The following is a 124,935-nucleotide window of genomic DNA, read 5'->3' as shown; positions in this document are numbered from 1 at the left end:
TCGTCGTCGTATTTCCTGTATCATTTAAAAAATCTTCATTCTCTCACTTTGCATCTAACCATTAGGATGTGGCACAAAATTTCCTGTTCAATGACATCAACGAGCTCGAAAACAAAAGGTTTCTGAATTACTTTCCAGAGTTTCGCTGCGAAGATGGTACAATCAACACGATGAGATTTAAACGTGTATATAGGCTGTCGTGGTTACTAAATTGATCGTGTAACTTAGGGTGGTACGGGCCCAATGAGATTTCAACCTCTTCTCGAGAGATACTTTGCCGCTGTTGTAGATAATATCGTATCCATTTTTTATGTTAAAACACAAGCACGCCTATTACGGGTCAGTTTATATTTAAAGTTGTGCAACCTGCCAAACATAGGCCGTGTGGTTTTGTTTGTTGATGTTCATTATTCATCATTATTCTATATTTAACTCAGTTGAAGGCAAGCCAATAAATCATGTATTGTATTTTGGGCTTTGGAGGATTTTTCTACAATTGCTTAATATATAAATGGATTGTTTTTCTGTTTTTGATTATCAATGGCTCATTTAAATAGCCAGCATTGGTTTAGATATATACCCTCGACCAAGAGGTTAGAGCTTAGAATTTTCCTGACTTCACTTGTTTAACTCAAACATCTTATCTGAATATTTTTATTCAGTGACATTTTATTAAGTAGTTATGTAGCTATCTGTGATCAAAATGATGTATTTGTTTATAGACTTATCTAACTTCATGTTTATGAAATTACTTTTTGTGTTGCGCTTTTATTCCTATATGGATTGGCTTACCTTTTCTCCGTGAAATGTGTGCATAATTCTAGTTGGAACACGACAAAGAACAAGATGATGACTCTATCAACATTTTCTCCAATGTTGGAACTTGTGAGATTTTGATATCGTTTAATTAATTGTAATTCCATGAACTTCTTTAGATTTCTTTCTCTGTATTTGAGTATTTATGGTTGTATTTGTGCTTAAGGTTGTATGATCATTAAATATTATTGAACAAGTGCAATATGTTTGTATCCAATTTATATACATGTAGTGTCCTCGTCAACGGGATTCTGTAGGGTGTGGGTACTACGTGCAAAAGTACATACATGAGATAGTGCATAATTCTAGTACTCCTATTACTAGCCTTGTAAGTTTCTACTTTCACTTTTTTATATATGTTACAATTTATGATCTAAACTCATACTTTCCATGTCTTTCTCTTTGTGCGTAGTTCAATACCATATCTTCTCATACTTTCCATATCTTTCTCTTTGTGCGTGTTAACAAATATTAGAGGCATTGCTTAAAGCAGGCTATTCTTTGGTTAAGCAGCAATTGATCATTGAGACTAAACTTTCAAAAGAATACATGAAGAACATGGACAACTAGCTAGGAAACTGAGATAGTGAGACTTTTAAATTTATTTATGACAATTGTTCATATCAGATTTTTCATTGTTTTTAAAAAGCCAATTCTTGTCATTTTTCTTTCCTTTTTCTTTTTTAGCATGTAGAATTTATTAATATGTTAGGAGTAAAAATAATAATATGTTAGTAGTGAGAATCATCTAGGAATATATTAATGCTACTTTTAGTTCATCAAGTTACTAAACATTTTACATGGAAATGGATTGATATCATTGATTTGCATTCTTTTAGTATGAATCCGTACCATTTGTTTATGAGTACAAAAACTTTTCTTTTCTTTTTGCTTTTAAATTTTTTTAAAGATTTTACAAATGAAACTCGCACCTTACATTCTCTTTTATATGCAGAAATTTAAAAAGGAAACAGTTGCTGGATTGAGTTTCGAGGTTACAACAAAAGTAGGTTACTATAGAAGTTGTGTGTTTACCCATTTAAGATGAAAAAAATACATACAGATAAGAGTGAATTAAGTGTTGGGTTTTATGTCCTAAAACTCGTAGATAGTAAATATAATCAATTGTCTGCCATTAATAAAGTGTTTTATTAATATAATTTCAATAAGTGTTATTGATTATATTATTAATCTAAATCCAATAAACTAACATCCTAAGCTGTTTGATGAGTCTTGAACAGTATATAGAGACATACAGGGATTAATGTTCAAGATCAGCTTAAAGGGTCTATAGTATAGGGTTAAGGTTAGGTACCTTATCCTGTTAACACTATGGATACGACTCACTTTGTATTTGATACAAACACATTGATCCAATGTGTTCATGTATGCGACATGCGAGTGAGGGTATCCTATGCAATGAGTTTGCATAAGACTGGACCACGAAATAGTAATCACTAGATGTAACTCCGTTAACTAGTTGGATTTCTATTTCATTAGGATGACCTAGGTGACTTAGTCTTAATCCTAAGTGTATTATGAACTCCTGTTTGCGAGGGATTGTCCTTTGATTTGTACGGGTGAGAGTGTCCAAATTTCTGACTCAATATGCTTATCATTTTGGGGACAAGACCGAGTGGGGAGCTGGGAACATAATGACACAAGATGGAATTCACTCTTTCCCTCCTTTAGGGTAAGTGGATAAGTGTTCCCTTAAATGGTGTCTCCGGGACTTGAACAAAGGGTCCTACCCTCTCTATGGCACAAGACGGGTTTCTGTTTAATGGTTGGACCATAAATAGGTTGTCCATTTGAGGAGCACTGGTATTTAAGGACTAGAGGTAATCTAGGGGTAAAACGGTAATTTGACCCAGTTGGTGTTACAAACACTTGTGAAGGACTAACTTACTGGTATTGGTCTATATCCGTGGACACAGAAATATATCTACAGTGAGAAGAGTTCAGCTGTGATTCTTTAGTGGAGTGTACACACAGTTAATGAATATTGATTAATGTAGTTAATGAGTTTAGCTAATTAATCTCATATCATTGTAGCTTCTGATATGTAGGTCCATTAGGTAACCTTCCTAGCTCATAAAGAGTAATGAGATTTATTTATATTGGTTGTAATTTGAAATGTTCAAATTTACTTTGGGAATACTTTGCGTAACAAGGAGTGGGTTCAGCGAAGAAGTTCTGCGAAAAATTTTGCTCTCCCATTTTCTCATTGACCAAAAATGTTCTCTCTAAAAAAATACTCTCTATTTCCTTATTCCAATTTTTGTTCCCACAAACCATCTCAATCAAAGAATAGGAAGGTTTCCAAGTGGTGGTGCCCCAAAATTTGGTGATTGGTAGATTTAGAGTAGTTAACAAGCGTAAGTTTTTTCTTCTCTGTATTTTTTCAAAGCATGTTTAACCATAAAAATTGTTTTTCTATTTTTTGCCAATGTATTGGTATTTTTACGGTTCCAATTAAAATTGATTTTCTGTAATTTTTTCGCTGTAAAGGGTTTTCATCCCTTCACTAAGAACTAATATTTTAGCTGCTACATTATCAATGCTTTCTCTTGAATCTTTTTAACGAGGTTTTATTACGGCTGAATGGATGTGGAGTGCAGGGACTCACCTTTACCCTCAAGGTACACTCTCATTCTTTTATACAGTAACACATTGTTGAGTTATTGTTGCTTTAAGATATGAATGAGATTTATGTGCAAGTGCTAATAGCATTTTCTTTGTGTGATATATTGATTTAGATTAAAAAAAAATGTTTGGTTGCTTGGTTGCTTTGTTTGAATGAATGATGTTCTAGAAGCCAGAAATTTGAATTATAAATTTAAATTTTACTGAATATTGATAACTTGTTCAACAGGAATATAGTACGGTGAAAAATAGTCCAAGTAATATAGGAAAGTTTTCTTCAGATCCATTTATTAGATTATTATGAAGTGACTTTGAAACCTGTGATCCATTTTAACATCTTCATTTTAAGTATGTTTATTAAGTCGTCTGTAACGACCCAACTCCTTATACTGAGTCGAAGTCATTACTAAATGTAGAACAAGTGGTTTAAGTCATAAAATTTAGTAAAACGCATAAGGTTTGAGAAACTTGTTTATGAAAATCCAATAAATAATATGCAAGGATGAAATTTCGTTCTAAAGTCCTACTCGGGCCCTATCTACTTTAAAAAAAATGGTAAATAGTGGAAAATACTCAAACTCAGGTACCAAAGTCAAAACAAGAATAAGCGGAAACAAAAGTCCCTAAGGCTCGCCACGGTCACTTCGGGTCGCTCGCCAGCTTGCCTTTGCCCTTGCCTCGTCCTCTACCTGAAAACATGACATGAAGAGAGTGAGTATAAAATACTCAGTAAGGGACCCACTACTAGTCCCACTAAGTGCCTGTTAGCTTTCTATAAGAGTCCTGTAATTGGTACCCAATCTCTGGCACGTTCCCGAACACGTGCAATCATGCGCTCCCGTAGGAACGTAACTCTGGCCTTCGGTGTCCCGGGGCACACCTAGGACAATCGGGATGCGAGGACCCCGTCGAGTCACTCGAGTCTATATACATGCTAGACTGGTGTCCCGTCGGACCGCACAGTCCTAAATAGGTGGTGATCCCGAAGGACACCCATGCAGGTACGACTCTAATAGGTTAAGCTAACAGGTACCCTAATCACAGCATACATACACATGGCATCGTCATATAATCATAACAGATTAATCATCATTTCACTCTCCATCTCAACATCCATCGTACAGCCATAACGGTTCTCGTCATCACAACATCATGCAATAATATAATTGTATCATCAATGGCATCATACTATCATAAATCTTATGCATCGTACAGTCTAGCCCTCAACATGTACCATTGGAGGCATACGTGACCTCATAACTCTAAACGTGGAGCTAGTAGTAGAAATCTCTTACCTGGAGATTTACTTGGCGAGTTCTAACCGCGAGGCAAGTATGCTTTCCAAGCAACGAGGTCCTAACTGTTTAATACGCCGAAATTCGTAATTAAGTCACCAACGACTAACGGTTCAAACTCAGTTGAAGTGACTTACCCTAGAAAGAGGTTGCAATGCTCGAGCCCCTACTGAAGAAATCCCACACTGCAGCAGTTACTTGGTCCAAGACGTCCCTTAAGGAAAATAATTTAATTTAGTTCCAAATTAAATTATTTAGTGTCCAAAACATTGAGTCTTATTGGGTAATGCCAAAATAATTAATTAATTTACCAAAAATTAGGTGGAAGGAGCCAAATTAGGCTTGGCGGCTCGGCTGGAAAAAGGACAGGGATCGGCTCGGCTTGGAGGTTGAAGACCGGCTCGGCTCGCGGCGCAGACAGGCGCGGCTCGTGGTGCAGACAGGCGCAGCTCGGCTTGGTACAGCGGCTACGCACGTGCGGCTCGCACGCGGGCGCTGCTCGGCTCGCGGGTGCACGTGGCTCGCGTTCCGGGTCGGAGGCACGCGGCGCGGGCCGGGCCTCGGTCACGGAGCGGGCTTCTGCCGGCTCGGGTCCTCACGCGACGAGGCGTTGGCTTTCGGATCCGGGTGGCGCGATGGCTGTGGGTGGTCCGGCTACACCACGGCTTCGCTCGGCGACGGCTGCAGATGGACGCTCGACTGCGCTGCGTCGGATCGAAGCGGCGCGACGCGGCTGGCTGACGGATCGGTTGCGGATCGCGAAGGGTGACGCGGCTCAGCTTCGGGCGACGGCTGCGAGAGACGGCTGCTCCGACGGACGCTCGGCGTGCACGGATCGGCTTGGACGATTCTTCCGACGCGGCTGGAAGCTCGGCGATGGCTCGGTTTTGATTGCAGACTCGGCTGTGCTGCTGAACAGAGAGGGGAAGGCTTGGCGGCTCGAGTTCGCGGCGGCGGCGTGCGGCGGCGTGCGGCGGCTAGGGTTTGATTAATAATAATAATTTTTTTTTCTTTTTTCTCTTTTCTTTTCCCCTCTTTCTTTCTTTGATTTTTCTCTTCTTCTTTACGCACGAGTCCCAAGGCTTTTTATAAGGCAATAACTTTTTTTCTTTTCCTTTTAAATAACCCAAACCAACCATCTCCTCTCTCTCTTCAAATCTCACCAAAATCAACCAACCCTCCTTTCAATTAGCAATAACTCACTAAATACATTCTAAATACTAAAACAGGTAAAATAATACTTAATAATAAAAAGTGGAAAATCCCAACTTTAATAAACCGGAAACTTCAAAATGATAAGGTTCTCCCAATAAATTTGTATTTTCCAAGACCATACATAAATATTAATAGTAAGATGAACAAAAACGAGTTTGTTGGGGCGTTACATCGTCAACCTTCAATTTTGTATTTGATTGGTCAAAATTTCAATTGTTTGTGTAATACCCCTTTAGTATCAACTCTCTTTTAGTATGTTGACCTTGTGGTATATTTTCTATAATGCAGTCTCGTTCTGTGATATATACTTCAAGATTGCTTCCTTATTGAACAAGATATTTCATTGAATTTGAAGCATTTATTAGAGCTCTTCACAAGTTCTTTACTTGTTAGTGAATTGTACAGGCATATAATCATTGTGGCATCGCTCAATTTGCAAAATAGTTGAACCAGGTATGTATTGAGATTGTTGTTTACTCATTTGTGCTTTTATGAACTATAATATCGACTTGTGTTTCCTTGGTTGTAGCCTTTTAACTTTGTGAGAAGCTCTCCCAAAATGTTTACTATACTTGGAAATTAGAAGTTTCATAAATCATAAAAATTTTCAATTAATGACCTCTAATGGTTAAGATTTTTTGTTCTTTATTTGAAGTCTAAACTTCTTTTTTGTTTGTCCTATTAGTTATAGTGTTGTTTAGGATATTTGCATAGTGACTAGACTTCTAACAATGTTTTTTAATTTGCATATTGAGTTTAATGTCTAACAACGTTTTTACAGGGAGGAGGAAAGAAACTAACACAACCCAACTCCTTATACTGAGTTGCAGTCATTACTGAATGTAAAACACGTGGTTTAAGTCATAAAATTTAGTAAAAACAAATAAAATTTAGGAAATTTATTTATGAAAATCAATCAAGGTAATATGCGAAATAAGATCAAATACTAAAGTCCTACTCGGGCCCTATCTACTTTTAAAGAAAAGAAATAGTAAATGGTGAAGAAAACAAAACTCAGGCACTAATCATCAATAAACAAGTGTAGGCGGAAGCAGGAATCCCTATGGCTCGCCACGGTCACTTCTGGTCGCTCGCCAGCTTTCCTTTGCCCTTGCCTCGGCCTCTACCTGAAAAACATGATATGAAGAGAGTGAGTATAAAATACTCAGTAAGGGACCCACTACTAGTCCCACTAGGTGCCTGTTAGCTTCCTATTAGAGTCCTGTAAATGGTACCCAATCTCTGGCACGTTCCCGAACACGTGCAACATGCGCTCCCGTAGGAACGAGAATCTGGTCTTTGGTGTCCCGGGGGAGCACCTAGGACAATCGGGATGCGAGGACCCCGTCGAGTCACTCGAGTCATATCTATATCCATGCTAGACCGGCGCCCCGTCGGGCCACGCAGTCCTAAATAGGTGATGATCCCGAAGGACACCCATGCAGGTACGACTCTAATAGGCTAAGCTAACAAGTACCCTAACCATAACATACATGCACGTAGCATTATCATGTAATCATAACAAACCAATCATCATCTCACTTTCCGCCTTAATAACCGGTGTACAGTTATAACAATTCACGTCATCACAATATCATGTCATAATGTAACCATGTCATCAATCGCATCATGCCCTCATTAATTACACGTATCATACAATCTAGTCCTTAACATGCACAACTGAAGGTGTATGTGATCTCTAGTTCTAAACATAGAGCTAGTAGTAGAAATCTCTTACTTGGAGATTTACTCGACGAGTTCTAACTGCAAGACAAGTGTGCTTTTCAAGCAACGAGGTCCTAACTGTTTAATATGCCAAAATTCATAATTAAGTCACCAACGACTAACGGCTCAAAACTCAGTTGAAATGACTTACCCTAGAAAGAGGTTGCAATGCTTGAGCTCCTACTGAAGAAATCCAACACTCCAAGTCAAATCGTCCAAGGTGGCCTTAAAAGAGTTAATTTGATTTAGTCCAATTTAAATTATTTAGTGTCCAAAAATAGAGTCTTGCTGGGTAAGCCAAAACACATAATTAATTTACCAAAAATTGGGTGGAAAAGAGCCAACTAGGCTTGGCGGCTCGGCTGAAAAAAGAACAGGGACCGGTTTGGCTTGGCGCAGGTGCGGCTCGACTCGGCTCGGCTCGGCTCGGTATAGAAACTTTGCGCGTGCGGCTTGGCTTGCGACAGAAGGGAGGCACGGCTCAGCTTGCGATGCAGGCGGCGCGGCTTGCACGCGAACGCAGCTCGGTTACGCAGATGCATGCGGTGCGGCTTGCACGCGGACGTGACTCGGTTATGCGGATGCACGCGGCGTGGCTTGCACGCGGACGCGGGTCGGGTTCCAGAAGATGGCGCGGGTCGAGCGACGGGCTTCGCGGCTCCGACGGCCAGCGCGCGGCGGTGTAGCTTGGATCGGGGTGCGACGCGGCTTGCGACTTGGCTGCGGCGCAACGCGGACGATGGAAGATCGGCTGGCGAAGTCGGGCAGCTGACGGCGCGAATCCGACGGCTTGGAGGTCGGCGAGACAGACGCGAGCGCGGCGTGCGTGGCTGTCGCTTGGCGTGCGGCGACTCGACTTGATCTGTTCTCCGACGCGGCTGGGAGAATGGATGCGGCTGGGAGAATGGCCTGTGGCGGTCGATCGGCGGTGGCGGCGGCTAGGGTGGGAGAGTTTGGGATTAGGGTTTTCTTGGGGAGAAGATGAATTTCACGCCTTCCAATGCCCCTTTTTAATAAAAGAAACAATAATAAAATAATTATTATTACTTTCTTTTATCCCTTTTTTTTCCTACTTTAATCCGCCAACAATTGACCCATTCAAAGACATTAATTAAATTTGTTACCTTCACAAATAATTATTTTTATTTTATCCTCAAACCTCATTAATCAAGTATCCAACCAAAGTAACTCTTTAACCTTAATTAATTATAAGGTCAAAATAATCCAATTTCATAAACAACTTCGAATTTACAAAATTTCTCTTGAGATGAATAAATGAAAACCCCAATCTGTTGGGGCGTTACAACCTTCCCTCCTTAGGAAACTTTCATCCTCGAAAGTTCTAATCCTCGAACAGCTCGGGGTACTGAGCCCTCATGTCCTCTTCTCTCTCCCACGTGGCCTCTTCCACTCCATGGTTCTGCCAAAGGACTTTGACCAGTGAAATTTTTCGACTACGAAGCTTCTTGTCCTCCCTTGCCAAGATCTCGACAGGCTGCTCCTCATAGCTCAAGTTTTCGCTCACTAGTAGTGGCTCGAAGTCCACTACATGCATCGGGTCTGCGACATACCTCCTCAGCATGGAGACATGGAATACGTCATGCACTGCAGAAAAAGATGGGGGCAACTCCAAGCGATAGGCCACGGGGCCAATCCGCTCCAATATCTCAAACGGCCCTACGAAGCGTGGACTCAGCTTCCCCTTCTTCACGAACCTCAGAACACCCTTCATAGGTGCTACCTTCAGAAAGACCATGTTTCCCACCTCAAACTCGAGATCCTTACGTCGTACATCAGCATAACTCTTCTGTCTGCTCTGTGCTGTCAGCATACGAGCTTGGATCTTCTGTATGGCTGCATTGGTGGTCTGCACTAACTCGGGGCCTAGCATCCTCTGTTCACCAACCTCGCCCCAGCAGACGGGAGATCTACAACACTTACCATACAGAGCCTCAAACGGTGCCATACCGATAGTAGCCTAGTAACTGTTATTATAGGCGAACTCCATCAGATGCAGATGGGAGTCCCAACTCCCTGAAAACTCTAGCACGAAGGCTCGCAGCATGTCTTCCAAAATCTGGTTCAATCTCTCTGTCTGACCATCAGTCTGAGGGTGGAAGGCCGTGCTGAAGTCTAACCTCATACCTAGCGCAAGTTGAAGTCCTTTCCAGAATTTCAATGTGAAACGGGCATCTCTATCTGAAATGATGGATACGGGCACTCCATGCAGTCTCACAATCTCTGTCATATATAACTGCCCCCACTTACTGGTAGTGTAAGTGGACTTCCCTGGCACAAAGTGGGCCGACTTCGTGAGTCTGTCGACAACAACCCAGATCACTGTATAGCCCTTTAGGGTTTTGGGCAGTCCCGTGATGAAGTCCATCGACACGCTTTCCCACTTCCATCCTGGTACACTCAAGGGTTATAACAACCCGGCTGGTCGCTGTCTAGGTGCCTTCACCTGCTAGCACACCAAGCACCTACTGACAAAATCTGCCACCTCTCTCTTCATGTTTCTCCACCAATAGACACTCCTTAGGACAAATTATGAGAATAATGCTTTTTTTAAAACATATTACCAAAATAATGTTCTTCCTAAACTTATTACGAAAATGTTGTTGTTTTTTTTTTAATTTTTTAATAGGGCGAGTCTTGAAGACTCGCCCTTCTATATTTTTTTTTTTATAAAAAAGACAGAGGGCGAGTCTTGAAGACTCGCCCTCTTTATTAAAAAAGAAAAATGTAGAAAAGATAGCGAGTCTTCAAGACTCGCCCTCATTCATTTAAAAAAAAAAAAAAAGAAATAGTGCATGCAACCCGTGACCAAAGTGACAGGAAAAGCATGCTACACTCTATGTAAGAGAACACTGAGAAGAAGGAGAAAAGCATGCAGGAAATTGAAGGGTTGAAAACCAAAGTGGCAGGAAAAGCATGTCATGCAACCCTTCACCTGAAAAAGGAGGAAAAGAAGGAGAAAAATGAAGGGTTGATATTGGATGGTGGCAGAAAATCGTATGGTGTAGAGGATTTTGCTAACCATTTAAATCTACCATTCTTCTTCTTCTTCTTCACATATCCTCCCTTCTTCTTCTCCTTCACGAAAAATTTCTCCCTTCTTCTTCTCCTCTCAACCTCCTCTCGGGTGTTGTAAAAAAGACTTGATCTTATCACATATCCTCCATTCTTTTTCTCCATCACAAATATATTTCCTCTTCTACAAATCTAGGTATGAAATTTATTTGTAAATGTAATTTTTATTTGAATATGTTATTGTATTATATTATTAGATTTTGTGTTATTGTTGAATTTATTTAATATGTATGTTTAGTTTACAAAAATCATTAACTTGATATTTTTATCCCCTAAAACAAAAGCAAGCATTAATCAAATACGGTGGCACGTAGACTAAAATTAAATAAATTAGGATAACCCTTCTATGTTATTATTTTTAATTCATTTTAAAATGCATTTAGTTATGTAGAAATCAAACTTTCATGGTATAAAAGTTAAATGTAAAAAAAATTACAAGCAAAAAAAACTATTTAAAAAGATTGATAGTTATTATTTATGGGCAAATAAAATGAAATATATTCTATAAATATGAGGAGTAATCGAAACAATCTTTGCTATAAAATAAAGATATTGATATTTTAGAAATTTATTTATCATTTAAAGCATGTCACATTTAAATTTATTTTCATGAAAAAAACGAACAAACATATAATATATTGATTTTTACACTTTATATTTTAATTTCTTATGCATGACTATGATTTTATTTCATGATATGAATCTTCCAAATTAAATAAGATTGATAATCAAAAAAGAAAATCTTGGATATCAAATAAAACCATATTAAAAATATTTATTTTCTCCATGATACAATTGAAGGCTCTCACTTTTTACCACTAATTAAAGTTTAATATCTACCACGGTGAGAATTTAATTATATTTTAACGATGTAAATAAAAGGAATGGGATGATATTATATAGGTATAGATACATGTAGAATTATAGGAATGATTGATATAAGGTTAGAGAAAAAGGGAGAACCAAGAAATGGTGTTTTGACATTTTGAACAACAATTTGTTCTCTTTTAGTTTAATTGTTTAATTGATAAAAAGAAAGACAACATAACTTAGAGAGAAGATGCCAAAATAAATAAAATTCTTGATATGCCTTAATTAATTAAATTATGTTATTCAAAAAAAATATTATCTTTTGCTTGATACAAAAAAAAAACAAAAAAGAAAAAACAAATGTAATAATAACAATAATAATAGTAATGATAATAACAATAATAATAGTAATAATAATAACAATACTAATAGTAATAATAATAGTAATAAGAATAGTAATAACAATAATAGTAGCAGTAGTAATAATAGTAGCAGTAGTAATAATAGTAGTAATAACAATAATAATAACAATAACAATAACAATAATAATAATAACAATAACAACAACAATAATAATAATAGTAATAGTAAGAATAATAATAATAATAATAGTAATAATAGTAATAGTAATAATAATAACAGTAATAATAATAATAAGAATAGTAATAACAATAATAATAACAATAACAATAATAATAACAATAATAATAATAATAATAATAATAATAATATAATAACAACAACAACAACAATAATAATAATAATAATATTATAGTAGTAGTAGTAGTAATAATAATAATAATAATAATAATAATAATAATAATAATAATAAGAACAGCAACAACAATATTTGTATTATGATGTTATATATAACTGGTTTTTTTGTTAAGTATCATATGTATATTATGTTTAGGTTTAATTTATATTATGATGTTGTGTTTTTTTTATAATAATTAATTATTTTTATTGTTTGTCTTTATTTCTATATAGAAAATGACAAACAAATATGTGTCATTTTTGTTGTTTACAAATGGCCATATGATTGACGGTGTTGATGGGGTTGATTACGATCAACCTCCATGTGGAAATTTTAGCATAAATTGGAATAGTACAATTGTGTTCGAACAATTCCTCCAAATGGTAGGATTATCACTTGGTGTAGATATGAGTTCAAGCCAGATAGAGATAATATATAGACACCCTAATTTAACCGCATCCGGAACAGTAAGGTTTATGCCATTCCCTATTTCAAACGAACAAGAAATGAACACCATGCTTTCAATTGCACTGCCGTTTCCAAACATGGTGCATCTGTATGTGACTGTGAGTATGGTAGATACTGCCATAAACTTAAATGTAGAACCGAGATATGTTGAAGAATATGTTGATGTTTAGCCAGAGTCAGATGCACCACCAGTGTGCCATGAAGAAGAAATGGTAGCTACCAACGAATACACAGAGTTTAGAACAGAAACTGATGACGAATTTGAAGAGATGGATTTCGATGGTTGTGAATATGAAGTTCCATCTAATACATTTACTGATTTAGACATGAATGCAGTAGATGCCATTCAAGAACACGATCCAATTATAGTTCCAATGGTGACTGACAACACCAAATTGTACACGGGAATGATTTGTGAAAATAAAGAAATGCTGCAACATATGGTTAAGTGCTTTGCTATTAAGAGTCACGCACCATATGAAGTAGTAGAGTCTACACCGACAAAGTGGGTCATCCGATGTAAAAAGTCGAACGAAGGTTGCAAATGGAGACTTCGTGCAATAATGAAGAAATCTCATGGTTTATTTGAGATCACAAAGTTATCTGACCAACATACTTGCTTTTACTCAGAACTTAGTCAAAGTCATGTGCAATTGGATTCTTCAATGCTTGCACGAGAGTTTTTTGAATTTGTCAGAGAAAAACCATCAATAAGTGTTGCGTCACTGCAATCCATGATCAAGGAAAAGTTTGGCTACCATGTTTCTTACCGTAGGGCTTGGGATGGTAAAAAAAAAGCAGTAGCCAAAGTGTTTGGCGATTGGGATGAGTCGTACAAATTATTACCTAGGTGGTTGTATATGGTGAAGCATACCAATCCTGGAACACTCGTTGAATGGAGGGTACAGGCCACACCTATCGAAGGCCATGTCATCTTATCATCAGTATTTTGGGCATTTGGTCCATGTATAGAAGCCTTTAGTAGATGTAGGCCACTTATTCAAATCGACGGCACTCACCTGTATGGCAAGTATCGAGGAAAGTTATTAATTGCTACATCTATTGATTCAAATGGTCATCTTCTACCATTAGCATTTGCTGTTGTTGAAGAAGAGTCTGCAGATTCATGGGGATGGTTTTTACGACATCTAAAACAAATTGTGACCCATGACGAGATATGCTTACTTTCCGATCGACATGCTGGCATTATATCGGCGGTTAACAATCTGGATAATTGATGGACAGGAGCGAATTGTCATCATAGATTCTGTTTACACCATGTTGTCAGTAATTTCTACAAAAGATATAAATTCACACCATTAAAGAATTATGCTTATCGTGCCGGGTGTCAATTTCAGATCTGAAAGTTTGATAAAGCCATTCAGGATCTAATGAGAATAAACAGTAGATGCATGAGTTTTTTTGATGACATTCCTATAGAGAAGTGGACTCAAGCACATGGCGGAGGATTTCGATACGGGTGGATGACAACAAATCTATCAGAGTGCATGAATGGAGTTTTCAAAGGAGCTCAAATGTTGCCGATAAATGCTATAGCTCAAATTACATTCTTCAAATGTGTGAGTTACTTTGAAAAAAGGAGAGAGGAAATAAAAGTTGCATTGGAACGTGGAGATAAATATACCGGGTATGGATTTTTCAACTTCACAGTTGGTAATAGATTTTATGATGTGCATGTTATACTAATTGCATCAATTTCCAGGTACGCACTTCAGAAAATATTAAAATGGTCTATAAGATCCAGTAAGCATGAAGTACAATCATATGATCGATCTGAAGGCATATTTCATGTAAAAACTGGACGTCACGAATTAAATTCTAAAGGAGGTAATATCCAAATATTGAGACTAAGTGCTTCTGAGCGGTACTGTTCGTGTAACAAGTGGCAAACCTTTGGTATTCCATGCTCGCATTTTATGGCGGTTTGTTCACGGTTTAACATGAACTATGAAGACTTTGTTGAGGACTATTATAAAATATCAACTTACGCTGCATGCTATGCGCCTCAGTTTCAACCTGTACCGCATGAAGATTATTGGATAACACCTACAAGTATGCCTGTCTTACTGTCAGATCCATCGTTGTTGAGAAAATCAGGTCGACCAAAGACTTCACGTTATCACAACGAGATGGATTGGACAGAATAAAGTGCTCAACAACGATGCTCATTCTGTAGCCAACTTGGTCATAACCGACGGAGCTATACTTTGTTAAGGAGACAGGCACCTGATAGTTAGACATCTTTCTTTAATGACATTGATTTGTATTTTTTTTTTTTTTTTGTAGATAATGGCATTAAACCGAGGACCAATTGATCCGGACGTTTTATATGATCAGAACATTCACCGATCAGAAACTGTGTGGGATGATCGTAATACGCCCGAGATAAACTGTAGACGACGTGAGGCAGTTGTCCAACGTACTATCCCACTACACCGCAAAATACTTCCACTGTTACGTGCTTCAGGATTTTATGGGCTTGCCAGATTGGGGTTCATCCAGTTAGACTGGCATCTGATCACTGCACTTTTGGAGAGATGGAGACCGGAGACACATACATTTCACATGCCAGTTGGAGAGTGCACAATTACGTTACAGGATGTGGAAGTTTTGGTGGGATTACCGACTGATGGCGAGCCCGTTATCGGTCAGATGCATGATGATTGGTTGCATGTTTGCCAAGAGTTACTTGGTGTGATCCCACCTCCTGAACAAATTAGGGGGCAGAGATTGAGTTTAACATGGTTGGGGGCAGAGTTTCATGAATTGGCTAACGATGCCGATGAGGAAACTATCACACGTTATGCACGAGCATATATTTTACAGTTGATGGGTGGGAGTATTTTTGTCGATAAATCAACTCGTTATGTGCACCTAATGTTTCTACCATTCTTAGCTAATCTGCACCACACGGGGCAATATTCTTGGGGTGGAGCCTGTTTGGCATGGTTGTATAGACAATTATGCAAGGCATCCAAACAAGGTGTTCGTGAAATAGCTGGGCCACTAATATTGTTACAAATATGGGCTTGGGAACGATTCCCAATAGTGGCTCCGCAACTTCTACATGTCAATGCTAATCAATTACACGGTCGAGCTTATGGTTCAAGGTATACTATTTCAATTTAATTTAGATTAACAGTAACTTTTTATATATAGTTCAATTAAAATCTAAAATATTACTTCAACAATACAGATGGAGAGATCAATTTTGTGTGACAAGATCGGCTACACATGTAGTCTCTCAGTATAGGTACATGTTTGATCTTCTTCAACCTAGTCAGGTGTGTCATGCTGAACTTCAATTTCAAGTTCCATATTTTTTTAAGTTCTCAGTATAGGTACGTTATTTGTTTCATACAATTTGTTTCAGATTGTCTGGGAGCCATACAAAACTGTCATAGATAGCTTACCACATTTTTGTACAAACGGACACAACATATGGCAGACGATTAGTCCTCTCATATGTTTCTACATTGGTGAGTGGCATCATCCTGATAGAGTACTTAGACAGTTTGGTATTCAACAAGCTGTTCCACGTGACTGTAATACTGAACCACTGTTGCACAACATTGACCTGAGGACTGCTGATTGGTCAGATAGAGTTGCTCATTTAGTAATGCGATGGCATAATCGCAGAAGGTTTACTGCTACGGGACCTCCAATTGAGCAGTTTTATATGGATGTAACTCAAGAATACATCCATTGGTACAAAAACATTAGCAAGCTCTATATCACCCAACCGGGAGCTGCTATGAGTCATCTGGTAGACATTTAAAAATTGTATAGTTGTTTTTAGTGTTAATTTATTTTCAATGATTTCTAATTCATTTTAATATTTTACAGAGATCAAACAATATTAGACTTCGGAATGTTGCAGATGATCCACAACAGGTTCTAAATATATGCAACGATAACGAGCAGTACATGGAGAACATCCACTATATGTACGATGTCCCTATTGTACCTGCTCCTGTTCAGAGGAGACGTCCTCTAGTGCAAGAGCCCGATCAATTGGAAGAAGTTGACCAACACGGGGAAGAAGTGCCTCCAATGACACAGACACAAAGCGAGCATAATTACGTTAGTCCAGTAATGATGATGCCAACATTTGGAACGACATATTATGATTCAGGAGTCGGTCAATCGTCAGACTTTGGAAGAGGATATTACAATTCAGAGGCAGGTCAATCATCAACGGACTTTGGGCAACAATACTATGATTTAGGGAGTGATCCATCGTCTTCATACATGCATGGTCACGGTCGTGGTCGTGGAGAACATAATGAATATTTGTACTACGAAGTGCCTGCAGCGGTACCCGAGGAATCAGATGAGCTACAGCAATAAGAGAATGCAGCAGTACCCGGGCAATCGGATGAGCAACAACAACAAGAGAATCAGGAGGAAATACAACAACAGAGAGTTCAAAGTCGACGACGACAACCAGCTAGAAATCGTCGACGTCCAGGTTGTGGAACACATTGATTTTTTTTTTCTTTGAATGAAAATTGTTAAATTATTGTATTAAACATTTTGATTCATATTTAATTATTTTACAATCAAAAGTACTTACTACAAATTTACGGCCTCCACTTATTAGAAAAATATATTTTAATTTTTTGTATGGTGAAGAGATGCATGGAAAGTATACCAGATCATCTAAGTTTATAATACGAAATCCAAAACGAGCCAAAAAAGAATTATAAATTTTCAAGGTTTTGATTAAATCCTAATTCTTCAATATTTTCATTCACATGTTGAACGACAAATATATATTTTTCTATTGAATATATACATATGTAAGATTAAATTAATAATGATTTATAATTTTGACTTAATTGAATGGGCTAAATAATAGACACAACGCACTTGTTGAATAGCAAAATAAAAAGTTCTATTTATTCATTACAATCTTCCAAATATTAATTCCAACATACATACCAAATTTTCTACATTTTTTTAGCCGAGTCTTGTGCAATTTTTTTTTAAATATATAGGGCGAGTCTCAAGACTCGCCCTACTTGAATTTTTTTTAAAAAAAATATAGAAGGGCGAGTCTTCAAGACTCGCCCTATGTACATGCTTCATTCTAAAACAACAAGGGCGAGTCTTGAAGACTCACCCTATTAAAAAAATTAAAAAAAAAAGGGCAACAATTTGGTAATAAGTTTGCAAACAACCATATTTTGGTAATAAGTTTGCAAAATAACCTTATTTTGGTTAATGGTCCCACTCCTTAAGTCCTGGTACATCTTCGTACTTCCAGGGTGCATGGTAAATGGAGAACTATGAGCCTCAGTCAAAAGTTCTGTCTTGACTGCGCTGTCTTCCGGCACACATAGGCGTTCCTCAAACATAAGACCATCGTCAGAGGATATGGAGAAGTCCTCACCTTGCCCTGTCTCTACCAAACGACGCTTCTCGACCAAGTAAGGATCATTCAGCTGAGCAACGATAATCTTTGGCCTCAAGGTTGGCTGAACTGACAACTGAGCCAACTGTGAGGTAACCTCTCCTACTTAGACTGCAATCTCGACTCTCTCAAAATCTCTGAGTAAGGGGGTTTGCTTGGTGATCAGCGCTGCTGAATGTGCAACCTTCTTACTCAGCGCGTCAGCAACTACATTTGCTTTACCTGGGTGGTACAGAATCTCGCAGTCATAGTCTTTCACCAACTCGAGCCACCTCCTCTGCCTCATGTTCAACTCCTTCTGGGTGAAGAAGTACTTCAGGCTCTTGTGGTCAGTGTAAATCTGTATCTTCTCACCATACAAGTAGTGCCTCCATATCTTCAGTGCAAAGACTACAACTGCCAGCTCTAAGTCATGGGTAGGGTAGTTCTGCTCATGACTCTTCAACTGACGGGAGGCATAAGCAACTACCTTACCTTGCTGCATCAGAACACAGCCTAGTCCCTTCTTGGAGGCATCACTATAGATCACAAAGCTTCCCGACCCATCGGGCACTGTCAGGACTGGTGCAATCACCAGCTTCTGCTTGAGCTCCTGGAAGCTACTCTCGCATGTTGGGCTTCAGACAAAAGGGGTTCCCTTCCTGGTCAACTGGGTCAATGGGCTGGCTATACGTGAAAAGTCTTCCACGAACCTCCTGTAGTAACCTGCCAAGCTTAGAAAACTTTGAATTTCACTAACTGTGGACGGTCGAGGCCAGTTGGTCACCGCTTCGATCTTTGCTGGATCCACAGAAACTCCCTCACTGGAAACCACGTGGCCAAGGAACGTCAGCTTCTTTAACCAGAATTCACACTTGGAGAACTTGGCATACAACTTGTTGGCTCGAAGAGTCTCCAAAACCTGGTGCAAGTGTTCCTCGTGCGCAGCCTCAGTTTTTGAGTAAATCAAGATGTCATCAATGAAGACTATGACGAACGAGTCTAGGAAGTCCTTAAACACCCTGTTCATCAAATCCATGAACACTGTAGGGGCATTAGTCAAGCCAAAAGACATCACAATGAACTCGTAATGTTCGTACCTCGATCGAAAGGTCGTCTTGGGAATGTCACTGTCCCTGATCCTCAACTGGTGATAGCCTGATCGCAAGTCGATCTTAGAAAAGACAGTGGCTCCCTGCAACTGATCGAACAAGTCATCAATCCTGGGCAAGGGGTAGCGGTTTTTAACTGTCACCTTGTTCAGCTCTCGGTAGTCAATGCAGAGGCGCATCGACCCATCCTTCTTCTTCACGAACAACAATGGGGCTCCCCAAGGTGACACACTGGGCCGGATGAAACCCTTGTCCAGCAACTCCTGCAACTGGACCTTCAACTCCTTTAGGTCGGCCGGAGCCATTCTGTAAGGTGCCCTCGAGATAGAAGCAGTGCCCGGCTCTAACTCGATGGCGAAGTCTACATCTCTAGGAGGCGGAAGTCTTGGGAGCTCGTCGGGAAAAACATCAGGGTACTCCCTTACCACTGGTTCGGAAGATAAGGAAACTTCTGGCTCTCTAATATCTACTACGCTTGCCAAGATGCCCCAAGTACCCTGGCTGAGTAGTTTGCTAGCCTTCATGGCTGAGATGACCTTGGGTACACATACCATGCCTGCCCCCCTAAACTTGAATTTAGGCCCCGAGGGAGGATTAAAGACGACTTCCTTACCAAAACAGTCTATGCTTGCATGGTTAGCTGACAGCCAATCCATGCCTAAAATCACATCAAAATCCTGCATATCTAACACTAGCAGGGTCACGTCTAACTCATGATTCGCTATCTCTACTCGACATGCCTTTATTTTTTCTTTAGACAACAGGACCTCCCCAGATGGAGTAGAAACAGACAAAACATTACCCAAAGGTTCTACCTCTAAACCCACATGCTGAACGAATACAGAGGATATAAACGAGTGGGATGACCCAGAGTCAAATAGAACAAAAGCATAATGCCCCAAGATTGGGAGCGTACCTATCACCACTGTACCAGCTCGCTCGGCCTCCTGTCGAGTAGTGGCAAAAACTCTCCCCTGCTGGGAAGCAGAAGGCTGGTGCGGTGTCGTCTCAAAGGGTTTCTGAGGACACGCATCAGCAGTGTGCCCCAGCTGTCTGCACCTGAAGCAGACCCCACTCCCAGCCAAGCAACGACCTCCATGGACTCTCCCACAGGTAGTACAAGCGGGTAGCTCTCTCAGAGTCCTCCCGACTGCTGCAAGCTATCGTCGGTGTCTCTAAAAGACACCTCCTGACCTCAGAGTTCACTGCGGTATTACGTCAGGCTGCGTCTCCACCTTTCTCTTCTGTCCCAAGGCTGACCCTCTGCCGGCAGCCTTAGACGAATCAGCTCTCTCATGCAGGCTCAAATCCAGTGCTATATGTAGTGCATCAGCATGAGTAGTGGCTGGCCGAAGAGCTCGAACAATGCCCTGAAGGTCTAGCCTGAGTCCTCTAACGAATTTCTCCGTCCTGGCAGCCTCATCTCTTACCACATCGGGAACGAAACGGAACAGCATGTCGAACTCGGCGTCGTAATGCTCTACAGTCATATCGCCTTGCTCCAAGTTTAGGAACTCTTGCAGCTTGGCGTGCTTCACGTTGGCAGAGAAGAACTTAGCATAGAAGTTCTCCTTGAACTGCTCCCAAGTTATCTTGCTGACGTCGCCCCCCAGCATCCTCTCAGCAGTCTCCCATCAGGCGGTGCCCCTATCCTCCAAGAAGAAAACTGCACACTGCACCTTCTGGTCTTCTGGGCACTTCATGTACCGAAAGATAGTCTCTATGGACGTCAACCACATTTGGGCCATTGTGGGGTTGTCCATAGATCCGTCAAAGGTCTTAGGATTATACTTCCTAAAGTCTCTTAAGTGTTTAGCCTCAGCCGACAATTGAACTGGCACGGGTTGAGCTTCCACAGGGGCTGGAGGAGTGACGGTCTGGGCCTGGACAGAGGCGGCCTGGTTCTACTGGGCAGCGAGGAAAGGCGCTAGAGCAGCTTGCAGCATGTCCTAATAACGCTGCTCCATCGCGGCAAGATCCGCCTGGGTGACCAGTCCGTTAGGGTCGACCGCCGGCACAGCAGGTTGCTCCTCCGGCTGGCCACGACCGACTCCTCTGCCTCCCCTACCACCTTCTCGGCGTGCACCTCTACGTGGCGGCATTCTCCCTAAAATTCACCAACAAAACTTTTCACCACAAGGACTTAACACTCCTATCTCTAAGTCTAGTCTATTCAGGCAAAATTATAATCTTAACATTAGCAAGGTTTTAGACATACCTGGCGAGTGCCGAAGGACCGTATAGCCATAGGGTGCAGTAAAACAAAAATAAAACAATGACTTACATAGTAGGTTAGTCTACAGAACCTAAAACACTGTGCTCTGATACCAACTGTAACAACCAAACTCCTTATACTGAGTCGCAGTCATTACTGAATGTAAAACACGTGGTTTAAGTCATAAAATTTAGTAAAAACAAATAAAATTTGGGAAATTTATTTATGAAAATCAATCAAGGTAATATGCGAAATAAGATCAAATACTGAAGTCCTACTTGGGCCTTATCTACTTTTAAAGAAAAGAAATAGTAAATGGTGAAGAAAACAAAACTCAGACACTAATAGTCAAAAAACAAGTGTAGGCGGAAGCACGAATCCCTATGGCTCGCCACGGTCACTTATAGTCGCTCGCCAGCTTGCTTTTGCCCTTGCCTCGGCCTCTACCTGAAAAACATGACATGAAGAGAGTGAGTATAAAATACTCAGTAAGGGACCCACTACTAGTCCCACTAGGTGCCTGTTAGCTTCCTATTAGAGTCTTGTAAATGGTACCCAATCTCTGGCACGTTCCCGAACACGTGCAACATGCGCTCCCGTAGGAACGAGAATCTGGTCTTCGGTGTCCTGGGGGAGCACCTAGGACAACCGATATGCGAGGACCTCGTCGAGTCACTCGAGTCATATCTACATCCATGCTAGACTGGCGCCCGGTCGGGCCACGCAGTCCTAAATAGGTGGTGATTCCGAAGGACACCCATGCAGGTACGACTCTAATAGGCTAAGCTAACAAGTACCCTAACCATAACATACATGCACGTAGCATTATCATGTAATCATAACAAACTAATCATCATCTCACTTTCCGCCTTAATAACCGGCGTACAGTTATAACAATTGACGTCATCACAATATCATGCCATAATGTAACCATGTCATCAATCGCATCATGCTCTCATTAATTACACGTATCATACAATCTAGTCCTTAACATGCACAACTAAAGGTGTATGTGATCTCGTAGTTCTAAACATAGAGCTAGTAGTAGAAATCTCTTACCTGGAGATTTACTCGACGAGTCCTAACCGCAAGACAAGTGTGCTTTCAAAGCAACGAGGTCCTAACTGTTTAATACGCCAAAATTCATAATTAAGTCACCAACGACTAACGGCTCAAAAATCAGTTGAAATAACTTACCCTAGAAAGAGGTTGCAATGCTTGAGCCCCTACTGAAGAAATCCAACGCTCCAAGTCAAATCGTCCAAGGTGGCCTTAAAAGAGTTAATTTGATTTAGTCCAATTTAAATTATTTAGTGTCCAAAAATTGAGTCTTGCTGGGTAAGCCAAAACACATAATTAATTTACCAAAAATTGGGTGGAAAAGAGCCAACTAGGCTTGGCGGCTCGGCTAGAAAAAGAACAGGGACCGGCTCGGCTTGGCACAGGCGCGGCTCGGCTCGGCTCGGTACAGAAACTTTGCACGTGCGGCTCGGCTTGCGACAGAAGGGAGGCGCGACTCAGCTTGCGGTGCAGGCGGCGCGGCTCGCATGCGGACGCGGCTCGGTTACGCAGATGCACGCGGCGCTGCTTGCACGCGGACGCGGCTCGGTTACGTGGATGCACGCGACGTGGCTTGCACGCGGACGCGGGTCGGGTTCCGGAAGATGGCGCGGGTCGAGCGATGGGCTTCGTGGCTCCGACGGCCAGCGCGCGGCGGTGTGGCTTGGATCGAGGTGCGACGCGGCTTGCGACTTGGCTGCGACGTTACGCGGACGATGGAAGATCGGCTGGCGAAGTCGGGCAGCTGACGGCGTGAATCCGACGGCTTGGAGGTCGGCGGGACAGACGCGAGCGCGGTGTGCGTAGCTGTTGCTTGACGTGCGGCGGCTCGACTTGATCTGTTCTCCGATGCAGCTAGGAGAATGGATGCGGCTGGAAGAATGACGTGCGGTGGCCTGTGGCGGTCGATCGGCGGCTGCACCGGCTAGGGTGGGAGAGTTTGGGATTAGGGTTTTCTTGGGGAGAAGATGAATTTCACGTCTTCCAATGCCCCTTTTTAATAAAAGAAACAATAATAAAATAATAATTATTACTTTCTTTTATCCCTTTTTTTTCCTACTTTAATCCAATAACAACCATCCACTCTCTCTCTTCATTAAACCCAACAATTGACCCTTTCAAAGACATTAGTTAAATTTGTTACCTTCACAAATAATTATTTTTATTTTATCCTTAAACCTCATTAATCAAGTATCCAACCAAAGTAACTCTTTAACCTTAATTAATTATAAGGTCAAAATAATCCAATTTCATAAACAACTTTGAATTTACAAATTTCTCTCGAGATGAATAAATGAAAACCCCAATTTGTTGGGGCGTTACAGAAACCATGGAATAGTGTCAACTTATTTGTGCACATGATGGTTTCACTTTGGCTGATTTAGTGACTGATAATAGTAAACATAATTTAGCAAATGGTGAAGACAACAATGATAGTGAAAATCATAATAATAGCTGTAACTATTGAATTCTGTCTCTCTTTAAAATTCTCTGCAATTTATTTCTTCCATAAACTTCAATTTCAAAGCCCCCTTGGTTACTTAGAATTGTAAACAATTTAATTTCAAATCTACCAGTACTACAAATTTTAGTACGGTTAATTTATTAATTTGGTGTAGAATCAAGTAAAAATTTCCCACCGTTCATGTGTTTTTCTCCAAGTGTTTTGATTTTATATGTATGTAAGAAATCCATAAGGGACCCATGATCACTTAGCAAAAATCAATGTGTTTATTTGTGAAGGTTGTTGAATATTTATCTAGATGCACCATCTATATGTGCAGGGTTACTTGGGATTTGGAATTAATGTAACTACAGATTTTTGTTCTTGTATTAGGATCTTGCTTGTGAATGTGTTTGTGAATGTGTACATGTACTATTGTAGGATCTTGTTTCAATGTGTACACTTTGGTAGTGACAGTTTGTGAATGTGTTTATTTGTCATTGCTAATACAAAGTAGTCAATCAGAAGAAACAACATGAAGGGCCTGTGTACTATATGTGGTGTAAATGAAAGTTAATGATTTTGGCTGTTAATTCCTTCCTTTTCAGGGGGCCCTTTCTTTCTCCTATGAGTCCCCACAGGCTATAGAACTGCTTACTACTATGCTTGACATGTCTGTTCGCAATAATGGAGATGATAGAAATCAGAAGTTATCAGATTAAATGGTTTATTTTGATATTGCTTGTAGAATGATTGAAGTCATCATATTGAAAGCTAAGCGATTGTGTAGATAGTCAGCAATGTTGAAGGTTGAAGACTGAGAAGACGTTTAGGATTTCTTATTTAAGTCTTGTATTAGGATCTTGTTTCATGTACTATTGTAGAATGTATATATAAACACAATATTAAGTTTTCATTTCGTGTATACAAATTTAAAAGATAAATATTATAGTTTTTAAAATAATATTATTTTTATTAATTTATTGGAGCGAGAAAAAAAATATTTATCTATATGGATTCAATATAATGTTGGTTTATAAAAAATGGACAATAATACAACAATTAAATAAATATAAATTTCTAAAAATGGACAAAAACAAGCCTTTACTGTCGGTTTTAAACTGACATTATTGGTCTCTTTAATGTCGGTTTTAAAACGACATCATAGCCCAATCGACATTAAAAGGCTTCAATAACACTATCAAATATGTCGGTTTAAAACCAACATTAAAGCCCAACCGACATTAAAGGGCTTCAATAACACCATCAAAGATGTCGGTTGAAAACTGACATTAAAGGCCTTTAATGTCGTTTTTAAACCGACATTAAAGAGGCCTTTAATGTCGTTTTTAAACCGACATTAAAGTCCAACCGACAAAGATGTCGGTTGTTAAGTGACATTAAAGCCCTTTAATGTCGGTTTTAGACCGACATTAAAGGTTAGATTTCTTGTAATGAACCCCTAACAAATTAAACCTAATTAAACAAAACAAAAATAATTAACTGAAAAAATTCTTTTAATTTTTGAGTCGTTACAGCCCATCACTAATCTCTTTCAACAAAAAAAAAAATGCACGTTCATCTCGCCTTGCAACCCCTCACACTCGGCCAACCACCAACACTACCCAGAACACCCATTTTCGGCCAAAACCTTAACTTCACTTTAGACCTTAATATCTTAAGATCTAGAACTCAAATGAAAATACTTCCTTCTACAACGTTGTTGATAATTGTTTTATCTTTCTTACTGCAAAATATCAGCCAACAAATTAGAGTATTTTGATTTTTAGTCCCCTTAAAGTGAAGACTACTAAGATTTTCTCTAAAAATGGCCTTTCGTCCTTATTTCAACTTAAACTCAACCTTCCTTCTATCAAATTAAATTGTAATCCAAGCCAAAACGCCCCAACTAACCTCTAAAACATGTCTTCTTGCCTAGTTAAAATGCCTAGCTGTAACGCCCCAAAAATTAAGATAATTTATTTGGCGTTATTTTGAATCCATTTAATGAGAATTATTTGATTTAGGTGGGAATTGAAATTAATTAAATATTTCTTAGATGAATATTTAATTAATTAGAGGTTTTAGCATGTGGTGTTTGTTAAGTTTTTGTTTAAATGGTAGGTTAAGAGGATTAAGTAAAGTTGTGGATTTTTAGTGTTGTTGAAGTTGAATTTAATTAAATAATTATGGATGTTATTTAATTAAATTGTCGGGTGAAAAGTTTGTTGGAGATTTAATAATTATATGTATATGTGGAAATATATATATAATTATTATGTTAATGGAAAAGATAATTATATTTGTTGAAATATAATTATTTAAGGAAAAGATAAACAATAATTAATTATTGTGGAAGATAATTAATTATTTTGGAGAAAGATAAATAATAATTAATTATTGTGGGAAATAATTAATTATTCTATAGAAAGATAAATATTGATTCTAGAGTGAAGTTGTTATGGTTGGGTTAAGATAATTCATGTTGGAAGTTATAAGTGATTTATTGGAAAAGATTTGATTGATTAAAAGAATTGAGGATTTAAGTTAATTTGAAATCTTGGAGGGAAAAGTTAGTTTTGGTGGAATTATAATTAATTGAGTATATATATATATGGATATATATATATTTAATTAATAATATGAAAAAGTAAAGTTAATTATATGATGGAATATAATTATATTTGTTTAGAAAAGAAGATAATCCATGAGAAGAGAGATGGTTGATTTGATTGGACGAAAAAGATATATATTTATTTAAAAGAGAAAATGATTGTTTAAATAAATATATATGTTTATTGTAGATTTTGGTGAGAGAAAAATAATAATAATAAAGAAGTATTATTATTATTATTAATGGTTATAAATGCCTAAGATTAAGACATTTATTTAGGAAAGATAATGGGAATAAAGATATATGTATATTTTTTTGGTATTATTTATATATATCCTAAAAAGAAAAGGAAAAGGAAAAGGAAATATTAATAATAATTATTATTGTTATTATTTGGGTCTATAAATAGCATTGGAATGCTTTAGATGGAAATAAAGGAAAAAGAAAAAGGTTCTTTATCTTCTTCTCTAAGATAACCCTCTGCTGTCGTCGCCTCAAGCACCTCAGTTGAAGTTAAGATTGGTCTCTTTGGAAGCTTGAGGATTTAAAGTGATGAATTTTTCCATCAAGGATAAGAGAATTTTTCAACCTTCATCTGAGTAACCTTGGTACGCCAATAAAATTAAATTAATATTTTATTAATTTAATTTTGGATCTATTTGGAGTTTCTGTAAAGGTTCAATTGACTAAACTTTTTTAAGATCTAAATCTTTGATTTTTCTCAATCAAAGTTGAATTGGTTTCAACCCCTTTTTTTTAGAAAGTTAATTAACTTGGGAGAATTTTTTGATGTTAGCCAATTGCTAATTTCATTAATTAAGATACTAAGTTTTCCTTTTATGATTAGGATCAAGTTAATTGGAGAAATTTTACTGTCAACTAGGGAGTACCTTGTTTGGCTAAAATCTCCAGGTAAGAGATTCTCCTACTAGACCTTCGAACTGAATTTAAGAGACTGCATGTAATTATGATTATGCATTGATGGTAGCTAAAATGCATAACTTGATGCTACTGATAATGACTATCATTGTATTGATGTTGATGATGATGATTGAGATTATTATGTTGACGATTGATGATGATGACTGATGTTATGTTAATGACTGGTAGATTGATGTTGATGATTGTTAATGCATGATATATTAATCACATGATTAAGGACGTTAAGATTAATACTCATGCCATGTTATGATGTTATGTTATGATACATGCTATGGATAGGGTGTTCTGTTAACTTTGTCTATTAGAGTCGTACCTGCATGGGTGTCTTTCGGGATCACCACCTATTTAGGACTGTGTGGTCCGACGGGACGCCAGTCTAGCATGTATATAGATATGATTCGAGTGATTCGACGGGGTCCTCGCATCCCGATTGTCTTAGTGTTACCCCCGGGTTCACTACAGACCAGCATGTCCTAGGTGCTCCCTCGGGACACCGAAGACCAGATTTTCGTTCCTACGGGAGCGCATGTTGCACGTGTTCGGGAACGTGCCAGAGATTGGGTACCATTTTCAGGACACTAATGGAAAGTTAACAGACACCTAGCGGGACTAGTAGTAGGTCCCTTACTGAGTATATGTTTATACTCACTCTTTCTATGTTTAACATTTCAGGCGAAGGTAAAGGTAGAGGAAAGCTGGCGAGCAACAGAGAAGGATCCGTGACATGCCATATGAGGACTCAGTTTTGCTTCCGCGTTTATGTTTCAGTGTTTTAATATTCCGTTTTTAATGAAAATTTATTCTTCCCTCGTTTCAAAAAGTGTCTCTTGTCATTGTTTCTTTTTAGTAATGACCTCAGCTTAGTATAAAGAGTTGGGTCGTTACACTAGCACTTCTTAGAGGTTTTCTTCATCCTTCTCGATCACACACACCTCCAAGACTTGTCTTTGGTCGCCTAGCATCATCACCTTGCCTAAATAACCTCTTTAAAGGTTATTTCCTCATCCTTTGACTACACACCATGCCTAAAATGCCCAGGCCACGGACTTAGCCAATTTTCCTGTAACCCCCCATAAATTTAGGGAACTTATTTTGGGTGTTACATTAAGTGGAATTGGAAGTTAAGGAATATATTTGGTGTTTTGTGTTGGATTAATTAAATATATATACATGGGTGTGTATATTTAATTAAAGATTATGGAGTTTGGTAGAAATTGTTATTAATTAAGACATGTGAACCCTGTATCCCAAGTTGTTCAAAGATTAGAACTTTCGAGGACGAAAGTTTCTTAAAGGAGGGAAGATTGTAACGTCCCAAAAATTTAGATAATTTTGGAGTTAATTATCTTAATTGTGTTTAATTAGATTTAATTTATTGGACGCTATTTTGAATTCATTGAATGAGAATTATTTGATTTATGTGGGAATTAAAATTAATTAAATATTTGTTGGATGAATATTTAATTAATTAGATGTTTTGGCATGTGGTGTTCGTTGAGTTTCTGATTAAATGGTAGGTTAAGAGATACGTAAAGTTATGGATTTTTAGTGTTGTTGAAGTTGAATTTAATTAAATAATTATGGATGTTATTTAATTAAATTGTGGGTTGAAAATTTTGTTGGAGATTCAATAATTATATGTATATGTGAAAATATATATATAATTATTATGTTAAAGAAAAAAATAATTATATTTGTTGAAATATAATTATTTAAGGAAAAGATGATTGTATTTTTGGAGAAAGAATATTTAGCAAGGAAGAAAAGGTAAAATAAATATATTTTGGGAAAATATAATTATTTGTAAAAGGATAATTATTTTGGAAAAAGATAAATAATAATTAATTATTGTAGAAGATAATTAATTATTTTAGATAAAGATAAATAATAATTAATTATTGTAGAAGATAATTAATTTTTTGGAGAAAGATAAATAATAATTAATTATTGTTGAAGATAATTAATTATTCTGCAGAAAGATAAATCTTGATTATGAAGTTAAGTTATTATGGTTGGGTTAAGATAATTCATGTTGGAAGTTATAAGTGATTTATTGAAAAAGATTTGATTGATTAAATTACTTGAGAATTTAAGTTAACTTGGGATTTTGGAGGGAAAAGTTGGTTTTGGTGGAATTGGATTTAATTGAGTATATATATATATAGATATATATATATATTTAATTAATAATTTGGAAAAGTGAAGTTAATTATATGATGGAATATATTTATGTTTGTTTGAAAAAGAAGATAATTCATGAGGAGAGAGATGGTTGATTTGATTGGACGAAAAAAATACTTATTTATTTTAAAGAGAGAATAATGATTTAAATAAATATATATGTTTATTATAGATTTTGGTAAGAGAAAAATAATAATAATAAATAAGTATTGTTATTATTATTATTAATGGTTATAAATGTCTAAGATTTTGTGCATTTAAGGCATTTATTTAGGAAAGATAATGGGAATAAAGATATATGTATATTTTTGGTATTATATATATATCTTAGAAGGAAAAGGAAATAATAACCCTCTATTGTCGCCGCCTCACCAGTTGTAATTAAGATTGGTCTCTTGGGAAGCTTAAGGATTTAAAGTGATGAATTTTTCCATCAAGGATAAGAGTATTTTTCAACCTCCATCTGAGTAACCTTGGTAAGCCAATGAAATTAAGTTAATATTTTATTAATTGAATTTTGGATCTATTTGAGGTTTCTTTAAAGGTTCAATTAGCTAAATTTTTTGAGATTTAAATCTTGGATTTTTTGCAATCAAGGTTGAATTGGTTTCAACCCCTTTTGTTTGAGAAGTTAATTAATTTGGGAGAATTTTTTTATGTTAGCCAATTGCTAATTTCATTAATTAAGATATTAAGTTTTCCTTTTATGATTAGGATCAAGTTAATTGGAGAATTTTTACTGTCAGCTAGGGAGTACTTTGTTTGGCTAAAATCTCCAGGTAAGAGATTCTTCTACTAGACCTTCGAACCGAATTTAAGAGACCGCATGTAATTATGATTATGCATTGATGGTAGCTAAAATGCATAATTCATTATATTGATTGATGATGATGATTGATGTTATGTTAATGATCGGTAGTAAGTTGATGATGACGACTATTGATGTTTATGTTGATGCATGATATATTAATCACATGATTAAGGACGTTAAGATTAATACTCATGTCATGTTATGATGTTATGTTATGATACATGCTATGGATAGGGTGTTCTGTTAACTTTATCTATTAGAGTCCTACCTGCATAGGTGTTCTTCGGGATCACCACCTTTTTAGGTTGCGTAGTCCGACGAGACCGCCAGTCTGGCATTGACATAGACATGATTCGAGTGATTCGACAGGATTGCTCGCAACCTGATTGTCTTAGTGTTTCCTCCGAGTACACTACAGACCAGTTTGTCCTAGGTGTTCCTTTGGGATCACCGAAGACCAGTTATGTTCCTCCGGGATCACATGTTGCACATGTTCGAGAACGTGCCAGTTCTTGGGTACCACTTTTCAGGACTCTAATGAAAAGTTAACAGACACCTAGCGGGACTAGTAATGGGTCCCTTACTGAGTATATGTTTATACTCACTCTTTCTATGTTTAATATTTTAGGTAAAGGTAAAGGTAGAGGAAAGCTGGCATGCGACAGGGAAGGATCCGTGACATGCCATATGGGGACTCAGTTTTGCTTCCGCGTCTATGTTTCAGTGTTTCAGTATTTCCATTTTTAATGAAAATTTAGTTTCCCTCCTTTCAAAAAAGTGTCTCTTATCATTGTTTCTTTTTAGTAATGACCTCAGCTTAGTATAAAAAGTTAGGTCGTTACATTTCCCCTCTTTTCCACTAACTTCCCTTCAACTTTTTTAAACCATTTCTTCTTAATTCTCCTTCTTCCTACCTACCATGACACACTTACAATGACACTACTCAAGCGTACTTTCCCGTCTTTACTTCATTTAACATCATCCTTTCAATCTCTTTGCAAAATGTATGTTCCTTAGGGTTCGAGGTTTACAGATAGTATGATATTAGTGATAGAAGTCATCAACGAAAGCATAAAAGGAAGAAAACTAAAGGGCGAAATTGCTATTAAAAAAAATTATCATATGATCAGTAAAATATTCTCCGTTTTTGCAAATATTGTTCCCTTATGCTATAGATTATATTTATTTTCGAATTTGTGCTATAAGATGTAATTTTCCTATTCCAACAAATGTACAAAAGTAGAAGCTTGTTTAGCACGATAAGTTTAAAAAATTGAAATCCAGAGAACAAATCAATTATTTACTTTTGCAAATATGAAAAAACAAAAGTCCAATGCACGTGATACACCTCATATACACTTGATACACTACTCATGTCCACTTTTCATACATTTCATACATTTGTAATATACACTTGTTGATACCCTCCTACTAGACAATTGTCTTGATATATAGTTGTACACACTTGCTACACATGAGTACATTTGATATACACATGATACACATTTGATAGACCCTTGATAGACCAAATATTCAGATTTATGATAAAAGATTTTGAAATTTTTGTTAAAGGATTGAGAAAATAAAAAATATATATTTACTGTAATAGTAGTCATAAAACATACTATTATAACCCAAATGAAAATAATATACTGCCCTAAATACAAACTATCATAACCCAACTATAATAACTCACTCTTTGGCCTAAACGTCCCCTAAAAAGTGTTTTATGATTTTTTACCTTAAAGTTGATAAAGATCAAGTTATTTGCAAAATTTTCACATCGCTTTATTTGCTCAAATGTCATTAGAAATATTTACTTAATTGACATTCAATTAAAAACCTTTAATATTTTGTCATTTTCAACATTTATGTATGTATATCAAGTGTACATTATGTGTATTAAGTGTAGATTAGACGTATCAATTGTATCAGGTGTATCACTTGGGTTGGACTTGTTTTTTTTGTCATATAATTTATAAAATGAAAAGAGTATGTTATAAACTTGTTAATCTTTAAACTCAAATTGGTATCCACTGCAATTGTGTCTAAAGTATAAATTATACAATATGTATTTGGAGAATAAAATACAGACCATTCTTACTCAACTAATTGAACACTACTTAAAATACTATTGATACGTTGATTTTAAATAGATGTACAAGCACTACAAGAAAAGATAGCTACTATGACAGTTCATTTCATCCAAAATTAAAAGGAGGGAAGAAAAAACTGTCATAAAAGGTAAAAATGCGCGTTTTTGGCGGGAAAAGGCGGAATTTTTCGGATTTGAAGAATTTATGACAGTTTTTAACTGTCATAAATTTATGACAAATTTTAACTGTCGTTGAATAAAAATAATAAAATAATTTATTAATTTTTATTTCTCTATCTTACTTTACCCTTTCTCATCCCACGCGATTCTTCCTCTCTTTTGTCAATTTTTTTCCTTCTCTTCTCTTCTCAATCTCACGTCACTTTCTTCCCTCTCTTCTTTGAACAGTCGCCGCACCACAATCGCCGTCGTCCCTCGTGCCCAGCTCATGCCCATTCGTTGTCAAATAGTCATTCGGGCTAGTTTTTTTCTTCGACCGCCGTTGTGCTCACCACCACCGTTGGGTAAGTTCTTTTTTTCTTTGGGCCACTCTTCTTTCTTCAATTTTCCTCAACCTCTCTGATTTGCATCAACCTCTCTTGATGTCTTAACCTTTGTTTGATTAATTTCTTAAGACAAACACTCCCACGCTCGCAATCGTTACTAAACCCTATGCTTCTTTTCAACTCTTGAATTAATTAAACCTACCAACTACAAGTGGAGTATGCATTTGCTACGATTTTCGTCTATTACTTTACTAATTGCCCATCAACGGATGCTAGTAGCAAATGGACAATGCCCTCACAGAAACTTCTATTTTCTCCTTGGTAGGTATTTCGGTCTCCCTACCCAACCCCACTTTTTTTTTTTCATTTTAATTTCATTTCTCATTGTTATTCTCGATTTCAACCAGTCAACATTTGATATCGAGACCAACCTTTTCATTTAACCATTGTTTGTTTTGTTTACTCTATTTTTTAATGCCCACAACATGTTTGATGAAATGATTGAATGATGACATTGGTTTTTCTTTGGGTCGTTGGTCATTGATAACAGTCCACTAATCAGATTGTTTGAAATTTTAGCTTGTTTGGTTTTGGTTATTTAATATTTTCTATCAAATGGAGTGATACTAAAAAAGATGTGTAGAGGTTGAGTTTGATTGAACGCATGCCCTCCATGTTTTATTCGAGCCAATGTGTATATTATGTGATGACTTTTGACAAGATATGTTTAATTTTGGAATCGGGTTTTTAACATATTGAAATATGCAATTGTGCAAGTAGAGTTTTTGACTCATGTTGATTATATAACACTGTTGTATATTTCCATGATGTTTTATTACCACAAAACTTGTATGCATAAAGATTTTTTGTAATACACTGTTGTATATTTCAAATCAAGATTATATATGTTTTTTGTTCTTTTTTCTTGCAAGAAAGAGATATGTTGAGGCAGCCCGGATTAGAGAAAAATACCCAGACAGAATTTTGGTAAAATTTATGACTTTTCTTGTTTGTTATTCTATGTTTAATTTAGATTTTCTTGATCTTTTGTGTCATGAATTTGGGATTGGTTTACCTTAACTCTGTAATCTTTTAGTATATATGATTGTATGCTTTAGTGTTTATGTGAATGTATATTATGTCAAATGGGATTTTTCTCAACAAAACAAATAATTTCATGATTGCCATTAATGGCTTATGCTTATTGATTCTTATTCCTTATCTATTCCTATCATATTCCATTTATGAACACTGTTAAGTTAAAGTTTGTGTGTTTGGTTGTTTTGTAAATTTTTTTGTTTATTTTTCTAAGCGAAAATTGTTTTTAGTGTATATTTCATTAAAACATTTAGTTGAAAGCTTTGGTTTCCTTAGCAATGCTCTTATTGTGTAATATCATAATTTAATTATTCTAGACAACAAAGAACCTAGCATGTGATCTCCTTCTCACATTTCTTCCCAAGATGGTCATTCATAGTTTTCAGTGTGGTGTTTTACATGTGCAAAAGGTCTATTGCTGATGTTTTATGTTCTAATTTGCTCTTATTCATTTTGTCCTTGTATCTTTAGGAGCATTGGGTACATCTTACAGTGTCCTTGAGTTGTAAGGTGTGTAGTAGTGTGCTTTCTTTCAAACTTCTTCCACATGTCTGCAGTTTCAACTATTTTGCTCAAAACCACATCCTAAGTCTTCTCACTGCTTTTATTATTTCATATTTTCCATTTTTCTTGTTATCTTCATTGTGAAATTTGGACCCCAAATTGACTTTTGGCTTCAAAATTGCAGTCAAACTTTGCTATATTGGATGAGAAAACAAGAATAGTAACCAGCAGGAAGGCTGATAGACACTTTAAGGAGGAAATGCCAATATTATGTGCAGCACTTGAATGTGTTCCGGAGGTTTATATGTCTGTAAACAAAACCATTAGGTTGATTTCATGGGAATATTTTCCTTTCAACTTCTTGTCTTTTTTTTTTTTTCTTATTCCTTTATACCAAACCCTACACCATTTCAATGGTTTCTTTTTGAAAGTGAACAAGTCAACATTGAATATGTTGCACAAGCGAAGAACTGCTTTAACCGATAACTCCATGATCGAGCAAACAATTTCTTATGGCCCTTCAAGCTAAAAGCTCCTCTTAGGTGGTTTGAAGAAGAAGAGAATATTAATTCTACGCAACTTGAGAAAGAGGAGGAGAAAAGAGCAAGGGAAAAAGTTATGCAAAAACTTGAACAAGATAAGGTTTCCTTTCTCCACCACTTTTTTCTTAGTTTTGTATTAACCAATAATGTATTTTATCGGAGTTAGATACATTTTGAAGGATATTTCATTTTCATTCTCATGATTTCCAAGGATTTATAGCTAAGCATCCTGAAGTTTTAATAATTAGTTGGTGTTTGTTTATTTTCTTACTCTGTCTTTCACAATGTGGTTCATATATGGTACTATAGGCAAGGAAGCCTTCAAGTTTGTTGTGTGGTAAGTGCAAATAATTTTTTTCCATGGTTATGATGTTGAGAGTTCTATACATATTTGTTTCTGGCTTTTAAATTTGAATCATCTAAGTTTTATCGAAAATTTCCTCTTTTTTCTTTCACTTTTTCGTTCATATCCCGGTCCTCCTCTCCCATACATTATATGGTCGGCTCCATCTCCTTGTTGAAGGTCTAAAATTGTTCATTGAAGGTCGAAAATTGCTCATCGAAGGTCGAAAAGGTCAGAAATCCTTGCTGAAGGCCATCTTCTCACCGAGGTTTGACACCTAAATTTCTCCATTTTTAATTTTTTTTATTTATCTCTAAATTCGATCATAATAACCTTAATGGTTTTAGCCACAATGTTTTTCCCCGATTCTATTGTACTAGTGCATCTCTTCTATTCAATATAGAAGTTCCTTTCATTTCTCTATTCACCTTTCTTTTTGTCTCTTTTTGTCACTTGTCTCTCTACCAAACAATTTCCCCTCACAATATATTTTTCTTTTGTCACTTTTCATTGTTCTATCATATTGTATTGATCCAGAGGATAGACCAAGACCAAGGCCTATTTTAGCAAGGTTTCTCCAATTGTGCACAATGGTTCCCATTAAGTTTTCTTCATTTTCTCACTTGGGTCCATTTGTTTTTTCACAATTTTCCATCCAATATGCCTCTTTGCTGACTTTTCACTTTGAAAATGCTGAAATTTTCAATTTTTAGTTACTGCAAATGCCTTTTTCTTTTATGTTGAGTGTGGAGTAGCAATTACCACTCATTTGATGATCTAACATATGCTTTATGTAATTTCTTGTGTCCATTGAAATGAAAAAAAGGATTTTTTTTTTGTTTAGGTCTTAAGTTTCACGTCGTTTTTGCTTTGTTTTGATTATTAAGATATGTTGGTGGGGGTTATGTAATTGCAGAATTTTGGCATTTCATTCGGTTGGACTTGCCATTGAAGATCATGGTTTCTGAGGTTACTTTTGAAACAGATTGTTGAAACTGATGTTCTAGTCATGGCGTCGGTATCTAGGTAACCCTTGATAATTCTTGATTCTAATATTTACTTTGTTGAATGTACTGAAAGTTTTCAAATTGTAGTGCCTATGTTGTTGTAAAAAGAATGGAGTTATGGTATTTATTGTTTATAACAAATTAATATTATCAATAACACAACCCTCTTATAAATACTAAAGGTTTATCCTTTGACGTGTATATATTTATGAAGTTCGATCATATTATACTTTAGTATTGTACCATTCACATTTATATTTTATGCAAGTAAACTTCTTATATCTTCTATAGCATAAGAAGTTCCATTCATTCTGATTTTAGTATTAGGTTAACCTTTATTCTCTACGCCTTTAATAGCCTATCAATTTATAATATATTTTTGTTTTCTTCTTTAAATATTGGCCTAGATTACTGCTCGTGCAGGTCGAAAAGAATTTATGGAAGTTTTAGTATTCAAGTGTGAAACTACACTTAATAACATTTTAAATGGTTTGCAGAATTTGGATACCATATAAAGTAATGTTGTTGTCTGGATATACGTTCCTACTATCTACCATTTTTCTCAGGATAATCCATTAAATATTAAACCTTTCTATTTGTACTTGTGTTTTGTTATTAAATTAACCATTATTTATTGTTTCTTCCATTCGGAACAGAACTATAAAGATTGTTAAGAGGTCAGAAAGGACATATAAGAATCGACAACGGCTTTATCTTTCTGAGCAGGTGAGAACCGTAGTGATTTGTTGAAATGGCTACATTGTTTATTTCTCTATGTAATTATGTTGAATTGCGACTAAGGATTGTTTATTTATGGTGTATAGCTAGATGTTGCTATATCACGTTGAAGATTGTTCCGTAAATGTTTACTTTTTGTTTTTTCTTTTCATTCTTTATTATTAGACTGATGGTACTCCGTGTGAAAACATTACTTGAATTGCTACCTGTGACTGATGCTTGAGTTGTTACAGTAAAGGAGTTTGTTATCATGAATTAGCTGGAATACCGAGTTGAAATACAGTAAAGGAGTATGTCTTGCATTAAAGCGAAACTAATCATCATTCTTTTTGGCTCTGCATTATTAGGATGTTTGAGAATAGTTGCTATGATAGAAGATGTTCTATATACAACGTTATTTTATCACTCTCATTGAAGTACTAAATATATATATGGTTTTAAGAGAAACATAGAATGCTCAAACATCCTGTACTTCTAGATTTTTTGACCATGAGAAACATTCTTTAAGTTTGAATTTAAAGTGTGTGTGAGAGGGATGGATGGAGGAAGGGGTACATAGTTTTGTGGGTAGTTTTTTTGTTGATTGTGGTCAGTTGGGTATATGTCATTCTTGTCATCCTGGTTGTTATTGGTTTATGATTAATTAGGACTAATGACTGTTGTTTTGTGGATATTTGTGTTATTTCATTTATCTTTATATTAAGTTCTGTTTGTTACTGATTTTTTAATAAAAAATGTTTAACTGTAGCATTATCCGTTGTGGGTGTTTACCCTATTTTCTGTCTTTATAATAAGTCTTATTCTGAGCTACAATCATAATTTTCTTTTCTTGTTAGGTTTTGCAAGAATCCATTGAAGCAGTGAAACCATATTTGCTGCAATTGATTGATTTATAGGCCTTTTTGTAGGTTTGGTAGCCAAATTTTGGTTCAAATGTACTTATTTAAATAGCTTGTCCGTACCAAAACATATATGTTAATTGCTTCATTGTACAAACATTGTACGAACAATTGTACGAACAATTGTACATATATTAAAGTATATATATTAAATCGTTAATCATTTTTGTCCATATGGATGTGTTGTATAGTATTTTTTGATTGTATTGGTCTGTGTAATGGCAGGGCGGCAAGAAAAACAGGGATTCAATAAAAATTACTGCAAGAAAAACAGGGAATTATAACATTTGAATCTAAAAAACAGTGGCATCGAAAATGTTTTCTTGACAGTTAATTAAAGTCATGGTAGAAGAAACGATGATAGTTAATAAGTGTCATAAATGATAAATAATGACATTTATTATGTGTCATAAAATATAAACAATGACAGTTATTATCTGTCATCAAAACTTAGTAATGACAGTTATTATCTGTCATCAAATCTAAATAATGACAATTATAATCTGTCTTCAAATCAAAATAATGACAGTTATAATATGTCATAAAATAAGTATTTCGTGACATTTATTCTTTGTCATGAAAAGCACATTTCGTGACAGTTTGTAGAACTGTCATAAAATACTTTTAATGACTGCCGCATCAATGACTGCAAAAAACTGTCACGAAAGCTTTTTATGACAGCATTTAACTATCATCGTAGGCCCTTTTTCTACTAGTAAAGGTAAATTTCAAACAATTATAATTATAATTACAATTATAATCATAATTAACTTAATCATCACGATTCAAATCTGATTCAAATATGGTACATAAAAATATTGTACAAAACTTTATGTTAAAACAACCAACTTTTTTGTTAAAGTTATTGACATTTGCTCAATGTTTTCTAAACTTTATTTTATATTTAGGAAAAATAGTTTGTTGTAGATTCACATCGCGTGTGTTAATATATAGTCTTTGTCCTTTCCCTCATTATCATAGTTTAACTCTCACATTCAATTCTTTTGTTTTGTTTTTTTTTTTTTTTTTTTCTCTTTTTTAGTGGTGCACTAAATGTGCTTGAAATTAGTATAGTCATTGCTCATTTTTTTATCATATCATATGCAATGGAACTAGTTAATGGCTTTTGAGGGAGACTTGGAGTGAAAGATACAAACCCACTACATATCTTGAGACTTGAGTTGGCTAATAAGTCTTACAATATGAGGTCATTAAATGCTAGTGAACTATTTACAAGCCTATAATTTCACACACCTGTATTCCAAAAGGGTCTCAAGTAGCAACCATAGTGGGCCACTTGTTTTTGTCCACCAACAAGTTGTCAAATCCAAAAATCATATCTAGAGGCAACACATCCTCAACGATTATCTTCAAAATTTCTACCATTGTTACTTGAAAATGGTTAATATAGCAATTGCAAAATGTTGTAGGACAAGACATTTTCAAAAGCTTTTGAATACATCAACAAAAAGATGAATGCCATAAGCCTTTATTGTAAAGATAACAAAATTCAATAAAACTTATTTGGTGGAAGGTAGGGAGATTATTAGACGCTCAATAATTGTATTTTTCAAATAAGTAATTAATAATTGCTTAGACAGTAATAATGACAAGTGAACTAGATCAAAAGTATAGTTGCTATTTTAAATAAATTAATCTCTTAAAATAATAAATTTAAAAATGAGTTTGTTTGGCTCATTTTTTTTTTAATTTTACAATTGGTAGGAAATTGGAGCATCAAACTATGATCGATGTTTACCATTTATGTTTCTAAACTAGAGGAAAAAGAATTATCAAATCAATCGAAACTATTTATATTTAGTTAGAATGTAGTATGTGACCCTGTCTTGTTTAATTGGGCCACTTCATAGTTATAGCAAAATATAAAGGGTCCATTAGAAGAATAGCAATTATAAAGTTGTCATTTTGATAAATAGCAAAACCACTTTTTTTTTCAAAAATGGCAAAATGAAAAAAAAAACAATAAATAAGAATTTACAAAAACTTAAAATACCCCTATACACATAGAGGTAAGCTACTTTCTTACGCTAAAATAAAATAAATACACGTTAATAAATGTTGAAACATAATTACAGTTATATACTTGTTCAATCAAAATTAGAACCCTTTATCTCCATTTTCCAGACCCATTGTAATGATCTGCATTTTCCATTTTTGTTTTTCGATTCTCCATCTTCCTTGTCTCCCATCTTCTTCAAGCGAACAAACCCTAATCTTTTCATCTTAAAGAGGGCAAACCCCAATCTCCACACTCCCTTTTGCAAATTATCATTCCATTTGAAGTTTCAGTTTCATCTTCAATTTCATCGATCATGCATTTTCAGGAAGAAGAATATAAACATTTGAAGTACGCAAATACTATCTTCATTTTCCATCTTCCATCTTCCATCTTCCATCTTTGATTTGCAAGTCTACAACCTGCAATCACGCTGGGGTGGAAGAACAAAAACCTTCACTCCGAAGAACAAAGATACAAAGGTTGCATCTTTTTTGTCTTTTAGGGAAATTTTAGGTGATTTTTTTAAAATTATTTAAATTATTTAATTAATAAAATATAGATGGAATTTGGGAGATCTTATGTAAAAAGCACAATATCTTACTCTATTTTGTTGGAAAAAAATTAAGATTTAAAAAATAAATTAAGATCTTAATATGAAAATTAATTTTAATTTCCAAATTATTAAGAGTTGAAAGATTCAGGGTTATTTTCAAATAAAAAAATGGTTGAGATTTAACCAATAAAAAATAAATAATATGGTTATTTTGAAATAAAAAAATGAATAAAGTTGTTTTAATCTTAAAAAAAATTAAATCCCCTTATATTGGAGAGGTTATTATGGTGGTTGTATACCTTATTAATAAGTCGAAATTAATTACAGACTCATAAATGTATATCATCAATTAATTACACTTGAGAGACTTTTGATAAGAACACATATATTGAAATAATTACAGTTTGAGAATGTAGGTATTTTGGTATTGTATAAAATACCATGAACATGTGGCACTCTGAAATCATGTTAGTTTGTATGTTATTTCTTCAATCACATGAACATCCAACTATAGACATCAAATCAATATTGATAGAAATTACAATTCAATTAATGCTATTCAGTCAAATGAAAAAGGTGAAAATGAATTAAAACCAGAAAACTATAGCATTAATTATTTTTAGAAAGACTTTTAAACCAAAATATGTTCATCTGACTGAATACATTAATTAAATTGTAATTTCTATCAATATTGGTTTGATATCTATAGTTGGATGTTATTTCTTCAATCATCACATGAATATCCAACTATAGACATCAAACCAATATTGATAGAAATTACTATTTAATTAATGTTATGCAGTCAAATGAACATGTTTTGGTTTAAAAGTCTTTCTAAAAACAACTAATGCAATAGTTTTCTAGTTTTAATTTATTTCCACCCTTGTACGAATTAATGGTATTGACTAATTATATATACACACATAATGCTATATTTTAGAATAAGTTAATTTGAATTTAATAAGAAACATAGAGAAACAAATAGGTGAATTCTCACTTAAACAAAAAGGGCATGAAAAAAGAAAATTGGTTAAAGAAATAATAATTTAGTTATTTTGAAATTTGAAAATTGATAAAAGAAAGAATAATTTGGTTATTTTGAAATTCAAGTAAGGATATTTTGAAATAAAATCAATGGTTGAGATTCTCCCAAATTCAAAATAATAATTTTGTTATTTTGAGATTCCCAATTAATGTTATGTTGGTATAAAATCTATCGTTGAGATTCTTCAATTTTAAAAAATAATAATTTATTATTTTCAATTTAAGTAAGGTAATTGGTAAACAAATCAATTGTTGAGATTCTCGGAATTCAAAATAATAATTTGGTTATTTTGAGATTTAACAAATTAATATTATTTTAATATAAAATCAATGGTTGAGATTCTCCAAAATGAAAACTAATAATTTGGTTATTTTGAAATTAGTAAGATTGAATAAAGTTGTTAAAATGTTAAATGAATTAGTTGAGTCCAAAGATATTAGGAAGAAGTTATAATATGAGTTGTTATATCTTTACCACGTCGAAAAAGAGTTAAAGACTCGTAAATGCATAACATAGATTAATTACACTGTAGAGATAATAATTACAATTCAAAAATGTGAGTATTTTATAAAATATCATGCACATGTAAAAAATTTCATTTGCTAAAAATCAAAAGAAAAAGTGGTTTTGCCATTTTCCAAAATGACCCATCAAAAGCATGCTATACCCCTTATTATTTTAGTATAAAATGAAAATTGAGTCTATGACCCAATATTTTAAAATTTATAGGAATGGCAAAATTAACAAGTCCAAACCAATTGAAAGCATCGGATGACCAAAATGGCCTTATAGTTAAAAATGTGGAACTCCATTTGATTACCATATGATTGTTATTTAATTGTCATCTAATTACCACTAATTATTAATGATATTGCTTTCTAATTTGTTGTCTGATTGTTATTTGATGTTCGTTGTTATCTGTTTGTTAATGATACTAATTTACCATCTCATAGTTATTTAATTTAATGTTGATTGTTATTTAATTGCAAATGATGTTGATTGTTATCTAATGACCTTACTTTTTTTTTTTTTTTTGGTCAATTACTAAATAATCTCTAATTACCATCCATTCTTGTAATCTACATAACATTGTTGATAATCCCATTGTCACCATGGAAAGTGACCATAAAAAGTTTAATCACAAAACAAAATACTAAGATATTCATTTGATTACCTTCTATGTCATCTGATTATTTTTTTTTTCAATTTTAGTTAGCTTTATGAGATAGTCATTTGATTACATTCTGACTGTCACCTTCTACTTTTAAAATTTTTCAATTTTAGTTAGCATTATAAGATAACCATTTAATTTAGTTACCTTCTAATTGTCATATGACTACCTACTTTTTTTTTAATTTTAGTTAGATTTGTGAGATAGTCATTTAATTACCTTCGGTCGATTGTTATCTAATTACCTTATACTATTTTTTGTCAATTACCTTCTGATTACCTTTTGATTATCATATGATTACCTTCTATTTTTAAAAATTTTAATTACATAATCATTTGATTACCTTCTGATTATTTGTTTCATAGAAATTTTTTATATTGTTTGATTGTCTTTTGATTGTCTTCTAATTAATTTAGCTTACATTTTTTAGCACATCTAAATTCTACGTATATTTATTTGTGATGAATTTCACATCTCAAACCATATATATCTTCCATATAACTCAATAAGTAAGGTCATCAACTATTCTACCAAAAATCAATCAATCTCATCTGATTGATGTCTTATTACCATGTGATTCATACATAATTGAGTTTTTAAAGATTAAAGGCATTTAATTAAATTAAAACCAATGGTGAAAAAGTGAAATAATTTTCCTATAGCTGTTGTTTTAGTTAACTAGAGAAATAGCTAAAAAGGAGCAAAAAGATAAATAACATAGAGAAAACAAGAAGTTTTGTAAACCCATGGCCAGTTTGATAAACCCACCTACATCTCGAGACCTTTTTCTAGCTCAGATAAACAGATTTTATTAAGATTCAAATGAGTATAACACTTTAATAATCTAGAAGGCACTTCTCTTAGATTTAGCACCCTTTTTAGTCATAAACAGAAACTAAAAATAATCAGGCTCCACTGAATTGTATTTGAATCAAATGAAGATGGTCAGGCTCCCCCCCTAGAAATGTCTTCTTTAAATCTCTTATCCCTGATACATCTTGAGTTGTCTATGAAGACATCAAACAATCTTCATATAATATCTAAAAAGGTAATAAAAAAGTAATAACTTAGGGTGCAAAGATTACACACATATCTAAAAAGTAATATGAAGCAAAGATTCTTCACAGATTGTAGCTCGAAAAACGTCTTCAAAGGATGCAGAGAATGACAAATACCTTCTCCTTTTATAATGAGGAGAGAGATTTGAAACTTTCTTCTTGAATATGCGTAGAACAAATCTTTTTAAAAGATAAAAGATATTTAGAACAGATCCTAAAGATAAGGAAGATCTTTTATCTTTCTTTAAATAAAAAGAAACTAATTCCATATTTGTCAAATAATCTAACAAACCCCCCATTTTGACAAAGTATAATTAGTTTTCTTTTTATGCGCAACATTTGATAATCTTGAATATGCTTTCTTTTTGAAAAAAATACAATATAACTCCTCAGATAACACAAGTTCTTCAAAATAAACAAGTCTTCAATAATTATCCCAGAAAAAAAATACCAAATATCAGTAGCAACAAGAACTTTCTCCTCTTTTGCGAATAAAATAGAAAACTCAACTTTTAGTAGCATTTCCAGAAGGATTAGATGATGAAGTGATATGATTGACATATTTTTCCTTCTTGAAGTCATACATACATATCCTTTTAAAGATAAAAGGTATTTAAAAAGATCCTTAAAGATAAATGAGGATATTTTATAATGACAATAGTCTTCAAGAGCATAATTCCAAGAGAAAATTCTAGCAATTAGCAACAACACCATCAAGTTCAAAATTTCAGCAATAGCACCATCTTATGAATTCAACAAAAAAAAACCATCTAGTTTAACATTTCATCAAATAACACACTGAGTCAATTTCTCCCCTAATTTGACCAGTTAGAGTTTATTTGCTATGGTGTTATCCCTAGAATAGCATCTTCTTTTGAATTCAGAGAAAAAAGCTCTATTTCCAGTCATATGACTTAAACATCCACTGTCGAAATACTAGTTGTTAGCAGTTGATGTGTGGATGCTAGTATTTTATTTATTGGAAATGGATTTGATTCTCCATTTCATTTTTTGTTGTTTGGGTTTGTAAATAATAGAATTGGATGTTTTAGGACTTTCTGATTTTGAATGGAATGGTAGGCATTCGTTTTAAGAAGTTTGTAGCAAAAAGGTCTAATATGTCCATACTTTCCACAGTAATGACAAACCCAACTCTTGGATTTCTTCTATTTTATACTGTTTTTTACAGAGTGAGCTTTAGAATCTTCAATTAAGTCTCTAGTTTTAGCTCGAACAAAGACAGTTTTCTGAATCTTTTTCAAATATTCTGTTTGGTTACTATACTCGGTACCTATTTTATTTGAACAACATCTTCCAGTCTCAAGAATTTTATTGAGATTTTATGTTCCACAATTGAGCATTTTAACAGACTTGGTACTGTTGTCATATTCAGTTTTTGTATTCTTCAAAGTTTTTTGGCGAAACCACGGAGCTGAAGAGGCCACGTGGGAGAGAGAGGATGACATGAGAGCCCAGTACCCTGAGCTGTTCGAGGATTAGAACTTTTGACGACGAAAGTTTTTCAAAGGAGGGAAGATTGTAACGCCCCAAAGTAAGTAATTTTAAGTTTAATTATCCTAAGCTAAATTTTGACAATTATTGAAATTATTTTTCGGTGTTATATAATTTAATTGTGGAAATCCTTGATTTGTAGAAATTAGAATTAATTAGATACTTTGGGAAAATATCTAATTAATTGAATTTAGAATTAATGTTTGTTTTGGTTTTTTTTTTTTTTTTGTTTAAGCAGTTTGTGTCGGGAGATTTGTATTTGAGAGAATTTTAAATAATTATATATAAGAGTATACAATTATTTGGATTTAAGGTTAAAATAATGGTATTATGAAAATAATATAATTATTTGAGATTGGTTTATTTATTTTAGAAGGATAAAGTGATATGATTGGTTGAGGAGAGAGAAATATTGATTTTATTTTGAGGAAAAGTTAAAAATAAGATAAAAAGAAGATTGATGGGTTTAAATGAAGAAAGAGGGTGGGAGATTTTACTTGAAAAAGAAGTAAAGAAAAAGAAGATAAAATGATAAGAATTTTTATATTATTATTATTTCATTAAATAGCTCCTTGGAAAACATGACTATTCATTATCTTCTTCACAAACCCTAATATCACAAAGAAAGAAAAGAACCCTGGCCGCCCTCGCCAGCGTCACCTTCCTCTGGTCGACAACCACCACAAGTCGTCGTCGGTTGTCGCGTCCCATCCCGTTACATCGATCTTCGTTCTTTTTGCAGTCGCAGATCGCCGTGTCTTGTCGTCCTCCGTCGTTCCACCGTCACAAGTCCTTCATCTTCGATCATTCGTTGCATCGCTCCTTCATCGACACAGTTCGAAGAAGTCGATCCCGCGCAGCCCGAGCCGTTGACTTGTGCAAGCCGCTTCTAACCTCAGTTCAGCCACACCTGTACAAGCTACCGAGCCACCCTTCGCACTCGAGCCACACGTAAGCTATCCCAGTCGATTTTCCTCCCTCAGTCAAGTCGCCTAGCTGATTTTCCCTTAGCCAAGCAGTGTTTGAGCTGCTAAGCTTGTTTTTAATCCTATTTAACTTATTTTTTGTAAGTTTTGATTGGGTTTTTGGCATACCCAACAAATTTTAAGCTTGGATTCTAAATATTTAATTTTGGATTAAATTGGTTAGATTTTTAGCTGGTAATCGTGAGCTGTGAAACTTTACCCTAAATTAAGGTTGAGTTGGATTCGACCTCAATTTTGGGTAAGTTGAATTCACTAGATTTTTGGATTCTAAGTTAACTGCAAATTAAGTTGTCATCTTAGTATTTTATTTTTACTGTTTAGGATTTTCTTGGAAAGCTTGAATTTGCTGTCAGGAGTGTATTTCTGTAACCTTTTTTTAATTATGCATTAATGATGATTGGTAGTCTATGCTTACGATGACAGTTAGTTCTGACTGAGTTATGTTAATGATGACTATTAATGTTGATGTTATGCATGAATTATTAATCTCATGATTAAGAATGCTATGGTTAATATTCATGTCATGATTATGATGTTATATTATGCTACATGCTATAGATAGGTTGTACTGTTAGCTTTATCTATTAGAGTTGTACCTACATGGGTGTCCCTCGGGATCACCACCTTTTTATGACTGTGTAGTGTGACAGGATCGCCAGGCCAGTATGAGATGATATGTTACGAGTGGCTCGACAGGGTCAATCACAACTCGATTATCTTAGTGTCTCTTTCGAGATTCACTAAAGACCAGTTTGTCCTAGGTGTTCCTTGTGTTCATCGAAGACCAGTTTTGTCCTAGGTGTTCCTTTGAGTTCACCAAAAACCAGAGATGTTCCTACGGGATCATAAATTGTGTGGATTCGAGAACGTGCCAGTTTAGGGGTACTACTTTATACTCTAATAGGAAGTTAACAGTCACCTAGCGGGACTAGTAGTAGGTCCCTTACTAAGTATATTTTTATACTCACTCTTTTATGTTTAAATTTTTTGTGCAAAGGAAAAGGGAGCGGTAGAGGAAAGCTGGCGAATGACAAGAAGTGACCATGGTATGCCTTTGGGAACATTTTGCTTCCACCATTATGATTTTAGTTTGATTTTAGTATTTCTTGTACTTTCATTATTACTATTTAAAACTATATAGAGCCCGAACTAGGATTCTGTTATTTTTAGATTTATTTTTATTTATTTATTTATGATTTTAAATGAGTATTTGAAGTTTTGATCATGAACATTTGTTTTACTTTCCAATTTAGTTTAAGAAATTTTATTTTCCTTTAAGTAGTAATGGCCTCAGCTTAGAATAAAGGGTTGGGTCGTTACATTAGGTTTAACAAAATGCTTTCTTCTAAAGTTGTTATGATTTCTGCTGTTAGAGCCATTATGTTGCCTGATGGAAAACATACAAACGCAGCAGAAACAGGATCGAATTATTACTCTAATTGCAATTAATTAACAAAAACCCTAAACCTAAATAAAAATAAATAAAAGGTTTTTTTAAAGAAAAACTTACGTTCGAAGCTCCAATTGATGCTTGAATCAGGTTGTGGGACCCATTGGATGAAGGAAAATGAGAGAGAGAGAAAACAAATGGAAAAGAATATGAAAATGGGTTGAGTTTTATTAAAAAACACAGCCCAATTTTTCTTTAGAAAAAATAATCCAACCTTTCCTTTGAGGCCCTAAGAGCCCAATTTATAGAGGCTTTTCATGCAAGATTGAAATTAGTGGACTTAATGTCATTATATTTTCATATGGAAATGTCATGCAATCACATGGGCCAACAACACATAACTCACTAACCATTAGTGGACTTAATGTCATTATAGTTTGCTAACACCTAACTCACTATAGTTAGTGGGTTTATCCAACAAAATGTTGGATTTTCCCATTAACTTTAGTCAAAGGCTAAAGTTGTCATTTGGTCAAAGTTAAACTTTGACTTTTCAAACTAAAAAAAGTCAACATTTTGACTTTTTACAATTTTGTCCATCTTGACTAATTTTAACCTTTCGAGCATGAATCCTCATTTATTTTCTAAAGATTCAAATCACATTTGAATATATTGCCGGTCAAAGTTTGAATTTTCAAAGTCAAAAGTCAACATTTTTTACTTTTTTACAACTTTGACTATTTCCACCTTTTTTTATCTTCCGGGTATGAATCTATATTCATATCTTTAATATTTAAATCTCATTTAAGCATAAAGCTCTATTAGTAATCGAAAACCGACGGCTATATCACATATACTTGTCGGTTTCTCTCTTCTCTCCTAGTTCAAATAATTCATCTCATTCCATCATACTGTTTTAAGTTTATTCCATATGAGCTACGAGGGGAACCTAATGAACCTATAAATAATGGGCTCCAACGATCCGAGATTAACAGGCTAAACTCTTTTATACCAAGCTAATCAACATTCGTTAACTAACGGGTCATTCCACTAAAATCACGTAGTTGCACTCCCCTCACTATAGATATATTTGTGTCCATTTGATATAACCATGATCAGTAAGTTAATCCTTCATAGGTTGCTCATAACCTCGACTGGGTCAAAATATCGTTTTACTCCTGAGGCTACATCTTGTTCCTTAAGTCTCACTGATCCACTATTGAACAATTAGTTTAAAGTCCAACCTGTAAACCGAATCCTTCTCGGACCAATGAGAGAGTAGGACCCCTTTGTTCAAGACTTGGATTCAGTCCTTAAGAAAACAACCTGTCTACTAACCCTAAAGCGGGTAGGAGTAAATTTCGTCTTGCACCTTATGTTCCCATCTATCCACCCGATCTTACCCTTGAAATAGGAGGCTTATTGGGCCAACGTTAATGAGTTGCCCTCACCTATGCAGATCTAAGGATAATCTCGTGAGAACAGGAGTTCACAGTTAGCTCAGGATTAAGATTAAGTTACCTAGGTCATCACTAATCGAGGTAGTTAGTTTTAAACAGTAAACGGCGTTATAACGTAAAAGTGACTATTTCATGGTTCTGTCTTATGTAAACCTTTTACGCAGGATGCCCCCACTTTCATGTCTCTACATGAACGATTCAGGATTACATCGTTTGTATTAACTACAAAGCGGACCATATCCATAGTATCTCTAAATAAGGCGCCCAACCATTATTTATATACTATAGACTATTTAGGCTATTTACTCGAACTTAATCCATATTTATGTCTCTACATACAATTCAACTTTACTCAAAATAGCCTTCAGATCTTAGTTTATTGGATTTAAGATTATAGTATTCAATTTTTCAATAATGAATTTATTGAATAGAATATGATTACAAACTACGAGTTTTAGAACATAAATTCCAACATTGCCATCTAAACTGGAGAACGAATTGTTGACCCACCTTCCCTAATCGACACCATTGAAGACTCAATGAACCAGCAGTAAACCTACTCTAATACCAATTGAAAAAGTGAAATAATTTTCCTGTAGTTGTTACTTTAGTTAACAACTAGGGAAATAGCTAAAGGAGGAAAAAGATAAATAACGTAGAGAACATAGGAAGCTTTGTTAACCCAGGGTAAATCCACCTACATTTGGAGAGCTTTTTCTTGCTCAGTTAAGCAAATTTTATTAAGATTCAAACGAGTATAACACTTTAACAATCTAGAAGGCACTTGTAACGACCCAACTCCTTATACTAAGTCGAAGCCATTACTAATTAAAAAAGGTAAATAAATTTGTAAAGTTTAAAAAAAAAATAGAATAAGACAAAACCCTCAAATTTTCATTTAAAAACATAAACAAGGAAAATTTGAAATAAGTATAAAATAAAGTCCTAACTCAGGCCCTACCTAGTTTTAAAGAAATAAAATAACCAATAAAGAATGAATTAGAAATGTAATACTAAAATCTGAATTTTGACATAAGCGGAAGTAAGCGTATCCCTATGGCCCGCCATGATCACTTCTGATCACTCGCCAGCTTGCCTTTGTTCTTACCTCTACCTCTGCCAGAAAAAAAAAAGAAATGGAAAGAGTGAGCATAAAAATACTCAATAAGGGACCCACTACTAGTCCCACTAGATGCCTGTTAACTTCCTATTAGAGTCCTGAAAAGTGGTACCCCTGAACTGGTACGTCCCCGAACACATGCAATCTGTGCCCCCGTAGGAACAAGCTGATCTTTGGTGATTCCCAAGGGAACACCTAAGACGATCAGGCTGTGAGTGGTCCTGTCGGATCACTCACGTCATGTATATGTCAATGTCAATGTCAGACTGGTAATCCCGTCAGACTACGCAGTCATAAGTGTGAGCGACCCCGTCGTATCTCTCCATCATGTCCGAGTCATAATAGTGGTGATCCCGAATGACACCCATGTGGGTACGACTCTAATAAGAAGCTAACATACACCCTACCCATAGCATGCACATAACATCTCATCAATTCACATCATAGCAAAATCATAACATGTCATATTACGTTACATCATGTCGTAACATATCAACCCATAACGTACCAAACCCTAACATATCATATCACGTCATCCTCAGCTACAAAACTATGTCGTTAGAACGAAGGCGGTAGCATCGACATACTATTCGCACTAACCATAAAGTTAATCAGCAGGCACAATTTCAATATCAGTCTCTCTCTCTCAACAACCTTGAGTTAGGTACTTAGCTACCATTCATACGTAACCATAAATTCAAACATGCGGTCTCTTTAATGTAATACGAAGGTCTAGTAGGAGAATCTCTTACCTGGAGATTAGCCCAACAAGTTCTAGCTGAAAAGTCACACTTTCCAAGCAGCAAGGTCCTAAATGTTTAGAAAACGCCAATTTTCATGACTAAATCACCAAACGACAAAGACCCAAAAATTCAGTTGAAATAACTTACCCTAGGTCGAGGTCGCAACGCTTGAGCCCTTAACTGAAGAAATCCCACGCTGCAAAATCACTTGGTCCAAGATGTTCCTTAAGAGAAATAATTTAATTTAATCTAAATAAAATTATTTAGGTTCAAAAATTAAGTCTTTGCTGGGTATGCCAAAAACTCAATAAACTTACCAAAAATAGGTGGGAAAAGAACCAAAAATAGGCTTGGCGGCTCAAAAATGGTTGGCGGCTCGGTTGGGAGTAGAGAATTCAGCTCGAGCAGACGCACACGGCTCGGGGGATCGCGCACGGCTCGCGCGCGTGCTCGACTGGGAGGGGCGGCTTGGCTTCCTCGTGCGCGACTTGCGGGGACGCGCGTGCGGCTATCAGCTGACGGCTTAGCTTCACGTGGGCGCACGGACGGCTGGAGGTGCGGAACAGCTGGGGCAACGCGGCTCGGGTCTCTAAGTTTGGATAGGGGCGACGACCTAACACGGCAGGATTCGACGACGACCGGCGCTACCAACCGCTTGACCTGCATAACGAGCGGCAGACTGTGATTGAGAGTAGACGGCCGACGACGGCTCCCAGGTAGAGGAGATCGGACGGAGGAAGAGAAAAACGGGCGGCGGTGACGGAAACCTCGACGGTGCGGGGAAGACTTCTTCGGAGAGAGTGGCTGACGCGGCTTGTTGCGGGTTTGCGGCGGCCGACGGCGACAGTGAAGTGGCGGCAGCGGCGGCTAGGGTTCTTCTACTAGGGTTAGGGTTTGTTTTTTCCCTTTTTTTCCAAAGAAAAAGATGATGGGTTTTATGGTGCACGTGTCCCGATGGGCTTTTTAAACACCAATAATTTGCCAAAATTATTTTTCCCTTTCCTTTTCCTTATTTTAACCCAAACAAAACCAATTTTCTCTCTCTTCACTAAATCCCTCCAAATCTCCATTTAAATTTCAAAATCATCCAATCACAACAATCCCTTTATTATTATTTTCCTTTCCAAATAAAACATCACCATTATCTTTAACCAAATAATTCAATTTTCTCTCCCCTCAACCCAATTTTCTTTTTCTTCAACAAATATCTTTACTAATTTTATTATCCAAATAAAATAATTATATTGTTCTCAAAACTTAATGAATTACACAACCAAAAATATAATTAATAAAGTTTCCTCCATTACATCCAAAAATTTCAATAACGACACTTAAGATAATAAAATTAAATTTCAAATTTTTTTTTGGGCGTTACAGCACTCCTCCTAGATCTAGCATTCTTTTTAATTATAAACAGAAACTAAAAATAACTAGACTCCCCCTAAATTGTATTTGAATCTAATGAATATGGTTTGACTTCCCCTGTAGAAAAATCTTCTTTAAATCTCTTATCTCGAATACATCTTGAGTTGTCTATAAAGATATCAAACAATCTTCATATAATATCTAAAAAGGTAATAACTTACCTTTTGCAAAGATTCTTCATGAATTGTAGCTTGAAAAACGTCTTTGAAGAATGCAAAGAATGACAAATACCTTCTCCTTTTATAATGAGGAGAAAGATTTGAAACTTTCTTCTTGAAGATGGGCATAACAAATCTTTTTAAAAAATAAAAGATATTTAGAAAAGATCCTAAAGATAAGGAAGATCTTTTATATTTCTTTAAATAGAAAGAAAAAAGGAATATCTTTTATCTTTCTTTAAATAAAAAGAAACAAATTCTATATTTGTCAAAAAAATCTAACAAATGATATTTTTGCAAGTAAGTTTACTTTCGTAATTTTTAGAGCTCTCTTGTGAAGATAAGAAAATTACTGTTGTTGTAGAAGAAAAATACACAATTAGAAAGAAGAAATATTTTTTTGCTTAACATTAAATATTATTTTTGAAAAATTAAAAATACTACTCAACGTGAATGTAAACTAAAATTTAGAAAAATCAAATTTTGCAAAAACATTGGCTAAGATTCGGGATATATATAGGATCTCCGTGTTAATCTTGCTTGAGATTTCAGTAAAAAACTCAAGCATATCAGATCCATGGGCAAGCTAAACCATTTTGGAAAATAGGTGAAAGCGAGAGCAATAATGACATTATTACCCGTGGGTGTCGCTTGGCGGCTGACTGACTGGTTCTTGAAACAGAGAGGAGCGGGGCAATGATGGCTGGGAAGCAAGAAGGAGAGGCAACGACTGAACAGAAGATGATGGCAACAATACTTTAGCTTAGAGGCGATAGAAAAGTTTAGAAGATGAGGGGGGCGGTTTGGGGCCGTGATCGCACAAGCAAGAAGAGGAAAGAATCTTTTTCTTTTTTTTTTTTTAAATTTAGGGGTAAATTTGGAATTAGAAAAGAAGATGTTTAATGTGATATATATGACTAAATTAGCAACTGAATAAATTTTATTTACTATTTTGTTATATGTGTAATATTAATAAATGAGTGACTAAGGCCCCTATTTTCTGATACTTTTTTACCATCTAATACAAATTTTCTATTTAATTTGTACAAAATATAGAAGGTCTGAGGACAACCTAGCTAAACAGATTGTTTTGACATAGGTTTGATATTATTATTTATTATAGGCTAAATTAATTACATTAAAAAGTAAGTCCTTCAATTTTGTATTTTTCATAAAAATTACCTCTTAACTTTAAAACTTTAAAAAATATCTTCTATTAAATAAAAGTAAAAAAAAAAAAATCATTTGTTTTGAATAGAAATCATTATTGTTTTGTTTCAAAACTACCCTAAACTTGTTTAAAAAAATATCGTTAAACTAGAAGAGTGTTGAACAATAGTCTAATTATGAATATGAAATTCTTAATATACACTTCTCTAATTTTCTCTTGGTTTTTATTCCTCTCTTACTCTCTTTGTTTGTCTCTTTAAAAAAATAGTTAAATTATAAAAAACGCCTCTCAACTTAGTAGGTTGTGTCAAAAGTATCCTAAACTATTAAAAGTTTCAAAATTGCCGTCAAACTTCCGAAAAGGATTCGAAAATACCCTTATCGGTAGTTGTTAATGAAAGTCATTAAAATTTTGTTTAAAAAATATATCTGAACTATTGAAAAGTTTCATAAATATATACCATAAATATCAAAATGTTTTAAAAAAAATACTCTCATTAATTCAATTTTTACACCAAATTTATTTGCACGGAATATAAAAACGAAAATTTTAAGTTAAAAGTATAGTTTAAATTTTTGGCGATATGTCAATAATTTATCGATATTTTCACATTTCCATAGTTTTGATATCAATAGAAGGAGTGAATCGATATTTCCATTACATTGTAAAAGAATTTAAGTCACAAAAAATAAACACCAAAATGACACGAATATAAATATAATATAAATAACATATATGTTTATCTATTTAAAAATAGTAAAATATTTATTTACTAGTTTAGATTTATTTTTTTGAAGTTTTTCTTTTTTTATAATTTTTCAAAAATATCCATCGAAATCAAATTTTTTGTGAAATTAAGATTTTGATACATCCATCTACATAGATATTTAAGTAACAATTAAAACATAAAATTTTGTAAAATCTCACAAAATTCCAAAATAGAAGTTTATCCTTGAAACATAATAAAACAATAACTAGTCAAATAAAAAAAAATCTCATACCGATAGATCTATCAGACTATTGTGTGTGTTAATAGCCAAATACATTTTTTATTAAACAATTAATTATCTATATGTTAAGTACAACATTAACTATTGAGATTGGTTGGGTTCGTTATATATCACTCTCTGTTAGAAGAAATTTAAAACTATGATTTTAACTTGAAATTTTGGTTGATGAGAAAATTGGTGTAAAATTTGGATGAATGAAAGTAGTTTTGAACTTTTTTTTAAGGTCAATGGTATTTGGGAAACTTTCCAATAGTTTAGGGGTATTTTTAAATTTTTTTAACAATTTCCCTACAAAACTAACAACAAGAGTATTTTTGAACCATTTTTTAAAGTTTAAAGACATTTTTTAGACGTGTGAAAATTTAAGAATATTTTTGACACAAACTACAAAGTTCAAAAACATTTTGTATAATTTGACCTAAATAAAAATAAAAAATAAAAATATTTTTTATGGTAAAAATATTTTACGGGTTTGTTATATTTTTAAAAAAATACCAAATAAAAATAAAAAATAAAAAAGCACAAGATACTTTAGAAATTAGGATATCTGTAATGGATAGCAACATTAAATATTTGTAATGTGTGCGTGAATGTATATTGTATAATCTCGTCAACCTTTGATTTTGTTGAAAGTTCCAAATTTGCCCTTGTCTTTCAATCAATCTTCATGCCTCCCTTTCTTCTTTTCTTTTTTATTTTCTTTTCTTTTCTCTCTCCTTTCTCTAGTTTTTGCTTCCACGGTTATCAATTCCATCTCTCGCTCCATCTTTCTCTTCTTCCTTCCTCCACTTTTATTTCTCCAAACTTTTTCCCTCTCCGCAGCTTCCGACCCAAAGAAAAGAGAGAAAAAAATTATATGAACACTACTAGAAAAATGAGTTTTAATGATACTACTAATTAGGACATTGTGTCGTTAAAAATAAAAAAAGGGACGGGTGAGATAAATTATGTCGTTGAAAATAAATATACGAACTTTTTCTTCAATTTCACGTGCACGAGCTCTAGATAATTGTAACGCCCCAAGTTTTGGATGTTTAATATTATTTGATTTGTGATTATGTGATTTTGTTAGACATTACCTAGTGGTGGTGGTGCTTGGGAGTTGTGTTAATTGGATGTATTTGAGGATACTTGATTAATGAAATTTTGGTCGTGTAATTAATTAAGTTTTGGGGATAAAATAATTTCTTTATTTTGATAATTAAATTTGGTAGAGTTATTTGTTGAAGATAAGATAATTGGGTGGAGGAGAGAGAAAAATTGAATTATTTTGGTTTAAGATAATGTGATATTTTATTTGGAAAAAATATATATATATAAGGGAGTGATGTGATTGGTTGTTTTGGAATTTTTAAAGGAATAGGAAAATGAGGAGAATAATAATAAATGTATTATTATTATTGGTTAAATAGGTCTTGAGAAGTGGGTCATCTTCTTCACAAAAAGGAAAAAAAAAAAAAAGAGGAGACCAAACCCTAACCCTAGCGCCGCCGCCTCTCTTGCGAACCGTCGAAGCCGCCGCCAATCCGACCCGACCGACTTCTTCCAGTACGCCGCCCCCATCGCTGAAGTCGCACCGTCCTCTGCTCGTAGCTTCGAGTCGAAGCAACTTTCCGTCCGCGCGCCGCTTCCGTCTATCGTTCTTCCGCCAAACGTCGCCCATCGTGAAGCCTCGACGGTCGCCGCTGCCTCCGTCGCACAGTCGAGCGCGCCGCCTACCCCAGTCGAGTAATCCCGAGTGAAACACACGCCGACCTGCGACCACAGTCGATCCGCGTACTCATCCCGAACAGTCGCGCCTCGCCTTCGACCCAGAACTCGACCCGCGGCCTCGCGTTTTCTTCATCGCGTGAAGCTGACCCGACCCGCGCCCTTCTCCGTGAGCCGATCGCGAGCCGCGCCAGCGCTTACTCAGTAGTCGAGCCGCACGCACGCCGTGCCTTCCAAGCCGCCCTGCACGCGCGAGCTGCCTGTCGAGCCATCTTGCACGCGCGAGCCGCCTGTTCGAGCGATTTTCTGCTTTCTAGCCGAGCCACCTAGCCGCTTCACCTGTTTTTTAGTCGCCAGCCTGTTTCCGGTTCTTTTCACCTAGTTTGGTAAGTTGATTGGGTTTTGGAATACCCAACTAAACATTTAAAATTTGTTGGATCTCAAATAATTTAATTTTGGGGTTAAAATTAAATTATTTCTCTTAAGGAACATCTAGGACCAATTGATCTTGTAGTGTGGGACTTCTCCAGTTAAGGGCTCAAGCGTCGCAACCTCGACCTAAGGTAAGTTACTTCAATAGAATGTCTGGAGTCTTTGGTCGATTGTTGATTAAGTTATGAAAAAATTGTGTTCTAACCAGTAGGACATCACTGCTGGGAAAGCGTGACCTTGCGGTTAGGACTCGTTGAGCAAATCTCCAGGTAAGAGATTCTACTACTAGCCTACGAGTAGAATTAAGAGATCGGATACATTCTTAGTTATGCACATTGATGACTAGACTGCATAACGACATGTCAATTAATGAGGATATGATATGACATGATGATGTGATTTGATGTGATGATATCATATGACATGATGATGTGGTTTGATATGATAATATGTTTTGACATGATGATGTGATGTGATATGATGATAGGATGTGACATGATGACGTGATGATGTTATGTTATGTGTGTGCTATGGTTAGGGTGCATGTTAGCTTATCCTATTAGAGTTTTACCTGCATGGGTGTCCTTCGGGATCACCACCTATTTAAGACTGCGTAGTCCGACGGGACCGCCAGTCTGGCATTGCTATAGACATGATTCGAGTGATTCGACGGGATCCTCGCAGTCCGATTGTCTTAGTATTTACCCTGGGTACGCTACAGACCAGTTTCTCCTAGGTGTTTCTTTGGGTCACCGAAGACCAGATTTTGTTCCTACTGGATCACATGTTGCACGTGTTCGGGAACGTGCCAGTTCTTAGGTGCCATCTTCAACACTCTAATTGGAAGTTAACAGGCACCTAGCAGGACTAGTAGTGGGTCCCTTACTGAGTATTTTATACTCACTCTTTCCATTTCATTTTTTTTTCAGGCAGGGGCAGGGATAAGAGCAAGGGCAAGCTGGCGAGCGACCAGAAGTGACTGTGGCGAGCCATAGGGATCTTTTGCTTTCGCTTTATATTCGAATTTAGACCTTAAATGTTTGCATTTTAGTTATTCCTTATTTGTTATTTTATTTCTTTAAAATTAGATAGGGCCCGAGTTAGGATTTTACCTTACACATATCGCAAATTACTTTAGATTAGGCTTTTAAATAATTTAAAATTTTGAGGTTTTGTTTCATTTTATCCAAACTTTACAAACTTTATTTGCTTTTTTTAAATTAGTAACGGCTTCAACCCAGTATAAGGAGTTGGGTCGTTACAATAATGGTTTCGAACCTCTTTAACAGTTATTTTGATTTCTTTTCTATAAATACGCATTTTTCTCTAATTTTTCATCAATTCATCAATTCAACTTCATTTTTCACTAAAATTTTCTCTAAATTTCATTGTGACAGAACTCTTCGCTCTCCATCTTGCCATTTTTCTTCCAAAAACTTTAGCAATATTATTTGCTCTTTCCTTTCCATTTAGTCATTTTTCTTCTAAAAATTCCAGCAAACTTTTTTTATTCAATGGAGGGATAACCATTTGAAAGGTAAGAGCTCAATGGGTATTCAATTTGTTGAGAGTTTCATCCATTTATTTCTAATTTTTGTTTTTTAATTAAATTTTCATTTAAAAAACAACTTGTTTTGATTCTTGATATTCACTACATTTTCTTTTATATTTTACTTTTTCTACATACCACTTTCCTTTCGAAATTCATCAATCCAACTACAATTTTCACTAAAATTCTCTCTAAATTTCATTTTTCCACAACTCTTCTCTCTCCATTGTGCAATTTCTCTCTACAAAAACTCTAGCAATCTTCTTTACTCTTCCCTCTCCATTCTGCCATTTTTCTCCAAAAAACTCCAGCAATCTTTTTTTATCCAATGAAAGGATAATCTTCTAAAAGGTAAAAAAGCAGTGGGTATTCAATTTGTTTGAGATTTTATTCCTTTTATTTCTACTTTTTGTATGTGAATTAAATTTACATCTAAAAAACAACTTGTTTTGATTCTTGTTACAAATTCTCTCGATATTTCTTACATATTCTTTTATGTTGTTTTTTCTACTGACCACTTTCCTTTCAAAATAAATCCAACTACAACCAAAATTCTCTCTAAATTTCATTTTGCAGAACTCTTCCCTCTCTGTTCTGTCATTTTTCTCCCAAAAAAACTCTAGCAATCTTCTTTACACTTTTCTCTCCACTTTGCCATTTTCTCCCAAAAATTCCAGCAATCTTTTTTGATCCAATGGAAGGGTAATCTTTTAAGAGGTTGTAGATACAACATTTTGTCCTTTATTTATTTTTATTTTATTTTGAAAGTTGGATTTGAATTTGAATTTAACCTTTTCTTTTTTAAAATAAAAAATAAAAAAAACAAAAAAAATGAATATCATCTCCTCCCTATTTTCCCTCAACTCACCAATTTTCTCTCTCACGATTTTTCCTGTCCCTCGTCACGACTCTCCCACCTTCTCCGCTCTCAAAACACGATCCTACCCTTACTGCCCTATAAAAAAATGAGGATTTTTTTTAGAGGGTACGTTACATTGAGATCAGTTGGAAGTGTTATAAAAAAAACTAAGAAAACTATTTTGTCAAATTGGTCTAACTTTTTTTTTTTAATTTACTCTTTGTCCCTTCCCTTTTGAGACTGTGAACAATTATAATTGTGTATTTTTTTAAAAAAAATTGTATGAATTTCGTTAATTGATTTTATGGTGACTTTAATTTTGTTAGGGTTAGGCGAATTGGGTTTCCTGTGTTTTTATTGTTGCTTCAAATTTAGCATCAACTAATTTCAATATGCTTTAAATTTATTAGATTTAAGTCATTTGAGTTTACTCTGCCTATGCTTTAGGGCGACTTTCATTTTGTTAGCTTTAGGCCAATTGAATTTATTGTTGTTTATGCCAATTGAATTTATTGTTACATCAAATTTAGTAGATTTATGCCAATTAATTTTAATGTGGTTCGAATTTGTTATGCCAATTGATTTTAATGTGGTTCAAATTTGTTAGATTTAGGTCATTTGAGTTTATTGTTTACTTGCTTTAATTTTGTTAGGTTTAAGTCAATTGAATTTATAGTTGCTATTTAGGCCAACTAATTTCAATGTGCTTCAAATTTGTGCTATTCTTTAAATTTGTTAGTTTTAAGCCAATTGATTTAAATTTGTTAGATTTAGGATTTAATTTGGCCGTTGTTAATTTTTTTGTTTACTGTTTATTAAATATGTTGCATGTTTGTAATTAATTGATTAGACTTGTGAAAGACAGAATAGTTTGTTAGGTTTGATATTTATTTCACAACCTGCATATTACAATTTGTATTTACTTCCCAAACTTATATTATTTTCAATATCTTTATTCTCCAAGTTATATATTATTTCTAATATATTGTTTCTCAACCTATATATTATTTCCCAACCTGTGTATCGTTTGTTGTATTATTTGTCAAATCATTTGCCAAGTATTTTATATGCCAACCTGTAATGGTTTTTCAGCATCAATAAGCAATTTCTCAAATCCATTTGGGTCATTTGAATACTCCTCATGAGCAACTTCAATCATTTCTTTTACACTTCCAACATCATTCTCTTCACATGTATGTGTGTCAAACTTTGAAGATTCTCCATAGAAAGATGAGTTAGGAAGTTCTTCACCATGACAAAACCAAGTTTTATAACTTTCATCAATATCATTAACGTATAAATGATCTTTAACACCCTTTCTACTATGCTTTTCATAATTCGCACATTTCAAACAAGGACAACGAATGTAGGAGGTAGTTATATTCGAAAAGCCAAATTTGATGAAATTTTCCACACCCAACTCATATTCTTTGGATAATCTACTTTTGTGCATCCATGATTTATCCATAATTGTAAATCTAGTGAGAAATAAAGTAAATTCAATTAGTTGAAAAAATGTTGTTGAGATTATTAAAAAGAAAACAAATATGGAGATTGAACAAACATTCACTTAATAAGACTAAATTTTCCCCCAACTAACCAAATAAAGAAAATAAATTCATTCACAACGTTAGGTTTCTTCAAGCCCCCATCACAAATTTCCCCCCAACAAAACAAATAAAGAAAATAAGGTTCATTTTCATTGAGACATTAAAACAAACATTTTGTGAGAGCCACAACCATTGAAGACCCATATGCTTTTTTCCACAACATTTGAACCCATATCCTTTAGCTATTTCAATTACGACCTATTATTATTCTTCATATTAATTCAACTCATTTTCTTGTTAAAAGCTAAAACCCCACAATAAATAAATCTTAAAGAGGCATTCATGAATATCATTCTGTGTACAACAACATGTTCATAATTTGAGCATTATATTCACCTCATCAAAATGATGTAGAACCCAAATTCACATCTTCACATAGAACTACTTAAGTAACAAAAAAATCAAGTCCCAACACCATGAGCACGAGACTTCCACTAATACAAATTAACATAAGTTAAAACTTTCCATAACCTCTAGTATACACATTCAGTTTCTACCTCCAATGCTTTCCTCTAATTTTTCTCTTCTCAATTTTGGTGCAACATAGTGATTATATGTACACTAAAAAGAAACTCAAACTCATGAAATGCTAAAGAAACTACAGAGCAGAGAAGCCTCAAAATATAGCATTAAATAACCGAACCAAACAATAATAACATCCTTGAAAATGCATTAAAGAAACCAGAGATCATTGGAAAAAAGAAAACCAAGTGAATTGGATGGAATAAGCATCAGTGATACCTTCTTAAGCTTCTGGAAACACAGCAAACAACGACAAAAGATGGAAGACGACGGCTAAAGATCGAAGACGACGTTCAACGAACTCAATACGGCCGAAGATGGAAGCCGACGTTCGGCCAACTCAATACGGCCAAAGATGGAAAACAACATTCGGCAACAACCACTAATTACAAATGTTCGGCCACAACCACAACTAGAATGACGTTCGATCGAAGATGAAACTCAATATCGAGCGATGGAGCGAATGTTTGGCAAGACAGAGCAACGGAGCGACGTTCAGCAAGACGACAGAAATACAGCAGATGAGCGAGGCACGAAATAGAAGAAAATTTTGGGTATACGAGGCGCGCGCGATGGGGGAGGCAAAAAGAAAATTTAGGGCTTTAAATTGTTTAATTAATGAAAATTTTAATAATTTATTTATTTTAATTACTTAGTAAATCTTGACGTTTTAAAAACCAAGAACTTTGGAAAATAACTCCCTCCGCATTTCTATAAAATTCTTGACGTTTTAAAACATCAAGAATTTTATTGATATAACTTGACGTTTTAAAACGTCAAGAATCTAATTGATATAACTTAACGTTTTTAAAACGTCAATAAAAAGTACATATTACTTGAAGTTTACAAAACGTCAAGAATATTGAATTTATAAATATTCTTGACGTTTTAAAAAATGTTAAGAATGTAATAGATAATCCTTTGCATTTTTAAAACGTCAAGAAAAAATACATATTAACAAATTACATGCATTTTATTAACATTGTAATTAGTGGTTGTGGCCATCTTCAGGAGCAAGGGCTCCAGCTCGATCTACCCTCATATGGTACTCAACCATTTTACAGCTTTACGGGACTCAACACATTAGAGAATGGAGGCAACAAAGCGATAACTTTGGAGACCCATGCATTGAGTTCAATGCAAGCTCGCTGGCTCTCCAAAGTTCATCATAATTGACATCAAACTCATGTTTCTTTAAGGCATCTTTGTTGCTAAAAATTAAACCTTTTTTTTATGTAGAAGTCTACTGCACATGAATCCAAATTTACTAGGTCAACGATATTAGATGTGCAATTGGAAGTTCTTCATGAGGAACTCGAAATAGAAAAAACCGATGAACAATATGGGACGTGGTCGACGACAACAGAGACACGATCATAATAGGAATCAGAAATAAGGGCCAGCAAACACACCACATCGTTGTCTTCAACAATAGTAATGACATTAGGATTGTTGCAACCATTAAGATACAATGTAATTCAAGAAAATAAATATTCATAAGAGGTAAAAATATTAGATAGAATTAGATAAACAAGTTTGTTGAAAGATGTGTTTAATGGGACATGCATTTTACCCAAATGAAAGTTATGATAACAGTTGTTTTCATCCCATCTACCATAAACAGTACTCTTAAAAGTTTAGGATTCATTATAGGAAATTAGTTCAGACGATACGATGAAGACATATTGACTATTTTTTAAAAATTCAATATTCAAAAATAAAATAATATCTAATATAAAAACTAGTTTTAATTTCCTAATTATTAAGAGATGAGATTTAAAAAAAAATTATGTTATTTTGAATTAAAACGAAGGACTGAGATTTAACTAATATAAAATAATAATTTGGTTATATAAAATTAGTAAAATAGAATAAATTTGTTAAAATTTTCAACCAAATAATTGAGTCCCAAGATATTAGGAAGAAGTTATGGTAAGAGTAGCTATATCTCTAATACTAAAAATAATTACACTCATAAATACATAATACAGATTAATCACACTGTAGAGACAAAATAATTACGAATGTTTTGGTAAACAAAATATCATGCACGTGCTATAAGTGTCATTTGTTAAAAATCAAAAGGAAAAGGTTTAACCATTTTTAAAATAACTCCTAAAAACCTTGTTATATCCCTTATTATCCCAATTTATAAATGGTATTTTATCTACTAAGTTATTTTTAATTGACCAACTTAAAGTAAAAACACCAAACTGAACTTAAAACGAACTTAGCTCACTCATTATGACGTTCAATTTTAGAAATAGAAGGTTTGAATCTTCTAACCCCGTGATCTTCCCAAATTAAACAATGATTGTGGCTAAAGTTTAATAAGAAAAAAAGAAAAAAGAATCAAACATTATATTTTGTAACTGCGACCGAATTGAAGTGAAGCAGAACAAAACCAAATAAAACATTTCTATTTCCATACTTTGAAGCGTTCTCGAAGTTTTACAAGACATTGGTATATGCCGATATTATTTCGCAAGTTCTAGAAAATGTGTTCATCAGCCAATCAATCCCTTGAGACCTGTAAAAGCATTTATCTATTTTAATTATAATTTAAATATCATTTTGGTCCATTGTTGTATTTTATGTTTAATATTAACGAGTATCTAAACAAATTTATACGTATTTTCTTGAATTTCACGAGACAACCAACCTAACTCTAAAACATTTATGATATGTTTGACTAAAAGAGTTTGGGAGTTTGAAAGCAGAAACATGTAAGTAGAAAATTATGAACTCTATTCCTTGTTGGATCCAAATAATTTTTTTAATCTCACCTAAGAAACATCAATTTTATACTTTGTCAACTTTTTAGAGTGTGGACTTCATGCATTCGCAACTTAAATTTCATAACTCTTCACTCTTTATTAATTCATCCCTTAACCTAACCTTTTCTTTAGGTGTCAAGAAAACTCAAAAGACATTAAATCCTAGATATATAACTAACATAAATTCACTACAAGACTTCTTGGCTCTTTATCAAGGTCAAGTCCATCTATTTACCCCAAGACTAACTTATGATGGTTTTTTCCATCTTATTCGATTTTAATCTTGTAACATTAGAATGTTCAGTTTGGCCTTGTGTTTTTATTACAAATACCAAATCTAGTTATACTTCTGGATTAAACTTATGAAAAATACTATTTCAACATATATTGACTAAAATTAAACAAATCTCAAAAATACAGAAAAAGTTGATCGTATTTAAACCTAAAATTGTATTCACATCGTTAAAACAATCAATCACACAGTTCAACAATAGTAAATGCCTAAATATATTTACTGATGCTGGATAAAAACTGACTGATACACTATCTGTACAGATGCAAATATATATTGAGTTCAAATTTAAAATATGAAAGAAACCTAATCACCAAGTAGACAAAGTGGCTGCCTCATGCTAAGCTCCATCTTCAGGGCAGGAAACTGCTCCAAATCATCAGAAATGCTTAAAATTTTCTGCATGTGAGAGTAAATCGCTATATGAGTTTACTTCTGAACCAATGTAATCCCAAGCAGATATTACACGTTAAACACATATATATACACATACAAAATTTAAGTGAGTATTAAAAATCTTGTAATAAACTATTAAAGTTGAGACTGCTAAATCTTTCTACTTTGAAAAGTTTTTAACGTCTCCAAATCTTAACATATAGAGGGATTAAAATGAAATATTAATCTTTTATTCGTAGTTCATATATCCAAAATAAGACATCTGATACAGAAGAGACTCTTAAAGAGAATAACACAAATGGACAATATTAACAAAGAATATCTATACATAAATATTGCTAAATAATAAGAAATCCAACACTTCCCCGCAAGCTGGTTTTAAAATATCTTCCATTGCCAGCTTGTTGTTCGTTCTGTTAAATTGTTTCTTTTGAAGAGCTTTGGTTAGTACATCAACCACTTCCTCTACAGTTGGAAGGTATGAGATGCATATTGTTAGAATTTAGAATTTGTGGGCTTGGCCTTGGGGGGTTTATGGACTATTTATGGAAATTTTACAGTAAATCATTCTTTTCCTTTTTTCTTCTACCCTTGTGTATTCTATTTAATCTCCTTTATTGTATTTTTGTAAATCATCATAAAATAATAAAACTAAAAATATCGTGGTTTTTCTCCCGGTCCTCGGGTTTCCACTTCAGCCTTGGTTTCGTGTTTATTCCTTTCAATATGGTCTCAGAGCAAAGCAACAACGAAACCCTAGAAAACAATTTAGGAAAAACCCAGACCAAACCAAAAGTTGTCGCCACCGCCGTGGAAAAATTGCTCTAGATTCAAAAGCTGCCGATCTACATAGTGGGCCAACCCTCGCTGTCGTCTGCACAACCAAATGGTGAAAAAGTGCTACACACACCACCTCTGTCAAGCGCGTGGGCCCATGCGCCGCAGTCCATTCATCTCACCGCCCATTCCAATCTCTTTTACTCGTCATTAGTTATCCAACAGTCATACCCTTCCGGTCAGCTGCAGCCCCATGCGCTGCCCATGCCCTCCGATTATGGACAGCCACCACAAAAACTGTCAGATCTATACGTTCGTGCGGCGCTGTCCATCAACCCTTTCCATTAACCCTTTATCTATAATAATGGGACGAATGGTATCCATAACAGATCAGGGGTTGAAGCAGGCGAGTCTTTGGCGCATTCCACACCGAGTTGCCGATGTATTCCAAGAACCCGGTAATTTCGCTTCTTATGTGCCTTCCAATTATATAACTAAATTTGCTGCCTTAAGTACTCGATTCTTGACTCATGATGATGAGAAGAATAGTGGGGAATAAATCCTCGTTTGTGAGCACTGCAAGAAACGACGACACACCAAGGACCAGTGGTAACAAACGATCGATCCCCAAGAGATAACAAACGTTCCTCCAACGAGCAACAGAACTCAGGACGTACCGATGTTAGGGAGACTACTAGCACCTTCCAGTTAACTGGCCTTATTGCTAGCCAAACCAACTCTACTCTAGGCACCATTGCTCATTTCACCATTGCTCATTTAGTATGACTCAGGTTTTTCAGAGCACTTTATCTCTTAGACCCTTTGTGTTGGTAATGAGAAAATCCTGACAGTCAATGGCTCTTCAGCCCCAATTGCTGGCAAAGGACAAATAGTTCTCTTTGACGGTTTCTCTCTCCAAAATGTTTTGTATGTGCTTAAGCTTTCTTACAATTTGTTATCTAATCAGTAAGATCACCTGCGAGTTGTACTGTAAAGCTACTTTCTTATTTGAATCTGTTTGTTCTCAGGACCTGAGTTCGGGGAGGATGATTGGCGCTGTCTGACATAGCAAGACTTTTTATCCTTGATGATTATACCTCCAGCAGTAGTATCTCTAGGACTAGTTTACTGTCTTCCTATTTAAGCACCTTCTATACATGACTTTATGATGTGGCATTGACGGTTAGGTCACCCGAACTTCACTTATATGAAATATTTGTTTCCCCATCTACTTCTAGCCACTAAATTCTACCTTTTACTTCTCCACGTGACAAGGTTTCCTCCACCAAAGGGACAATAACCTAAGATAGACCTTCTATCTATGGAACTCCCTGCCAATCTACATCAGTATAGACTTCTATTTGGGAATGATTGTGCTTTTTAAATAAAATACCTTTTCTAGAAGTTCCTTTCAAAATCTTATGTGCAACCTCAAAATGAGTTGGTTTAGGTGCATGCATAAATTGACTCACCATACTTACATTGCATATATACTTATAGCATAGGCAATGTCAGAACATGTATATGACAAATAAATTAACTCACCATACTTACATTGCATATATACTTATATCATAGGCAATGTCAGAACATGTATATGACAAATAAATTAACCTTCCAAAAAGTCTCTGATATCGCTCCTTTATCTTTGATTTCTTCTACTTTAGCTATTTGTAACTTTAGATTTGGTTAAGTAGAAGTATCTACTACTTTGCAACTAAGTAATCATGTTTCTTCAAGTAAGTTCAAAATATATTTTCGTTCATCGACAATTCATCTTGCAAATTCCATTCCAATAAAAGATTTCGATGTCCCCAAGCGACTTGATTTGGAATTCATTTGCAAGGCTTTTCTTGAGTTTTGCTAAACTTGCTTCATCATCATCTGTGAGAATAATATAATCTTTATAGACAATTAAAATTGAGATTTTAGTATTCTCAGAGTGTTTATAAAACATAGTATGATCTGTTCAACTCTGATGGAATCCACAACTGGACACGACTTTACCAAAACGCTCAAACCAAGCTCTCAGAGATTGTTTAAGGCCACATGGAGTTTTTTTAGTTTGCAAATTCTACATAGCCCAAGTTTCTTTTCAAAACCAGGTGGCAAGTTCATAAAACCATCTTCATCAAGTTCATCGTTAAGGAAGGCATTTTTCATGTTTAGTTGGAAAAGAAACCAATCTAAATTAACTGCACAGGACAAAAGAACTCTAACAGCGTTAATTTTAGCAACCGGAGCAAAAGTTTCTTGATAATCAATTCCATATGCCTGAGTAAGACTTTAGCTACAAGTCTGGTCTTATATCTGTCAACACTACCATCAGCATTACATTTGATGGTAAATACCCATTTACGACCTTCAGGTTTTCTTAACCTTGGGTAACTCTACTATTTCCCAAGCGCCATTATTTAGAGCATTTATCTCTTCCATAACTGGTACTTTCCAATTTAGATCTTCTGGAGCTCCATGAATATTCTTTGGGAAAAACAAGTTATTTATCCTAGTTGTTAAGGCTTTACATCTTTGACAAATTTTGGTATGACATGTAGTTTGCAATAGGGTATTTGGTACCATTCCTAACGCCTTCTCTAATGGCCGTGGGAACATCAAGATCATACACAATCGACATCGATTCAGAAATATTATCAAGGTTAGAAGTAGAAATGGTTGCAGGGTTACCAAGTTCTTCCATTTCATTTCCCAAAGCCTCAAATTGATTCCGTGAAGAAGTATCCATCTGGTCTTGATTCCTTTGATTGAATTTTCTTCTACCGTAAAACTTAAACTCAAACTCAGGAACTTGATCGATATGATCATTTTGCAATATTTCTCTCCCTGAATGAGAATTGTCTACACTTGGGATCAAAGGGTTAGTACCATATGGGAAAGTAAGGCTAAGAAGGGGAACACAAACATCCCAGAAATTAACTTCTATATTTTGTTTCTCCCCTTGAAGAGAATTTTGGGTAAAATATGATTGATTTTCTAAAATTGACACATCCATACACAGGAAAAAAAAAATTTGTTTGAGGATTAAAACATTTGTAACCTTTTTTAATTGAAGAGTAACCCAAAAAATGCATTTAGTATCCCTATAATCAAGCTTGGACCAAAGGTGATAAGGTATGTGAACATAAGTAGTACACCAAAAAACTTAGAGGTATATCAAAATGTTTAAAAATAATCGATACGAGTTTTGAAATTCAAGATCTTCCTGGGCAGCCTATTTTTGAGATAGGTGGCTGTATGAATAGCATCTCCTCACAAATATTTTGGGACATTCATGGAAATCATTATAGCACGTGCTGCCTCGAGTAAATGCCTATTTTTCCATTCAGCAATACCGTTTTGTTGGAGAGTATCTCCACATGTAGACCGATGGAAAAAGAACACCCCCAAAGATTCATTAAAATACTCAGTTCCATTATTAGAAAGTAAAATGCAGATTTTTGTTTGAATTGGGTTTCAATCATGTTGTAAGAACATTTATCACCTCAAGAAAAATTTCCATTAATATACTCAAGATAGATGAGTATGGTTGTCAACAAAAGAAATAAACCATTTCTTTCCCTTATGTGCATGAATCTTTGAAGGACCTCAAACATCACTATGAATCATTTAAAAACGTTTAGAATCATTTTAAGGCTTAGGTAAATAAGTGGAACGGTGGTTTTTTGCTAAAATCAGTTAAACAATGAGCAATCAATTCCTTTAAACAAATCAGGAAATAAAAACTTGAGATAAGAAAAACTGGGGTGCCCTAACGAAGATGCCAAAGTGTAAGTTGATCTTTAACAGAAAGAGAACTAATACTACTGAGACGATGAGTTCTTTTACTAGTAAAAGACCTTTCATTAAAGTAGTAAAGACCATCAAGCATTGTAGCACTCCCAATGATTTTATAAGCATCGTAGCACTCCCAATCATTTTATTTAAGTCCCAATATAAAAATACAATGGTTGTGGAGCAGTGGTCAGACTTCGACGACACATGCGATAGATTTGGCTGGTAGCACACAACGACTAAGTGGATCTAGGATGGACAGTTGTGGGAGCGGTGACTTAGCAGGTAAGCGACAGCAACGGCAACGGCAACAGAGACAATACTCCCAATTTAACAATGGACGGTGGTGGTACCCAAGGGCTACAATGACAAAACCCTAGCGAAGTTATCTTAGGATTGTTGGAAGAAGAGTGTCGTTTCATTAGGTAGTGACAGTTCCAACAACGGCAACTGCTAGGGTTTTCAAGGGCCACTAGGATGTTAATGCAACATCGAGGGATTAAATAGAAACACTAATCTTCCACTCATAATTCATATATACAACATCAAGCCTCTTATATAGAAGAGACTCATTACAAATAAGGAAAGAGAATTAACAACACAAAATGAAAATATTAACAAAGAATATCTATATATAAAATTGCTAAATAATAAGAAATCCAACAGTATCCAATAGATCTATTTTAATATAGTTCAAAATGTTTCTAATAAGTCTCAACTTTTGATTGTGTGCTTAATGGGTCTCTAACGTTAACTTTACCAATTGAATACTTATGTAGTATACTAATCATATGGTTTAAAAATTATGTAGTGGTCGAGTTGGGGTTTGACAATGCCATAAGCATTTCATTGATGATAACAAGAATTTTAGTGCAGACAAGATTAGAAGTACAGTGACCCATTATAAACCTCTTAAAATTAAGTACACATGATGCAGACCAAATATGAGAAAGAATTTTATTAATGCTATGAGAAGACAAGTACTCTTAAAAAGAAAACAATTCATAGTCTTAATTAATAAAATAAATTAATTCTAATTCTAATTCTAGTTAATTAAAAAACCTAATCCTAATCCTAATAAACGAAGGAAACTAATCCTAATCATAATTAATAAAAGAAACTAATCCTAATCCTAATAGATTAAGGATTTGACCATGATACCTTATTCCTAAATATCAACATTAAATCAACAAAGTAAACAATCGAAGCTTATTAAACGCAAAATTTAAAATTTAAGAACTTGTCAAAAACGTTTTAAAACCATAAGAACTAAATAGACACAACTCTAAAAAAATAAAATCCTATCACAAACTTTTATAACACAAGAGGACTACTAAACAAACACAATCATGATAATTGCAGGGACCACACTCATAATTTGACCAAATTTTTTCTTCTCATATGGTACATAATTCTGAGCTAGAAATAGAGTTTGTCTAACATGCTTGATCACTCGTGCAAATAAAAATAGGAGCTAAAGGAAAACTTACCAAAGCGGCAAGATGTGCATCTTCCAAAATATTCCCATCTACCTCCAATCTTGCAATTGGAAATTCTGGAAGATGTCCCGACTGCTTTCTACCAAGTAAATCACCAGGCCCACGTAAAAGAAGATCAACTTCTGCCAAATGAAATCCATCAGATGAATTCTCCAACACCTTCAACCGACTTAAGCTGCTTGTAGTCGATGCCACCAAGATGCACCTAGACTTCTTCATTCCACGTCCAACTCGTCCTCTTAATTGATGGAGCTGAGCAATTCCAAACCTCTCAGCATTCATAACAACCATCATTGACGCATCAGGAACATCCACTCCAACCTCGATCACTTGAGTAGAAAGTAGTATCTGAATATCTCCGTTTCGAAATCTCCGTAACGCTTCCTCTTTTTCATCTTTCTTCATTTTCCCGTGCAACAACCCACAGTTATAGCCCTGAAACCTGTAAGAAATGGATTGAAGACCTTCTGAAGCAGCATGTAGCTGAGGCAGCTGATCGGATTGCTCAATCACTGGATATACGAGATACACCTTCCCTCCTTTATCTAACTCATCCAGCATCATCTATCATCATGTAAATCATTTTCATCAAACAAGAAGATAAGTATCCAAAATAAATAAAGAAAAGCCCCACTCTTCCAAAGAAAATAAATATACAAAAAGACAAAAAATGATGATACTTCCACATGAAATAGAAGTATCCAATTCATTAAATAAATAAGATAAAAAATTATGTTCCCACCAATTTACACTCAAGTATGTTTCAACTAGCAATCTTGTTTTCAACTCTAACAAAAGGAAATTCATGAAAATTTTTAAGGTTCAAACATACGAGACAAATTATTTTTAAGAAATGTAATAGTCTCAAATGTAGGGACAAAAAAATACCTCATAAACCTTCTCAAAGCCTTCATCGTTACCCAGAATTGAATATGTTTTGACTGGTACCCGTCCAGGAGGTAAATCAGTAATCTGTAGATATCAATGGATCACTTCTGTTAATAATTGAAGGAACAACTAATATACAAAGAGACAGGCGTGCCTCAGGGCTAACACAATAAACATAAACCACAAAATCAATGGATCAATATTTCTGGTCACGTTGCAATCCTTTCATCTCACAAACCAAATTTCAAGTCTGAGCTAACAGTTTCACAATATCCAAAAGAGATTTCTTTTCCCTAACTGATAGGCTTCACCTTCAAGAGTTACCTATCTTTTCTGCTTTCTTCTTTTTCCTCCTTTCAGGAGCTGAGTGCTTTTGTTTCAAGACTTTACTTTCCTTTGTTTATAGCCCTAACATTTGGTAATGCGTCTAGAATACATTTGTTACCTTTATAGATGACCACACTCATTTATTGCCTTTATACATGATAGTGGCGGCAAACAATTCAAAACCAAGTGGCACGTCCATGAATTTTGACTCATAGTGGTAACGTTGGTGTTGAATTTCCTTTTCTCTTGTATTATTATTTTTAAGTCTATATTTTTTCCTTGTTTGTTGTTGCTCTTTCTCTATATAAGAAGACCTTGTATTTGGTTTAATAATATAGAGGAATAATATTACACTATTTTAGATGAATGCTCTAAGACAAAGTGTTTACAGTAATGTTGATAGTAGTGCTGAAAGATACAAAGGCCAGACTAGTAGGTAGAATGATGTATTTATCTCATACTTCCACATATAGCTTTTGCTGTAAGTATGACGAATCAATTTATGCAGCTATAAGTATGACGAATCAATTTATGCACTCACCTGGACCTACTCACTTTGAAGTAGTGTATAGAATCTTGAGATACTTAAAAGAAACTCCAGGTAAAGGTATATGGTTTCAGATACATGATCACTTTCAAATTGAAGTGTACACGGATGCTAATTGAGCTAGAAATACTATTGATAGAAGACGTACTAGCTATTGTTCATTTGTTGGAGGAAATTTAGTTACATGGAGTAGTAAAAAACAAAATGTAGTGGCCAGGAGTAGTGCTAAAGCAGAATTTAGAGCCCTAGCCCATGTGAAGGCATATGGATTAACAGGGTCCTTCAAGAACTGAAAGTGTCTCCAAAGACACCTATACAAGTTTATTAAGAGCCAGTTGCTTTGAAGGATCAATGAGCCCTCTAGTATTCCAGGAAATGATCTTCATAACTGTTCTTCCTGCTTCTTTATATCTATGGCTTCTCTAACCAAGTTAATTTCACAAGCTTCAACGAATGGAATCAGATGAGGAGGGTTTCCTTTGTTCCAGGAAATGATCTTCATAAGGCTGTTCTCCCTGCTTCTTTATATCTATGGCTTCTCTAACCAAGTTAATATCACAAGCTTCAACGAATGGAATCAGATGAGGAGGGTTTCCTTTCTTCCTCTCCCCTTTGTTACCGTTGGAATAGCTTTATTTGGCTTTTCCCTTCTCTTTAAATTTGAGGTTCTAATATAAATTTCAATAATGAATAAACATTCGTTTAAAAAAGCGGCAGGAAACACCAGTGTTCAATGGAAAAGGAAGCGATAAAATCCAGTTCCAACCAGATTCAAAATGCAGCAGTTGATCACTTTTATCTACCTAGTTATCCGTATTATACACTTAATTAAGTACAAGTTTTAAATTACTCAGAGTAATACTACAATTTTTGAGCAGTTGTATATTAACTTTTGGTTATGTGGAAAATCATTTTTCATGTGAATTACATCAGCAGTTGATGTCAATTTGAAAAAAGTTATGAGCATACATGAGTCAGTGACATTTCTCCATACAGTGCAAGAGCAAGCGTCCTTGGAATAGGAGTGGCTGACATGGCAAGAACATGAGGAGCCATAGAGAAATCTCCACTTGAGGTTCCATCAGAGTGCTCTGCGGCAATTTTCGAACTTATAGAGTTGTTGAATAACTACAGTCAATAGTGATAACATACTATCAGTTTTAGGATGGTAAGATTAAGACAAATTTTTTTAGAAAAAATCAAGACTTTCTTAGAAAAATAATATAAAATAAAATAAGGAAAAATCATTTCCAGCAGACAGCAGTAGGAAAAATAAAAAAGTTCTAGCCACATAATTGAAGTCTAGTAGCACTAATAGATTTTTCCTTCTAACCATTATAAAAGTTATTTTGTAGACAATGAAAGATTAAAACAAAAGAAATGGACGAGAGATCAAGTCTGTCAATCCTAACAAACTAAATGGAGATTACAAACACCTTTTCCAATAGGTGATAAGCATAGAACGAGAGTATGTAAAATAAAAAGAGGGACATCAGGTTGAAAGTACTAAATTAAATAAAGATCTGTCATTTCTCCAAATAAATGACATAAAGTAAAAGAATTTTAGCTGTCTTTGTAAAGGTGGCCCGCCAATGAAGAACAAAGTCTTTGGCACAACCAGAAGTTATTGTCTCAGAAATGGAGCAATCCAATTAGTCTCTTGGACAGGACAAGAAGACACTATCTTTAACAAGAGAAATTGAAGGGAAGAAAAATAATGTAAATAAACAAAAGAGAATGAAAGTGAGAACTCAAAATGGAAGAGACTGCAAAACACAGAGACCGTGTCTCTCTTGGAAGATTTCAAGCAAAAGAGTGACCCCTTGAATATCCAGGGAATGAAACTGCTTGGTCTCCAGTTTTGAAGGTAAAGTCGTGAATATACAAAAGAACTTCCTTGACAGAAGTCAAATGACAATTCTTGGATATAAAGGAAATTGCCCACTACTATTGCCATCAGACGAAAAGGTTATAACGATATGTTTAAATTTTTGTAAAAAATAAAGCACTATGTTACTACAGATGAGGCAACCACCTTACTACCAAACTTCCCTCTCTGAACTACACCAAAACGGTGCTGCTCATCCACAACTGCAATGCGTAAAGCAGAGAACTCCACTTTTTCTGATATTAGACTCTGAGTTCCAATAACTAAAGAAATCTCTCCTGATTGAAGGCCCTGAAATTAAAATTTCAAATTCAGGAGTGTAACATGAAAAAAAAGTTACAAAACAATTAGGTGATAATGTAGACCTCGCGAATCATCCGTGATTGTTTTGATGAGGTAGAACCTGTCAGTAAAGCAACTGAAGGTTTATTCTCGACCCCTTCCATGTTCTCTAACAAACCAAGCAAGTGCTCATAATGCTGAATAGCAAGTAACTCAGTCGGAACCATGAATGCTGCCTACAGATAATTACAACGAGGAATCTCAGATTTTCACAGAATATACCTAAAATGAGAAATTACTATTTTTAAATTATAAAGTAACCAGTATTTGTACAAGACGTCAAACAATCTATTAAAACATATCTCAAATATCCAGAAGATAAACCTGATATCCAGTGCCTATAACTTCCATGCATGCCAGAAAAGCAACCACTGTCTTCCCACATCCTACGTCACCCTGGAAAGCACCAAGATAAATATAAGATGTACATTACTAGGTGTAGAGCAAAGAGGGAATTTTATTCAAATGTAGATTACCCTCAAACAATAGAACACAGCCAAAATTTATAGGTTAGAGTCCGAGAGTAATTCTTCAATTATAGAGATTTAGTGGTTCCTTTTCACAGAAATTTGAATGCAAACTCCTTTTTCTAAACTAGTTTTCAGTATTAATGCTTATTTTATCTGTAGGGATATCCGAATTATTCTCCTCCAGATGAGTAAGACAGGTTTTCAGAGATCGAACTCCCTAGACTCGAGAGAGAAATTTTTGAGGACTTCTCTAGGTCAGATTCGGTACAGCAACCATTCATGTTTCATACTTTTTGGAAGTCCAGAGGGCTGTTTCTCAAAAATTAAATCTTCCTCAGTCTGGAAGAGAGAATTTAAATCAGTTTCTAAAGGGTCCTTCAACAATTGATCTTCCTTTGCATCTAATCTTATCAAATGATCATCTTCCTCATTGCTCACACTAAATGGAGAGTCCAAATTTGAAACAAGCTTTTATTCTGATGATTGGACCACAGTTTGGTTAGGAGAACCTCTCAAAGAACTTTACCTTTGTTAGGCCTCTTTATAAAGTGCGAGCTCCTCTACTCATGAAGTGAGAAGCACAATGACAAACCGACCCTATTCGTAACCATTGCAAGAAACAATAACACACCAAGGAACAGTGTTGGAAATTACACGGTCGTCTACCAGGAGGTAAGAAACGGCCTCCCAATGAGAAACAGAATTCAGGGCTGGCCTATATGACTAAGTCTGTTAGACCTTCTCAACCACTTCTGAACTAAAAGGATCCAAGTCTGACCACACTAGGAGCTATTGCCCGGTCAGGTATGCCTCAAACTTTCGGTTTTCTTTATGTTGATGTGAAGAACTCTTGGACTCTGGACTCCGGCATCACTGATCATCTGACAGGTTCCTCTGAGCATTTTGTATCTGTTACACCTCAAGTAACCTGTTACAAACACTACCAACACACACACGCAATCCAGCAGATAACACAGAACAAAGAACAAACCAACCGCACAACACACTGCAATAAGAGGAGGCAATCTGGAACTTATATATTTTTATATAGGAATGGTAGAACATAACACAGGGTTCTCACAAAATAATATCAGAGGGCTGCTCTCTCCCTAATGAACAAAGTTGTCCATTCAAAGCATTCCAAAATATTCCCATGCCTAACCCTAGTCAAAAACTCTCATATATATAGTCTCCTTTTACTGCTGCCACGTACCCTTGGGACCATTGGCTGTTCTAACTACCACATTGTCTGTGCTGAAATACCTTTCTTACCCTTCTTCCTCTTTCTTTGATAAACTTGGGTGATTGGAGGCCTAGCAATACCTCATGGAGCAAAGCCACCTTGTCCTCAAGGTGGAAATCAAGGAATTGGTTTACAAGCATCGCATAGGATTCCCATGTGGCTTCATGACTCGGTTGATCTTTCCAATGAACTAAATACTCCCAATCCCTCTCAGCATCATTCCAGTGGAGTTGGGTCATTTGGTCGTGCTCCAAAACTAACTCCATCTGATCATTAAGCGCTGCTATATTCGGTTAGATATGGTGTTTGTCACCCACTGCCTTTTTTAATTGCGAAACGTGGAAAACCGGGTGTATTTTGGCATTATCCGGAAGGTCCAACAAGTAGGCTACCTTGCCGACCCTCCCTAACACCATATAAGGTCCGAAATATCTAGGAGATAGCTTGTCACAGCACCTCTTAGCTACCGACTGCTGTCTATAGGGCTATAACTTCAAATATACCCAGTCTCCAATGTCAAACACCACTTCCCGCTGGTGCACGTCGGCAAACTTCTTCATTTGTTCTTGGGCATGTTGTAAATGGTTCTTCAAAGCTGCTAATGTTTCATCCCTCTTTTGTAACTGATACTCGACTGAATCATTCGGTGTTGTGCTCACTTGACCATATGAGATAATAGGGGGTGGGGGCTGTCCATATACTACATAAACACCGCAAGTAGAGTTCTAGGCACTTGTTAACTACTTTCGTTTGGCCGTCGGTTTGGGGATGATACGTCGTGCTTCTCTTCAACTGGGTACCCTGTAAGCGGAATAATTCTTTCCAAAAATGGCTCAAAGACAGTTGGTCACGATCGGACATTATAGAACGGGGGTATTCGTTACTTCCTTAATGAATTCCACAGCTACCGTTTTGGCCGAGAACGGATGGCTCAAGGCTATGAAGTACGCATACTCAAGCGATCCACCACTACTAACACCGAATCAAACTTCTTGGATCGGGGTAAGCCTTCCACAAAATCCATAGATATATCTTCCCAAATTCGATTAGGAATAGGTAGGGGCTGTAGCAGTCCGGCCAGTGATAAGGCTTGGACTTTATTCTGTTGGCACACATGACATTGTTCCACATACAGCTTGATATCGTTCTTCATTCCTTCCCAAAACAATTCAGTGGCAATTCTTTTATAGGTAAGTAGTTGCCCCGAGTGCCCCCCAATTACTGAATCATGGAAGGTGTGTAAGTGGTTGGTATTAAACTGGACGTCTTCGGAAGGACCAATCTGCCCTTATAAATCAGCTGGCCTTGTCGTACTGAATAACGTGGCACACACGGGATCCACTAATATTTTCTCAAATATGTCCCTTAGCTTGGCATCCTCTTGAACCTCCTTTTCAACCACAGCGACATCTAATATGGATGGAAAGGAAAACTGAGCCTCAATCGGGATGCGAGATAATGCATCCACCGCCTTGTTTTCCAGCCCCGCTCGGTAAAAGATCTTGAAGCCGAAACCCATTAGTTTCATCAGCCATTTCTGGACCCCCGGTATCAACTCCATCTGTTCTAAAATATTCCTCAAAGCCTTCTGATCTGTATACACCACAAAACAATGTCCCAACAAATAATGTCACCACTTTTCCACTACTAACACAATGGCCATCAACTCTCTCTCATAAAGCGACTTTTCTCGCGCTGTTTCTGATAACTTTTGGCTGAAATAAGCAATCGGTCTTCTGTTTTGTGATAACACAGCTCCTAACCCGAACCCTGACACGTCGGTCTCTATCTCAAAGGGTTACTGGAAATCCGGTAGAGCCAAAACCGGCAATGTAACCATTGCCTTCTTCAGAGTCTCGAATGCCCCGATGGCTTCCTCGAACCAGTGAAAGTTATTTTTCTTTGTCAAACGTGTGAGGGGTGTGGCAATGGCTCCATAGTTTGCTACAAAACGGCGATAATATCCCGTCAGCCCCAAAAATCCTCTAAGCTCCCAAACATTCTTCGGTATCGGCCATTCCAGCATGGTTTTTATTTTGTCCTAGTCTGCTTCGTCCCCTTTAGTAGAAACCCAATGTCCCAAGTACTTGATACGCTCTTTCCCGAAGTGGCATTTCTTGCGGTTGGCAAAAAGGCCATGCTCCCTTAATAGGTGAAACACCACCGTAAGATGAGCTAAGTGAGTCTCCACATCCTTACTGTACACAAGGATATCATCAAAAAATACCAGCATAAATTTACGTAAATAAGGTCAAAAAACCTGATTCTCGTCTCTTTATTATGTTACTTCTCTTTGTACTAAATTTCTTACTAGTCATGATCTAGTAAAGATTCATTTTCATGGCTTAGTATTGAGTTTATTTTCTCCTTTTTGTTTTTGTTCTTCTGGATATGATAAGGTTGCTAAGGGAGTGTCAACCTAGTTGAGAAGTTCAGGTGTGACTACTGATCCATAAATCTTGTTAGCTCTTGTATAACCCTCTTGTACTTAAAGCTATTATATCTTTTTTATCTATTAATAAAGAGATTTGTTTCGATTTAAAAAGGAAAAAAAAGGAAGACTGTAGGGAGGATTGAAATTCTCTTGGACAATGCCTATGCTCCTTTATTCTAACTACAAGGCAACAATTTCCATTCCTCAGAGTCCATTCCTTCATGATAGGACGAAATATATTGAAATCGATAAACACTTCACAGAGGAGAAGATTGATCAAGGAATAATATGCATCCCTTATCGTTCAACAATTGAACAAATCGCAGAAGTGTTAATTAAAGGTCTTCAAAGGTGGCAGTTCCCTCCCCCTTCTCTCCACTCTCTCATTTCTCCCTCCTCTTTCACTCTCCTCTCTTCTTCCCTCCTTTTCGGCCGTCCCTCCACCCGGCAACAACATGGAAGTGAAGAGCTGTAAAATTGTTGAATCTTTCTACTCCATTTGGTTTGGAATGGGGCATTTCAATACTGAAGATGTTGATTTTCGAAGAATCAACTAAGATGGTTTATCGAAGCTTTATCAGATTTAACTCAAGATGAGGAACACAGTTTCTTCATCATAAATGGCGAAGATGCGGATGGAATTACAAGACTGACAGAATTCAGAGCTCCTTCTGGATGGATAGTTAGATATGTTCCCCAAAATTCCTAAAGGTATCAATCCCTTGTGCACCGTGTATTTAGATGTTGCAAAACAAGGATGGGTTTCTTTCTTTACACATGTTTAAAAGTTTCTTAATGAATTATGATTATGGGGTGTGGAACTCATCTCTTCGAATGGCCCCTTGTTGTCAAGGGAATCAGATGAGGCATTTTACTCGCTCCGACTAAAGCTTTGCAAATAAAGTGAAAGTCTCAAGTTCAAACTTCTCCCCTACGCAACATATCAAAAAACGAAGTTTGATGCCAAAAGAACCCAACACCAACGAATTCTCTGTTCCTCTTTAAGAAATTTAGAGCTCACAACAACAATGGTTTTGAAAATGTGATGATATCACTAGTGAAGATTTTAATTATTTATGGATTATTACCGGGTTATTCATCTTTGATGATTGGAAGGATATCCTTCTGTTCTTCGAAGATTTATTTCAAATGAAATCATTGTCACCTTTATTTGTGAACAAAGCAATGGTTAAAGTTAAACTAGGCAACATACAAGATCTGATTATGACCCTATAGAAATGGTTTGATTATGGGAAGTACCATCTTTTGTTTGAAAGGTGGGATGTGACTAAACACAACAGGCCATCTCCCTTCAAAGGCTTTTGAGGGTGGTTGTCCATCAAAAACCTTCCTCTAGACCTATGGAGAAGAGATTTTAGAAGTAATTGGAGCATATTTTGGAGGGTTGGAGAGCATTGCACTGGATACTCTCAACCATATTAAGGGTGCATTTGGCTTGTCTAAAAAAAATGTATTTTTAAAAATACATTTTTTAAAAAATATTTTTTATAAAATGAGTTTAAAATCTAAACACTTGCAGGTTTGGTTCCATCGCTTTATAAATGTTTATATGCAAAACTGTGTTTCGTTTGTCCTATACTAACAATGTTTATACTTAGGTCAAATTACCATAAAAGACTATTAAACATTATGAACTAATTTCATAAAGAAATACACATTTTGAATCTTTTTTTAATAAATACATTTTGAAGTTAATCGCACAGAAATTATAAACTTTTAAGTTACTTGAAATTATTGGAGTTTAAACTAAACATTAATTTCTTTCCTTTTTTTTTTTTTTTTTTTGTATTGGACAATTCAATTTTAGAAGCACAAATATCCTAAAATGTAAATACTAACCATAAAAAAAAAAAAAAAAAAAAAAAAAAAAAAAAAATTGATTTCCAACAACAAAATATAAATAAGATTAATAATTTTTCCGAAACAATATAATATGAACTATACAAAAAGGTGTACAGTTCAAACACGTTTTTCATTCATCTTAATTTCACAAACAGGATGATCATGTTCTTCATTGACGTCCCCATGATTTTTTTCACATATGTTAAAGCGGAGTAGATTTGGCTAAAACATTTGTAAACCCCTATATCTAAATTTAAAAATCAAAGAAACAAAAAGAACGAGGGAGTGAAAAATAGATACGAAAAAGAATAGAAAAATAGAGGAAGAAAAATAGATATTTGAGAAGAATTCCTCATTAAATACCAAATAAACATTTGTTATAAAATTTGGTTGTATGTGTTTTCTCTAAAATGATTTATTTCATAATCTCTTTTTTTTAAAAGTTATCTTAAAATGAATTATTTTAAAATTTAAACACTTCAAAAATTATTTTATAACTGTTCATAAGCAATATTTTATCAAATTCTAAGTAGAATTCTTTATCAAATTTTGGGATTTCCTCAAGGATAATCTCTCTAAACTATACAATGAAATGAAAATGGGAAGCCAAATGTGTGTGTAAACGAGAACTTTATTTGCTTGATCAAGAAAAAGAAAGATGGAATAAATGTAAGAGATTTCTGGCCCAATAGACTCCGGATTTGTTGTACAAATTGATTGCAAAGCTGCTTGCTGAGAGAACGAAGACAATTATGCCCAGTACAATAGCTCCCACTCAAAGTGCCGTTTTGGATGGCTGCCAAATTCTGGATCCTATACTTATCGCAAACGAAGTTGTGGAGGATTATAGATTAAAAAAAAAGCAAGTTCGGATTATCAAACTAAAGCTTGTAAAGGCATTTGATAGAGTTGATTGGTTTTCTGGGAAAAAGCTTTGAAACAGAAGAACTTCGATCGTTGGATCTCTTAGATCATGGGTTGTGTTAAGAACTTTAAGTATTCAATATTCATCAATGGAAGGAATTCAAACCTCAAGAGGGTCCTCTCTTCCCCTTCCTTTTCCTTCTTTTTAGTGAAATGCTTAGCAGTCTCATATCAAATCTACACATGGAGGGTTTGTATGAAGGATTCAGGGTTGGAAAGGATAACATTCATGTTCCCCTCCTTCAATATGCAGATGAGACCTTAATCTTTTGCAAGTTTGATGATGTTATGCTTGGAAACTTAAAAAAGACCTTGAAATTTTTTAATGGTGTTCTGGGTAAAAGATCAATTGGGATAAGTCAGCCATTTGTGGAGTTATCGAGTACAGTAAATCTCCTTTACGGCATTAGTATTAAATTGAAAAGTAGAAAGACTCCCTTTGATGTACCTAGGTTTCCCTAGGGGAGGATATCAAAAAAGTGCTCACTTTTTGTAGCCAGTCTTGGATAAAGTACAAAAGAAGCTAGATAAATGGAAGCAGATTAATCTTTCAAGATGAGGAAGGCTTACTATTTGCTTATCTGTGCTCTCCTATCTCCCCACCTACTTCATGTCCACTTTCCTCATGCCAGAAAAGATATCTAATTTCATTAAAAGAACCATAAGGAACTTCTTTTGGAATGGGATTTAGTCTCCAAATCTCAAGGAGATGGGGCCTCGGGTTGGACAAGCTGAAATTTAGAACAGCTCTTCCTACCAAGTGGAGGTGGAGATTCACAGTAGAACAGAATTCTCTATGGTGTAAGGTGGTTTGTAGTATGCACAGCATCTTCCAAATAGGCCTTGGCCTCAAATTTATTTATCAATCAGTGGAAGATTCGAGAACTCCCCTATCTCTCCACAATTCTCTAATGAGAATTCAATAAACAGAATAGCCAAAAAGATACCTTTACCTCACAACACTAGCTACCTATATATGCAAATACTAAACGAGAAATTAGAGTAACAAACTACCCAACCCTCTCTAATAAACAACATTCCTAAGAGCCCACAACAGATGCAAATACCAACGAACTCTCAGTCCCTCTTTTTCTTCCCATTTTTATTCCTTCGTGAATACACCTTTACTATTACGGGTGTATCATTACCCACCCCCCAAAGAGCCGCCTTGTCCTCAAGGTGGAATTCAGGAAATTGGTCTTGAACGAGAGTTGCCCGCTCCCACGTTGCTTTTTCTGGTGTACCACCGTCCCAACGGATCAATACTTCCAAGCTGTCCTCCCCTTCCCCAACTTTGTGAACACCCAAAACCTTTACAGGAGACAGTTGCATAGATAAATCAGCAGTCAAATCCTTGGGGATTGGAAAGATTAGGCATGTTTGGGCATACTACCTGGCGAAGAATAGAAACACGAAAGACCAGATGGATAAGCAAGCCCTTCAAAAGGGCCAAGCCTCCTTTCAGTCAAGACCTCTGAACTGATTTATGGAACTTGAACTCGATTCGCACATTCATTCCTCCATATCCTTAATGAGGTCTACCCTACTACTTCTCTCTTCCCTTGATCTAAGCCCGCAGCCTTTCTTCTTTATCAGATATTATGGCCTTCTTTAGCCTCTTTAGATATTATGATCCTCTTATGACTTGAATCTGATTCTAGAACCTACTATTTGCTCCGTAGGATAGGCTTTCTATTTGGGATGCTTAAAACGGCTCACAAAGAACTGCCGATATGAGCGCAACTTCACATAAACCCAATCATGTACCTCAAACTGCACCTCCTGCCGCTTTGCATTGGCATATTTGACCATTCGCTGCTGGGCTTTCAACAAATTGGCCTTCAACACACCCAACATTTCGTCCCTATCTATCAAACGATCCCCTTCATTCACCACACTCGACCCCTTCGTTTAAGGTAATATTGAGGAGGGTGGCCAACCATAGAGAGCGTCGAAGAGGATCATGAACATGGCTGTATGGACAGCTATGTTATAACTCAATTCAGGCTAAGCTAGCCATTTAAACCACCGTCTAGGTGTGTTCATAGCAAAGCATCGCAAATATGTTTCCACCCCTTAGTTAACAACTTCGGTTTGGCCATCCATTTGGGGATGGTAGGTGGTACTTCTTCTCAGTTGGGTTCTCAATAAACGCGTTAACTCTTCCAAAGAAAAGACTCGTAAAAATACGGTTGCGATCCGACACTATACTTCAAGGACACCCATGCAAACATATGATTTCACGTACAAAAACAGCACCCACAACTCTTGTACAAAATGGATGCTTAAGCGGAATGAAATGCGCCTACTTATTACTTGGTTAGACAGTCAACAACCACCAAGATTACATTATACCCCTCAGATTTGGAAAGTCCCTCAATTAACTCCACTACGAAGCAAAATTACAAATGAGAAATTTCTAATATGCCCTGGTGTGACAAAAAAAGCATGACCTTGTATATTTTTTTTCCTGAATGAAAGTTGCTTTCATAAAAACAATGACGTACAAGAAAAAAAGAAAGAGAGAAACCTGCAAAAGCCTATTCATAGGAATTGGTCGCTTCAAATCCCATATAATTTCTGCAATAGCTTTCATCTGACTCACTGTAAGGGAATACGGAAGGGCTTTAAGGAACTTTTGGGTGAGACAAGCCCAATCCTTCATATATGCAGCATTTAAATGAGGTTGACGATACTTGTCCAGCAAACAGTCTTTCTCTATTCTTGTACCAAGACGTTCCAGCATTTGGAACAAGCGTGCCAACTGTTAAATCAGAATATGTGGTCAAGTATTAAGTCCACAAGTCAACAAGAAATGAAATCAAATTATAACCAAACATAACCATTAAAATTATCTGAACTGTTGACATTTGACAACATGTTCGCCCCCTTTTTCTTTTTCCTTTATTTTTTCTTTTGATTGAAATCATAACAGGGGACCCTTGAAGGATAGGCAATTATACTATTTACACTATTTTAACAACTTTGACAATACTCAGAAAGCTGTCAGCTCCTTCATTCAATTCTTCCACAAGCACGCACAGATGAAGGAATACTAATGTTGAAGTAGATTTAAAATGGTAACTTTACCTGCAGGTAAAAAAACTCATCAAACATAAAACGTTTGCGAGCCAAATCAGCTTCCTTTATACTCTTTGGCCGATGAATCCCGTTATATGCCTGGTTTATAAGATTCCCCCAAGTCAAAATGAGGGGAGAATGCCATTAAATGATTATAAACACATAAAATTAAGAATGATAGCTTTTCCATGCACAGTAATGTGATGTACACATATTATACAACTGAAAATATTCTCTACGGCACACAAATGTTCCCAGATCCTACTAAGTGGTAATTGTATCAAAGATTTTAGAAATACAAATTATAATGAGCATTATAAATATTGAGAGCCTTAAAATTCCAAGTATTTCATATTAACTTATCCAAATTACTTATCGCCACCACCATTATGTAAAAAGGTGTAGATCTTCTTTCCTATGCTAATGCATAAATACCCTACAAAAGCCAACCACCAATTCCTAGTAGCTTTTTCTTTCTTTTTTTAGCCATAAAATAACTGATGAAGTAGTCAATCGTGATTCACATCAAGGTCTATCAATACTAAGTAAAGCAGTGATTTACTGAGGTATTGTCTATTCGTGATTTATATCTCAATAATCATCCCATGACTAATTGCTATAAATCTGTGATTTAAATCTATTACAATAGATGTGTGGTGTTGAGATATTTTAATGGGCTTCACATGCTTTTAACAAGGTTGGGCATACAACTCTACCGTTGTAAATTGTTCTAGCTCCAGTTAAATTTACTATTAGTTTGTGGCATATTTGATATATGTCAACTGGCCTTTGAGAGTGGGTAGGATATCATTCTCTAACTACTTGAGAAATGCTCAGTTAGGAAATACTATACTGTATACTATTAGACGATAGATAAGAGAACACAAGGTTTAAGTAGAAAATCCCTAGAATAGGGAGAAAAAACCATGATGGAGTCTCTTTTATTATTTTCACACACAATGAGAACTACAAGAGGAGACAACTTTATGGGCGCAAGCCTTAATATAAAAAAGGAAATAAAATTAGGGTAAAGTAAAATATTAAAATATCCTTGGGGCTATAAACAATCAATAAACTATCCTTAAGAAATGTTACAACCATGGAGAAGAAGTATTTTCAGGAAGAATGGAGGAAGCATTTATAACCCCACTGATGAGGGGGATACCCAACGAAGAAACATTTCTTCGCACGAGGGATAAACTTAGTTTGGTTAGAGCCATGACTATGAACTAAGGCAGTACACCCAAAAACCCAGAGGAAACAAGGAATTAGTCGCACAGTAGGGCATGATTCCTTGAGGCATTCAAGAAAAGTTTGGAGGAGGACACGGGAATGCATTCAATTAATAAGATGAGCAGCAGTGAGAACTGCATCCCTCTATAAATACAATGGAAGTGAAGTAGACAGCATGAGACACCAATCAACCCCGAGGAGGTGACAATCTTTTTTTTCAGCTACCTCATTCTGTTCACGCGTATATGCAGACAAGCATTGGTAGACAATGCCTTTAGAACAGAAGTCACAAAGGGTATTATTAAGGAACTCATGACCATTATCACCACAAAGAATAGCAATTTTGGTGTTGAACTAAGCCTCAATAGTAGTAAAATTGTTGAGTTATTGATGAAATCTCAAATTTATGACTAAGGAGAAAAACCATTGGAAGACAAGTACAATCATCAATAAAGGCCACAAACAATCGTTTCCCCAAAGAGGTGGTAATATTGATTGACACCAAACATCACTATGAATAAGGATGAGGGGTTGAGAAGGTTTATAAGATTGAGACGAAAAGACGACTCCATGTTGTTTTGCACAAATGTACACATTACAGGCTAGAGAATAGACATCTTTATTCAATAAATGAATAAATAAATATTTCATATATTCAAAATTCGGGTAACCACGAGGAAAATGTCACAACATACAATCTTCTTCTGAAGTTCAAATATAAGAAGACAACAAAGTAGTCCAATAACAATTCCTAGTGGAAGCATCATCGCCAGGGAGATAGAGTCCTCTATTGTGTCGGGCAGTGTCAATTGTAGAACAGGGAAAAGAGTTCTGAGGTCTCTCCATTGTCACAACATACAATTTTTTTCTGAAGTTGATCAGGGACAATTTCCTTTTTCTTTTTTGAAAAGGAAACAAATCTCATTTATTATAAAAAAAAATGAGGTAGAGCTCAAAATACAAGAGGATTAGGGACAATTTGTTAAAGTATGAAGTAATATCCATCGTCCCCTATTTTCACTCATGAGTCTGTTTACACAGAGTGTAAAGACACATTCTTTTTTAGAATATAATCAGCAAAGATCGAAGCAGGGAGTCTTCCCCCTTCAAAATTCACTTTTGACGATCCCGTAATCTAGGTCTTGGTATCTCATCAATTAGATATCGAAATTTGCAATGCCCCTTAAGGACCATTTTAATGACCGAGACCAAGAGAAATAATTCTGATCGTTCAACTTTTCTCACACAATTAACCATATGAAATTTCCCACAGGCCAGACAAATAGTTTGCTGTGGTTAAAGTAGGAAAAGAGGTTTCGGATTCTTTGGATACATGTGTAAACCAAAAGGAATGTCAATATTTACTGTATTGGAATTTAGGTTTGTGGAAGCACCTAGGGCTCCCCTAAGAGCAGTGATTTGTTGCCGAGAATTTGTCTCAAGATTAGCCAACTATTCTTGTACCATTACCAAGGATAAACCAACCAAATCTTGATGCTCCAGTTGGTGCAAGAAGCTTGTTGCCACGAAAGGGAATTGACCTTTTTGGTAGGCTAACAATTCACTAATCTCGATTTCACGGTGTATGTTTTGGCTAGGGTTTGCATCAAAGGAATATGGCAACGCTAGAATTCAACAAATATGCAAGGATTGAAGATAATGATCAACAGGCAGTGGCAGTGACAACAACGAAAAAATCGAAGGCTCCAACGGCAGCGGCGATGGCAGCAACTGTGGTTAAAGCAAAATTGGTGCAAAACTAAAGGTATCTTGCACCGTTTGGTTTTCGCCAATGGTGGCTAGGGTTTCGTCATCATGCTTTGATACCATGGTAAACAGTAGAAAAGAAAACACAAGGTTAATGTTGAAAACCGTAGAACAGGGGGAAAAAAACCACAATAGAGAATCTCCTTTACAAGAGAAGACAAGTTTATAGGCTCTAGCAAGCCCTAATACAAAAAGGAAATAAATTTAGGGTAAAGTAAAATACTAAAATATCCTCGAGGCTATAAACTATCAACAAAGCCCCTTATTTCCAATATATACTAACATAATAAATTAGTTATTCGGACCCATTAAAAACCACCCATCAAAAGATCTTTTTTTCTTTTTTATGAATAAGAAACCATCTCATTTTAAAATGGAAACCAAACTTTTCATTGATGAAATGATAAGAGACTATTACCGAAAACAATAGATCTTAAGCAAAAAGAAAAATATTCAGATATCAACAAAATAAAAGCACTTCAATTAAGACACAGACCCCAAATTGAGCAACAAATTTCATTGATGATATGAACCCCCAATATGACAAATCGGAAAAAAAAACTAAAGGGTGGAATAGCTATAGTGATAGATGCAAGGGGAATATTTATCAATACATGACCATGTTAACTATAGCATCAAAAAGAATCTATAAAAAGAATTCTCTTTATGTAGGAAGATTCACAAAAGGTCATTAGGACTAATCGTAAAAGACAAGTAAAAGTATTTAAACCACCCTTGAGTCTGTACAAAAATAGATAACAAAAAGTTTGAAGGACAAATTTGTCCATGAAGATTCCATCTTTCCTTTAATTCCTCTTTTATTTTAATTTAGATGCTAGTTTACGGCTCCAAATATGAATGGGCTAGGTAGTTGAAATATTCAGTATTTTCTCTCAAACCTCCCCCATTTTCCAGTGAACTTACATCACGAAGACGCAACAGCCCAAAGCCCTGAGTTATGTCTTCTGGAATGGGATCTACATTGATAGGCAATGCATCTATGCCTCTGCATGAAAACATGAAAAAAATTAAGGCATGAAAAAAGAAGTTGAAATCAATTAATCAGTAGTAAACTGTTAGGCATTTAGGTCCCTGCACTCAGAAAATACCCAAGGACAATAATAGAGACAAACTGATCTGATGTTGATATTAGATTCAGTGTCTTAAAATGCCCAAGGCACACTAAGGCGCAATGGCCCTCTAGAGCCTAGGTGCAAGGCGCACAAAAAGGTGTGGGCTTTGTTCCATGAGGCACACTATATAAAAAGATTAAAAATATATATATACATGTACTAAATACATTTTTATTTGCTCAACCAAAACATAGACGGATAGAAATGAGACTTGTACAAACACATAAACGATGTATAAGAGTTAAATATTAGTCATTCAACACAAAGTTAAGTGAAATGACACAAAAACAATCACAACTACAATTCTAAAATCGTAAAGATCGAAGTCATCTTCACTAAATAGGTCTTCATCTTCATTCTCTCCACCATTTGACCTATAACCATCTATATCTTCTTTGTCCATCTCAGAGTCATCCAAATTAACTGGTGTGGGGGTGAGCAGGGACGATAGTTGTGTGGAAGATGAAGACGAACATGAAGCTTTAGTCCTAGAGGAACCAGCTCTAGATTATTAGCCAGGTTTTTTTGCTCTAGTGGCTCTTGAAACATCAACCCATGTTAAAGAACCGTCATCAAAAACAAAATTATTGTCCTCCTCTGATTTGTCGTTCATTCTTCCAAGCAACCATTCATTACTATCATCCATCTCTTTTAAAGAGATGGGGTGAACGATGTCCTGAATATTATATTGACGCTTCAATGCTCCATTATATTTTATGATGACTAAATCATTTAGTCGACTTTGAGCAAGTCTATTCATTTTCTTGCTATGAAGCTGCAAGTATATAACAAAGGTTTTATTGTTCGGCTTGATTACATGCACTACAAGTAACATAAGATACATAATCTTTTCAAAAACGCACCAATTACACTCACATCCCAAGGCACTACAAGTGAGACCTAAAATTCTCACAACAAACTTTTGCAAGTTGGGAATTGATTGTCCGAAATCATCCCACCATTCAACTGTAGATCAAAAGTATATTTAGTAGCTTTCGATGTTATTCAATGTTTAATCAAATCAAAGACTTGAAGTTTACCTAAAGATATTTTGTCCCGCTGTCTAATTGCTAAAGTCTGTCCAAATAGTCCTTCAGCTTTCTTGTATTTGGTTAGCTCTTCAAGTATCTTATCTTGAATGTCTAAGGAAGTAACCATCTTTGTTATGCACACATACAACCCATTGACAATTTCATCATTAGTTTGAATATTTGGATTTAAGTAATAGAATTCTGCGTTTAGATGATATCCCGTTGCATGCAAAGGACGGTGCAATTGAAGCTCCCATCCTCGATCAATTATTGTAAAAATGGCTTTGTACTTTCTTCCTTACCATCAAAGGATTTGGCAATGGCTTCCTTAGCTCTATCCATAGCCTTCTAAATGTATCCCATAGGAGGCTTCTTTTCACCATCAACCAACCTAAGTACTCGCACTAAAGGGCAAGATACTTTCAGAGTAAACACGATGGTATTCCAAAAAGTTGTGAACAAAATTGTTGGAGCAACCTGTTTTCTTTGTTGTTCTTTGCGCCATTTGCTAATTATGTTCAACCGAAGTAAACATCTTTCTCAAATTATTTTTCTGGTAATGTAAACTTCATAATGTTATGCAAGCTGTAGAAAATCGAGTCTTAGCTCTAACTAACTCCTATTAGTGAACCTTTTCATCATGTTCAACAATCCTGGACAAACATAAATGAAATTGCTATCATCCATGCCTCTTTTTAATGTTTTGCAATTACGTGGGATCTTGTATATATCCTCCAACATCAAATCTAAACAATAAGTGGCATATGGAGACAAAATTAATTACAGCCATTTTGCTTCTAACAAACTCCCTATTAACAGAGTAAAGGCTTAAATGTGTAAGCATAAGACTAACAAATTTAAGAAAGTGATGGTACTTCGCATTCTTTCTTAATTGCCATAACATTTATTGAGGCACTAGCAATAACAACTTGTATGAAATTGTCGAGCAACTCAAACATTTTCTTTCAATTCTTCATATAAGATGAAGCATCGATACACTCAATGATCATGGTGCCTTTAGGACTTTTAAATAGACATCCATTTGAACCCTTTTGCCTTGGCTTCTTTGAAGCCAATACCACTCTTTTATTCAAGTTACATACACAAACTTCATCTGCATCTTCACCGTTGATACCATAAGCGTCAGCGTCAATATCAACAATCAAATTTCTTTGCTCTTTAATCTCCTTTTTATCTAGACATGTAGGCTTTAATTTCTTCCTTTACATGCTCAGTGCACTTTCTCAAGCAGTGGCCTTTCTATAACCAACGACAATGTGTTGTTTCATTCTATAAACTCCTCCTTTAACAACTTGCTCATTTAACCATCATGGGTTGGTCCAGTGGTAAAAAGAGAGACACAGTCTCAGTAACTAACTAAGAGGTCATGGATTCAATCCCATGGTGGCCACCTACTCAGGGTCAAGAAAGTTGTCCCATGAGATTATGTGAGGATTCTCACTTCTTTCTTGTATTCTTTTACTAACTCAAGGGCAAAAACAGAGGCAGCACTCTGTGTTTATATATTTATATTGCCAAAAACAGTAGATACATGATATATGATAGAAATAACTATGAAATAAAGCAAGGAGAATAGAAAAGAACTAACCGACCTATTCCCCTAGGCTAAGGTAGGGTTCCCCAGCCGCCAATCTCTCTTTTTACTCAAAACATTCTTCACAAATCACTCATACCTAGAATGCTACCCTCCCCTTGCTATTTATAAGACATTTGGCCGAATAGGACAAACAACATGATCTTGTAGGGCCCACTTGCTGCTCCACTAATCCACTATTTCATTTACATCCTCTCTTTCCTCCTTGCTGTCCTGTAATTTTCCTTTCTTACCCCTCCTCTTATATACATTAATAATAGGAGGTCTTACAATACCCCGGGGTTCCAAAATCACCTTGTCCTCAAGGTGGAATGAAGGAAACTGTTGATTCATTGAGTAAACGGACTCCCAGGTGGCTTCACTGTCTGGCAGTCCTTTCCATTTTACCAGCCATTCATTGGCTCCCAATTCAGGACTCCAACGTATGCCTAAGATTGTCTCCGGCCAAAGTTGTAGTTCGAACTCTGCTGTGAGCTGTGGTGGTTGGATTTGGACGTTGTGTTGGTTGCCTAGTTTCAGTTTGAGCTGTGATATGTGGAAAACATTATGAATTGATGCTTCGGGTGGTAAATCAAGTCGGTATGCCACTTCTCCTATGGTCTCAGTGATGCGATATGGGCCATAATATTTAGGAGCTAGCTTTTCTGCCCTCTTTCTTGCTAAGGAGCGCTGCCGGTAGGGTCTTAACTTCAGATAGACTTCATCTCCTACTTTAAACTTAAGTTCTCTCCTCTTTGAGTCCGCAAACTTCTTCATTCTGTTTTGAGCGATCGTGAGGTTTTCCTTGAGCGCACTGATAGCCAAATCTCTTTCTTTCAGCAATGTTTCAACTTCATCATTAGGTGTCTTCTTATCTCCATAGGATATCAGGGGTGGTGGGGGTCTACCATACACAGTCTGAAAAGGAGTTGTGCGTGTTGATGAATGGAATGTGGTGTTGTACCATAATTCAGCCCATGGAATGAACTGATGCCATTTGTTTGGTTGCTCGTTACAAAAGCACCTTAGGTAGGTTTCTAAACATTGATTGACCCGTTCTGTTTGGCCATCCGTTTGAGGATGAAAGGCAGTGCTTCGTTTAAGGATGGTGTCCATGGCATAAAATAGTTCTTTCCAAAAATTGCTTACAAATATTTTGTCCCTATCTGATATAATTGACTTAGGGATGCCGTGTCTTCGAACTATCTTATCAATGAATTCCATGGCAACTTGCTTTGCTGAAAACGGATGCTTCATGGTGACAAAGTAAGCATATTTACTCAGCCGGTCTACAACCACCATAATCACGTTCATACCTCCAGCTTTAGGCAATCCTTCTATGAAGTCCATAGTCCAATCTTCCAATATTCGGTCTGGTATGGGTAATGGTTGTAAAACCCCTGCCGGTTTGGTTGCTTCACTCTTATTTCTTTGGCAGATTTCGCACTGTTCAACATACTTCTTGATGTCTTCTTTCATTCCTTTCCAAAACAGCTCACCACTCATTCGCTTGTAAGTCCTCAAGAATCCTGAATGGCCCCCCAAAATCGAATCATGGAAGGTGTGTAGAAGGCTGGGTATAAGGGAAGATGATTTGGACAGCACCACCCTTCCTTTATACATGAGCGTGCCATTTGTTAAAGAGTATTTTCCCTCCAATGCTGGGTTATTCTGCAACTGTTGGATTAGGAGTTGAAGTTCTTCATCTTTCTCGACTTCCTTTGTAACTACTTCCATGTCTACCATCCCTGTTGTTGACAACGCCTTCAATTCGATTGAATGATCCATCCTTGAAAGTGCATCTGCTGCCTTATTTTGAAGTCCCGGTTGGTACAGAATTTCAAAGTCATATCCCAATAACTTGGTTAACCACTTTTGGAATTGTGGTTGTACCTCTCTCTGTTCCAATAAAAACTTTAGAGCTTTTTGGTCTGACATAATGGTGAATCTCCTTCCTAAAAGATAATGCCGCCACTTTTGCACGGATAATACTACAGCCATCAATTCTCTCTCGTAAATGGACTTGGCTTGAGCCCTTGTAGACAATTTCTGACTGAAGAATGCTATGGGATGGCTGTTCTGGGATAGTACTGCTCCCAATCCACTTCCTGATGCATCCGTTTCTATCATAAAAGGCAAAGACCAATCGGGTAATGCCAGTACTGGTATGGTAGACATTGCAGATTTCAGACTTTCAAATGCAAGGGTGGCATTCTCATCCCATTTGAAAGCGTTCTTCTGCAGTAGTTTAGTCAGGGGTGCTGCAATCTCACCATAACTTTTGACAAAACGCCTATAGTAGCCCGTCAGCCCCAAAAAACCCCTTAGACCTGTCACATCTTTGGGTTTCGGCCACTGTAGCATACACTTTACTTTATCCTGATCTGCCTCTACTCCATGTTTTGAAATAACATGGCCTAAGTAATGTATTTGTGAGTGAGCGAAAACGCATTTCTTGCGATTAGCATACAACTGGTTGTCTCTTAGTGTTGCAAACACCATTCCTAAGTGTTTTTCATGTTCGGTTATGTCCGAACTATAGACTAGTATATCATCAAAGAAAACCAAAACACAACGTCGGAGAAAAGGCTTAAATACCTGATTCATTAGGGATTGAAAAGTGGCAGGTGCGTTGGTCAGACCAAATGGCATAACCACGAATTCGTAATGGCCTTCATGCGTCCTAAACGCAGTCTTCTCGATATCTTCTTCTTTCATTCGTATTTGATGGTAACCTGACTTTAAATCCAATTTGGAAAACACCGTGGCCCCATGTAACTCGTCCAAGAGTTCTTCAATAACCGGGATGGGAAACTTATCTGCTATTGTAATCTTATTAAGCTTCCTGTAATCGACGCAAAACCTCCAGCCCCCATCTTTTTTCTTGACTAATAACACGGGACTTGAGAAGGGGCTGTGACTTGGTCTAATGATTCCGGTCTGCAGCATTTCAATGACTAGCTTTTCTATCTCTTCTTTCTGTTGATGGCCGTACTTATACGGTCGGACATTGATTGGCTTCTGCCCCGGTAGAGTGAGTATGCGGTGATCGATGATTCTCTTGGGTGGTAGAGTGGTCGGACTGTTAAACACTTCAGAGTATTGATGGAGTAAGTATTGGATTATTGGTAATCCCTCTTCATCTCCTGTTTGGCTTGTATTTTTGCTATCAGCATCCTCATTTTCGACCTCATATCTTTGCCAATCCAGCAAAAAACCTTGATCTTCCGCTTCCCATGTTTTCTCTAGGGTCTTGAGTGAACATTCTGCCCTTACCAAAGCCGGGTCGCCTTTTAAAACCACCTTATTCCCTTCTTTCCAAAAGACCATTGTCAACGATGGCCAATGAATCTTCATGGTGCCTGTTGTATCCAACCATTGCATTCCCAGCACCACGTCTATTGTTCCCAATCCTACAACCAACAGATCAGTTACTACTCTTAGCCCTTCAAGCTGGATTTCCACTTTGCTACAAATGCCTTCTCCTTTACAACTTGTGCCATCGCCAATAGTAATCCCAAACTGAGTATTTCTATTGATGGGGATTTTCCTTTCCTTGACCAGCTCATGATGAATGAAATTGTGGGTGGCCCCACTGTCAATCAATACAATAACCTCTTTTCCTTTGACTATTCCTCTCAGCTTCATAGTTCCCTTAGTTGTCAAACTGGTGATGGCCCGGTATTCGATCATAGTTTCTTCTGGCTCTTCCAACTGATTGATCTCTACTGGTACTGTGTTTGGTGTCTTTGAACTTTCCCCTTCCTCGGTGCTTTCTTCTTCATTCAAGATAAAAAGCATGAGCTCCCTTTTTTCTTTGATTTTGCAACGATGTCCATGAAAATATTTCTCATTACACCTAAAACAGAGACCCTTGTCTAAACGAGCTCTAAATTCAGCATCAGACAGTCTTTTAACGGGGGGCTCTCCTTTTTGATAACTTCCCTTGAGGGGTATAGTTATTTGCTTCATTTGGAACTCATTTTTCCTCATCATCCCTTTTTCGTTGTTCCATTGCACCTTATTGCCAACTGAATCGCTTCTTTTTGGTTCGATAATACCCATCTCTGCTTGTGCCAATTTGAGTGCTAAGTTACGGTCATTCACCAACTGGGCTGCCAACATGCAATCTTCTAATGTTTGAGGGTGTCGACTCATCACTTCAGCTTGAAGTGCAGGTTCTAAGCCAGTTAAGAAGGCATCACGGAGCACGCTTTCAGCCATGTGTGGGAGAGGTGCCGAATAGTTCACAAACTTCTTAACATAATCACTGTAGGAGCCTTCTTGTTGAATGCGTATTAGCCTAGCCCCCAAGCTTTTCTGTCCAGTATCCCTGAAGAATTCAAACATTCTGGTCTTCAGATCTTCCCACGATTCCACCTTTCTCCTATTGTGGCTCCACCTATACCAGTCCACTTCATCTTGTCCAAAGCTCACCACTGCCACCTTGACTTTTTCTGCTTCTGGTAAATTGTTGATCTCAAAAAAGTGCTCTGCCCTGTAAACCCAAGATTCTGGATTTTCTCCCAGAAACATGGGCATTTCCAGCTTCTTATATTTGCTTCGATCGGTCTGGTGAGTATGTATTTCTCCAGTCACATCTGTCTCTTCCATTTTTCCTTTCATTTTCATAATGGACCCGTCGGATGTGCCAGATTCTTCTTTTTTCTTATAAGACTGGTCCCTCAACTCATCGGCCAATCTGTCCATACTCTTCTTCATCTCCAGCATCATTTCTTTTAGGCTCAACACCTCTTTTTCCGTTCCCTCCAGCCTTTCTTCCATTTGTCGTTGTGCCATCAGTCTTGTAATCACTCCCAGTTTGACAAAGCTCTGATACCAATTGTGAGGATTCTCACTTCTTTCTTGTATTCTTTTACTAACTCAAGGGCAAAAACAGAGGCAGCACTCTGTGTTTATATATTTATATTGCCAAAAACAGTAGATACATGATATATGATAGAAATAACTATGAAATAAAGCAAGGAGAATAGAAAAGAACTAACCGACCTATTCCCCTAGGCTAAGGTAGGGTTCCCCAGCCGCCAATCTCTCTTTTTACTCAAAACATTCTTCACAAATCACTCATACCTAGAATGCTACCCTCCCCTTGCTATTTATAAGACATTTGGCCGAATAGGACAAACAACATGATCTTGTAGGGCCCACTTGCTGCTCCACTAATCCACTATTTCATTTACATCCTCTCTTTCCTCCTTGCTGTCCTGTAATTTTCCTTTCTTACCCCTCCTCTTATATACATTAATAATAGGAGGTCTTACAGATTAGTCAACGTGCGCGTAAGTTAGCCCAGACACTCACGGATATTAAAAAAAAAAAAACTTGCTCATTATGCAATTGAGCATATTTCCATGTTGGATCTTTTATTAAACTGTCCTCGGCCATCCAATTATTTAAAAAATTAAACTAATTAGAAACTAACTTAAGAAATTGATCACAAAGCAGAAAAGTTAGGAGTAAACTTGGTACATACCAAAAATTTGATGAAGATTGAAATTGGAAGTTGGAACGCTACTGTTTTGAAGAATTTTCAGCAAGAAGAGATGAAAATGAAGCCTTAAATTGTTGCTGTTTTTTACCCGTCTTCTCTATTTTTTGAAGAAACTCAAAGAATAGAGACTTCAAAAAATTGAGCCAAGGAGGATTTTTTTTTTTCTTTTTGTTGAAGAAGAAGAAGAAGAAGGATAAGGAGAAGCTGTATTAAAGAGTGTTCTGTTTAATTTGTTTTCAAACAGAGACTTCAAAAAACAGTCTTCAAAAGAGGTGCCTGTTGAAGAAGAAAAAGAAGAAAAGGAGGAGATGACGAGGTGTTCGATTCTTTCCTCTTGTTTAAAAAGAAAAAGGAAAAGAAGAAGGAGAAGCCGAGAAGGTGAACAAGAAGAAGAGTAGTGAGAGCGTCGCACCTTTTTTTCCTTGTAGATGAAGCCACTGCCCACTTTATTTTGAATTAGGTTAAAAGAATATAAATATTTTTATTATATATTAAACTACAGCATTTTAATGGATTTGTAAAAAAAATGAAGGAAAGAAAACCCTAATAGGCTTGCTTAAGCACGCCTCGGCACTTTGTGGAAGGCGCGCACCTTCCTCAATTGGCCTTGTGCCTACGCACGCCTTCCAAAACACTAATTAGATTCAAAAGAAAGATCCAGATAATACAATATAGTCTCCAAACAGCAGTGGGTTAAGAGCGAAACATAATCAAGAACAAAAAAGAAAAGATAAAACAAAAACAATGGCAGAATTCAAGAGCTGCCTCTTCCCTCCCATAAGCCTCAAGAGCTTCCAAAATATTCACCCCCCAAAATAATTTTCTAAATCCACCATCCCCAACACAGATGGTCCCCACCTCCTAATTTTGTGAAGATACTATACAAAAAGGTGTTCCCATCAAACGTCTATCTACACTAGGTTGCAAGCATGGCACGCAAAAGGGCTGTGCTATTGTTGTGATGAGAAGTATTCGATCGGTCATCGTTGCAAGAGTCAGGAACTTCGTTTATTAGTAGTGGACGACGAGATGTGGAACAACGAAGATATGTTAAAAGATACTCTAGAGCCGGCGGTGGAAGAAGTCATCAATCGAATTCGCTGTAAAAGAAGAGGGCACTCCCTTGCTGATGGTGTATATACCACAAAATGCAATATCTTTCACCTCCCGCCTGCTGCAATTGAAGTATCCAAATGCCACTCACTTGAATTCACAAAAAAGGGAAGATCTTTACTATTGAAGATGTAGCTTTCCTGCTTGTTGGACAGTACGAAAAGGAGGAGGTTGGCATATGATATAAAACCTGACTCTCAACTGAGACATTTGCTATAGGTGCTAATTCCTCAATTAAAGGTTTCCATATAACCTCATTTACTTTTTGAAAATCCTAGTCATATGTCCAATCATCTGGATCTGCATTCAACAAATTAAAAGAAAGAAAAATCTTTCCATCAGCACCAACAGGCACAAACTCCCCAAGAATTAACCCATCCTCCATTCCACCATTACCAAACAACTTAACAAAAAATTCTGCTACTTTTTCTATGGTTTCCGCCACTGAAACCCTCCCAACAATCCAACCATGATGATATTTTCCGATGGTAGCCTCCACATTCTCGCCCTTGTTCATAACCACTACGCTATAAACTCTCCCACCAGAAGCTGGCTTCGAACAACCTCCCAGAGCAACCCCCAAGAAATCATCGACACTTCGAAGCCCATTTTCCAAAGAAGCAGCAACATCAAAAGCACTAAGAGCTCCACACCAACAAGAACATGAGAATGTGTCAGTGCGCATCTGTGAGCAATCAAAACCCCGTTCTATAACTACAGAGACAGCATAGTTGTTGCTGCAACTGCCACAAAGTGAGGATTTAGAAGAAAGTTTAGTCATCTCATCGAGGATAGACGATTTTAGATGCTCGGCTCTAGAGGCCATGAAATCAAATCCAAAAAATATAACCTGAAAAGTACAGGGAAATTGCAATGGCGACAATTCTATAGGAGAGGAGAGGGCATCAATGTCCTTGAATGGAAGTGGCACACGGTAGATTTCAACGGATTTCCAGAGAAATGGAAGACCTAAGAGGAAAGAGGAGGATGGTAAGAATTAGGCGCTTGAATCCAGGCTTAGTATTCTGCATGGTTTTGGGGTCGAACTGTGAAAGTCCGGCCTCCAACGATCAAGAGTCAAGTTGTGGAAGTTTCGAAGGTTCTGAGATTTTCACCCTTACTAAAACAAACAGAACTTCGGCGGGCATACAGGGGCAGCTAAAGCTAATCCATAGAATGTAGTTAAATAGAAGCATGCAACCCTATAATTCTCTAATTATTTACGTTATGCTCAATCACATGGACTAACATCTCATTCTCTAATTATTTATTTTAGTACAATTCTCAAATAATTACATTTTCCCCAAATGTCGTTCAATAGAAGCAAGCAACCCTATAATTCTTTCAACAGAACGACAAATAAACATTTTCATTGTTTAATGTATAAATTTTTTTTGAAACGGAATCCTCTTTGTGAACACCAACTCAAGCGAAGTCACTTCTCACCTTTAGTTTGGCCTGGAAAAAGAAGCTTTTATGGCAATATCAGGCATACTAGTCAGAGATTTTTTGGCCATTCGGAGCACAACCTATGAACAGTTGTACGCCGCCTACATAACCTACCTCCCAAAAGAAGGTATCAGGTGTAAGACCCACCATTTACTCTTTTTGAATGAATTCCAGTCAAGTCAATAAAGTAATCTTGGGACCCGCTTCACCACTCCCCTCCTCCGAAGCAATCCAACCAAGGGGAACTCAGAATGCATGACAAAGGCCTACCTTTCTGTATTAATTATAAGAACTCAAAGTACAAGAGAGTTATACAAAGAGAGCAATAAAGAAGTTGTAATCGAAGGAGGCTTAGGGGGATCCAGAGGTGCACCCGAATATCTCAACTAGGTTGACACCCCCTTCCCACCAAGCATCATATCCCAAATAAACATAAAGGTAAAAAACCGACAGAGGAACAATAATAATAACGTCAAGCCTATTACAAGGGTCCAGAAAAACAGAAAAACATGACCAGAAAAAGCATAAAACGACCCAATAAAACAATCTCAAAGTTAGAAACTTAAGAAAGACTGATCTTTCAAAACTTCAAGCCTTCAAACTGTGAAATCTGCAATGCAGTGGATCTAGTGCAGCAACGATTAGTCTTGATTGAGAAAAACATTCCAATTGAGGCAAATATCTTGAGTGGAATAATTAACGAACTCCTTTTCTAAGGAACACCAAGCTGCAGCATTAAGATCTACTACATGCATAATTTCTGTCCTTTGTCTTGCTTTATCATGGAAGATACGTTGATTTTGCTCGAACCATAATTCTATGAGTAAAGCTTTAGACAAATTTTTCCATATAATGCAAGGTGTTTTGGGTAAATTTGGACCCGGCAGCAACTGAACCACACTAGAGCTTAGTGAACTATCGAAATTCCAAACTAAATTGAACAAGGAGAAAATCCTTCCCAAGCCAAAGGAGGAGATTGGACAATACAAGAAAATGTGATGAAGGTTTTCGCTAGCCTTCAAGCAAAGAAGACAGATCGAAGGAGAGACACATTTATTGGGGGATTTCTTTTGAAAAATTTCTGAACTATTGAGGGACCTGAAGACCATAATCCAAATCAAAATATTAATTCTCCGAGAGCTGCCTGATTTCCAAATTGCTAAAAAAAGATGCTTATCCATCGGGGAGGTAGTTTTTAGGTGAGCCGAAAGAGACTTAACAGAAAACCGTCCATGGGATTCAATGGACCATGATCTAAAGTCATTAAAGTTAACCACTTTTTCAGCTAAGAGGAGGGACAGAAGTGATTGAAATTCTGCAATTTCTTCATCTTTCAAACTTCTTCTAAAGGCCAATGACCAAGATGAAGTATCATGATCCCAATGTGCTGCTATTGAACCGGTGGGCAAAAGAGCAACTCTAAAGAGCCTAGAAAACTGCTCCTTGGTGGGGGTGTTACCAACCCAAGGATCTGTCCAAAAACTGATTCTAAGACCGTTACCAAGATTAAATGATGTTAATGAGTCAACCGACCTCCAAACTCTAGCAATGTTGACCCAAGGGCTTCTTAGGCTATTACCAGACTTCCCTTTAGTGAAACAATCAAAAGCCTCCTTACCGTTAATGCTTCTAATTACTTGCCTCCAAAGAGCTGACTCTTCTTTCGAGTATCTCCAACCCCATTTAGCAAGCAAAGCAGTGTTATGAATTTTAATCCCTCCTAGGCCAAGACCCTTATCTTTTGGAGGAGATGAAACCTTGTTCCAACTAACAAGGTGGTTGATTTTACTACCGGCATGACCTCCCCAAAAGAAGTTTTGCATGATTCTCTTTAAAGAAGCAGCCACACTTTCAGGTATTGAAAATAAAGATAGGTAATATGTGGGAAGACTAGCCAAAACTGAGTTGCACAAAGTATGTCTTCCACCTCTAGAGGTGTTATATCTTTCCCACCTATCTAGTTTCTTGTGAATTCAATCAATGGCTGGTTGCCAAAACACCTTTTGTCGAGGGTAGCCTCCCAAAGGGAGCCTAAATATAAGATCGGCAACTTTTCTGCCTTGCACCCTAGCAGATTTTGCTGTTTGAATCAAATCATCCTCTCACATTAACACCACTAAGGACAGATTTCTCCCAGTTTACTTTCTGCCTCGAACACCTCTAAGGGCAGATTTCCCCCAGTTTACTTTCTGCCCCGAACACCGCTAAGGGCAAATTTCTCCCAGTTTTATTACTCTCGATGTATATATCTCTTGTACTCTGAGTTGAATCATTAATATAGAGTTTGTCTTTATTTCAAAAAAAAAATACAAACTAAGGTGAAGAAGATCAACACATTTGTACAGAAACTATAGTGACTGAAACTTCAAAAGTTGTTATACCTGGGAGTTCTAGTTCACAAGTATGTCAGCCTAGTATAACTCATGAAAAAGCTTAAAGAGTAGGTGTTGGACCTTCAAAGAAATATGGTTTTGAGGATACGGACACTTTGGCACTATAGGTTGCTAAAGAGGAGGATCCACATGAGCCATCGACCTATAAAGAAGCTATTTCATGCAGTGAGTCTACTTCAGTGGGTTGCGAGGGATGATATGGAATCTCTTAACAAGAATCAGACTGGGGAGTTAGTTAAAAAGTCTAAAAGAGAAAAATTGTTCGACTTCCCAAGCATGAATCCGCATTCATTTTTCTGAAATTCAAATCACATTTGAATATAAGAGAAGCATGGTAATAGAGGATATGAGAGTATATGGGATTCTAGGGAGCTGAATTGACTAAAAGCCTCTTTTTTCTTTTTGAAACAAAAACAAGACTATCTCATTTAATTAATGAAAAGACTATCTCATTTAATTAATGAAATGAATCTAATGCTTAAAAAACAAAAAAACAAACAAGGAGAAAAAATACAACCCAAAACCAAAAAGATAAACATCCAACTAAATTTGACCGCTGAAAATAGCTCGAACAAATGAAACAAACAAGAACAAAATGGAAGGCGATGCAGTACATACCTGGCTATAATATCTCTAAGAAATGTTGGACTTGATCCCCTTTTAGAAGGATATATAGGATATGGCCTCTCTTTTGCATAAAGTGGTACATCCTTTTCGTCTTGAAGAACGTCAATGTTATATTCTCTCATCTCATAGTGATCTTCAGATTGCATAGTCCTTACCTAAGGGGAAAACAAAGTGTCAAGTTGTCATAAGAAAGGCTAAATAAAGTTAAAAAAAAAAAAACAAAGCTCTTAGAGTGCAACATAGTGCAGTATCTACCATCATCCATCAAAAGTAGTAGTTTCAACTTCTATATTTTTCGACCTTGCTAATTTACAATAATGGTTTGTTGGACCTTGCTAATTTACAATAGTGGTAACTGGTACTTTGTCTGGCATAAAGGATACTACTACCCCATAAGCTAAGAAGCACAAAAATAAAAAATGGACACAGATTCGTACTAACACTAAGACACATCATTTTCTTAAAAAGTAGGATACAAGCACATTGAGAACAAACTTTTCGTAGATTGATGAGTAGATAAAAAAAAAAAAAAAAAAAAAAAAAAAAAAAAAAGCAAGGAAACAAGGGAGAAAAATACAAAAAAGAAAAAAGTTTGGTCATGTGTCAAGACATACCCTTGTCCAAAACAAGCTCTCCGTTAAAAAGATTGTTCATGCTTCCTAGCTCCTAAACAAAATCACATGCTGAAAAATCAAGCCTTGTTCTGTGTTTGAAAAAAATAAATTGCAAACCGTCCATAGAAAACGCTGCTGAAGACTGTTCAAATCACCTTCTATATGCATTTTACACTGCTGAAGGATCTATAGATTATTTACTTTTGTTGTCTACTTCTTTATATAAGAAATCCCGCTTTCATTGAGAAAACTGAAAGAATACATATGGTTGGTTCTTCAGTAATAATCTAATTTGGAAAACGGCTTTTTGAAGTTTAGGATTGTTAAAAAGGAAGATGTATAATCACTGTTTGTCTCCTTCAATCTGCTCTATATTCACTGCCACTAGTGACTCTTCACAGCATCTATTTTTTATTGCTCATTCTCAACTTGTTTGTATTGTTAGAATTGTGTTGGGGAAGAATCTAGAGAATTTTTCAAAGCAAGCTTCTCAGCATAAGACCTCGATGGAGTCATCAAATTTTTAGCCTCCTCGTAGTGCTCCTTCTCCAAGGATCTCGTGATTGACCCAATGCGAGATATAAGCCTAATCGATCACCTTTCTTTAGATGGATGTTTAGTCTGTTTTAGTCTTTTAAATCTTTTTATTTGTATTTCCTTGTACTTCTTTTGGTTTTATTTTGCTTTTGGACTACTCCCTTATTTTGGTTTTTAGCTTGGTTGGATATGATGAGAGTGCTATGGGGTGTCGACCTAGTTGAGATGTCCAGGTGCACCTCCTAATCCATGATTTAAATGCTCATTGTATAATTCTCTTGTACTATGAGCATTTGTCTCATTATTAATATATTAATAAGGAGGTTTTTCCTTTTCAAAAAAGATTATTGGAACAAAGAGTACTGTTTTGCAGCATGTCCACAAACATGAGAGGATTGCTTTACAGAATTTGAAATTGAGAGTTACAATAAAGAGGCAGCAAAAGTTTTTAAGTGCAAAAAAATATAATGAGATGGCAAAATGTTCAATGATTAGAAAAAGGAATAAAAATCTCAAAAAGGTATGCTATTTTCTTAAAGTTGTCGGGCAATGAAACAGGACATACTTAAACCATAATAGAAATCAAACAACAGAAACTATACTTGAGATTCTAGAAATTTACCTTACCACTTACACAAACAACCTCTCCCTCTTTATGCTTCTCTCCAAGACGTCTTAGAAAAGGCGTGAACGTAAACCGATTACCACGAAAGAATTTCTTCAAGTGCAAATAAATTATCTTCTTTCCACCAGTATTATCATCAACCGTACAACCAGAATTTGATTCCCTTTCTGCAATTTCACAGCACACAACTACCTCAAGAAATGAAAAGGAGTAACTAGCTCTGATTCCCCTGCAAGAAATACATTTTTACTTATGAAAAAAATTAAATGGAAACGAAAATTTCATTGATGTAATAAAAGATTGTACAAAGTACAACAAACGATAATGGTAATAGGATCAGTATGTGAACCCAAACATCTCAACTAGGTTGACCCTCCTTAGTATCACGAGCTTGCTTGTCCAAGGCGTTTTTTGCCTATGGCTGCATGCTCAAACATCCTCAAACCACCTTATCTTTATGTTTTGTACTTAGTTTAGTCTATTGCTTTCCTTTTTATGTCACTGACCTTGCAATCTAAGATTTCTTTGCAATTGACAGTCTTCAATGCTTTCTTTAACGATGTTTTTAATGCTTTTCTTTCTCTCACGTTTTATAAAACCAATTTCTCTCAAAACATGAAGGGAGGCTACATCATACTGTGAGTTTGCTCGTGACTTTTGGATTTAATACAGCTGATTTGTTCACGAAGTTAGAACAAGTGCGCACAATCGCCCATCCCGTGTTTGAAAAGTTGCGATTGTGACACTTAGCACCCTCATCACATCCTAGATAAAATAAAAAACAAGACCACCATTACAAAGATCATCCACTCCTTAACTCGAACAATAGACAGAGACAATTAGAATACAAGACCTGACTAATAATACATTGGAATGAAAGACGTCCAGTTTAGACTAACGTGTTGCAACGATCAATTTTCAAAGTCATTGACAACATTCATTGAGAAAGAATGAAAGAATACAAGGGTATACAAGAAAATATACACACCAAAAACAAACCAACCACAAGAAAGGCTTCCAACATAACAGAATCTTACCAAGGAAATAATTACAAAAAGACTTCAAAACCAAAGCCCAAAGAGAAGCATGGAATCTCGCTAAGGACCAAATCTCCAAAGGGTCCTTCTCCAGACCTCTAAAAACTATCTTCGTTCTTTTCTCCCCAAATATCCCAACCCACAATGCACCCCCGTAAGCCACAAAAACCGGCCTTTCTATCTGAAAGGCAGATGCAAGAAATATATATTTCATGGTTGCACCTTAAATCTTGCTCTGAATCCTCTGGGTAGTCAAGTCTCCAAATAATTTAGGATTTAAGTAGTTAGTACTAGGTAAACTTAAAACAACTAAAAAAAAACAAAACAAAAAAAAAACGGAAAAGAAAAGGCTCACAAATCTCACAATAAACAAAATTATGAAATAGAGGTATTCGAAATAAAATGAAATGTCACCTACTTGTCAACGAAATATTACCATCTATTTCAGTTATCTGTACAAAAAATAAGGTATTAAAAATTCAAAATAGGTTGCATGACGTTTAAAATACATGGATTCATCAAAACTATTTCAGTTATCTCCACAAGCAATGTTAGCACGAGAAATTTAACTTCGGATGGAAGGTGAGTTGCTTATGAAGAATTTTGGGTTAGACTAATAATTTAAAATTTAACAAGGAACCATTGATAAAAAATATAAATTGTTCATCCTGTTGGGCCGTTAGAAGAGATACTCTCTCTCCCTTTCTATTTGACCAAAAACATTTTACTTTTATTTTTTTTATGAGAAACAAAATCATTGATAAACCAAAGAAGAAGCAAAATAAAACATCCTAAGGGCAAGGGGTTAAGAAAACCCCTCCCCGAAGCACTAGTTAAGAAAAGCTTTCCGGTTGTCAAAAATCATTGAAAGACTATAATTACAAAAGAATTTGGTATGGTTAGTGCACCAGCACACCATGAGGTTGTGTGTTGAACAACAATCCAAAAAGAATCAAAAGAAACATACTTATCTTCAAAAGCTCTACTATTCCTTCTTTCCGAAGGTACCACAAAAGAGACGTGGTAGAACATCTTCAAAGAATTTGCCCTTTATCCCCAAAGGCATTACAATCAAAACCATCAGGCAGCCAGTCATCCACTTTGTTTGGAAGGCAGCAGTCCACCCAAAAGTTCTAAACAGAAGGTTCCACCCCTTTGTAGCAAAATCACGATGCAAAAAAAAGTGATCAAGAGATTCCTCAGCTTATCAAAGGCAGCACATGGATGGGCCAAGGATGGTGTTTGCAAATTTCCTTCAGAGCTTGTCGTGATGGTAGGAGGATTTGGTAGTAAACTTTCCAGAGGAGTCACGCTTCCAGTTAGAGCGATCATGACCACCCAGAGGAGTCCATGCATTTAAGACCTCCAAGAGAGCCACCAAATCACCATTTCTCTATCAAAAACATTTCTTCCAAGGCCCAAATTCCATGATTGACTAAAAGCACACCAGCAATCTTTTTTTATGGGAAATTGGAGCCATAACTCCAAAACTCAAATTATCTTTTTTTAACCCATAGGAAAACAGTCTATTGGCTTTTGATGGAGCTTGGTAAAATCTTTATCTTTTGATTGGTTAAAATTAAAGGTATGGTTTTTGAATGTAGAATGGATGGGTTGTGGAAGATTAAAATCAGGCAACTTATTTCTTCAAATTAATGGGCTACCCATCATTGATTATTAAAGGCGGCAACACACCCTTATATATTATATGTGTTTACATATGAAGAAGAAAATTGCAGAAGGTGGCCGTAAGGGTACTTCTTGCCGGAAGAGGAGAGATGTGTACTAGACTGAAAATTGAAGACTTCAGGTCGAAGTTCTTTAAATTCCAGCACGTAATTTTAATTGTGGGAAGAATGTGTTTCTTTTTAGGTTGAGGGTTTATCTCATTGTTTATTTCAAGTTACGAGTTATGGTACTTGGACACAAATAATTCGTCCTAGACTATTTGGAAAATGAGAATTGTAGCGTGAGTTTGGGTGTCTCTGCAATCTCCATCATAGCAGAACCTACAATTGCAGAAGATTGGGCGTAGCTCCAAGTTTGGGGTAAATCAGTATATTTTTCGGTGTCGTTCTTTTTTTCCTACTTATAATATTTGTTACTTTATGGCCAATTACTTATTTGGCTCTAACCTGTGAAGTGAGAGTTTAAGATATAACTTTGTTTATTTTGCATTTATTTTTATCTTGCATAAACTTCCAAGACTTTTTTCCAAATAAATTGAAGATGCCAGGGAATTTCTGCGCAGGGATCAAGCACCAATTATCCACCAAAAATCTAATAGCCTACACATCGCCAACAATAAAACTCAGTAAACTGAAAAATAAAAACTGCTCTTTATTTTTAAAATGCCATCCCAAAGTCTGGTTTTCCTCCCCTTCTTAGGTTGATTTGAGGACCAAGCATAAACGTCGACACCATAAATAGCCCCAATAATACGTCTCCAAAGGGCATTCTCTTCGAGCCAATGCATAAGTAGAGCATTATTTTTTTGACGAAGATAACCAATTCAGAAGCCACCTTAAATAGTTGGAAGAGAGGTCAACTTCCAATTGACAAGGTGAGAAGTAGGGTTGCAGCAGCCTCCATCCCAAACAAAATCTCTAATGACCGTTTCAAGGCGAGTAATATGTTAATAGGAGCTTGCATCAAAGAGAAGTAGTAGTTTGAACAAGCACTAGTGCAAAAGAGGACTCAACATGTTATTATCTTTTTATATGGGGGATCTAGTTATAATGGCAATATTTCATCAGTACTGATCTTATTGGAGCTTGGCCTTTTTCTTCTGGAATTTGCATCTTATGCGATCTTGCTGCTTTTGTTATTGGGGCCCCCTTGCTTTGTTTTTGTCCTTCTACTGCTTTGGATTATTCCAATCATCGATTAAATATCTGTATTATTTGTTGTATTTGTTGTATTTGTAGTATTTGTTGTATTTGTAGTATTTGTTGTATTTGTTGTATTGTTTTATCTAATTGAAAACCAGTCTTTTCTGTTTTCGGTTTATTCCTTGTATTGTTTTTTTCTTCAGTTTTTTTTAACTATTTTGGCTGTTTTACACTTTGTTGTACTTGGAAATTTTATGGTCTTTGAATTTTCTTTGGGGATATGATGTTGGCGCTACGAGGGTGTCAACCTACTTGAGATATCTGAGTGTGCCTCCTGATCCCCTCCTCTCTCCCCTTTTTTAGGGCTTCTCAATTATTCTCATTGTATAATACTCTTTTACTTTGAATTTTACATTAAATGATGATTGTCTCCATTTCAAAAAAAAATACAGCAAATAATATAAGAGGAGAAGATTAATAGGCAACAAGAGCCTTAATCAAAAAAGGAAAGAATATTTATGGTTACATAAAATACCTTTCAACACACAACAAGCCTACTAATTCTAACAACGAGAAAATTAACAACCACAAAAGCCAACTAACCAAAAAGGCTAAAACAGAAGCCAACAGGAAAGACTAACACCGACACAACAACACAAGAAAAGAATCAAAGTCACAAGCAAAAAACAGAGAACCAAAGAGAACTAACAAAATAATGAAACCAAAACAAAGGAAACATCAACAAACAACTTCCAAGCAGCTGAAGCAAACCAAACAAAAACAACAATTCACTCACTCCAAAAGCTTTTTGTGAGATTAAATACATCTTTTGACAAAAAAAGGAGGAAAATAATAAACGCAAAAGGTTAGAAGAGAGGGGAGAAAGAGACTGACACCTTGATGACAAGACTTTTCCTACAAATATTATGTATTGTCCATCATCAATATGAACCTGAGGATTTCGTAAATCGGCATAGGTCCGAGGAAAATGATGTAGTAATTTCCCTAACTAGAAAATAGAAGGAAAAAGATTAGTCCAGCACAAATTAAGTTATATTACATATATGTATATTTGAGGCTTCATTCATCTACTTCAAATTAGAGAAAAATAATAGAAACGACAAAAACTCACAGTGTGAAATCCACTATCATCAAGCTGGCGCTGGTGCCTCTTACTTAAGCCAGATATGCAACCAACTGATTGGTCAAGAAATGACCTGCCAGATACTGCCGTATTTTCTGATGTTGACTTCTTTTTCGAAGAATCTCCTTCCACTGCTGGATTACTCGAAATGGTTCCAGTCTCAATATTCATAGGCAGAAGGGATGAACCAGTCGTTAAAGTATATTCTTCACTAACTGAAGAATTTCCTACATCTGGAAGGGCAGGGTACAGAGAAGGCAAGGTTCGATCTTCATCTTGTACACACTCTTCACAAGTTGAATTCAGATAAAAGTTCTTGCTGCTTTTAGCTGCTAAAAAACTCGCAATATCTGAATGGCATGCCGAGCCATCAAATAATTCGACTGGAGGTGAACTTCCCAACTTGATGGATGGAAATTTTTTACATGCTTTAGAAACATCACAATCTTCGTCTGGATCTGAAGGAATTGAATTGGATTGATTGTTGTATTGTCCATTCTCAATACAATCATCATGAGCCATTACATCTGATATCTATACACAAACCAAATCAAAATATATCAAAGAACAGCTAGCTATCAACTAGTGATATCTATGAAACACAGTTTCTTTTTCTCTTGAACGTCTATGATACACAGTTGAAGAACCAAAAATTGCATAAAATAGAGTGTGGCAGAAGCCTTTCTTAGCAAATAAAGAAATGAAACTCAATGATGTCAAAAATATGGAAAAACTAGAGAAGTTTTCTTTTCAACGGAAATTAAAATATAATACTAAAATTCAAGTCCCAGAAAAGGGAGGATAAGAATTAACCAAAGTCAATAGATAATAAAGAACTCCCTAATTCCCTTGAGTTGCAGAAAAATTAACTACAGAAGTATTTAGGCAAAATAAACCATTCACAGCTAAGAATTCAACCAAATAAATTTTTCTTTCTATTAACTGTCCATGCAACCTCTGATTATGGTTCCCAACTTAGTTCTTGCTCATAAGTTGACCAATGTTGTCGTGCAAGGTTTAGTTTTTCACTAAAAAACTTAATAGGGTGGTTTAAAAGGTTTGCATCTTTTCCATGCGTGTTTGTGACGTATATGCATGTCATTGTGTTTCTCATATTAATTTTTCTTTTTTTTTTTTTCTGTTAAAGGAGACTGCTTCTTTATTATTATTTCATAATAAACTCAAAGTAGGCTGCGACTGGACCGCGTCCCGACGTATTAAAAAGGAGACTGTCAAATATTAAAAAATAATAAAAGAAGGGAGCGCGGATGTTTGTGTGTCCGTCCGTGCTTCGTAGGCTGCAACTACTTGAGATATCTGGGATACAGTTCAGAAATTATATTCTAAACGACAAAAAGTGTCTCGTCTTTACTATTTGCAAAAAGAAGCTCTTAAGTGGAAACAGAGGACGATGGATGTCATTTCATACTTTAACAAATTGTCTCTAATTTCGTAAGAGATGGGTTTGTGTTGTAAAATTATCTAGGATTGTCCATGTGGAGATGAACTTGTGCTGGCGTTGTATTTATGGTTTGATGATCTCTGGTATTGATCCTCTAATTCTCTCTCGGTTGAACGCCTACGCTTGATTTGAGTTCTCTCGGTTGAACCCCTACGCTTGATTTGATTTGAGAAAGTGGAGCACGTGATGTTCTCAAAGTTAGAGTGAAATTTTGTATATTCAAAGGAACTTAACTTCAATCTTGGAGACACTTCAGGAAGTTTTCTAGCTCTCGGGAGAATTTGGAGTCAAAAGTTTTCCAACCCCCTTAAATGAAGAGAATCTCACTATTTATAAGTTCTCTGACGGGCTTTATGAGCTTGGGCCTGGTTGGTCCATGGACCAGACCCATGGGCTCAACCACATAGATTTAGGTCATATTTAGTCTTTAGGCTGAATTAAGTTTATTTATGGGCTCAATTGAACTTTAACTCAAGTAAATAATATTTAATTGGACCAAAATAATTAACTTGATCCAACGGTCATAATGAAAACATGTGACATCATCAGAATTGGTTAATTTACGTCTTCAATTTTAATTAGTCCCAAATTCAGTTATATGTATTTTCTCATTATTAATTTAGTAAATGATTATACTAACTTGTGTGTTGAGGATGATATTGTTGATTTGGCTGAGAATGATAAGACTGAACTGATATGTTAGTTCCAAAGAATAATAGGGTTGCAAGCAGTGATGAAACTTCGACAGAAACACAAGAAAGTGAGACTCTTCCTCAGGCTGAAAAAGATAGTCATAAACCTATTACAAATGAATAATCAGACAAATTAGGGGATTATAATATCTCTCTTGACATGCCCATTGTATTGAGAAAGGGTCACAGGTCCTGCACCAAGTACCCCATGTATAGCTTTATCCCTTACGGTAATCCGACTTCTGAGTTCAAGGCATTCACTGCAACCTTGATACAGCAACAATACCAAAAAGCATACATATGGCTATGGAAATTCCTAAGCGAAAAACTGTTGTCATGGAAGAAATGGGAGCTCTTGAAAAGGAATGATGCGTGCGATCTTTATGCTCTGCCTAAAGGGCATAAAACAATTGATTGAAAGTGGGTATTCACTCTGAAGTAAAAATCTAATGGAATTCTCGACAAGTACAAGTCTAGAAAGAGTTTACTCAAACTTATGGAATAGATTATTCTGAGACATTTTTTCTTTTTATAAAAATGACTTTCATTGAGAAAGAATGAAAAGATACAAGGGCACAAAAAAACCATCCCATTAAAGGCACCGGCGGATTTAGCATAGGCCCAGAGGGGGGCTCAAGCCCCCCCCCCCCTCAACTTTATTGTCTTTATATAATATATATATAAAGAAAACTATTTATTTTTTAATATTTATTGTTAGCTTAGTGGTTACTTTGCCTGTCAGCTCCCCTTCCAACCCAAGTTCAAATCTTACCTATGTAGTTTATTTTCCATATTTTTCTTTTAGGCCCTGTCAATATATTTTCTTCTTTTAGCCCCTGTCAATATATTTTCTACTTTTAGCCCCCTGTCAATATATTTTCTAGATCTGCCACTGATTAAAGGAAGAGGGACCAACTAAGTAAAATGTTGCTTATAGAATAGTTACAAAAGTTCTTCAAAACCGAAACCCAATGAAACCAAATCTCACAATGCCCCCACTCTCTACCCCAAAACACCCCATTATTCCTTTCGCCCCAAATATCCCAAATAACCGTGCACACCCCAGCACACCATAAAAAACCACCCTTATCACTAAAAGGCGGATGGAGAAGGAACTCCTCAATCGTCGCTCTAACACTCCTCCAACCGACACAGCTAACACCAAACTTCATAAGGAAAGAGCACCAAACAACCCTCACAAACTAGCCATTCCAAAAAAGGTGATCAAGATCTTCCTCTGTCATCCAACACATCAAATAGCAAAAAGGGCCAACAAGCGAAGTCCTCCTCCTGACAAGCCTATCAACAGAGTTAACCCAACATAGCAAGACTTACCAGATAAAGAACTTAACTTTCTTTGAAACCTTAATCCTCCAAACTAGATCATAGACCGACTCCTTAAGGGGAGCAAGATCATCAACAATAAACCAAATAGAGAACTACAAGAATATCCTCGACTAGGATTAGGAATCCAAACACGAGCATCTCTCCTCCCCTCTCTAACAATGAACCGTCAAGTAAGGAAAGAAGAGATGCCACATCCATCATTTACCTATTGGTCAAGTTACGACAGAACCCGAAAGAGAAAGACAAAAATTCTCAACTTACTAAAAGACCCAAGTTAGTACAGTTTTTGGACGAGGAAAGATAATACAGATGTGGAAAAACAGAACAAAGGGCTCCAATCAATACCCTCCACAAATGGCTTCTCAGATACCTCAGGGCTACAAAGAGTAGAGAAAAACTTTAAAATTTCCCCCTCAATTTCCTCCCTATCACTGGTACAAACCCCATTTTCCAGAAACAGATGACCTATATGGTTCTTGTTTCTTCTTTCGTTAACCATCCTATTGAAGAAACCCATATTACAATCTCCTTCCATGGCCCACTTAATTTTACACTTTTGAAACCAGCTCACATTAGCCTTTCTAATCACCTTTTCAAGGCTCCTTTTTAAACTAAACCTCTCCTTAATAAGGCCATTTTCAAGCAGACCATCCAACTTAAAAATTGTCAATTTCGTCAATCCTAGCAACAATCACATTCTTCTTAACTCAAATATCCTCAAACGCCTCTTCATTCCAAGCTCTCAGCTAGCCTTTAAGAAATCTCAGCTTTTCCATGAATCTAAAACCCTCCCACCTACCTTGCATACTAGTATTCCACCAAGAAGCAATATTCACTTTAAAGGAGGGATGGTCAAGCCACATGTGACTCCAGTGGATACACATCCTCTTCAGCAAGACCCCCATACCAGACACTAAGGATTGGATGAACTCCTTTGTTCTCAAAAAAGGAAGGACATCCAATACCACGACCTAACCTCCCCTGAATTCCTACTTTCTCTCCTCTTCAATAGCACGACAATTCCAAATTTGGAACGAAAATCTTGATTTTGAAGCAATGACTCGAGCTGAATCAACTCCTTCGCCTCTGAAACTAAGTCGCAAATTCCCATCGTCGGATTTGCACAAAAGAGTTTAAACCATAACAAATATAATATATGAAGGTTTTTCAAAAAGTTGCTTCAGAATTCCCCAATCTGTCAAGGCCTTAAATTTCTTGCTAATAATCGTTGCCCGGCATTCAAATGAAAAGTCCATCACTTTAGTACTTTCCCCTTTTACCGCTTGACCTCTTGTCCTTCACTCTAAAAGTTTCTTGTGTATGATTGCCTGCCATCCATTCCGCTACCCTTCACTTTGACAACCAGAACTAGGGAACCCTCTTTTTCTTTCCTGATCGAGTCCTTTGAATTTTGGGACTCATTGCTAGCCTTCTGAGAATCTAAATTTGAACCCAGAAGAAACGTCGAGATATGCTTTGCTAATGAGCGCCAACCACTTCCTCTCCTACCTTCCGAAATGAAAATCTATGTTTTCCTACCTTTAAAATATTTAAGGGAAATAATAACAAATTTACCTCTTTAATTATCCGGCACCTGAAAAAAGATTATAGCTAATATCAGCCTTCTTCTTCACCAAAATCTGGTAGAGTGACTCGCATCTGCGGCTGCCTTAAAATAATCCCTTACCCATGCTGTAGTTCCACTCCAACTTACCGAATTTTCTACCATTCTTTTCCTCAATATGAATCTGCTAGGCCACCAATCCTATTTACATACCATAGGAAAAATAAGAAGAAACATGAAGCCAATGAAAGAGAGACAAGTGGCAAGGAGGATCATGGCCATGAGACCAACCCAGAGGTAACACGTGTTGAAGGGGAAGAAAGCAAGGAGGATGGGGACCAGAAAGTGGGACCCACAGTTAGTTAGTCGTGGGCAATAAAAAGGGAACAGGAGGGCAGAGAGGGGTACGAATGTTTTTGAGCAGATAGGGCAGGAGCAGCCACCTCCAGAAAGGGGAGGGGTGACACCAGGTTACCGTTTATTTTGTGTGCTTAAATAGCCTTAGGTTGTAGAGGAGGGGAAGGAAGGATTCAGGGCGTTCTTGTTTTCGTCTGTGTTCCTTGTTGTTAAATTTTATGTGTGTTTTGTTTCACCAGCTGGTTTTGTTCTGTCAAGCCTTGGAGAGGCTATTGTCCTTAACCTTTGAAGTGTTTTATTACTTGATTTTTGTGCTGTAATCTGGTTTTGGAAAGTAAAAGAAAAGGAACGAGGTAGTGTCTTAACAGAATCTTCCTATCAATCCCTACAGAACCGACCCTAAACTCCTTCCTATTTAGCGTAAACTTTCCCATCTCACAACTAACTCACATTTTGGGAGAATAGTTAGAGAGAGAAAAGTTTAGACCAGTTTTTCTTAGACTTTTCTTCCTGTAATGAATTTAAACATGGTTCGGATCATACCACTAGTGTCCCTCTAACAAGCATATAAAATACCTAACATCTGAGAAGCAACTCCCAGAAAAAAACTAACAAATTCACAATGCCAAAGGATATGATCCAAATCTTCCTCCACCTTCTAACAAAGAATACATCAGAATGGACCAACAAGCAAAGGTAACTTCCTCGCAAGCCAATTCAATGTTTTACCACGGTCATGTAAAACTTGTCAGGAGAGAACTTCACTTCCCTAGAGATCTTACCTCCAAAGAACCAAAAAGACCGTGTCTCCCAAGGGAGAATCCATTCAAAAAAAAACTTCCACTAGTCTTAAAAATTGTTTTCCATTCATCCCCTGCGTTAATACACATTTGGAGACAACTCCTTTTTAAGTCAATTCTAGAAATATGGAAGCTCCTCCTAACTGGTCTAAGAGATCACTTGAAACAGTTTTTTATAGTGATCTTGTTTATGGTGCAACTATCAACACGTAATCTACATGATCCATCTTTCTTAGGAGCTAAAAAGGAGGGAATAGCACAGGCGGTAAAACTTGGCCATATTTATAGACATGGCCCATGGCAGTAGCTAACTTGGTCAAACTAGGATAAAACTGGTTGTAAAGGTTGCTGGTTAGTAAATTAAAACTTAAACACCAAAGATACTAGAAATTAAAGAATCAAAGCTACTCAATAACGACTTGAAACACAGAAGGTAATAATACAAGTAAAAACAAAAAAGGCCAAGAACATCAATATGTCCGTACATCATCAACACGTTGAATAAAATTAAAAAGAAGAATCTGCCCTTCTATCACTCACATCTTGATATTCTTTGTCAAAAAGTGGAGGACTTGATATAACAAATTTTCATTGAATGTCTTTGTTGCAATCTTTTGGAACAAGTTTTATATTTTTCTTGAAAAAAAGTTGTGGCCTATTTGTTTGGACAGCAACCAAAGAACCTCAAATTTCACTACTAAACAGAACTTTGATAGGGTTATATGTTTTTACCTCTCGATGGTGTATTCACTCTAGGGAATTTTTTCTAAATATTCTTCTCCTTCAAATATGTTTCTAAATATTTTTCTAAAGAAGGGGAATAAAACAGAGTATCCTTCAAAAAACGATAAATTGTTTTCTCGTATATCCGAAGGCCGAAAATGTTAAATCTTTCTCCAAAATCTCATAATCATATACTGGGCAATGTAAAAAAAATTGTGACCAAGCAACCTTCTACAGAGGAAAACTTAATGTTCATACCAACAAGGTAGTTTGATGAAGTAAAAATCAAAACTGCAAACTGGAAACAAAACAAAAGAACAACTTCACCTTCAATATACAAAATATTACAAAGTTCAAAGAGATTACCTTAATGAGCAACTTCGGTCGAATCGGGATGCTTGTAGTGGCATATTTACCAAGTTCAAACAGATTACCAGCAAATTCGTGCTTTGTTCGTAGGCACAATTTTGGTAGCATGGAGAGAACATAATGGGACCTGAGACAGAAGAGATGATGCGCTAATCTACTAGTCTGAATTTGGTATTTCGCCATAATTTCAAGCAGTTCATAGTAAGATATCGTAATGCCTCATGCTTTAACCCACACCATTCTCACACGCTCTCTGGATCGTCGATATGCAATACAAAACTACACTTCTCGGTTCGACCCCTTTCAAGGTTAGAGGTCAAATACGTAATTTTCTATTTTGCTAAATTTTCAAAGTTAAAAAAACTCGAAAAGAGTTTACCGGCCAGAGAAAACCTGAAAATTTTAAAAATGTTATGATTTTAACTAAGGCCAAATAATGATAAATGGCAAATTTTAATTTCAGGTTTTAAAAAAGGGAAAATTGGTATGGATGAGAAAAACTAAAGGATAACTTACATAAATTTACCAAAACCTAAAAATACGGTCCATGGAACAAAAAATTAAAACTCATTAAGTCACCATTGTTTTTCATAAATTCTAAATTTCCCTTTTGTCGTTTTTCAAATTTGCGAGACCATTCTTCATGTGGGACCTTTGTTTGGAATAGAAGGTCACTTTGAAATAAGAGTTTGATTAGAAAAATTTTGAAGAAGCCGATTTTACAAAGTATGTATTTTGAGGATGACGAAAGTGGCAATCAAGAGTAAGTAGACGTTTTGATGTTCAATGCGACATGAAGTCACGCAAGGAGAGTTAGGAATTTTCTCAAAAATTTCCTATCCGTGCTTAATCAGAAGGCCACGTGTAAGGGTTAAAGTTAAGCATGGCCGTGAGAAATATTAAAATGACACGTGCAGCACTTAAAGTTGGAACTAGGCGATTTAGCTAAAGTTCGAGGACTTAAGCTTAGCATTCTGACGTTTCATTTTGAGGCATTAGGGCTGCTCAGATCTCGTCACATGCCGCATCGCAAGGTCTAAGACGCGTTGTGGGGTGAGGCGTGACACTTCACTTCACTTCTTTTTCTTCTTCTTTTTGATTTATTCTTCTCATCTTCATATTATTACTTCTCCTTTTTCATATTCCCATTTCTTCTTGTTTGCGATTTCTTCATTTCGTCTTCTAGAATTTTTTTCTTCTTCTTCATCTCCCATCTTCTTTTTTTCTTCATGCTACAAGATCTAAAAGATATTGGTACATATTGAAAGCAATAAACACAAAACCAAACCGTTTTTCCAGATGAGGTGGAAACCTTAGAGGGACCCCAAACGTCACTATGGATAAGGGTAAATAACTGTGTTGGTTTATATGGTTGTAAGGGAAAAAAACTCGATGTTGTTTCGCCTTAATGCACATATCACAAGATAACAAGAAGACATCTATTTTAGGAAAAATATAAGGAAACAAATATTTCATATAAGTAAAATTCAGGTGACTCAACTGAAAATGCCACAAAATAAAGTCATGTTCAGAAGTGCTAAACTAGGAAGACAATAAACTAGTCCTACAGATACTACTACTAGAGGTATCATTATCAAGGATGTAAAGTCCCCAGCTATGTCGGGTAGTGCCAATCATCCTCCCCGAACTCAAGTCCTGAAAGCAAACAAATTCAGATAAGAAAGTAGCTTTACAGTGTAGCTCATGGGTGATCTTACTGATGGATAAAAAATTGTAAGAAAACTTAGGCACATGCAAAACATTATGGAGAAAAAAATCGTTAAAGAGAACTATTTGTCCTTTGGCAGCAATCGGGGCTAAAGAGCCATCGACTATCTGAATTTTCTCATTACCAGCACACCAAATATAAGAAACAAAGTGCTTTGAAAAACCTATCAAGTGATCTATGGCCCCGAGTTCAAAATCCAGGGATTCTTCCCATTAACACTAATAAGGTCAAGGGATCTGAGGCATACCTGACTGATCAATGGCTCCTAGAGTATGAGAGCTAGTCTGGCTAGCAGTTGAGCCAGTTGGCTGAGAAGTGCTGGCAGCCTCCCTAACATCGGTACGCTCTGAGTTATGTTGCTTGTTGGAGGAAGGTTTGTTACCTCTTGGGGACCAACCGTGGAGTTTCCAATACTGATCCTTCTGGTATGTCATTGTTTCTTGCAGTGCTCACAAACGAGAATTAGTTTTCCACTATTTTTCTCATTATCATGGGTCAAGGATCAAGCATTAAAGGCAGCAGAGTTAGTTATATAATTTAAAGGCCCATTAGGAAGCGAAATTATCAGGTTCTTGCAATACATTGGCAACTCAGTTGGTTTTGAATGCGTCGAAGACTCGCCCACTTCAAACCCTGATCTGTTATGGATACCATCAGTCCCATTAAAGGTTTGTTGCAAAAGGTTGATAAAAAGTGACACGCGAACGGATATATCTGACAATTTTTGTGGTGGTTGTTCATAATCGGAGGGCATGGGGGCGTGTAGGGTTTTAGATGACTAAAAAGGCATGACCGTTAGATAGCCAACGATGAGTAGAAGATATTGGGATAGGTGGTGAGACAAATGGCACAGGCACGTGAGAGAGATTCTGGCTAGAGGGTTGCGTGAACAACGGCGAGGGTGGTCCCACCGTATAGATTGGTTTGGTATGGATTCCTTCTAAATTTTTTTCTACGGTTTCATTGTTGCTTTGCTCTTATACCATATTGAAAGCAATAAACACGAAACCAAGGCTTACGAGGAAACCTGAGAACCGAAAGAAAAACCACTATATTTTTAGTTTTATTATTTTTCTGATAAATGAATATAATAGGTATAGAGGAGGATAATAAATAGAATACAATAAGGAGTAAAAAAAAAAGGAAAAGATTTAGGAAATAGGAAAAATCTTGGGAAATTTTCATAAATATAACAAACTACTAAAATATTTACGGTACATGTAACAAAACCCATAAAGTTAGCCATTTTTTAAATATTTCGGGTTTACCCTTCCATCTTCTTCTCCTCCTTGCTACAATTTTTTTCTATCGTACGTCTTTCTTCCTTTCCTCTTCTTTTTTTCCGCTGTAATTTCTTTCTATTGTATTTCTTCTCTTTCTCTTTTTTTATTTCTTTCCATTATCTTGCTTCTTTTCCTCTTTTTTTTTTTTACGTAGATTAGAGCAACCAAATCGATCGTGTATAAAGAATCTTGAAAAAAATTTACGTCGTTTAGATTAGGGTAAGAAAATCTAAAAGATCGTGCATAAAGAATGTTCAAAAAAATCGTTTAGATTAAAGTAGCCAAATCTAAACGATTATGTAATAAAAATAAACAATCATGTACCAAAAGAATTAAAAAAAATTGTTTAGCCAAATCTAAACAATCGTGTACCAAAGAATCTTGAAAAAATAAATGATCGTGTAAACAAATCTAAACAATCGTGTACCCAATTTTGAAAAAAAAATCGTTTAGATTTGGGGTAGCCAAATCTAAACGATCATGTAACCAAATTAAACGATAAAATTGAAAAAAAATAAATCATTTAAATTTAGCTATCCAAATCTAAACGATCGTGTACCAAATATATTATGCACGTTGTTGATGACGTGGTTGATGAGGTATTTTTTGTATTTTCTATTGTGGGCTTTTTCTATTTTCAGAATTGTTCTATACAGTGTAAATATTTTGCCGCTTTGTTATCTTTTTAAAAAGACCAAAAAAATCTTCCATATTCTTTCGAAAACATACTCTAAGGGGCTGTTTGGGGTTAGGGTTAGTATTGTGGGCTTGGGTTAGCTCAACCCTAACCCCAGTTTGGCCCACGGTTTATGGAAACCCTAGTTTAAGGGTTTCCATAAACCGGTTTCCATAAAAAAAAATCTTTGAAATACCCCTGCCAAATTTTCTTTCCAATCCGTGTTACGCCTCGTTGAACCCGTGTTGCCGCCTCCTTCAACCCGTGTTACCGTCTTCTTTCAACCGTGTTTACGCTTCATCTTCTTCCTTCACTTTCGCCTCCGTGTTTTCGCCTTCTTTCAACCGTGTATTACGTTTGATTAAGGTCTCTATGTTTACGCCTCCGTCATTGCGGCTCCATTGGTGAAATTTTTTTCTTCTTTTCGGCTTCGTTCACTTTCGCCTTCCATTATTGTCTGTATTACGTTCTTGAAAGCGTATTTTTTGTTCTTTTAGCCCGAAAATCCGCTTATCCCCCTTATTTTCGAAAAGGGGTTTCATACACGAAACAGAAGTTGCCGATCTTGATCTCTCTCATCCGTCTCTCTCACTTTCGAAAACGGATTGGGGTTTGTTAAAGGCGGCCCTCCACCGACGCTGCCTCCAAACTGAAACCGTTTTCGAATTTCTTTGCGTGTTCTGTGTGAACACGCATGTGAGTGTTACCTTTGAAGCAACCCTTCGTTGCCGCTCAGTGTTCAATTTGCCGTTCGACCTTGTCCTGGACTGATGTAGAACATATTTGATGCTTTGTCTTTGTCGACAATTGGTTCTACCCGAGCATGGTAGGGAGGTATTGCTCAATTTCATTACTCTTTTTAAAACACAGCTGATGATGAGTAGTATGATAGATTTTTTTTCTCAATTTCATTCATTGATTTAGTTTATATGAAATCTAGTTTATGCAATTTTTTTTTAATTTTTCACATATATCTATTGTCTATTTTTGTCTCAATTGTATTCAATATAGCGGCCTCCAAATTGTCATGAATATCCTCTTTGAGAAAATATATGTTTGTGCACTATCTGACGACCTATATTTGTGCCTTGTTTCTGCCTTTTCATACTTCCTCGATTAGACACTCTTTTGTATGTACTTATATGCTATGTTTACCTTGTACGCTTCTTTGTGTTTCTGCCTTTTCATACTTCCTCAATTAGGCACTCTTTTGTATGTACTTATATGCTATGCTTACCTTATACGCTTCTTTGTGTTTCTGCCTTTACATACTTCCTCAATTAGGCACTCTTTTGTATGTACTTACATGCTATGTTTACCTTATACGCTTCTTTGTCTTTTTTCCATTCGCTTTTGATGTTTCTACTACTATAGAATTTCATTCATTATGTTGAATGGATTTCAAAACTTTGAGGCTATCAATTTAAAAAAAAAAAGCATTTTCTTACACTTTCCATGTTGAGTATTAATGCCTTTAGTCATTCAATGTTGATTTCGGGTCATATTGGTCGTTATTGAAGGTATGTATACTTAATATTCTTTCAAATATTTTTTCTTCTATATTCTGTCTTATGTACAAATGTTAACAATGATGTTTATCTTATGCAGGATCTCACCATTCACGAGTATAGTCTTCTAAGAGGTACTATTGTAATTGCCGTTTGTAGGCATTCAATTGTTTTGTTTCCTATATTATGGTCACTTACACTAAGGATATAATTGTAATTTATTTTCTATCGTTACGAACTTCAATATTTTTTTTGTAATTTATTTTTATGGGTTTTGTATGAATTTATTATGAACATTTTGTTAAACTACATTTGGGTTCTAATGTGTATACATTATGTAGTTTAAATATCTTCTTTACGTAGTTTTTACATATGCAAGATCAATATACATATGCAATATCAATATGTTTTTCAACTTTCATCTGTCTTCATATCATGCAATTAAATACTATATAATGTAAGTAAATTAGTATAACGGAAATGTTTAACATATAACACAATAATCAACTAATGTATTTTTCAAATTAGCTAACGTAAAATCATACTTTTATAATAAATACCAATTTACATCACTTCTTACCACCATCAATTCAAACATATAAATGAGAGGTCAAACTATGTTACAAAGTTAGTAAAACAAAATTGCAAATTCGTAACAAACAATTCATAACCGATGTAGATAAGCTTTTAATTAAATTTGCAATTGAATAAACTTTCAAAATTTCACGCAGGCGATATACCACGTAATTATATATGTTCAAAATAGAGGGATGTCGCTATCGCTAATTACAAATAGCAAACAATGAATTTATATTTCTAAATAATGATTTTTAATAAAATTTTCACAATATGTTCATAAATTAATTTGAAATTGGACATTACACATAGAATAAATTATTTGCAATAAGACGGGTTCGACGCTTTCGTAAAAGAGTATGCAATAATTTTTTTTATCATATTTACAATCTAATTTAAAAAATATTATACTACATAAAAAAAAATTATTAACCCAATCCATATAACACTTTTCCCAAATAAATTTTATCATAAATTTCACGTAAACCTACCCACCTAACTCTTCACCCAAACACATCTTATCATAAAATCTCCATAAAACTACCCACCTAACCCTTCCTCCAAACACATATTATCATAAAATCCCCATAACCCTTCCCCCAAACACATCTTATTCATAACACTATCATAACCCTTCCCCCAAACACCTCTTATCATAAAACTACGTTTCTAAATCCTTCCCCCAAACAAGGGTTATGATAAAACTAGAGGTTTAACATAACACTAACATTTCTCTAAATCAACTCTTCCCCCAAACGCACCCTAAGGATCAAGCCCACTAATTCTAACAGTACATGATCTAAACGATCGTGTACCAATATCTAAATGATCAGTTGTCTATCTCAGATAAACAATGATAGTCCATTATCACTAATAGGTTGTTTAGATTTGGTTTAAAATCGTTTATACTAGGTACAAGATCGTTTAGACTAGGTATGTGGTACAAGATCGTTTAGACTGGGTACAAGGGTATAAGATCGTTTTTCACACATGTATGACTGATTAATTACGGGTACTTTTTTTATTTCATGTTGTGGGCTTGTGGACTTTTTCCTTTTTCAAAATTGTCATATCAAAATTGTTCTATATGATGTAATATTTTTTAGCTTTGTTTTATTTTTTAGAAAACCCAAAAATAAAACTATTTTCTAAATATATCAAAATCTTTTGGTAAATAACTTTAAGGGAAACTTTCATAAATGTAACAAAACAAACTATTTATGGTCCGTGTAACAAAGCCCATGAAGTTAGCCATTTTTTAAATATTCCAGGTTTTCTCTTCCATCTTTCATCTCTTTCTCGCGATTTCTTTCATCGTCTTTCTTCTTTTCTTTCTTTTCTTTCAGCTGCGATTCATCGTATTTCCTCTTTTCCTCTTCTTTTTTTTCTGCTGAGATTTCTTTCCATCGTGTTTTTGCTTTTCTGATTCTTTTTTTACGTCGATTAATCTTTCCATCGTATTTCTTCTTTTACTTTTTTTTTCACTGTGATTTCTTTCCATCATCTTTCTTCTTTTCCTCTTTTTTTACGTGTTTGAATTTAGGTAATCAAATCTAAACGACCGTATACAAAAAAATAGGAAAATCTAAAAGATCGTATATAAAGAATTTTGAAAAAAAAATCATTTAGATTGAAGTAGCCAAATGTAAACAATCGTGTAAAAAAAAAGTAAACGATTGGGTAAAAAAAAAGATAGTGTATAAAAAATCTTGAAAAAAATCATTTAGATTGGAGTAGCCAAATGTAAATGATTATGTAAAATAAGTAAACGATCGTGTAAAAAAAATAAAAGATCGTGTTATAAAGAATCTTGAAAA

The 124,935-nt window shown here is 35.7% G+C and overlaps 3 protein-coding genes and 3 long non-coding RNA genes across 9 annotated transcripts; 3 read left to right on the top strand and 3 right to left on the bottom strand.

The window, feature by feature from the left end:
* Positions 1–4,091: 4,091 nt before the first annotated feature.
* On the bottom strand, positions 4,092–5,188 carry LOC127151209 (uncharacterized). The gene is made up of 3 exons (XR_007823936.1): positions 5,069–5,188; positions 4,895–4,971; positions 4,092–4,151 (listed from the first exon to the last, which is right to left on the bottom strand). It is a non-coding gene; the product is annotated as an uncharacterized LOC127151209 (long non-coding RNA).
* A 5,600-nt stretch (positions 5,189–10,788) lies between these two features.
* On the top strand, positions 10,789–17,430 carry LOC127151208 (serine/threonine-protein phosphatase 7 long form homolog). Of its 3 annotated transcripts, XM_051090630.1 has the most exons (6): positions 10,789–10,926; positions 12,591–14,473; positions 14,549–15,956; positions 16,043–16,130; positions 16,220–16,612; positions 16,693–17,430. In XM_051090630.1, exons 3-6 carry the CDS (start codon positions 15,136–15,138, stop codon positions 17,194–17,196), a joined length of 1,806 nt encoding a protein of 601 aa, XP_050946587.1. In that variant the 5' UTR covers positions 10,789–10,926; positions 12,591–14,473; positions 14,549–15,135; the 3' UTR covers positions 17,197–17,430. The 3 variants fall into 3 exon arrangements, with proteins under 3 accessions (XP_050946587.1, XP_050946588.1, XP_050946586.1); XM_051090631.1 differs by lacking the exon at positions 12,591–14,473 and having other exon boundaries at positions 15,133–15,956; XM_051090629.1 differs by lacking the exon at positions 10,789–10,926 and having other exon boundaries at positions 12,504–14,473.
* LOC127151168 (uncharacterized) lies at positions 13,035–14,063 on the top strand. The gene has a single exon (XM_051090589.1). It carries the CDS (start codon positions 13,035–13,037, stop codon positions 14,061–14,063), a length of 1,029 nt encoding a protein of 342 aa, XP_050946546.1.
* An 18,929-nt stretch (positions 17,431–36,359) lies between the features above and the next one.
* On the top strand, positions 36,360–38,524 carry LOC127151207 (uncharacterized). The gene is made up of 3 exons (XR_007823935.1): positions 36,360–36,733; positions 37,371–37,440; positions 38,289–38,524. It is a non-coding gene; the product is annotated as an uncharacterized LOC127151207 (long non-coding RNA).
* An 11,971-nt stretch (positions 38,525–50,495) lies between these two features.
* LOC127151206 (uncharacterized) lies at positions 50,496–53,856 on the bottom strand. Its single transcript, XR_007823934.1, has 4 exons — positions 51,727–53,856; positions 51,557–51,633; positions 51,419–51,476; positions 50,496–50,662 (listed from the first exon to the last, which is right to left on the bottom strand). It is a non-coding gene; the product is annotated as an uncharacterized LOC127151206 (long non-coding RNA).
* An 11,191-nt stretch (positions 53,857–65,047) lies between these two features.
* LOC103495086 (ATP-dependent DNA helicase homolog RECG, chloroplastic) lies at positions 65,048–117,623 on the bottom strand. Of its 2 annotated transcripts, XM_008456544.3 has the most exons (15): positions 117,344–117,623; positions 110,021–110,566; positions 109,785–109,897; positions 105,018–105,249; positions 103,236–103,399; positions 89,317–89,398; positions 85,402–85,491; positions 84,842–85,075; positions 75,702–75,773; positions 75,401–75,553; positions 75,183–75,326; positions 74,117–74,275; positions 72,274–72,357; positions 71,377–71,949; positions 65,048–65,323 (listed from the first exon to the last, which is right to left on the bottom strand). In XM_008456544.3, exons 1-15 carry the CDS (start codon positions 117,527–117,529, stop codon positions 65,231–65,233), a joined length of 2,925 nt encoding a protein of 974 aa, XP_008454766.1. In that variant the 5' UTR covers positions 117,530–117,623; the 3' UTR covers positions 65,048–65,230. The 2 variants fall into 2 exon arrangements, with proteins under 2 accessions (XP_008454766.1, XP_050946585.1); XM_051090628.1 differs by lacking the exon at positions 74,117–74,275.
* Between the last annotated feature and the right edge of the window lie 7,312 nt (positions 117,624–124,935).

The sequence above is a fragment of the Cucumis melo genome, chromosome 10, assembly GCF_025177605.1.
Source record: "Cucumis melo cultivar AY chromosome 10, USDA_Cmelo_AY_1.0, whole genome shotgun sequence".
In the NCBI taxonomy this organism is placed as follows: Eukaryota; Viridiplantae; Streptophyta; class Magnoliopsida; order Cucurbitales; family Cucurbitaceae; genus Cucumis; species Cucumis melo.
This window is presented reverse-complemented; position numbering and strand designations above follow the sequence as displayed.

Bases quoted from the DNA above. Each gene is read 5' to 3' on its own strand.
- LOC103495086 (XM_008456544.3), bottom strand. From the start codon at position 117,529: ATGGCGAAATACCAAATTCAGACTAGTAGATTAGCGCATCATCTCTTC. The intron at 85,076-85,401 runs GTAAAGTTACCA...CTGATTTAACAG, and splicing joins ATGAGTTTTTTTACCTGCAG to TTGGCACGCTTGTTCCAAAT. The intron at 72,358-74,116 runs GTATGCTCATAA...TGATATCTACAG, and splicing joins GAGAAATGTCACTGACTCAT to ATTACTGATTTACCTCCTGG.
- LOC127151168 (XM_051090589.1), top strand. From the start codon at position 13,035: ATGGTAGCTACCAACGAATACACAGAGTTTAGAACAGAAACTGATGAC.
- LOC127151208 (XM_051090631.1), top strand. From the start codon at position 15,136: ATGGCATTAAACCGAGGACCAATTGATCCGGACGTTTTATATGATCAG. The intron at 15,957-16,042 runs GTATACTATTTC...TCAACAATACAG, and splicing joins GGTCGAGCTTATGGTTCAAG to ATGGAGAGATCAATTTTGTG. The intron at 16,131-16,219 runs GTGTGTCATGCT...AATTTGTTTCAG, and splicing joins ATCTTCTTCAACCTAGTCAG to ATTGTCTGGGAGCCATACAA.